The 144179-nt window shown below is 31.4% G+C and overlaps 11 protein-coding genes and 1 non-coding gene across 23 annotated transcripts; 9 read left to right on the top strand and 3 right to left on the bottom strand.

Moving 5' to 3' along the window:
- Nucleotides 1–12493: 12493 nt before the first annotated feature.
- LOC113509668 (juvenile hormone-binding protein) lies at nucleotides 12494–22425 on the top strand. The gene is made up of 5 exons (XM_026893059.2): nucleotides 12494–12644; nucleotides 17182–17422; nucleotides 19737–19861; nucleotides 20961–21113; nucleotides 21972–22425. The coding sequence occupies exons 1-5, from the start codon at nucleotides 12590–12592 to the stop codon at nucleotides 22133–22135; spliced, it is 738 nt and encodes a 245-aa protein (XP_026748860.2). The 5' UTR covers nucleotides 12494–12589; the 3' UTR covers nucleotides 22136–22425.
- A 6343-nt stretch (nucleotides 22426–28768) lies between these two features.
- Nucleotides 28769–31512, top strand: LOC113509632 (juvenile hormone-binding protein-like). The gene is made up of 5 exons (XM_026892997.3): nucleotides 28769–28903; nucleotides 29536–29764; nucleotides 29937–30061; nucleotides 30505–30663; nucleotides 31282–31512. Exons 1-5 carry the CDS (start codon nucleotides 28849–28851, stop codon nucleotides 31422–31424), a joined length of 711 nt encoding a protein of 236 aa, XP_026748798.2. The 5' UTR covers nucleotides 28769–28848; the 3' UTR covers nucleotides 31425–31512.
- A 6770-nt stretch (nucleotides 31513–38282) lies between these two features.
- On the top strand, nucleotides 38283–46311 carry LOC113509873 (uncharacterized). The gene is made up of 5 exons (XM_026893300.3): nucleotides 38283–38516; nucleotides 42137–42365; nucleotides 45242–45366; nucleotides 45695–45826; nucleotides 46136–46311. Exons 1-5 carry the CDS (start codon nucleotides 38411–38413, stop codon nucleotides 46294–46296), a joined length of 753 nt encoding a protein of 250 aa, XP_026749101.1. The 5' UTR covers nucleotides 38283–38410; the 3' UTR covers nucleotides 46297–46311.
- On the top strand, nucleotides 42472–42543 carry Trnaa-cgc (transfer RNA alanine (anticodon CGC)). The gene has a single exon. It is a non-coding gene; the product is annotated as a tRNA-Ala (tRNA).
- Nucleotides 46312–47891: 1580 nt separating the features above from the next.
- LOC113509701 (replication factor C subunit 3) lies at nucleotides 47892–49161 on the bottom strand. The gene has a single exon (XM_026893099.3). The coding sequence runs from the start codon at nucleotides 49029–49031 to the stop codon at nucleotides 47964–47966; it is 1068 nt and encodes a 355-aa protein (XP_026748900.1). The 5' UTR covers nucleotides 49032–49161; the 3' UTR covers nucleotides 47892–47963.
- Nucleotides 49162–50080: 919 nt separating this feature from the next.
- Nucleotides 50081–55853, top strand: LOC113509624 (ubiquinone biosynthesis O-methyltransferase, mitochondrial). 7 transcript variants are annotated; one of them, XM_026892988.3, is made up of 7 exons: nucleotides 50081–50237; nucleotides 51710–51781; nucleotides 52522–52668; nucleotides 53217–53331; nucleotides 53753–53884; nucleotides 54491–54761; nucleotides 55406–55853. In XM_026892988.3, the coding sequence occupies exons 2-7, from the start codon at nucleotides 51717–51719 to the stop codon at nucleotides 55519–55521; spliced, it is 846 nt and encodes a 281-aa protein (XP_026748789.1). In that variant the 5' UTR covers nucleotides 50081–50237; nucleotides 51710–51716; the 3' UTR covers nucleotides 55522–55853. The 7 variants fall into 7 exon arrangements, with proteins under 7 accessions (XP_026748789.1, XP_026748785.1, XP_026748788.1 ...); XM_026892984.3 differs by having other exon boundaries at nucleotides 50086–50314; XM_026892987.3 differs by lacking the exon at nucleotides 50081–50237 and adding an exon at nucleotides 50491–50677.
- Nucleotides 55854–55967: 114 nt separating this feature from the next.
- On the top strand, nucleotides 55968–59392 carry LOC113509934 (uncharacterized). Of its 2 annotated transcripts, none has more exons than XM_026893367.3 (4): nucleotides 55968–56706; nucleotides 57232–57456; nucleotides 58537–58656; nucleotides 59086–59392. In XM_026893367.3, the coding sequence occupies exons 1-4, from the start codon at nucleotides 56619–56621 to the stop codon at nucleotides 59316–59318; spliced, it is 666 nt and encodes a 221-aa protein (XP_026749168.2). In that variant the 5' UTR covers nucleotides 55968–56618; the 3' UTR covers nucleotides 59319–59392. The 2 variants fall into 2 exon arrangements, with proteins under 2 accessions (XP_026749168.2, XP_026749167.2); XM_026893366.3 differs by having other exon boundaries at nucleotides 55968–56709.
- On the bottom strand, nucleotides 59378–63915 carry LOC113509932 (aarF domain-containing kinase 1). Its single transcript, XM_026893364.3, has 6 exons — nucleotides 63297–63915; nucleotides 62126–62536; nucleotides 61566–61739; nucleotides 60579–60779; nucleotides 60209–60415; nucleotides 59378–59916 (listed from the first exon to the last, which is right to left on the bottom strand). Exons 1-6 carry the CDS (start codon nucleotides 63732–63734, stop codon nucleotides 59800–59802), a joined length of 1548 nt encoding a protein of 515 aa, XP_026749165.1. The 5' UTR covers nucleotides 63735–63915; the 3' UTR covers nucleotides 59378–59799.
- A 1162-nt stretch (nucleotides 63916–65077) lies between these two features.
- Nucleotides 65078–68271, top strand: LOC113509936 (60S ribosomal protein L18a). The gene is made up of 4 exons (XM_026893368.3): nucleotides 65078–65235; nucleotides 65873–66049; nucleotides 67143–67322; nucleotides 68058–68271. The coding sequence occupies exons 1-4, from the start codon at nucleotides 65218–65220 to the stop codon at nucleotides 68214–68216; spliced, it is 534 nt and encodes a 177-aa protein (XP_026749169.1). The 5' UTR covers nucleotides 65078–65217; the 3' UTR covers nucleotides 68217–68271.
- A 2227-nt stretch (nucleotides 68272–70498) lies between these two features.
- Nucleotides 70499–118553, bottom strand: LOC113509931 (endoribonuclease Dicer). 2 transcript variants are annotated; one of them, XM_026893363.3, is made up of 34 exons: nucleotides 118341–118553; nucleotides 117584–117715; nucleotides 116937–117064; nucleotides 114547–114660; nucleotides 113710–113887; nucleotides 113273–113396; nucleotides 112816–113008; nucleotides 111085–111263; nucleotides 110560–110696; nucleotides 108875–109115; nucleotides 108152–108270; nucleotides 107381–107493; nucleotides 106363–106465; nucleotides 105932–106116; nucleotides 105166–105281; nucleotides 104773–104905; nucleotides 104185–104465; nucleotides 103304–103481; nucleotides 102964–103049; nucleotides 101934–102072; nucleotides 101077–101291; nucleotides 99968–100050; nucleotides 99159–99255; nucleotides 97856–97967; nucleotides 96841–97013; nucleotides 95121–95357; nucleotides 94828–94963; nucleotides 82524–82715; nucleotides 80673–80777; nucleotides 79319–79474; nucleotides 77794–78005; nucleotides 77133–77286; nucleotides 75552–75736; nucleotides 70499–75032 (listed from the first exon to the last, which is right to left on the bottom strand). In XM_026893363.3, the coding sequence occupies exons 2-34, from the start codon at nucleotides 117684–117686 to the stop codon at nucleotides 74870–74872; spliced, it is 5070 nt and encodes a 1689-aa protein (XP_026749164.2). In that variant the 5' UTR covers nucleotides 117687–117715; nucleotides 118341–118553; the 3' UTR covers nucleotides 70499–74869. The 2 variants fall into 2 exon arrangements, with proteins under 2 accessions (XP_026749164.2, XP_026749163.2); XM_026893362.3 differs by having other exon boundaries at nucleotides 118354–118553.
- LOC113509933 (juvenile hormone epoxide hydrolase-like) lies at nucleotides 83729–93781 on the top strand. Of its 4 annotated transcripts, none has more exons than XM_052899359.1 (7): nucleotides 83729–83858; nucleotides 87294–87482; nucleotides 88319–88708; nucleotides 89708–89865; nucleotides 90603–90793; nucleotides 91326–91554; nucleotides 92185–93781. In XM_052899359.1, the coding sequence occupies exons 1-7, from the start codon at nucleotides 83835–83837 to the stop codon at nucleotides 92402–92404; spliced, it is 1401 nt and encodes a 466-aa protein (XP_052755319.1). In that variant the 5' UTR covers nucleotides 83729–83834; the 3' UTR covers nucleotides 92405–93781. The 4 variants fall into 4 exon arrangements, with proteins under 4 accessions (XP_052755319.1, XP_031766596.2, XP_026749166.3 ...); XM_031910736.2 differs by lacking the exon at nucleotides 83729–83858 and adding an exon at nucleotides 84337–84437; XM_026893365.3 differs by lacking the exon at nucleotides 83729–83858 and adding an exon at nucleotides 84616–84997.
- Nucleotides 118554–124394: 5841 nt separating the features above from the next.
- On the top strand, nucleotides 124395–128588 carry LOC113509679 (PRADC1-like protein). The gene is made up of 5 exons (XM_026893073.2): nucleotides 124395–124616; nucleotides 124946–125082; nucleotides 125460–125575; nucleotides 126221–126346; nucleotides 127159–128588. The coding sequence occupies exons 1-5, from the start codon at nucleotides 124514–124516 to the stop codon at nucleotides 127328–127330; spliced, it is 654 nt and encodes a 217-aa protein (XP_026748874.2). The 5' UTR covers nucleotides 124395–124513; the 3' UTR covers nucleotides 127331–128588.
- The last annotated feature ends 15591 nt before the right edge of the window (nucleotides 128589–144179 follow it).

Here is a 144179-nt window from a genome sequence, read left to right as displayed (position 1 = left end):
GTTTTCACGATGTTTCGACCAGGTTACCCCGGCCGTGGTCACGAATAAACTGAAGTAGCGCTATTATGACCGGGGCAAAAATTTTTTTTCTATCTACACATTGTCCTATATCACACAAATTGTATCACCAAACTGAGCGAGAGTCTCTGTACACAACACTAACCGTGTCATTATTCGATGCTTTTACCGTCTACACACTATAGCGTTATTATTTAAACGATCACGTTATCCTCATTTCTTATAAATCAAAAACCATGCAGCGCGAAAATTTAAAACTTAGAAGTGACTTTATACTATTTAGAGAAATAAATGTTGTCATCAACATGGTATATAAACTTTAATAAAAAAAAAAATAGGAAAAAATTGAAATATTCCGGAAGGAATTTGCACTGGTTTTCATTTCAGAATAATGGTCTGAATTCACTGTTTCAGTTTTTGTCAACCTGTCCCTTACACCTTGTATAATTACACGTGACATTTCTCTCTGTATTTAGTGCATTTTAACATAATAAGAAATAATTAAATAAACTAAGAATTTAATGTGGCTTCTAATACATTTATATTATGTAATTAAACGCTATCAATTAAATTCTTATAAATCATTATTCAATTCTCTAAACTAATATAATAAATCGATTTAGTTGCTTGGATATTTCTGAGAATTTTTTAAGCTCTATTTTTCTTGAAAGATTTACTACCGAAATACTTGAGTTTTATATTTTCCTCGTCTGAAACTGCTTCCCTAAAAGAGCTATTAAAATAAAAAAAAAATAAACTTGACGTGATTACATTATCCATTTTTCACCTTGACCATTGTAAAAGAAAAAATAAATTAATCTATTTTACATGGAGATGCAAAATTTTCACCGTAATACACAGGTAACGAACAAGCTCTGAATAAGCTCCAGTTTTAATCGATGGGTTAATTGCGTTTCAGATAGGTAATGGAATTAGTCTATTTTATATAGTATATATATTACTAGTTATATATACATATAAACTATTATATATATATATATGTGTGTGTGTGTGTGTATATATACATCCGCGTAACCGAGATATGTTCACTGACCGGAACAAATAATAGCTTATGCCATTTTCCATCCCATGTGGTACGTGTATACCAAATTTCTAATAAATTAATAGTGCTAATAAATTAATAAAAAATAGTAATTTATTAGCCCATTAAGGCACTAATAAAAGGTAATAAACCAACAAACAAAATCAATTTCACATTTATAATATTAGAAATGTGAAATTGATTATATATGAATATTATAAAATTAATATCACTATTATGATGATAGACGTAAGCACCGGTCTTGAATTCCCTGTATTCATTAACGCTCTACAACTGCAACATATTTGAGATCTACTCTCTATATAGCGCTAAGCTATTAAAGTACAACTGAATATTCATGCGTACATTCCTGACTCGAGTCAATAAACATTTTAAATGTTGGCAAAAAAATCATGCCACATGGCCATTATTGGTTTTCTAGCAAACAAACGCAATAAATGAGTTTATAGAATGGGAAAAACGATTTTTTCATTTATTAAAATTAAATGTTCAGAGCGTTTTTCTACTCGTTTTGATATTCTTCCAACATAGCATATTATATTTGTACTAGGTAATTGATTTTTCCGGTAAACCATGAATCGTGTTATCTTGGAAAATATTACAATAATAAAAAAAAATTCAAAGCAGGACTTGAACTACCCATCACACAGCTTTTAAAAATTTCCTACGATCTTTATTCTACAAAAATGTAACAATTTCATGTCATAAATCCATGACACTTATATTTACAACATTTGATATATATTAATTTAAACTTACTAGCACCTAAAGCAGGCCGCGCCTCTTGATACCAATTTCTGATAACAATTTCTTCGAATGTCTTTAATACATTATTATTATTATTATTCACACTACAAATAACAGCACAGAATAATATTAGCAATTGTTGATAATTAAATTCAGATATTGCAGATAAATTTATTTATTTATTTAACTATTTATTGCGCTAGAAAAATAAACAATGACATATAAACAATTTAAGCGAAACTCAGTAGTATGAAGTACAAATTAAAATGTATACATAAAGATATAAAAGTCGGTCTTATAGCTAGGACAATCTCTTATAAACAAACTTTAGTTAAAGAAGAATATATAGAAGTGAGTAATGTATCAATTTATTTATTCTGTTAAGACTTTATTGGACTAATTTTACATTAATTATTTGTAAACTTTAAATAAGTATAGTATAGTTTTTAAGGGGTAATAATGGATGGTAACATCGCCTACACGGGCGGCATACTCTGGCAAGGTACCAGTAAAAGATGATAGGTGAGGACAGATAAAAACAGGTCAGCCCTTAGTGACAAATTCCACAAGAATTAAACACGATTTCGTGGGGGAACCCTATGGAGGTCGACCTGATGTTGCTAGCATATGTTGGTAGGCTGTTAGACCCCATTACTAACAATTCACCCCAGTATAATATAGTACAAGAGGCATTTTTATTTCTAAGTAATCTCTATCATAGAACTTTTAGTAGAAGAAATTAAAAAATAAATAGGTAAGTGGCCCATAAAAAAATTAAACTTTCGTAAAAATATATTAATTAATTTTTGCCTACATTAATGAATCTACATCTAAAATTTTTACATTGAAATATATAACATGCGATTGTAATTAAAAGTTGATCGAGTTTCTTCTTAATTCTTGTCTCAATAAAACATTATTTATTGAACGAAAACAATACTCTGAAAATAAAATATCACCAAATGATATTGTGTTTATTTGAATCAAATATTATTAAGCACACGTACATACATACACGTTATCAATATCACTGTATTATGTTCTGTGAAATGTTATTCATTATGCATATGAATGCAATAACGAATCAATGATATCCAATAAATGTATAGTTTGTAAGCCGTTTGATATATAGATATTATATCACTGCACAGAGATTATATCTATCTATATACAATTTGTATCGCCTATGCTTAGAAAATAACATTCATTACTTATAAACTTTTACTACAAATTAAATATATCATAATAATAAATAATATACTTTTTCCTAATAATTAGGATCGCCACAAATTGAAAAACAAATTATTGAATTTATATGGACAAATTAACCAAACAGACCGTCGGTTCTTCCGACAATGTCTTTTCTATTTTTCTTCCATTTACAAACTACTGAGTAGAAGAAAGAAACATTGTATTTTAATGTAAAAGCTTTTCCGTTAATTCTTGATAGGATTTCTCGCTAGTTCCTTTGACCCAAACTAGCGAAGGTTGGGCATTATTTACAACAAGTTTTCAAAGTTAGCGATATGGGATAACTTTGTCTTCAGTTACAATTGCCACTGTAACTGTTATAGATTTCCGAACATTTACAGGTCACCGGTGCTTAATATTGTCAACTATGCATTACTGCTATTTATAAAGACTGCACTGAATAGTTCCGAGGTCATCTAGAAAATAGTCAAGCTAACGTCGAATAAGCTGGGGTGCTCAATAGAGCGTAACGGTACTTCACCCGAGACAAACACTTTTGTTGTACAAATCGCAAGTCTGCTCCCTCATTAAGTACTGCCCTCATCTGTGGGCCAGAGCACCTGGATACCAACTTCATCCTCTTGACTCTTGATGGGAATTGTGGACGATTCCAAACTCACAGACGGTATCGAGTCTCTCTTTATATTTTCTACCGCTTGTATAACGGATTGTGTTTTGAGGAACTGTTTGAAATGATACCTACAGCCACCTTTTATCATCGCACCGCTCGCTATCGATAGGGAATTGAACCTCACACGCTTGAACATAAATGGTCACGTACAGTGCGGTTTCAGAGATTTTTTTTCCCACGAACGCTCAGGCTATGGAATGAACTCCTTGCCGAGTTTTTTTCTAGAGATTACAGTATGGGATTCTTCAAAAAGGGTATATTAAAGTGTCTTCAGGGTCGGCAACGCGCATGTAACACCTCTATTGTTGCAAAGCTCCCTCCGCTTATCATATTGAGTGACAAACAATAATGTGGTAATAATAAAAACCGATTAGTTGCAATTTGACCTCGGACGCCCAGGTTACCATACGTAGATAAATAAAAATTATTTTATCTTTACTGCTTTTTTATACGAAGTAGACCCCTAATAGTTATTATTACTGATATTTTAATTCGTAATTTTTTATTTCGGGCCAAATTTTGGTTTAAAACCGGACCACATAACATAGTTTATTTTTGGTAATTACTCAAAAACAGTGCTGGTTAGAAATATCGTTTTATTTTTTTTTTTGTAATAATCGTATATATCTTTATAAAATCTAATTATTTCAGATTTTTCGCTTTGGAAATAAGGGGATAATCGACTTTTTCTTAGTATTTCGACTATATATCTAAAACTACGCCATATAAAAATAAATAAAAATCAGTTTTGAAAGGTATAAAAGAATCCCTTTTCATATAATACCCCACTTAAATTATTAGCTAATTTTTGAAATTTTTAGTATCCCTTTTGGACTGCTTAGCAAAAAACTAATAATATTTTTATGTATTATCATGCCGTGTGGTTCCCGCATACAATGGGCCTTCTCTTTCGCAAGTAGTACGTGTAGATATGCTAAATATTATGATAATTGGCAACTAATAAGAGTAAGGTATATATTTGCAAATCCATAAGCTTTTAAACTGCCCGTACCATAGAATGAGCCACCCCTTTTTAACTCCCGACGCAAAAACGACAGGTGTTACAAATTTGACGTGTCTGTCTGTCTCTGTTTGTGTGTGTCTGTCTGCGGCATCGTAGCTCCCTAACGGGTGAACCAATTTTGATTTTGTTTTTTTAGTTTGAAAGGTGAATTAGTCTGAAGTGTTCTTAGCTATGTTTGATGAAAATCAGTCCAAGATGGCCACCTCAAAATATCGGATTACATATTTTTTCATAACTCTTTCAATATAGGTGTCAAATATTATTTATTATAATTTTTTCACGACTCCCTTAATATAAGTATCCAATTAAAGGATTTGTCTAATAGAATAATGTACACTATATTGAAAGGGAATGAATATTAACTAACGAAATAAAAACTAAAAATTTGAATTTTTTTTCTGATCAATGCCCTAGCTAGATTGATGAGGAAAGTGGAATGATGGCGTCGTTTTTGCCAGGGGATATTCAAATTTAAAAAAAAATTAAACTTGTTTTTCCGTGAGCATCGTAAGAGGCAGCCAATCGTGGCAACTACTGGCTAAACCACCTTTATGTTAAACAGTGAACAATTAACGTCTGATATGAAGTTTTTAAATTCGTGTATTTATAAAGATTGAAATTGATATATTTACTAAACAAGTACGTACATTTTTCTTTATAAAAAAAAAACAATGAGCTCAATTGTGACAAAATTTATGAAAGACCAAGTTAAACCGAACGTTTGTGTAAATACTGTTGAATACTTTTATTCAATTTTATTTATTTTTTATTGAGAAATAGAATTGTTAAAATAGCCGTTTCTGGGTCGCGATTAAAAAAAACCATCATACTCGTACATCAGCTTTAACGACCTTTTTATCAATTGTAATAATAGTTAATTTTAAACTTTCGCATTGTTTACACATATTTTTAATAAACGTCGGCAATAAAGAATCAGGTATATAGATACTATTTACCTGCAAGTGTTTTTCATATATATGTGATAGTGTATTTCAAATAAATGTAATAATGAAAAAATTTGACTGAAAAATCAATCTCGAACTGGACGGTAAATTATAATAAATGACTTATAAATGCTTATGAATAAGTTTACTTCAACAAAAATTATTTAGTATATTTATTTATTATTCAATTTATATTACTGCTAACAAAAGGTCACTTAAACATTCAGATGGGAAGGTACCTAACAAAAGTTCCAAGTACGAATCCGCTTTTAGTCTGAAAATTACGGAACAAACAACCATTTCATAAGATAATCGCTAAGGATATTTTCGCCGTTCCTTCCATTTCCTTAGCTACAGCTTAAACTAATTTCTCGTAATTGAAATTTAATGGGTGGTTCTACCCTTTGTATAATCCGAAATAAGAATATAATGTGTCATTCACGACCCTTATCCATCCTCAAAAAGTCGTAAAAATACGAGAACTCGAAATAGAGCCATATTATCTGACAAATACACATTTGTCCAAAACAAGCATTTTTTTTTATTTTTATTCATTTTTCAAGTTAAAAATGGTTTTTTAGCAATGATGTGTAATTTTTTTCAATCAAAGGTATTGTTTGAATCTACGAGTATACTAAACAAGTAAGCAAAATATACTACCGTCATATATAAACTGTTTCATATATAGGCTGTTCCAATAATGAAACGATCCATAAAAAATATAATAGTATAGTACCTTCGTTATCATAATTATCTTTACTAGATTAAAATTGATGATATTAGGCATTAATTAATGAATAAAGTTGGAATATTTTGAATAAACGATTTTTTTATGCAACTTAGAAAATTGGCAAACAAGCTGACGGCCCACCTGATGGAAAGTGGTAACCGTCGCCTATAGACATGAACAGTACCATGGCCATAACAAAGTATACTGTTTCGCCCATGATACCCCCCCCCCCCCTCCATGCGTTGCCAGTCTTGAGAACTCAGGTGTTATTCCTCTGTACCCTGTAAATTCACTGTCATATCCCACCCTTCCAACAGAAACACAGCCATGCAAACACAACTGCTTTACGGTAGAAACACGATTGAGACAGAAATACCCAAGCAAACGACTTTTGTGCAGTCTTCCTCTGGTATATGGCAACGATGATTGCATACTAAACAAAATTTGATCAGATTAAAAAAAGATATCAACTCATTTGATAGACGACAATATATAGCAACCGTTCCAATAATAGAATACTGGGACGATATGGACTAAAGTGATATCTAGATAAACAAAGCAGTGCTTCTTTTTAAATATATGCCGGTCACATCCCTTGCAAAGCAGGTTAGGGACTGATAACTAAATCAAATTTATTCGTAAGAACAGCCCTTTTTCAATGGTGTATCCAAGTTTTTATACCTAATATCAAATTTATTTAGTTTTCTAAATAGCTCTATTATGATTGCATTATCTAAAGTTACATATACAATGAAGTAAGTAGGTAATTCATAATTATTAAATAATTAAAGATAGTGTCCCACGATAAAAAAACTATTTCAATTGTGACAAAACTTGTTATTGTAATTTAAAAACTAAACTACTGGACAGATTTTAATAGGATTTCTATGATACCAAAGTAAGTATGACCGTAAAAGTTATAAAAAAATAATTTTCCAAATCGGTTTAGAGTTATGAAGTAACAAACATAAAAAAATGTAAACAAATTGAAACCCCCTTTTTTAAGTCGGTTGAAAATATAGAAATTAAATTATTTATATGTAACCTATGTCTCAAACTCGTGTTTTAGGACATTTTATTTCAGTAGAAACAGGAAGAATACTTAAAAGAACTACATAACCACTGTACGACTCAATTGCAATGTGACTGTTAAGTTCAGAAATAATGTCTTAATTGTAAAGTTAAAATAATTTATTTCCAAAATTTAATATTTCTTAATTTTTAAAAGTTCGTGTATTATTTATGATTCGGATTATTTGACCAGCAGTACTAGACTATGGTATATCTTATTTTATCGACCAAATTAATATATTTCAAGTGGCAATATTCAAACACACACTAACTTCAATAATAAACTTAGTTATCGTATTTTCTATATGAGAAATAGGAGTGGGTAATATGTAACAATATCTATACATTTTATTTATTATATATTGGACCAATAATAGATATATTAAATATCGATTATCCAATATAGAACATCGGGGGGAAAGGGATTGTTAGTAATGGGGTCTAATAAACCCATTGCTAGCAATACAGCCTTATCAGGTCGACCTCCACGCGGTTTCCCCTGGAAATCATCGTGGTTAATTCTAGTGGAATTCGTCACGATGGGCTAACTGACCTGCTTTCATCGTCACCTATCATCCCTCACTGGTGCCCCACAAGCGTATACCGATAGCGCAGACGGGGTAACCATTTCATTATCACCCATTAAAATATATATATATATATATATATATATATATATATATATATATATATATATATATATATATATATATATATATATATATATATATATAACATCGAAATGAAGAACCCAGTAGAAATGAATATAGTCATCTGACTGGCATAGTCTAATATAGACTAGCTGAAGGATAATCAAGCTGAAGTAGCAATGACTCACATAGCTTGAAAAACCAATAACCAGTGGGAAAGAAAGATTCTTAAATGGCGACCCCGTACAGGCAAGCACAATGTGTGACAACCCGCCACTAGATGGAGTGACGACCTCAAATACATTGTACAAGAACTATATTACATGGACGCCTGCAACACCAGAGGTATCACGTAAGCGTTGCCGATCTTAAAGAAACCTTAATATACGAGTACTCTTTTTGAAAAACCCCATATTGTAGTTTACTGTACTGTACTGTACTAGGGAAAACCTCAGCTGGGAGCTCTTTCATTTATATAAATACATTTACATAAATACTTCCATTCGTTTATAGTATTTATTTCTCTTTCTCTACAAAAGTAACTAAAAGTTATCTTTGTTAAATATACGTCGTCTTCAATGTTGATGTAGAATAAATGGAAAATTTACACCAAATGTAATTGTATTTGAAGCAAGTCCTGACACACTCGATCAACAGAGACCAGTAGATGATTCAAACCATTAGTTAATTACTTTGTATTTAAACATAAATGACATATCTAATTATGATCCTTATAAATTCGACATTGTATTATGTTCATTGTCATTAACGATTACTTTGTTAATATTGTGGTTTCTTTAATCCCAAATTTATATATATTTTATTAGCCATTTGACTACAAATTAAAATATGGTTTACATTCACCGTCATCATATCAGCTGTTATCTATCCACCGGTGAACAACCAATAAACCTCCTCCATAGATTGCCATAAGGAACGGTTCCGAAACACCTTTATCCATTGACTCCCTACAAATATATTTGAGGTCGTCTCTCCATCTAGTTGGGGAACGTCCAAAAAAATATAAATTTAATAAAATGTAATAAAATATAATAAAATGTAATATAAACCATAAACGTAGTATACTACGTTTATGGTGTATATTACATAACTATAAATAAAATGGTCTCTTTTTCAATTTTCTCATTCTTTTTATAATAAATTCAATATATATACCTAATATTACACAGTATGTCCATAGATAATATATATATGAATGCCAAAATTCTAATAAAATAAATGTGTCCTTTAATCTTCCAAGAAATTTTACTGTTTGTATTTATTTTTAATATGTTTCTAAGTCACCAATCCACAAGAAATAAATTAGTTTTTATTAACTTCTGTAGCTCACTTTAATCAAATAAATGGTGATGAAATCGACTAGTACTTGGCATCAGTAATTTTATCAACTGAGTTAAAAAAAAGGAGGAGAATCACAATTATAAATATTCTCAATTGTATTTTTTTATACTTGTTACTTCAAAACTCCGTCATTTATAGACTGATTTGGAATATTTTTCTTTTATCTGAAAGGATTTTATTTTCAAATAGATTCCATAGAAATTTAATTAAAATCGGTTCAATAATTTCGTTTTTAAGTCAAAATAACTGATTATGCTACGAAAGAAACACCTGCCTTAATAGTTGGTGATTTTGTTTTTGAACAATATATACTGGTCGACATTACATTTATCACTTCCGTTAACACTGACATTAATAAAAAAATCTAGTACTGTTATGTCCAGTGTACCAAAACTCTGCCGTACACGGCTTCGATCTTATTGTTGAGAAGTTTTTGGTGCATCGAATCGGAACCAGATCGTCCGATTACACACGAATTACAGCCTACACACAAAACAACAGAGATAAGAACCTAATAAGCAGTAACAATATTGCTGTCGCCTACAACTTTCCTTGTAAAGGGAACGATTATTAGTTTCATTTTGTTGTCCTTATTACATTGTTTCCGATATAGATTGCTATCTGTACTTACTCGTGTATTTAGTTTCAATATATTTTTTTTATTCTCTTTTATATATAAAAAAGTAGTTCAAGTAACTAGCTCAATACTATTAAATTATATGCGTATATTATTATGTATAATATCCATATAAATATATATTAAAATGGTAGCTAGACAAGACTATGTTTGTAGAGATGAGCCCACGTAGATGTCACTAACAATTCCCCTCTTGTCATATCTATGTAGTTAAGATTGAATCTACCTTCAACATTCACCCCATTAGCGTAACTAATTGTGCAGGCAGATTCTCCATTCTATTCAATCTTCGGATATATATACGAATATGAGGTAAGATAGGATTTTTGTGACATTGACATACCAAAGGGAGACTTTGTACAAAAGTCGATTGCTTGGGTACCTCTATCCCATTTGTGTTTCAATCGTAAAGCAGTTGTGTTTGCAGTTGCGTTGTCATTCCTGAGTCCTCAGGAATGACAACGCATAGGGGTATCATGGGTGAAACAGTATACTTTGTTATGTCCATGGTACTGCTCACGTCTATAGGCGACGGTTACCACTTTCCATCAGGTGAGCCGTCAGCTTGTTGGCCATTCCAAGTTGCATAAAAAAAGACTAAAAAATTACATGATAGTATGTATAGAAATTCACAGTAAAAGATCTCATCGAGCGTTCAATCTTAAGGAATTTAGGTACAAATATATCTTTTAATTGCAAAGAAGATAGGTATATTGATTACATATTTATATTATGACTGCACATAGCATTATATCTACCTCCACATAGCATTATACTGAAATTATTCCATATCTCATTACTATTTATTCAATTTGAAACAGCTCTAGGTAATTGTAATATTAACTAACTGTAACTCGGTAAAATAAATCTACATACCAATACAAAAAAACGAAAGAAGAAATATACTATCTAACTACTACAAAAAGTTATAGTTATAAAAAACTGTTTTATTCGTAAAAACCTTGAACAGCGGATCTTTTTTCTAAAGACAGCAGCAGCTACAGCTTGGGATTCTTCAAAAAGGACGTCATAAGATTTCTAGAAGGTAACACTCACGTTGGTGTCCCTGGTATCGCAAATCGTCCATGGGCTAACTATTACATTCCATCAGAAACATAAAATTTAAAAAATGCCAAGCTTAGGCTTGCAATTCTTCCATTAAAAAAACTTGTAATTTAAAACCAAAACAGTTATTTTAGTTAGTATCTATGGTAACGGCTATTCAGCAACTTTGCTATAAATTGTTATGTAATCGATTGCCTATCGACATTTTTAGTGACTGTATCCATATTAAACATCTTTATTAGATATTATTAGGTATATTCAAACTTCTTGCGTTATCCATAATGAAGTTACAGGGGGTCAAAAGTACCTACTGAGTATAAAATACAATGTCTTCGAAAAAACGATGATTCGGGAAAAAAATGGTGATAGAGCTATACGCGAATTGGTAGGGTCACTACCATAACTCCTGATTACCAACAGATTAATTGACTATACCTTTTCAGTAATCAAATACATGTTGCGCCACAAAACAACCACAAACAATTGAAAATATTTTTTTAAAGCCGAGTCCCATCTTTACAAATACATTTTACTACACAACAAGCAATTTTTTACTTTACAAAAAAGCTATAGCAGATTCAATTGTCTCAAAATTAATACGGTACCTACACGAAAGTAATCTGTATCGATTTGAAAATAAATGTGTATCGCGTAACTTAAAATTTAAACAATTTATAGACGTAAGATACTTTTAGATGTTACTTTAAAAAAACTAAGAATGAGAACATTTCCATAACTTTTATAGTACTAGTAGACGTTTTTATGTACAAGGTAACTACTCCCTCTAGATTTTTCTGTCCATGCCTGTCTCTTATTCCTAAGAATTTTAAGAAATGATGTCTTAGCATTGATTTGTATTATACAGGCTGAAAATGGTCACTGATAATTCTTTTGCACCCTTTTTAGATCAACAAACTGTTCAACTATCAAGTCGATATAAAATATACGTGATTTTCTCTTTCTTTAGAAAAAAACTCGTTTAAAAGAGGAATTTCACCGTATATAAGAAATCCGTGTGCGATTTACATGTACACTCAGAAGAGGCTAAATAAATTTCATTTATTTTCCTGCAATTTCAAACACGCTTTGATCAGTGAGTCAATCAGTCTTACTTTTATTTATGTGTAAATATCGGTATGTATATTGATAAGTTGCCAACAACATATTAATAATAATAAATAAATACTAACAATAACTCTTACTTGTAAATGCTACGTGCTTGATATAACAACGATGATAAATTCTGACCTGTGACATCGGTTTCTTTCGTTTTGTTCCTTATCATAATATTTGCCCACAAGATTATCATGTTCATATATAAATTTGAGAGCCATTTGTAATAAACAGCAGAATTGTTCTCAGTATATTGCCGTCAATCACACAGGTGGATACCACAATGATTACTTTAAATATCTTCCTTGTTTTAGTGATATATCAATGTGCCCTCTCGGGTAAGTAATAAACATTATATTGATTATGATTTTACTCATAACTGTGTAACGTCATTTATACATTAAAGATAATTTTTCCTTTAGTAGTTAAAAAAAATTAAGAAAAACTAATAACTATAGTCTTTTATTATTCTTTAACTTTTTTCTTAATTTATGTAACTTCGTACGAATTCGTTGCATTCCAAATGACTCTTTTTGAAAAGATTTTCCCTTTAAAATGTAACCTTTGCTTATACTTGTACTAATCAGTTTTCACTTTTAGGAGTATATTCTTTTATATTTTTTTATTATAATTTACATAATATTACTTTTTGATATGATATTATAAAAGAACCACCTCACCGTTATAAATATTCAATTTAAAATACTTGACTTGTTTTTAAACATGTTTCTCAAAATTGTTTAAGAATTTTCACATTCTTTTTATAATTTAAAATATTATCCCTGCGGAACATCTAATAAACACGGTTATTTACGATAGGATATGACAACTTTATTTTGCGTAATTATCAATCTATTTCTGAATAAGATCTGTCTAAGTTTTGTATATTTTTTTAATGGATAATGATGGAATGGTATCCCCGCCTGCGCTATCGGTATACACTGACTGGGCACCAGTAAGGAGTGATAGGAGAGCATGAAAGCAGGTCAGTTAGCCCACCGTGACAAATGCAACAAGTCACGATGGTTACCAGGAGGAACCGCGTGGAGGTCGATCTGACAGGATTTGCTAGCAATGGGACCATTAGTCTCCATTACTAACAGTCTCTTTCCCCCCAAGTTTTGTATATAGGTGACGAGTAGATGCATAGCGAGTGTAACTAATAGTGATAATGACATACACTAGTGAAAAATTGAACGAAAAGGATAGAGTTAAGTTATTTAGCCCATAGTTTGAAAGTTAGAATTCACTCGAAATATACCATAATATTTTCTAAGAGAACGAATTAGAGATCTTTTTTTAGTAAATCAAAATGGAATGTTAACCCTATCTACACTATCAATATTTACTGACGAGATAGTAGTGAATGTTATTGGATAAGGATGAAGTCTGGTCAGGTGGCTCATTATGACGAGTTCATAAGTATAAATCCAACTCGGCTGGGCAGCGTTCGGAAAACTGTGCCACTTCTTCTCATCAAAAATATCTCAGAGTTTGAAGACGAAGGTTTTTAAGTTGTACTTCTTGCCAGTGATGACCTATGAAACCGAAATATGGTTCTACTCGATTGCCCGTGATTGCGAAAGCTTCAAATTACTCAGTGGGCTATGGAGACAACTATGCTTGCAGTTTTTTTTTTGTATGACAGAAACCAAAATGAGGATATTCGCAAAAGAACCAAAATCATTGACATAGCACGAAGGATAAGCAAACTGAATTAGAAATTGGAAAGGAGTTGGTCATATAGTTCAAAGAAGAGTAGGAGAGGCCTATGTTCAGCAGTGGAGAGATAATTACTGAGAGGATAATAATGATGATAATAATAACTGTGAAAGTGTATAAAGTAACGATACGCGAATTTAGTAAAACGGCTTCTAATTATTCGACTGAGCAATTCACTGGAATTATTCGAATGATTTTGAAGTCATTCAACTACTAATTTTACTTTATTTTTGTTTTTGGCCCTGTGGTGTCAGCATAGAATAGGCCACCCCTTCCTTTCTCGTGGGTGTCGTAAGAGGCGACCAAGGGAGGGCAAGGTTTGAGGAGCAGCGTCCCTCTTAGAACATCTCCAAAGCCTAACTATGGTTGCCTATCCGTCTGCCAAGGGTGGCAACTACTTATTAAAGGGAGGCTTATGTTCAGCAGTGGACGATCATGTTACGATTATTTTACTAATTGCTAGAATCATTCAGTAGTAGTTGTTCATGCACGAGTTGATGCGAACGTAGCCGAGTCAGCCCTATCGCTGGAATGCCTTTTTTTTTTGTTAATAGTTGTTACCAATTTAGTACGAGTATGTCTAGTAAAAATATGCAATTTTCGGTGCTCATCCATAAATGAAATAGTAAACCTGAAATTATATAGATAGAGCATCGAGTCTCAAAAACAGTTCAACTTTTGTCAGCTTATTGTCAAATTAGTTGGCTCGTTTTTTTTTATCTGTATTAAAGAATACAGTAATAAAGTATACAGATACTTACGCACATAATCTATCTTGACGTATTTATAACCTGAGGTTTTACGCATTAAAAATCCAAAAAGTATGAAGCAAAATAAATATAAAATTTATAAAGGAAATAGTCACAACTATTTATCACGCAAAATTGTATTAAAAATTTGACCCGCTTTTCTCGAAGCATTTGTATGGAGACACTATCTATATAATCTAAGTAATAAAGTATATTTTTATTATTTAATTATATTTTAAGCGAACGCAGTTAACCGTTCAAATAATGTTTCTGGAAAGTTTTTTTTTTTTTTTTGGTCGTTTGTCACCTACTGGACTTTGTTTTCATTACTAGATATTAAGATTTTATAATTTTATCAATCACGTAATATTATTTAAAGTACTTGAAATTTGTTCATTTATACTTTGTTAATATAATGGAGTTCTTTCAAGAAGTCACAATACGGACAGTGAATTTTATTAATTTATTAAACAGATTAAACTTTATAATGCTGCATACTGTAGGCGGATAGGATATACAAAACTAATATTATAACACCATATATAGGTATATGATAGTATTATCTAATAGAGGTCAGTCAGCGTACATATTAATTAAATATTATGTTTGTGTGCAATGTAGATAAAGTCCATTTCATATGTAATATATAAGTACCTTAGTACAGTACCTTATATAATTTTAAAAATAAGATTTAATTATTGTTTTGCTTTTGTAAATCATAAATGTAATGAAAACATTTTAAAATTAAAGTTAATAGAAACACGTCACAGTAATATACATGCTGAAACGAGTGCGCCGAAAGCTTCTCGCATGGATAGTTATAATCCGAAATGAGATTAACGTTTAATACCTATATACTAAAGTATATAACTGTATGTATATAAAAACAATATTTGAAAGTAGGATTAATCATACTAGCAATATAAATATGAATGTTTATAAAGATATTGAAATGTATAAATCAGTCGGAGACATTGCAGGTTTTTTTTTAAATATATATGACTAAATTACAATCAAATAGCTAAACTGGTCTAAATTTAATTCGATAGATAGATCACAAAGGATCCTTTTTATTTCATTTTCTGCGGGCAACACCGCATTTCTGAAAGTTATGTAATAATACTAAAACGAATTACCTTGTGTAACAAGACAATCACTGAATAGTTATTTAGATTAATAAACATACAAGTACAACAAAAACAAATATAATTGTGCTAATAATTATAATAATGAAATTATCAACGAGTGATAACATAATCCATAAACAAGCGTCACATTATTATAATACGGTCGTATAAAAGTGATAGTTAATTTGTAAAACCAAAAGTGGACTCCACGAATGATGTCATTACACAGATTCTAATTAATATGCTTATGTGACAAAACATAGAGATAGTTTAAGAATAAATACTATTCTTATAAGGATACCTTAATCTGGCCTATGAAATACAATGCAAACATTTATATTTATATGTAATATGAAATTAAATTCATTTCCTAATTATTATAGTATATTAGTATTATGCCCCCAATAGAGAGAGGCCTATGTTCAACAGGTGACAGTTAATGGCTGATATAATGATGATGATAAGTATTACTATAACTGAGAGTTTATAATCAGATATACCTATTATATCATTCTATTTTTTTTTATACCACTGAGGTGGCAATCAAGCATTCGGCCCACCTGATGGTAAGCGGTTACCGTAGCCTATGAACGCCTGCAATACCAGAGATATTACGCGCGCGTTGCCGACCCTGAAGAAATCTCTTTACCCCCCTTTTGAAGAACCCCATGCTCTAGTCTCGAGAATATCATTTAATTTTTATAATTGCTATTTACACCCTAAAGTAAATAAATAAATAATATTAATTTTAGATAGAATAAATATTTTATCGTATAAAGCATCCTAAATATTCAAATCATCAATCTCTTATCAGAGTGAATATAAATCTTTTAAGATTTTTTTTATTATATACCACTAAGGTGGCAAACAAGCATACGGCCCAACTGTTGGTAAACGCTTACCGTAGCTTATGGTAAAAACGCCTGCTATACTAGGGGTAGGGCTGAAGACGTCTTTACCCCTCTTTTGAAGAACCCCATGTAATAGTCTCTTGGAAAAACCTCGGCAGGGAGGTTATTTTATAAGTAAAAGTATTATATTGATAATATAGTAAATTATGGGTAATTTTGACATTGACCTCGTGACCTAGATAATATTGAATAACCAAAATATAAAAATGATCTATGGAGAAGACTCTTCAGAAGACACTCAGAAGAAGAAATTTCAACAATGATTGCGAATGTAGACTTCTAATTATTAATTGTTTGTTATCAATTGTTATATGGCTATTAATTTTTACACTGTTTTTTTTAAACCTTTATTTATTTTCCTTGCAGATGGGAGTAAACTCAACTTATCGACAGAGCCTTGTGATGTCAGTGATATAGAATGCATAAGCAAAGCAACTCAAGTTTTTTTGGATAATACATATCAAGGGATACCAGAATATAATATAAAAAAACTAGACCCTATTACTATACCTTCTTTAGAAAAGTCTATTGAAAAAATAAATTTGAATGTTCGGTACAATAATTTAAAGGTAACCGGATTTAAAAATCAGAAGATTTCACATTTCACGTAAGTTTTTAACCACATAATAAACTATGAATTTAGAAATTAAATATTTTAATATATATAATTTTGTATATAATTAATATATATATGAATAATTAACTATATTATCTTACTAATATATTTTATAAAATATGTAATAAAATGTATATACGCAAATTAATATGTATGTAATACGTATTTTTTCCAGACAAAACTATTAAGTAATATTTGTTTTAATAAGAGCTTACGCCGACTAACTCCAATCATCTGCCTTTTTATTGACCTTTAAAATAAAATTTCTTAAAAGCTTTAATAATAAAGTCTAACGATATCTACATTATCTGTCAATTGTCAAAAACAAATATTTTCAATATTTCTGACTTTTTTATTTAAAAAGTGCTATCATAGTAAGCTAACACGCTAATCATACAATAAAAATCTTGTAAAACTATACCTGAAATTTTAAACTTTAATGGAAAACAAAATTTATAATCTACAATATATGGTCTATTCAACTTTTCTGTTATTAGGTTTTAAATCCACTGTTTGTAAAATAAATAAATGGAAATGCTTATATTGGTAATATCTATCAGGGTAGTAAGTAACATTCATCGTTTATTGTCAAGTAAGACTTAAATATGAGTGTCTTTAATGCAAACAAGTCCGTGACAATTTTTTGCTATAAAAAACAAAAACTTCCTAGCACACAAAAATCCCTCGTCTGCGGAAGCTTTTGATAAGACACACTATTTTTTTATTTTCAATTATCATTCAAGTATTAGGTAGGTAGGTGCTGAATATAGGCCACCTCCTATTAGGTGGATTTATCAGTAGTTACCACGCTTAGCAGGTGGGTTGGCAACCGCAGTTAAGCCTTGGTGATATTTTAAGACAGACGCTGCCCATCCCTCGACCATTAAATTCCTTTAGTCGCTTCTTACGACACTCACGGGAAAGGAAAGGGTGGTCTGTTTTATGCCGGGACCACACGGACGTTTTATTAATATGTTAGATACTATCAATTGGGTGTGAACAGCATGCACTTGTATCAAGAATTTTTACGCCGTATTCGATCAGAAAGACTTTAACATATGAAAGTAGACTCCGGTCTCATTATAGTATTAGTAGTCATTGTATCCATTACATTCTTTTATAACTTGTAAAACTTAACTTTTGATTAAAAAAAGCAATAGCTGAGATTCTTGCCCGTTCTTCTCAAGTGAAATTGCATACTGAACTGAACGGTAAGATTCATTAAAAATTACTATTAAAAATGCTTTTAATTAAGTTCACTTGAATATAAATTAATTTTATACATTCTTATGTTTAACATTCCAAACACTAAGTAGGTATTGGAACTTTTAATAGCGGTAACAATATCTCCTCAACAAGTTTTATAACGAAGTTTCCATATAGAAAGTTGCGTATGGTATATCTTGAAAACATCATTATAATAGGATACAACGTATATAATAAATTTTAAAAATTTACACCTCTAGTATTTTTTAAGTAATATGTTATATTATAGTCTTGCTTTTAATAGAATGAAATTTGAAAAAGAAATCACATAGATAGCTACGCTAACGCCCATATAAAGTATGTTTGGAAAATTTAGATTTGATCCTAATTTGATGGCATTAAAAGTCAGTCTGCTGTTTAGTTTAACCTATTGCTTCGCTATATTTACACCTAGTATCTTATTTAGTATAACTAAGATATATTGATTGACCGAAATAAAAAGTATCTTCTATCTCTCTCCATTCCAAATACATGAAATCTCATGACGAATGATTAAATCGTGAAAACGTCAAAACATTGGTAATACTAATAAGGCTTAAGGGAATAAAACTATAATGTAGTTTTTTTTTATATAACTATGAAAAAAAAACAACATACAATATTTGTGTTTTTAAATTTATTGAGAATAATTTTTGGAATGTATGATGTAATATTAAAATAAAATAAAAATAACAATATGAAATTAATTAAAATAATGGAAAGAATTCTGTTATTGTACACTTTTTAAAATTGACCTTCTTAATGAACGATAGTGTGTGTGTGTTCGTGTGTAATAGGGTGAGAAACAGGATTTATTTAACTCGCTTTGTAACTACTCAATAACATTTCATCATTAACTTTTGATTAAATATTAAAGATTGATTTAAAATTAAGTTATTCATTTTAATATTGGCACTTAATTTACTTTATAGCTATTTTGTTTTATGCCTAGTTTTTGATTGTTTGGGGTCACTATTTTCAGTATTATTTTTGGCTGTTTATATTTTATATACCTAAAAACATAAAATAAATTAAAAATAATTATCTCTATTTTTTTTAGATTAGTTAGAGATACAAAGGCAGTAAATTTCAAAACAAAAGTAAATTTCACTGCAGAAGGAGAATTAGTTATTGAATTGCCTAAGTCATCAAAAACCTACACAGGAGAAGTCACAATCGAAGCTAGTAAGTATATATTTTATTTTCCTTTTGTATATAACTTGACAGATATAACTTACTCTATTTTGCGTGCTCCGAGGGTAATAAAATATTATTATGTTATTAAACCAAGAATTCTCGGGCATTTAATTGCAATTTCTTTACAAAATTCTTATTTGATTTGATAATTTAATTACTTTAAATATATACCATAATTATTTTTAACTGTTTAATTAATATTTGGCCTTAAATATACAAACTCTATTTAGCATTCATAAGGATATATCAGAAGATGTGATCATTATAAACATCTAGAACAGTAAAATTACAGTTTTTATCACATATATAGAAATAAGTAGATATTTCAACTATCTTGTTACATGTCATATTTACAATAAAGCCTCATTGTTTTATACCAATACGAAATTCGCATACATTTTTACGTTTAATTTACATTTAATTTATATTTAATAATATCAACCTCCGGACACATTTTGTTTTTGTGTAAATTAAGACACTTACGTCGTTTACTGGATGTATGTCAGTAGTTTTGTAATGATTTTTTATACGAAATACCATCAACCTCTCAAGAACGTCCATCCCACTCGTATTTTTTTCTGGGAAGTAACTATGCCTGAAACGCTGTATTTCGGTTTGAAAGGTAAGATATAACTGTAAAGTTGCAGACTATAAGGGTTTTATGGTATTTTACGAATGGAAACACATGAGGTTACCATAACATAGACGTCATAGTGTATTTTTTTTAATGGATAATAATGCAATAATAACCTTTCCTGCACTAACGGTATACGTTGGCGAGACGCCAGTGAGGGATGATAGGTAAGAATGAAAAGACAGGTCAGTTAGCCCATCGTGATTAATACGCCTGAAATACAACACAATGGTTTCCAGGGAGACTACTTGGAAGCCGACATGACAGAGTATATTGCTAGCAATGGGACTGATGGTCTGCATTATTTATAAATCCTTCCCCCCATATTTTATGATGCTCACACCTATATGTGATAATTACCACCTTCTATCAAATTAGCGCTTAATACCTAGATCATTCCGAATTAAATAAAAAAATTACATAATTAAAAATATTGCATATCTGTAATTACAGGCGCAGAAGGTGGAGCTGCTTATAGTTATAGCGTGAAGACTGATGATAAAGGGGTGGAGCATTATGAAGCTGGTCCAGAAACGATTTCTTGCGAAATATTTGGTGAACCCACGCTTAGTGTGAGTTCTACCCTTGAAGATGCCTTGAAACTTGGTATGACGTCTACCTTTTTTTTATATATCTCATCATCTTTCATCATTTCATTCATTAACTGGTCAAGCCTTCCATAAAGGGAGTTTTTCCAGTAGTTGCCACGCTTGGTAGGTGGACTGACAACCGCAGTTAGGCTTTTAGAGATGCTGCTGCAGATCTATCTACCAAGTTAATCTCTCAAAGTTCTTAAGTCGCCGCTTACAACACCCACAGGAAAGGAAGGAGTGGCCTATTTTATGTTCACCACATGTCAACCATATGTGAACCACGTGAACGTTTTATAAATATATAATTATAAATTGTTTGTAAACAGCACGCGCTTGCATCAACTTTTACGCTACATTCGATCAGAAAGACTTTAACATATGGAAGTAGGCTCCGATCTCGGGATCCTCTCACATTACACCGATTAAACAATCAATACTTGTAATCTGATCATTTTAATAAATAAAAAATCGAAACATATATTTGCATAAATCGAAGACAATGAAACTAACGATTAGCAAAAAAACAAGAGAAAAATAAATAAGCTTATTTATTAAAATATTTTTAATTTTGTTTTTATGACACTTGTAATGACAAACAAACTGACTGACTGACTGTCTACTTGATCGAAAATGATAACCGTCACATAAAACATGGGCAGCATTATGAACATCACAGAATACACTGGATACCCATGGTACTGCTCGGGCATTGCCATTTCTAAGAACGATGGTGTTATACCTCCACACCCGATAATTTCATTGCCATATATAGTATATTAATTAAGTAATTAAAAAACCAAGATAAACGGGCAATAACTATAATTATGTTGCATTATATTTAAATATATATTTATTTCTATTATATTTACAGATTCAGATTTTAAGAAAATATTCACGGAATATGGTAAACAACTAACGGAGGGTCGTAAACAAACAGCTTGCAGGATAGTCGAAACAGTTTATGCTGTGTCTGTACACAACATCAGAGCAGCGGCAAGAATATTACCGAAGAGTGCATACTTCAAAAATGTTTAACCTGTGATATATAATAATGATAAGCATTACTATATAAAATTACTCCTTCAATTTGTTCTCCTGTGTCCCCGAGTAACTTCCAAAAGAAGTCTTTATTTTATATTTATTCATACTATACTATATCATATACTGAAACATTTAAACAAAATAATATCTTTACTAAGATTCTTGCAATATCTTAATGTAAATTAAGCGGGAAAAAACGTAGCTAAAAATATATAGTAATATACAAATAGCAGACACACTGTCATTATTAAATCCAAATACACTATAATCATTAAAATCAAAAAGTAGTTTTACTGCCTTGGATTTGAATTTTGCCTAATTATTTAAATTTAATTCTACTAAGCTTTTTGCTTTTGATTAATAATATAACCCATACTTTAAATCATAGATGAATGCTAAGCATATTTCTTTGTGTAAATGTGGTCCCAGTTTTAACTACCTGTCAGACCAATTTAAGAAACGAACTTTTGTAAATGCTAGAAATATAGTCTTGAGTTTTTGTTGCCTACTTTCTCAAAATACAGGGTAACCTAGCTTGGTAGTGTACTTACTACTTTATACAATTATAAAAATATCAGGCATAACTACACCCCTGGTAAAGTAATAAATAGTACTTATACACTGAGTCCAATTCGAGTCCTGTCGAAGAGATTGTGTATTAAAACATAAAAAAGTAAAATGAATTAAAGGTTAAGTATACTTTTTTCGTATTATACAACAAAGTCAACTTTAGGGTAATGGACTTAAACAAAGTAATTTAATTTATTAACGATATTTACCAAAGAATTATTTTTATACAACTGAGAATGGCAAACAAGCTGACGGCCCACCTGATGGAAAGTAGTAACCGTTGCCTAGAGACATGAACAATACCATGGACATAACAGAGTATACTGTTTCGCCCATGATACCCCCCAAGCGTTGCCATTCCTAAGGACTCAGATGTTATTCCTCTGTACCCTGTAAATTCACGCCATATCCCACCCTTCAAACCGAAACACAGCTATGCAAACACAACTGCTTCACGGTAGAAACGCGAATGGGACAGAGGTACCCAAGCAATCGACTTTTGTACAAAGTCTCCCTCCTGGTACATTTAATAAGATACTGGGACATTTAATAAGATAGAGTACTTGACAACTAGTCTTATTAAATATTAATATTAGGAGACCCTTCCGCTTATTTGCCATAACAAGTTGCATAAATCATACCACTTTACCTTTACCTTATATCCTACACCCGTACATCTATCTTTATTTAAAATTACTGCCGAGTTTTAATCACATATTGCAGCAATAATACACAATTTTTATGAGACTTTGGTTTGTGAACATTTTAATATCATTCTAAGTATTTCCTAATTGAAACGTAAAAAATAATAGGCAAAAATAACAGATGGAGAAACTTTTAAAGACTTTTTATTGCGGTATAAATGCTCAGAGAATTTAAAGTAAACCTTAGCAGCGATAATAATAGTACAAATCAATAAATTCTAAATAAAAAAATTTAAGAACAGAAGATGGGCACGTTGCTTTTCCTAAATGAGTTCGCAATTGCAATTCTCGGGTGGCTCGATTAATTTATTTTTAAATTTGTTCGACTTTGAGTGGCGTACAAAAATATCTTTTGTCTAGTCTCTTATAACTTTGGATATCTCTTGGAGACTAGACAATTAGCGGAATTATGTGGAACTTATATTTATAGAATAGCACCTACCATATTACACAGTGATACTACCCTTTGTCTACCTAACTATAACAGGCCTTTACTCAATTTTAATCAATAAGAAACTATCTCAATTTCTGATATTTGTCTCAATACATAATCAGATATATATTTTTTCTAAAGGAAAATATTTTTCCTCATACTACATAATATAATTTCTTAATATAAGTCATAATATTTCGTAACTGAAATACCTTTGTCAATTGATAAAGCCCTGAACAACTTTTCATAACTTTCTTAAATTAATTATTATTTTAATGTAACCAATATACAAACTTTAATATAGCTGAATTTACTGGGTACAGAGGAATAACACCTGAGTCCTAAGGAATGGCAACGCATGGGAGGTATCATGGGGCGAAACAGTATACTCTGTTATGTCCATGGTACTGCTCATGGCTATAGGCGACGGTTACCACTTTCCATCAGGTGGCCCGTCAGCTTGTTTGCCATTCTAAGTCGTATAAAAAAAAACCAAAAAACTCGCACAAAACGAGTTGCAATGTCGATTTACTAACGCAAAGGATAAGATATTGTTAGCAGGAATACATATACATATGCTACATAGGTTAATCTCTACTCACTTCCTCTTAGAAATCATCTTGGTTATTTTTATTGTACTTGTCAAAATGAGCCAGACCTAGTTTCATCTTATTCCCATCCCTCACTGATGCTCCACCAACGTATACAGCACAAAAGAGGTAAAAAATACTGTCTGATACCAATTGAGTATAAAGTAAATATCCATATTCATGTATCCAGATACCAATTATACGTATTCAATTCCTCATCCACAGATATACATCTATAACAATCCGACACAATACTAAAACATTGTCTTGTTACAATTTAATTATATAAGTAAGATTTTTACCTGAATGTTTAAAAAATAAGTTTCATTTTAATATACCACCTAGAAGGGGCGTACTCCATTCTTTTTCTTTCTTCTAATATTCACACGTACAATGTTGAAGGTAAAATCAACTAGCAACTAGCAAAATAAAATAATAATTTTTATAACCCATTTAAGATTTGCAAAATAAACTGCTGTTCCTTCAATACTTGTTAGGTTTCTTTGCCTAATTTTGTATCCTTCCCGTTTGCACTTGTAAGGTTGCCTGTAGTAGTATAACCATTCATCTTCCTTTGTTATATCAATCAATCAATATTATTAGAAATTGGTAACAAAGGCTATTTATTTATTATTATTATTAACTGATATTATTATTTAAAATAATATTATATAAATAAAAGATTTTATTTTCAAAATTCTTTCATCTATGTATGTTATAACAGTACATTATCAGCGAGAAACGTAGGCTGTATTTGATTTAAAAAATATATTCGAAAATAAATGTGTCTGCCATTAAATAACGCCTGCTATACTACGTAACGCAATTATTCACTAGATCAAATATGAACATATAACGAGTTGTGCTCGTGATTTCATCCACATAACCGAGTCGTTTTAATTGATCGACTCTAAAAATTACACTAAATATCCACGTCCATTTCATACAATATGTGTATGTATACATTTCATAAACATATGATATGTTTAGAATCTCAAAGGTAGCTAACGTATACCATGTCGGGGGAAAGGAATTGTTAGTGATGGAGACTGAGAATTCCATTAGTAGCAATATACCCAACCAGAGCGATCTCCTCGCGGTTCGCCCTGGAAACTATCATGGTTAATTCCTAGTGAATTCATCATGATGGGCAACTGGCCTGTTTTCATTCTCATCTATCACCCTTCACTGGTATTCCGCCAGCGTATTCCGTTAACGCAGGCAGGATTACCATTCCATTTTCACTCATCAAAAAAAAACGCATACCATGTCAGCTCGACTTCCACACCTTCTAAAATGCAAAAATGCGTAAATGGCAAAGCAACCCGTCCTCGCTATTGGATACAAACAACAGGTCAACTCGAAATATGAGAGAAACAAAAATGAATCTATAGAGACGATTTTAACAGGTTGATACGGTGAGAGTCGATCAAGAAAAATAAAATATTGGAGTGATTGACATAACTGAATGGATTTGACGATATGATTCTATACATAGGATATAATCATACACACATACATATATGAATAGGTAAAAGTGAGGTAATTGAAATTATTACTAATTGATTTGATTCTATTTACAGGTGACTTTGATGGTGACGATTTAAAAAGAGATGTTAAAAGGCGAGTTCAATATTCATATATATTACACTGGTATTTACAGGTTGTTGGTGAAGATACTGATGGAGAATGCAGAGATGATATACCTTTTTTCGTTTTAATATTTTTATTTTTTAAACTATCATTTTCATATGCAAATTTGTGCAATATATACACTTAAACACATTTAATGTATTATTTTCATATTTGCAGACATCAGCGATACTGTCATAAAAAACAATCACTGTTACCTGACTTCATCTTCCACTGATTCTCCGATATTGTATATCGTTAGCATAGATAAGTGCACTATTCTATATTTACCTATCCCATTGATATTATAAATGCGACTGTTTATAACGATGGGTGTATGTTTGTAACCCTTTCACGCAAAAAACATACAATATTATAATACAAAACTGGGATACAGCCAGCGAAAATAAACTCGCTTTTTCATTCATAATATTCGAAAAAAAATTAATGAATGAGTACGAAATATCTTTATATGAGTATATAACATTTATAAGCGATTAAGCTGACCTGAACCAGAAAAACATTTAAAAATCAGATTAGACATGCCACTTTTAAAAAAAATTTCATAAGAACGTTTAAAAAAATTCATTGAGTCTCCCTCCAATCTTTTGAAGCTTACAAAAAATATAAAAACTTTTATAATTAGTATACGGCTGCGATTGATGCATTACCACTTTTCATATCGGGGCTCTAACCCTACATTACGTAAAAAATTAAAGCTAATCTTTAAAAAAAATATTTACTTCAAAAATTAGAAGTTTATTTTGAAATACAACGTGTACATTTCGCAATCAACAAATATATTAGTTGACCTCCTCGTGATTAGATTCGTCACGATGGGGTAACTGATCTGCTTCTTCCTCGCCTATCATCCCTCACTGGTACCCCGCCAGTGTATACCGATAGCACAGGCGGGGTTACCATTCCATTATCATCCATTAATATATATATATATATTAGTTAAAACAAAATGTTATTAAAGTTGCTATTTTAAAAGTTTTATGATTTGTTTTATATGTTTTTCGTTTGTGGGTAACAACAACCGAACTTAATAAACACTGACTACTGCTGGTCAATTATCTGCATCCATTACATTATCATAGGTGAAAGGCTAATTTTTCACCTTCAGATAACATTATTCTTAATAACCGCTTAATTAGTCTCATTTATTAATGTATACAGGCATTGGTAAATTTTAGGCTACCTAATTATTTCTATATCTGACAATATAAAAATTATATGCTTTTTGTTACACCATCCTAAGGGCAGTTACAGATATTAGTTTTACATATTGTTTTAATCCTTTACTGCTTTATTGCTTTCATCCCACTTTAGGCCAAACATCTTTATAGGAAAAACAGAGAAGCCTCCTAATTCACGTAGACAAAGCTGCATATAGCTAGTTAAGTCCATTTACAACTAGTACATAAATTTATTTTAATAACTTTATAAAAACCAAAAATTCCAATTACAATACTCATAATTTTTTGTATCTTGAAATAACATAAAAACTCGAAATTAAAGAACATTGTCATTATTTTCCTGTTAAATCATGTTACCATTTTAAAATATCTTGTAACATACAAGATATTTCAAAATGGTAATTTAAGATTATTATTGTCCGCTATATTATATGTAAGTGTACATAAGGCAGAAATATCTCTTCGGTTAATCTAATTTTAATCTATCGTCATCATTATTTATATATGCATTAACAATCTAATTTACAAGTATATATATATATATATATATATATATATATATATATATATATATATATATATATATATATATATATATATATATATATATATATATTTCTGCACTTTATATATTATATATAGTAGATATGTAAATGTAAAAATAACATGTATATGATATATTATATTATTATTGTACTATTAAAAACAAAATAAAAAATAATGTAATAGGAAAAACGTTAGTCACAAAAATGAAAAGGGGGTATCGGTTCGACCATTGAAAAAGAATACGAGTAGATGGATTTTGAAAGAGATTTATCGAGCGTGAATATGACTGGATATGATGAAACATGTATATCGAGCATAGTTGAATAAAAAGATAGCGTACTAACAAAAAAGGCGAGAAATATCTGTTCAGGTGGACTACCACAAAGAAAGTCAGATAAACATGATATTTACAAAATTTTACATTTATATTAACCTGCATTACAAAGTGGGCATTGATCTCTCTTAATGTGTAAGTAGAAAATGTATATCATCGTACCATCGTACCATGCTAGGAATCACTTTATTCTATTGTTTTATTTTGATTTTCCTTCTCTAGTTAGTCATATTGTAAGTCCTATTATTTTTTGAGAAGAGATTGTACTATTAATTATACAGAATAGCGATTTCATTGCTAGTTTTTGTATTAATCTGTCAAACTTTACATATATCTTCACGTAAAGTAAGTAAATTCTCGATGAATTCATCTCGTTGAACTAACTGACCTGACTCAACTTCACCTATCATTGCATCAATTCATATCATTTTGTCATTCAACATAGACTGCACAACCGAAATTAATTCTTCACTCACATTCATTTAATAAAACTATGATTAGTTCTTTAGTATGAAATATTAAGATATGCTGTGAAATATTAATACCTTACTCACTCACTACATATCCGTGTGTAGTCGCCCCTAATAATTGACAACTGTTGATAACAAATTACAATATTAATTCGAAACAATCATAGTTACGCTCATTATATTTCTGATTTTGTGGAAGCCGTTCCAAGTTTTTTTTCTATCAAAAATGAAAATACTTGTAATATTTTTGATACTTTTAATTTCTCAAATTGTTGTATCAGGTAAGTTAATTTAAAACTGAATAATTAGTAATGTCAGGTGAATACCAAGTTTTCTACCAATAATTTAATGTTCGTAAATTTTTTTTATTTTAAATTTCCAAATAAAGATACTGCTTTTCTTTAGTTTTTATATGGCATTATCAATAAATAAAACATCAAAATCAGCCACAGAAATTTTATTTTGTAACCCAAAAAATATAAAGAAATAATATTCTTTTAAACTGAGAATAAAAACTGCATAATATACATTTTTCCAAATATCAATTTATAAATAAATTTCATTTAAATTTTGACTTTGATTTTATTCCACTTCTTCAAGGTTTTTCTTTATAAAAATATTTAATTTTGATTGAACTTTAAACAAATTCTGTCAATATTTTTATATTTTAAAAGTATCTAAAGATGAACTCTTTCAATAAAAAAAGAATAATTAAAATGAATCAATTTTTCTCATTATTTTTTCTATTATTTTTTTATATTGTACATCTAAATGTATAACGTTCATAAATAAAACCAAACAAATTGTTACATAGATAGACATACAGAATATTTTAAACCGAATTCAAGCGAAAAAAGATAAGGTTTAACACAATTATATAATTATGTAGTACCTACTCATTTCTTGATTTCAGATATTGTAAAAACAGATCATTGCTCTTTAACTGACGCAAAATGCTTAACAAAAGCGCTACAAAAATTCTTAGAGGAATCAAGCCAAGGAACCCCTGACCTGACTATGAAGCCAACGGACCCTTTCACAATCCAAAAACTTCAATTCACTCTAGATAAATATCAAACGGAGTTATCTTACGAGGATTTAATAGTGACTGGATTTAAGTACCAGAAAATTTCCAAGTTCAAGTATGCCTTTATTTCAGAATTTATTATTAGCTGTTTAAATTTCCTAAATTTAATTCGACAATAAAAAAGCGATGTCTGTAATACATTTGCTTTGGAATAATATTATACTAATTATTATTATTTTATAAATTCTTTTATATTATGTATATTTATCAATTTCATTATATTACAGCTTAGATGTCAATACTCATGATATAGAATTAAATACGACAGTCGACTTTACTACCACAGGCACTGCGAAAATTAACTTCATCAAATCTGGAACAACTTACATCGATACCTTGAAAATTCAAGCAAGTAAGTTACCATTATAATTATTAAAAGCATACTTATCTGTACATAATATAAAAGCATACATATATGTACTGTGAAATTCTGAATTAATATTTTTAAAAATTTCAGTGTTAGTGTAGCGGCTTGATATATAAACAAATATTAGCAAAATGGCAAGCCTTTCAGTAGAAAAACATATGAGCAACATCGTCTATCAGTCTATCCTTCTATCACTCATATTAATTTATCTTAGTAATAATGCTATCAATTTTTATTCGAAACTTGGTATAGTTTCAAATAATAATGACCCAACTATAATGCAAATAAATTAATTAAAAATTATTTGCTTTACTAAACAGTTGGCCTGTTAATATATAAAAAAATATTTTGTCTAATAGAATTTTTTTTAAATAATAAGTGAAAAATATTATTTAAGTCATTTTTTTAAATTTTATATTGCTTCGCAGATGCAGTCGCCCGAGCTACTTACAATTATACACCAATTATAAATAGTAAGAATGAAATTCAAGGCTATACAATTGGACCTGAAACAATTTATTGCCAACTTATCAATAAACCTAAACTCAAATATACTCCAGTTATAGAACAAACATCTCTGAACAAAGGTATTGTAATATTTTTAACAAAATTCTCAATTGGACTATATTTTTGTATATTCGTTAAGTGACTTTTCCAACAATTGTATATCGATTTCAAAGAATATTTTTAATGAAAAGAGAAATTGATTAGTCTCCTATCTATGGCTGTAACTTGACAGCCTTAGTGAAAAAGTGTCTAGTTAGCACTGCAGCTAAAGGCTGATCGTATCTTATTTATCACAGCCGTATATGGTCGAACGATTTTTAAATAACATCAGATGTTTTCGAAGATTTTTGGTTGAAAGATGCAATCGATCGTTCGAATAAAACATTGGGTGCGGTATGACTATATATAGACAGTCCGTTGCCAATCCGTTGTCTTATTTTAATGCAGCAAGGAATAGCAAATAAGTTTACAATGCATCTGATAGAAAATAGAAACATGTTGTCATTTTTTATTTTCTTACCAACTAAGAGACCTTATCAGTTTTCGTATTCGCTCTTCTAAATTAATGGATACTTTCTAAATAAAATTATGGAAAACATTTTCTACAAGATATACAAAAAGAAATTAAATCGAATTGGGAAACTCAAAGGATTAAATTTGTACGTTATATTTAATTAATAGTTACTTAAATATTACAGAAAAAGAAGAAGTCTATACCACTATTGAAGACGATATCGGCTGCAACATTGTTAAAACTGTGTTTAGCACTGTCATAGGAAATATCCGAGCGACAGCACTACAATACGAAGAGTATAATAAGGAGAACAATAATACATATTAAGAAATAATAAAAAAATATGCTTTAATTCATTAATGCTATAGTACTCTTATGTTTAAATAATAATAAAAGAAACTGACCGAGATCTGCACATATGTTACATTTAAATATATCTTTTTAAGCGCCTAAAAATAAGTTAAAACAATTTCTAAAGATTTTTGTCTCTGTTAGGTGTACCTGCATGAGGAAGAAACGTCACCGCACTTAATTTGTAGCTGTAGCCCACTCATACATAAACAATATATCCCCTTTAGAAAATACACTTTATATCCTGAGGAGATAAGATAAAAAAATCGCTACAAAAACCGTTTTATAATTCATGTCACTGATAAGAATTAGCAGTAAACTTTAAACAAAAAGGGCGAGCACAAAAGATTATGGAAAAAGCCCATCTTTCAATAGCAATAACAATAGCTATATCCACAACTGTATTAATGCAAATTACAAAGCTATAAACCAGTGCAAATACTATTTTGAAGCTTAATCCTTGACTATATTCTTTTATGCAAAACGCGTCTATATAACCGATTTCCTAAGGTTTTTTTTTTTTTATACAACTTAGAATGGCAAACGAGCTGACAGCCCACCTGATGGAAAGTGGTAACCGTCGCCTATAGACATGAGTAGTACCATGGACATAACAGAGTATACTGTTTCGCCCATGATACCCCCCCCATGCGTTGCCATTCCTGAGGACTCAGGTGTTATTCCTCTGTACCCTATAAATTTACCCCATATCCCACGTTTCAAACCGAAACGCAGCCACGCAAACACAACTGCTTCACGGTAGAAATACATCAGTAGGTGCGTTTTCGTTGACATGACAACAATAAAGACACAAAACCTAGATTTCTTGTTAAATTTCATAAACGCAACAGCGATAACATATATCGATAAGTTTTTTGCCATTTGTGTATGAAAGCAGACTATTATAATCATTTTTGGATGTATGTATACGAGGAATATTAAAACTCATATTACAATATTTTTTGTTATAAATTTATGTCTAAATAACCCAGTAAAATTTTTATAAAATTATTTAGCTATGCAGTAACTATTTCTTCTCTGTATATGTATGTATACTCGTAAATCTTGTGTCACAGTGTTTATAGTCACACTCCGCCGAAACGACCAGACTGATTGTAAAAGTTGTAAAGTATATTTTATATCGCTAGGTGATTAGGGTGTCCCTATCCGGAAAAAGTTTACCGAGTCAACTAGTATAAATACTAAATAAAGAATTTAAAATTGATGTCGTAATTGTGTAACTAATGCAAAGAAAAATGGATCAATTCATATTCACCTCCTTTTGGATGTCTCTTAAAAAATGAAGTAATTACATTGATTATTGGGTGCACTGCTAAACAATCATCACACTTTTTATTAAGACCATTATTCCTACCTGTAAATATAATATTCATGTACTGAATAATATTGAATATCTTCTGAAAAAGTATTACATGACATAAAAGCGTATAAATTAATTCGGACTCGCTGTCACTAAACAATTCTCTTGATATTCAAGGAAATTCAAGTAGATAGTCAATTATTTCGTAAAAGCCAGCCCAAAAATAAATGAATCCCATCAAAGATGTCTGTAAACGTCGATGACGTCAGTTTCTAAGGCAATTCGTTCGATATATTGATAAAAAAAATTCTTTTGACATTTTTCAAGTATGTTTAAATATAAATAATTCCTCATCTTATTATTTTTGAGCAACTAAAAAAGTAAACAAAGCGAACAAAACAAATAAAATATTTTGATTTCTATACGTCACCAAATAGCTGTCCTGCATGGTTACATACATACATACATACATGGAATAATTTGCTGTTTAAAAAATAATATATTTCCTACATACAACTAGATATGGTAAACAAACTAACGGCCTACCTGATAAAAACTAATAACTATTGCGTATAAATATAAATATTTTCACGAACGTTCAGCGCTCTGCAGAAACTACAAATAGTCGCTGAATCTTTGAAACTCTTTTCAATTTAAAATAGACTTACGGAAGTATATTGTTATGAAGTACATACATAGAGGAGGCTCAGAGCCCGAGTAGTGGGCTGGTTTCTTCATCTTGCGACTTACAAAGTTGTCGGTACTGCGAGTAAGACAGCTAATTTTATTTAAAAACTAGTTGAGTCCGCAAATTCTTCGGCTTGTATCTTTTTTATAAGATAATATGGGATAACCCCGCCTGCGCTATTTGCTGGCAAGGTAGCAGTATGGCTATTGGTTAATCATAACAAAATCACTAAGAATTAAACACAATGGTTGCCAGGATGAACCGTGAAGAGTCTACCTGACATATGTCTTATACAAACCCATTTTTAAATTGATAGCATTAGCATTTGCTAAGATATCACGGTACCACCAATAGATAAACAAACGGACGAAACCCCATATTTATACCTTATTTTGGTATGAATATCTAGAAAATCGACCTCAAAATTTAAAATTACAAAGGATTCTGAGAATATTAATTTTCATTCGTGAATGTTTCTATTTGCTTGTTACTTGATATTTTACTGAGTGTATAAGCTTTTTATGTCTTTATTCTTTGTTTGGATTGACATTATATTCTATTTATTAAATTATGTTTAGAATTTTTTGTTTTTATTACTAATGATGGGATAGACAGGAAATGTTTAAAAACATTGAAGGTAATGTTAATAATAAGGCATAAACTTTGCGCGAAATAGAATGGTTACAATTTTGTTCCTGAAGATTTATCTGAAAGTTTGGTACGTTGTATCTAAGATTTTATCTTGATACGTCGACATTTCTATTTGATCTATTTAATCAGTCTTTTATTTCTGAAATTTGCGCGGACGAGACAGCAGGAAAAAGCTAGTTCCAAATATTTTTTCGACAAATTTATACAATTTACTTCATCATCATCTTCATATAATGTTTTCATTGTCCACTGCTGGACATAGGCCTCCCCTGTAACTGTGTGTGTATTTTGATATTGTTTTAAGAGGGACGCTGATGCCCATCTCTCGACCATTAAATTCTCTTAGTCTTAAGAAAAGAAAGGGTGGCCTATCCTATGCCGGGACCACACGACTACAATTTACTTCACTTTTATGCAGTTAGAATCTTATGTTAATTTTCAATATGTTTTACATATAACTACTGTGACTATTTTATGAATTTTTGACAAAAAGTTACCCAAAAATCTCTACACTCTTTTTATTTTCTCCAAAATTTTCTTCGACAATTAAATTTCTCCAAAATTTCATGAACACAAAAATTTTTCATAAAATTAAAAGAAAAGCAATCTCACAACACTATCAGTAGCTACGATATTAAAAAATAAATCTTAATTTTAAATAACGTATATTTATTTTTATGTGCCATAACACCTAAATTTTTTATTATTTGAAATATATATTTGAATTTTTGTGTTTACATAAAAGATTTATAAAATGTCAAAAATAGACATAAAATTGAGACATATTTATTGCGTGATGCTCATATTCGTGATTATATAGGTAGGTTAGGTTAGTTTTGACTTTTTATATTAATTAACTAAATCCGATATTGATATTTGTAATGTAAATATCGTTTATACCTAAAAGCTGTCTAACGCTAAAAGCTGTTTATGTAATTGTGTGAATAAGACGATTGGTAAATTCTGAGAAAATATAGGCATTGCAAACGTTTTATAAAAAAAGGTTAACCTAAAAATTCTGAGAAAAAGAATCCTATATAATCAAAACTGAATAGTTCGAATATATTTTTACAGTGTATGAAACTAAAAGCCCGTAGATAGTGTTCGCTGCAATGGCTCGTATATTTCCTACATACTCCGTAATGGACCTGATAAACTGCTATATAGCTCTAGAGTCCTTTATTCCTTCAAACAAAATTGAGCTACTCCACTTTTATAATAAAAAAATTGCAATCTGGCATAGATTACATTTTTTTCTATGCAATACAGTCTTAATTATTACCACAACAAGATCAGTAGGATTTTTTCTAGACTAACTGATAGTAATTAATCTTTTGTCTACTAGTACTTAACCGATATACACTATTTAGCTAAAGTCATCATTATCATCGTCATATCAGCAGTTATCTGTCCACTGCTGAATATAGACCTCCCGCATAGACATCCCTAAAGAACGGTCCTGAGTCACCTGCATCCACTGACTTCCTGCAATGCATCTGAGGTCGTTACTCCATTTAGAGGGGTGTCGCCCTACATTACATTGGCCTGTTTATATTATTAGCTAAAATATATAAGTAAAAATATTTCTACAATAATTTTACTATTAGTACATACATAACTCGTACACTATACGTTATTTACAATATAAAAAAAAAACAATTATTTCTAGTAATAATTAGTAGTACGCCTTGAAAGGCTATTTTGACTCGATTCAAGAAAACCGGAAGCTTGATTTCTAAACACGGATTCCTACCTCTATAAGATTCAATACAAGTATAACCAAGAAATGTATGTTTGAGTTAACTGCTGCACAAATAAATAAGTAATAAATAATGTTCAATATAAAAGTTGAAAAGTGTCATAAACAATTGAAATACGATATATTGTATAAAATGTAAAATATATAAAATCGGACCCACTCCGTACAACAGAACACAATTTTGGTACTGGTACATTTAAAAAACCTTGTGTATTTGAAAAATATTAAAGGCCATCTATTTCGAATTATAGCCTGAATGTTCATTTATGTAACCTAAGTCAACAGAATAAGCTTGGACCCGCGTAAATCGTAAAGATAAAGCTTCTTTGCTCGATGCCTGTGAAATTTATTGGGCCCATGTCGATCCATGTGGAAGGATGCGAAGAATGAGTTTTTGCATATTAAGAAACTATCAATTACAATTTATTTTTAACTTTTATGAATAGTATTATAAAACTGGTTCAAAAATCTTATAAAAGGAATTGTATTTATTTTAAATTTATTATGTTTATTTACCAGAGGGAGACTTTGTACAAAAGTCGATTGCTTGGGTACCTCTGTCCCATTCGTGTTTCTACCGTGAAGCAGTTGTGTTTGCATGGCTGTGTTTCGGTTTGAAGGGTGGGATATAGCGTGAATTTACTGGGTGCAAAGGAATAACACCTGATTAATGGCAACACATGGGGGGTATTATGGGCGAAACAGTATGCTCTGTTATGTCCATGGTACTGCTCATGTCTGTAGGCGACGGTTACCACTTTCCATCAGGTGGGCCGTCAGCTTGTTTGCCATTCTAAGTTATATAAAAAAAATGTGCTAAAATATTATAACTATCTAAATAAGGAATAATTTTTCGTTTTTTGAGCATAACGTATGATTTGTTCTTAAATTGTTATGGTACATGTATAAAATGTCTTCCAATTTCTGATTTCAAGTATGTATCCAAACCAATTATGTTATCTGTGACATAAGTATAATGATATAAATCGGAAACTAATGCAACAAATAGATGTCCATTTGAGTATCACTATTTTAGAATACCAACGTCCTTATTTCTTTAATTCATATTCATTTAAATTTTAAAATTACTATTTGAATGCTTACATATTAATAAGCAATTAAATAGCTGACAATATTAATTCCACATGCTTATTATTGTAACCCATCACGATGTTTAAACAAAAATATATATATATCTCATTTCATCTCAACTCAACTCGTCTCATCTCTTCTCATCCCATCTCATCTTTTCTCATCTCATTTAATTTCTTATTTCGTCAGCATAAATACTATGAGCCAATCCCATTTTTTAAACTAAAAATTGCGATTCATTTTTGGGTTGCTAATAAACTTATATCTAATATTTTGAAATTATCTAGAATATGCCTGATTCTTACATTATTCCGATGAAATGAAATAACATCCACGGTTTGCATATCTTCATTATAAACACATCTATACCATTTGCGGATCTCTGAATTTAAGCCATTAAATACACTAGTATAAATAATAAGCGATTGTCGAAATGTTTTTTAATGATAGGTATAGTATTATTATCATTCATGAATGAAACTAAATTTGAATGTACGTGTATTATTCTTTAACATTAATATAATAAGTAATTACGGAACATTGCCCTCATCTCGTGATCTCACGTGTAGACATAGTAACAATCAAATGTATTACAGCAAAATATTTACTAATGTAATATAATTGTATCTATACCATGTCTATACATGAGGAATATTTAAGAAATATTGATATGAGAGATCTTAGTAAGAGAGAGACGGTTAAAACAATCATTTTTAGTATTTTTGTCTATTTGTATTTTTACTCTGAAATCACACAAGAACTACTACATCAAAATGAATGCGGTGTTCACCGTTATGTTTTTGAAGACCTAACTTAAAATCTCATGTTTTACTTTGATACTTCATCAAGAAGTGGTTATATACTACCAAAAATAATAAACTAGTTTATAATAAACACACAACGGTAACATCATAATTCATCTGTGCTGTTTCATTTGTGGTAAGATGCCTATTCGTAGCAATCTGCTGTCTAGACAGATGTTGCTTCACAACAACTGTCTTTTACATCTGGCCACAAACCACACTCACTTGGTAATATTATGAATGTGAAAATGTATTATTTCAAATAGTCGAAAACATTTATATATTTTTTATTGCAAATATAATATAATAGTGTAATAGTATAGTGTAGTAGGAACCTAATCTATCTTTCAAATACTAAAAAAAAACAATTTTCTTTAAATATTGAGTATTCGATTTTGTTACTTAATCTTACTGTTCAATAATAACGATTATTTATCGATATATCAATGTATATTAATAATCCATTAAACATACGAGGCCACGATTTAAATTTAAAACTAGGCAATTTAAATGTCGAACAGTCTCTCTCAAAACGCGCTTATGGCTGCAGGCTACATTTTTTACCGGTTTTCCTTTTTTTATTTAATAAACAATATATAAAGCGGTCCTACCGACCGGTCCTTTTCTTACGAGAGCAAGCCTAACGAGATGCTACTACGGTGCATACGTTTCCTTCTTTGTACTCTTATCCTTGTAGTGGTTGGTGCCTCTTGTGATGTACTTTTTCGTCAAAATGTACGTTCAGAACAGCCAGGTTAGTACCCATAGCTATCTCAATATTTATTTTTTTATTAAGAATATCCTAATTTCATAAATAAAACAGTAGTGTAATTCAATTTAAACCTTTTTATCTGATAGTGTTATAATCATCATCATCATATCAGCTTTTAACTGGCCACTGCTGAACATAAGCCTCCCCCTTGGGGGAAGTTTGCTAGTAGTTGTCACGTGACGGATATTTTAAAAGGGACTCTGCTGCCCATCCCTCGCCCTCCCTTAGTCGCCTCTTGCGACAACGACGGGAAAAGAAAGGGTGGCCTATTCTATGCCGAGACCACATGGCTGTTATAATCAAAGATATCCAATTAGAAAAATATGCATATTTATATCATACCCACTGTATAAAACAAGTACTAATTGATTATTCTATCCTATCATATTCTACAGACTGTCGTTTTAATATTTATTGCACAATAACGCATAAGTGGTTCAGTAGATTTAGGTGAAATATATAACATGTATGACAGATATCAATCTAAATCAAAATGTGAACTCAAAAATATTTATTTTTACAACCCATTTAAACTAATCGCTAGCGTCACTTTTTAAACTTGAAAAATCTCTGTGTGCGAAGGTTGTATTAATTAATATACCTACAAAATATTTATCCGTTCACTTGCTTAACCGTCAGACAATTTATAATCTTAGCTTAGCTTAGTCAATGATATATTTAAAGACTTCAACAAATTATCCAATTTCGTAGCAATCAATAAAACTAATGACAGCATCAAATATCATCACGCAAGTTAATCATGGAATCTTCTAATAAAATTGCATTAAAAAGCTCTAACAAAAAAAAATATGCATTCCAAATCACAATAACGTCATATTTACCTTGATATTTAGCAGTCATCCGTAAAAGGAAAACATTAATTATGACTTATTATGATAGCAGATGTCTGCATTCAACAGTACCTCCTACGATTTGTCCAACTAATACACAGGTTTGTTAAATTTCCGGTAATCGGCAACTCCTCTATTGGTCATGTACCTACTGACTGGACTAAGCAATTACTTTCCGTCAAGTGAAATTATAAAAATCAATGACGAATTTTTACATTTACTATCAAATTCACACAAAATAAAAACTTTACAAGTTAGTTAGTACACGTATAGCTTTTATAAAAAGGGACTCAACTACATTTAATAATTATTTAAAAGAATAATAACATAAAAGCATTCACTGTATATTAAATTAAATTGACCATTCGTTATCAGCTTTTAACCTACATTATTTACTGCTTTATATTCGAATATTGTTGCAGTAAATAATTCAGTACCTATCGTGTATACAATTATAAACTTTAATCTATTTAGAAAAGGGAACAAATCAAACGTAGATACTACGTATAATAACAAAGTATATGACTTTTTTAATGTTTGAAAATTGCATGATAACCTCGCCTACGCTATCGGTATATACAGTCGGGGCAACAACAGGGATGATAGATGAGGATAAAAACAAATATGTTAACCCATCGTGACGAATCCAACAATAATTAACAACGGTGGTTTCCAGAGGAAACCTCGTAGAGGTCGACCTGATAGGGTATATTGCCAGCAACGCAATTATATAATAATCTATTGTAACACTGTCGTGAAAATTGTCTCCAATAATAACCACAATCGACTACATTTAAATCCAGTCTACCACTATCTTAGTCATTAATTTGTTTGTTTAATGGTATTTACCATTGTTAGTGAACCGCTTTAAAATCTTTAAAATTTAAATTCACTGACAAAGTTATTTATAATATAAATAATATTTTTAACAATAAAAATATGAATAAATAATCTTAAAAAAAATCGAAAATTCAATAATTAGTGTGAATAAATATATTAATTTAATAATGCTCATTACTGCATTATTCGTAGTAGTAAACTTTTAAATCAAATAGCTTTCCTATCTACAAATCTCTATCTGTATGTATAAGTAAGTTAAAATGTACATTTATATATACACATTATTGTACGTATTATATCTCTATATGTATTAAATAAAAACTTAATTTCGTGCCTCCGGACAAACTATTATTATATAGTCTTTTCCGTCTAAAGGTTGCTTGGAAGAGATCGTTCTTAGCGATAAAGCCACCCATTGTTTTCTCAGTGTAATCATTTCTTATAATTGTTTGTATTTTTTTTTTTAATAAGTTTACTAATGTAATCTTCTGAAGGAAACAATAAACTGTACTGTATAACTATTTGCTTCAAACGACTTTAAAAAGGTAAAGGTTCTTAATTTGGTATGTTTATTTTATTGAATATCGAAAATAATAATAATAAATTTATAAAAAACTACCATCATATGTAGCAAATGAAAATAAGTTTAGTATTAGATTTTTTATATTGTTAGATTATTAAAAACCTCTAATTCTGTCCTAATAGGATGTCTATCTCTCTCGTTCCCATTACAATATTAGTTACAATACCTAGAAAGTACCTACATATGTGTTAATTTGTTCTATATTTGATTATGAAGTATGATAAAATTAAAGTCTACTTTTTAATCGATCAGTAGAATCCTAAATTATTTTAGTTCTTATTATAACAATATGCAACAACAGATAAACCTGTTGTAATACAAAAAAATCATAATGTATCTATTGAACAGGACAACATACCAAAAACACGAATTGAAGGAAAAATCTAATATTCTGTGTGCGTTAAAAAGGGTCACAGTCAAATATTCACATTGTTTGTAAAGAGAAATTCGCATAAAGGTCCGTTATGGTTTTATCTACTTATATATGTACATATAGAGCGAAACACGTGTGAAGATATCGCAAAATTACTGCTTGTAGACCTAGATTTTCACATTCTAATTTACATTCACAAACCCTAACATCATAGTGACATAGCAAAGATTTTTGTCTTTAATCCAAACAGAAATTGTATTTCTAGGTCTTAAATGATGTATCTAGAGATATTTGAGTACTATAGATACACATGACATCAACAATCAATATCATGCGCGTGTAAATTATGACATAATCACTGACGGAAAATTAAAAATGTCTTCATTCCGTTGGATACATTTTGCTTTCTTATTATTATATCGTGGTATTAAAATCGTGCCCACTCGTTGATGATAGAGTAAATTTAAGATTCTACTCTGAAGAACAGGTAGGTAAGTAATTTGATCACAAAAAAATTAATATGATAACATTACAGATGCAATATCATAAGCATATATAATACATATACGGATGTATTGAAAACCTCTTCCTTTTTAAGCGATTTCCAAAATTCTAATTTTGTTTGGTTTTTTTGCGACTATGTTACGCGATAACATCGCCAATTCTGTACCGATTTTCGCTATTCTTTTTTACAATCCATAGTATTCACTCTCCTATTGGTCAAATATTAATTTTGTGATAAAACATTTATCTTTGCGGAATAAAATCGGGCGCAACACTGCTCGTTGCAAAGGAAATTTATAAACGCGCGATTCCGCGTTTAAAATTCAACTATTTACAAAATATTCTTCATTCACTTCGTAATTTATCGGTGTGTGTATATTCAGATAATCGTTATATTTTACAGAGCAATATATACTTGTTGAAAATGTAACATAAAGTACATAATTTACAGCAACTCCCGCATTGCCGTTCCCCACTTGCAACTCCAATGACATCGAGTGTTTGCGACGAGGGCTACGGACCTTTTTCATCCTAATGGACAGTGGTTACGTGGGTATGAAGCCTATTGACCCGGTCATCGTAAACAGTGTCGCAATCTCTCTTCCTGAAGAACAGACCTCCTTTTTATTACGAAGAGCTAATGTCACAGGAACGAAGTGGACGCGGTTAGCTGATAGAAAGTAAGATTATTTTTTTAATATTTACAATAAATACGATTATACTCGTACCAGTTATAATTCAGTGCAATATATACTCGTATAGTCATTTCCAACTATATTTACTACAGGGGGTGTAACTCAGTGGTAGAGTGTCTGCTTCGCATGCTGAAAGTCCTGGGTTCAAATCCCAGCACCTCCAAAGATGGAGTTCTTTTTGTTCCCCGAATTGATACCTACGCTTTACTTCAGTCTTATTTTAAAATACTTTTGCTTCCATATTAATATAAATATTCACAAACAAGTCTCCAACCTGTAGTTTTACCAGAGTACTTCTGTCCAACTTGTTTACGCCATATGACGTTCGTGTTTGTATAGTGTGTTTCAGTTTGAAACCAATAAAATTACAGTGTATGAAGACAATAACACTTAGTTCTCAGGAATAGCAACGCATGGGGTGTCTCATGGGCGTCACAGTGTATGTGATGTCCACAGTACGATCTATGTAGGCGACGATTACGACTTCCCATCTAGCGAGTCATTGTGTGCCATTTCAAGTTACGTATATAAATAAAACTTTTGTCTAGATAGAGCACATTTATATAATTATGCACATAGAACGCAAAGTATACATTTCACGTTATATCTCGGAAGAATTAGCATTAATTATATTCCTGAAAAAAAAAAATACAGTTTCCTTAAAAATAATCTTGTATAGGTTAAATTAGAATGTAATACGGTAGCAATAAAAATTCGTATTATGTTCGACCCATGTTCCTTAAGTTGTTTATTTGCATGAAAATCGCTGAGTTACATTATTACGCTCTTTGATTTTCACCCTGCTTATTGCATCTGACTGCGTACACTAAAACTTACCGAAGAGTGATAACGTCGGAATAATCTTTCAATTTTCAAAAAATATTAAACAATTTTCAATATTTCTGAAAATAATACTCTAATAGCGAACTAAGATATAAATCATACAAATAAGTTTTGTTTTACAAAATTGATTTAAAAACCAAAGTACTTAATCGATTCTGATAAATTTCTGTGGAAATAATAGGAAATCTGGAAGTATATAGTTGTAGATAAAATAAGGATTTTCCAAATCGGTTTATAAATGACGGAGTTCTGAGGCATGAGGAATCTATGATTTTTAAAATGTTTTCACATACCTACTTCATGCTTTACTTCTGAAGTTTTTGAAAAATTTTTGCCACAAAACAATATTAATTGAATAAAAATAATATTGCTTGATTGACATTTTAGTTCGCTATCAGATCACTTTTAAATATCAGCAATATTGAAATTGTTCAGCTATTTTGGAAAATTGGCATATATTCGACGTTTTCACATTTTAATAAGGATATGCATGCATGAACGTTCTGAAAATGAAATGCGAGTATAAAATAAAAAAGTTAGCGACTATCACGTACAAAAATAGAGGAAATACGATGATGCAGCCAAATCACGTTGCGACCTCTTTCCGTATTTGGAGAGCTGTGGAATTGAAAACCTCTTGGAAAAACTAACACTTCGTAACACAGAGTCGGGTTAAGCGAAGAAATACGGAATTTTAAAAATGCATTTCACCGATTTCCATATCAGACAATTTTGTTAGTACGTATGTGAATATCAAAAATGATGAAGATTAAATATTATAAATGCAACTGTATTTCTATGCATAGATATGTATTATTCGATATTTTCGTCATTATAAACCAATTTCAAAGAGAATTTTGCACAATTGGAGTGATTTTTTTTTAATATTAAAATACCTTAAATATATATATATATATATATATATAAATATATATATATATATATATATATATATATATATATATATATATATATATATATATATATATATATATAACTTATAATAATAATAAGTATTTTTTTATTCAAGTAAATTTAATTATAAGCATTTTTAATAGTTATTTGTTATGAATCTACTGCCCAGTTCGGAATGCAATTTCAGGTAAAAAGAACAAGCAAGTTTATGATAAAAATATGAATGGATAAAATTACTATCATAAACAGTTAGATACTTAATTTCGAAAAAAAAGTATAAAACTAAAGAATATAATGGCTTCATAATACTTAAATAGTGACAGAAATTAATACATATTATGTTTATTGACTAATTTTATTCAATTAGACTACTATGCAATAATTATAGTCTATACAAGATCATAAAAAACAACTGTTATACATATTAAGAGCATCTTGACAATCGAACGCATTTTGTACGAAAAAATTATTTCAATAAGTCTAATATATTATACCTATTTGACATGCTCGTGACAATATTTATGATACAAATTTAAAGGAAAATGCCAGGTGTTTCAAAGACAAAAAGTGATAAAGTGTATGTTGTCGTGGACATTTAAAATAATAAAAATATTACCTGTTTGTAACTCATAAAAATCATATATCTAAATATGTATTAAGTATTAGATATACTGTCTATTCAAATTCATTTTATTAAAAATTTTATTCTGTAAAAATCAGCAAGTCAATTTAACATAATTTTTAAACGCAAAAAAAACCGACTTCGATTGTGACAAAACTAGTTATTTTGATTTAAAAACTAAATTACTGAACCGATTTTGATAAAAATTCAATGAGACCAATCTGTAAGCATATCGCTTCGAATAAAAAAAAGACTTTTCCTAATCGATTTAGGAAAACTGGACTGACGGAGTTATGAGGTAACAAACATAAAAAATAATACAGCCGAACTGAAAACTTCCTTCTTTTTAAGAAGGTTGAATATGAATATGACACTGACGCGGAAGTAAATTCAATCGATTAAAATAGTCAAAAGAAAAAAAATGTTCATAACTACAGACGATGCATAACATACAGCACACTCATTGCATTTTCTTTCGCAGATTTTACTTACGCGGCGGCAAAAGTGGAGTCACGTTCAACACAGACCTACACGTAACTGGAGAATTTACTATGTTGATGGCTTCACGACTTGAACCATACATCGCTCATTTAACAATGGATATAGGTAAGTTGTTTCACAAAATATGTTTTCTATTATTTCTCCTATTGAACATAGTAAACGATGAAGATACCAGATTATCTTATTAATAAAACAGTGAAACTAAGTTTTTCTGGGAAGCACAGCACCTATTATTTGTATATTTACTTATTTTCGCCGTCAGCTTCAGCGTCAGGTAAATTAAAATATAAAAATAGGGTACTTAAAAGGATGCTGATGATATACATAGATTTAATAAATAATATCAATATAAATGTGCCTTCATCATTTACTCACCATTATTTAACTAAGATAATATTTACAGATACGAACAAATCTATAATTTTTGTTCCAGAGAATGTTGAAACCAATATCACATATAATTGGTTCAGTGAGCGTAGAATAGACAAAGAAGATTATATCTTTATCGGACCAGAGCGAATAGCTGTAAGAAACATGCGACTTCCAACGTTCTTCCTGCAACCAAGTAAGATATATGATAATAATATATTCCATGATGTAACTAGAGGCATCCGATCAAGTGTGAAGTCCGGTGATGTAATCACTCCAGGAAGCTGAGAAATACGAAATCAAATCCATATTTTTTCAAGCTGTTGAATTTCAGGTCATGCATGTTGTTTTATCAAACCGTTCGAGCATGATACTGCTCGAGATATTTAACGCTTGATCTTTATCGCACCTAAAACTCTAAATATCCAAATTCAAAGACTGGCCCGCTCAACCGCGGGTAATGTTACACGAAATGTATTAAATTATACTTACTCATTGATTACAGACTCTGAAGACTCCAGCATCATTGAACACATGTTACAATCAAAACAATCAATTCTAGACCATATATCAAATGAAATAACAGCAGCCGTGATGCACGATGTAGTTGATAATTTTAGACTGTTTGCTAGTAAAGTACCAATAAAGTATTATTATAATTATTAGCTCAATGTTTTTTTTTTTTTTATTACATTTCCAAAATCGTGGTTATGATACTAAAATAAATGGAATGTAGGTAATTACTATGTATATAGACATCCATGGCTGATGCATGACAGTGCATAAATTACCAAAAATACGTTTCATAAAATCGTACGTAAAGTTTGATAATTATAAAAGTTTATATAATTATATTTAATAAATTTACATAACCGTACCCCAATATGTACTTTAGACCATATCAATAGGCACTCGCATCACGTTTTCCTTTTCTACCCTTCTTTATCAGCCGTCGTCCATTAGACAATCCATCCATCTTTTTACAAGTTTTTATTACACTTGCTTCGTGAGCATGTATTTCCGTACATCTTTCCGGTTCAAAATTTGTAGTCCATTTTTCAAACGCTTGGCGGGCCGTAGGTGCTTTCTATTATTTATTTATTTATATAGGTAGGTGTGCTTATTGAAATCCAGTAATAATGTAATCCTACCTAGTATAGAGCAAGATGGAGCCAAAAGATAGTTATGGACATATAAAAACTTTGTAATATAAAAGCTTATACAATGCTAGCCGATTGAATTTGAGGGTACTTTATTTCTTTCAATAATAACAGAAAACAACATAGCGTCATACAAAACTCACTCATTAAATTTGGAGCTAAGTACATTTTTAATGGAATGAAAATGGAATGAGAAATCATTAGACTATCTGTAAACACTGTCGGGATACCAGTGACTGATAATAGGTGAGGATAAAATCTGGTCACTTGGCCAATGGTGATACTTCACCACCATTACTTTAGCTGTTATTTTTTCACTACTGAACATTTTATAAGAAAAATATTATTACTTGAAAAACTTACCTACAAAAAAACTAAAAAATATTAATGGTAATTAAAAGTCAAAGAAATAAGCAATAGTAAAAACTTGATCGAATGTTTATTCAAAATTGTATTAAAATCAATGTCTTTATTGAAAAAATAATTATATTCTGTGATTTGTAGAATGGTAGTTACAGTTAATATTTATGCCATATAAATGCCACACAGTATAATAGCAAAAGATTTTTTATACCACTATAATAGCAAACAAGCATATGGCCTGTCTGATGGTAAACGAGGTTACTATAGCTATATACTATGCCATAGCCATAAATGCCATGTGTGCATTTCCAACCCAATATTAATATATTGTGTTTGTATGGCTGTGTTTTGGTTTGAAAGGTGGAATATGGTGTGAATTTACAGGGTACAGAGGAATAACACCCAAATCCTCAGGAATGGCAACGCATGGGGGGTATAATTGGCGAAACAGTATACTCTGTTATGTCCATGGTACTGCTTGTGTCTATAGGCGACGGTTACCACTTTCCATCAGGTGGGCCATCAGCTTGTTTGCCATTCTAAGTCATATAATATATATATATTAATATTATAATGCTTCTGTTTAAATTCCATATATTCTGTAATTTATCATTACAAGAAATCAGACACTATATAATACTATATAATAAAATTTAAATGATACAGGTATTATTTTCCTATACTGTCCAGCAGTAACAATAATGACCTTTGATCTAATTAAAAATTAAACAAAAAATGTATGTTTCAAACAATCTTTTAATATTCAATTTATTAAAATGTATCCAGTTACTAAAATTTCCAGATAATTTATCAAAAAGCATCACCCAATGATTCTTCCATGAATTTCTTGTATACAGCCATAAATTTAGCAACAAATGCTTCTAAATGAAATATAGGTTTATTTCCCAATCTCATTCTGTGTTCAAATCGTGCAGCATGACTTGCAACTTGACATTTCATTGCCATATCACAATTTTTCACCAATTCTTTGAGCAAACCCGCAAATATCATATCAGGTGGCACTCCATGTATTATTAGTTCATAAAGTTTCTGTCTGACTTCACCAAGTTTTTTAGGGGACTGTTCAGACAATATCGTAGAAGCTGTGTCTCGAATGAAAATTTGCCAGTCAGGTTCTGGAACCTTCTGATCAGCTGTCAATGGGTACTGCTGCACTTTACATGCCTCACACATAAGTAAAGCACGTCGCAAGTTACGATCAGCAGATCTGGCAATACGCATTGCTAGATCAGAAGGAATATTTATACTTTCCTTTTTACAAACCAAATGTAATACTGAAGCAATTTCTGTTTCTGTAGGTGCAGGTATACGTATTGTTAAACAACGAGATCTTATTGCTGGAATTACTCGTGATATAGAATTAGCTATTAGTATAAGTCGACAGGTAGCTACATATTTCTCCATAGTACGACGCAGTGCATGTTGTGCATCTTTAGTTAAGTCGTCCACCTCATTTAATATTACTACTTTGAACTCTCGTTGTCCAGATGAATCGATTTGATGTGTTTGGGCAACATTTTTTACTAGATCCATTATAACAACACGATCGTGAATACCTACATCCGTTGGATTAACCTCTATATGGTAATTGCTACTTACGGTCATTATTTCTATTTTCTTGTTTGATGGAGTTGTGAAAGTCATTGTTTCTTGCCGTAATCGCTCTACCCCAGATCCATATAACTCTCTTAGCAAGCACATGATACGAGTCTTCTTACCAGCACCTGATGGACCGTAAACAAGCAGATGAGGAAAGTCGCTCTGTTGAACCAAATTTTTTAAACGTATTGCCTGGTCTTTGTGGAAATCTAACTTCATCAAGTCTCTTGGCCGATGTTTATCAACCCAAAGACTCATTTTAACTTGACTTTAAAAAAGTATTAAATTCAAAATAAAATCGGTAAAATATTAAACGATGGAGGGAAAAAAACATTGATTGAAAATAAAAAACAAATTATTTGACGGTTGACACTGTGTCGGTTGTCAAATTAATTTGTTAACTTCAAATTGTCAACTTGACAGTAAACCTGCGACAGGTATCGTAAAATGAGATGTATACAATTCATTGGGTGAATACAAAAGGTTTTGGGAAAGTTTTTCTAAAGAAAATAACCAGATATTGGCAGAAAAACCAGTCAGAAATTTTATTTAAAAAATATATTTGAAAATCTTCACTACCTCGATTACTTTTAAGCCCTTCAAAATTCAAACTAAATCTAATGGTTCATATAATATTTGGGTAAGGAAGATATTTATGTATAATTGAGAATTTATTCCGGAAAACGTGTAAGGCAAAAACACATTTGTAAAATATTTAAGTAGTATGACTGAAAATTGTAAAAGAGGCAATTTTTAGAATGATTAGACTTATAATAAAAAAAAATTTGTAAATAAAAACAAAAGAGGGGTGAATAAAAATGAGGTGAATAGATACATATTATGGGGCTAGTATAAATGGGGATGAAAGAAGTCAATAGAGAAATTGTAGGTTGACAAATTTAAAAATGTTAAACAAATCTAGAGAAACGTATAATAATATATTTCATACGTTATGTTAATTTAGAAATAATAAGACCATTTATGTCAAAGATTCAAAAAATTTACTATTTAGCCCATTTTATGGTAGTAGGGGAGCTACTAACACTTACCCTTTGATCTATAACTTCTCAGCTTCCTTTATTCCTTATAAATCATTTTTAACTATTATTAATATAAAAATCCTCACCGTTCCTTTTTAATATTCCACCCATCTCGTTTCCCGTTTGTTACTGATACGACGAACAATACTAGTCCTTTACTTATATTAAAAAAAAAACGTACCTATCAGGTTAGGTCTAAGAAAAAGATTTTTTTTATTATTTAGATACTATCACAGACTAAATAGTCTAACCAAAAACCAAACATATACTTAATCTATGCAATGAAAAGGAAAATCCTTTGTAATAATAATAATCTATTTATATTTTGTAAATAAAAATATTTTATTACTTGTTTTATAAATAATTAAAATGTGTAAAATTTTTGTATTATAGACTTTGTATAACCTATACTGTACAATTTAAGGTATTACGTATGATTTTTTTACCTCTAAGTGGAATTAAATTAATGTATGTTTACTACTTTTGAAATATAATCTAACTGTAAGTTTTAATTTAATTTATACACTATAATTATATACTTTATACTTATGAATTTGAGAAATTGAGAATCTTTTACAAAACACTGACAAATGTAATATTTCAATATTTTGTACAAATTTTCAGTAATTATTCAAAGGGTTTAATCTTTTACGCAGTTATATGTCATCGTCTTTTTTTTACATTTTTTTTCAATGTTAATGTCAAAGTGAACATAAAGAAAAGATTTAGTAACTCGTATAACGGACTGAATATTGAAACAGAAATATAAGTTCTGTAAATATTTTCTAAACAAAGTAGAGATTTGAGCCCAATATGTAGAAGATGAAATGGTATCAGAAAAGGATTGCAGTTTGGGAATTAATGGTTGGAAAACTATAAAACACGAAATAAAAATCTATTGAACAAGTCTTAAGGATAGAAGAGGCTCATAATATTCTACTTGCAACACATTAATTGGGCTCCACTTCATAGCGTCATATAATCCCTAATGCTTTAGCTTGTAAACTGTCCAAACTTTTTTATCTGAGTGTGTTAACAGATTCTAACAGAAAAGTAATTGAGAACACTTTTTAAAGGTGCATTTTATATTAATTTTACCTGGGAAAGATGTGCTCTGCACCACACTCCAGAAAGATGCCTAAGCATATTAAGGAGATATTCACATTCAGCTAATATATATTCATAATAGGGTAAATCAGACAATTTTGAGCCCAACATTTATTATACCTAAAAATGTAACATGTCTTGATTAGAATGATTTTATTATTATAAGAAATAATTATAAGAGTAAATACTCTTATATGGGGAAACAAAACAACAATAGAATTAGCGGCAGATGTTTGAAGTCCATTTAAATCCATCTAATTATTTAATTTTTCTGAATAAGACAAAACAAGGAAATATGTTTTTGAACTAAATGTTCCATTACAGTTCATTAATAAATTATCTGAATATTAAAGAACAGTAATATTTATCTATGGCAATTATTGTGATTTATAGATATCTCTAAATCATATATGTAGATATTGTATAAGGGAAGGCTGAGCAGGGATCCCTACAGAAGGCCTTTCTCCACTAGAGCTGTCAAACAATTAGAATAAAAAAGCACTACACACACACACTTATAATAAAGTTGTTAAAAGAATAGGAGAAATTTTCAGATTACAAAGCTTTCTCTTTAGAATATGAAGGTTAACATTATTATATCTTGATTTTATGTCATGAGAAACTGAGACTACAGACTGATTATTAGAGAAAGCAATATCAATATTGGATATGAATAAGATAGTATTAGTTGTCTTTAGTTATATAAATTACTTCTGGTTATAATTCAACTATTTTGTATGTGTATCATTTTCTAACATATTAATGTAATATCTACACAACTTTTTTCAGATCAAAGATGAATACAACATTACTGAATAAAACAAGAACTATAAATACTTTTTTGTACAAGAAAGTTAATATGTGAGTTTATTATTACTAAGTAAACAATTTTTTAAATGGTTAATTAACTGATGATGAATGAGGATAAAGTTAATTCAGTTTATTATTATTATACAGCTTTATTTTTCATACATTATAGATGTTCAAATCTTACAATATTAACAAGTTTATGAGTTCTTAGTGTATGATTCTCTATGAGTAAAAGCCTCTTCTATTTTATTCCATTTATCTCTATTTGTAGCAATACTCATCCAGTTTTTTTCCTACTATTTCTATGATGTCATTGACCCATCTTTTCTGTCAGATCCATCTCATGTCTTTATGCCTAACTATATGCCCTGCCCATCTCTATTTCTGTTTGAGACTACTAGAAAGCATCTCTTATCTTAGTTTTCTCAGGAATGACGAATGTTTCAGTAAGTTTGCGAAATTAAACTTGGCAGGATGCAGGAATCTATTAATTTTCATTTTTAATAGTTTTCTTTTAAACTTCAGTGATAATAATTCATCCACTTGTTTCCTGGGGAGACCACAAGGTCAAACTAACCAGGTATATTCCTAGCAACATAGCTGATATATGATGGGGACCCATACAATTCTTGTAAATGAAAAGTTCCATTGCATCATACATTTATTATACATGTTGTACACCAAATGCCATACATAGGTAAAATTTATAGGTAAATCAATGCTATTTTTATTTATAACAGATATTTTATAGATTACGTAAATGAAATAATTAATGAAGTGACTTATTACAGGCTTGTAAATTTAAGAAATGAGTCATCATCAAATACAAAACGCACAACTATTGACAAACCAAATGTCGAGAAATTTACAAAGATTTTACAAGAATGGTGGGATCCAAATGGACCTATAAAAGCACTTCATGCTATGAATTTAGTTCGGTAAGTATGTGGGTACTTATATATAATTGAATGAATAGTCTAGTCCCCAAGCTAGGATACCCTGTGAATACACCACAGAGAACACCCAGATGCAAGTCAATTCAAGAAACATTCATTTCCTAAGTTAGCCTGACTGATAAGCAAACCCTGAATCTCATTTATGCAAAGCAACATGCTCACCTCCATGCCACAAAGATTCTTTATATTAACTATTGGTTCCTTATACAAATGTTGTTTCTCTTAACTAAAATAGGTTTTAATTTGAAGTAGGCAGTATAATATTTTGTATTAGATTTTTCTTTAGCCCAAAAGGTGCAGAGGGAGATTGATGATCTGTGTAACAAAGGTTGATTTATTCCTACCTAGCTCAGACACCAGTTCTCCTTAATCAAAATATATTTAAAAGGATGCATTAAGTTTTATAATTAATTTGGAAAGAAATTATTTATTTATTATTGAACTCTTTAAATATGATTGCAAAATTTTAAAATTATGTATTAATCATCATTATACCAATTTACAAAATGTACTGTTTGTTGTTATTTCAGGGTGCCATTCGTCAGAGATGGTCTAATACAATGTGCACAAAATGAAAGAAATATCAAGCCATTAAAAGACAAAAAGCTCTTGGATGTAGGTTGCGGCGGTGGGATTTTATCAGAAGTGGGTAATTGATTATTTCAATTGACTAATTTGTTGAACAATTTACAAGCAGGAGACTTTGTATAAAGTTGTATATTATCTGTATAAAATCCTGTCTTTCTTTTTTAGAATATTAGTGACGCACTGTAACTTCCACGGTTTTTTTTTTTTTTTTAATAAAAAATAGCCTATCTTACTCACTGATAATATAGCTTTCTATAGACAGGAGAACTTTTAACATCGGTTAAGTAGTTATCTGTTACAAACAAATAATCTAATCTTTCTTATAACAATGTAGAAGTCATTTAACTTAATTACTTAATATTTTGTGTATACATGAAACAAGTTATGAAATGTGAGTGAAAATTTTACAAATAATGCATTTTTGATAAATCTTATTATTCTTTTCTATAGATTCACACCTCACAATGTTTATTTTCAGGCTTTAAGTAAACTTGGTGCAGAGGTTACAGGCATAGATGCAAACAAAGAGTTAGTCCAGTTAGCCCAATATCACAGCAACATGAATGATGAGTTGAATCTAAAGCCAAAATACCAGTACACTACCATTGAAGTTTGTATCATTCATAATTTTGCCACCTTATATTAATATGTGATACACCCAATAAGCGACCAAAGAGTTAAAATTATTATATTAAGAAAAAGACTTAAAAATCTAAAAACAGAAAATAATGCCAGTTTTTATAATTTATGTATATTTTCTTTATACACAAAAGGCATTATAGAATAATAATTATACATGAGATAAACTGACAATTTATTTAGTTACAGGCATACATAATCAATTTAAATGTTATTGTTAAAACTAAATAAATTAACACAAATATTTATAAATATATAAATAAAACCCGCTATATACATAAATAAATATATTTATATTATACATAATACACAAATATAATAAGTACGTCCATCAGCATTGTAAAAGATAACAATTCTTCAGACGAGATTTATATTTACTTTGTGTGTCAACTTTTTGCCCGTAATTTTAATTAAGTGTTCCTAAAGTTTAGAAAATTATCAAGAACATTACATAAATGGTAATTTCAAAAGGATATAAATAAAATATTGAATGTATGGTAATATCATATAGAACTATTTTTTAACTGCTACCTAGATAACCATGGCAGTTTCAATCAAAATTTTATAATCGTTTCAGGACCACTCAAAGGACTTTAGTAATTACTACGATGGTGTAGTCGCATCAGAAGTAATTGAGCATATAAAAGACAAAGAGCTATTTGTGAAGTCGTGTTTACAAGCACTTAAACCAGAGGGTAGGATATTTTTCACAACTCCAACAAGAAGTCGATTATGTAAAATTTTCGGCATATGGATTGCAGAATATGTCATGAATGCGATACCAAAAGGAACGCACCAATATGACATGTTGATGACCCCAATAGAACTAACCTTTTTGTTGGAGAGAAGTAAGTAAAGAATCTTTGCAAGGAGTTGATAGATATAATTTGCACAGAACTATATTTTGTGGCCGTGTGGTCGCAAGAGGCGACTAAGGAAAGTTGATGATCAAGGGATAGGCAGCAGCGTCCCTTTTAAAACATCGCCAAAACCTAACTGTTATTGCCAACCCGCCTGCCAAGCGTGGCAACTATAGACACAAGGGTGGAACCTATTTTCAGCAGCGAACAGTTAACGGTTGTATCGTCATACTTTGTAGCGAAGTATAACACTGCCATTTTTCTAACTTTATCTCTAAAATTAAAAATTTGAAAATATAATCATATAAAATAATAATTTTGTTAAAGTATCTAATTAAAATATGAGGTTGAGAGATAGGTAGAACTAGAAGTAGAGATGTCTCTGGTGTTATGACGATGACAAAGTAAATGTAATCGCTAGGTTACAGGAAGTTTCTATAAAAATCCTAATTAATTTCGAAAAATATTTTTTTAACCGCCTGCTGAGTATTTTTTACCAGGATTCATGAGCGTGTCCGAGATATATTGACTCAGTCAATCAGTATGGTCCTGTAGAATAATAACAAATGTACGTGAGCAAAGTTCCGGATAATTGATAATAATTTTAAATCATAATTGTATTCTTATTTCAGATAATTGCCATGTAGAAATAATAAATGGCCTTGTGTATAATCCTTGCACAAACAAATGGGACTTGATTAGGTCACAACAATTATTATTTGCTCTTCAAGCTGTTAAATTAGAATAATATCTGTTTATATTTATTATTATTGTTATGTGTAAGTATATTTTAATTTATCTTGTTTATACTGTGTTTCACTTTTTCTTTAACCCTTTTCTTTCTCCCTTTTTTAGTCTTATTATTTCTCTTTTACACCTTCACCAGACACAATTTTAATTATTCCTCTCCATCCTAAGATTTCCAGGAAGAGATTGCTATTTAGCAAAAAGACCGTCTATTGTTGCTTTTTTATCTAGCTTTCATGTAATTAATTATTCATTTTGTTTGTGTACATATTGTAATTTTTTATGATCTGTATCATTCTTTGAAGGGAACAATAAAGATTTTTCATTCGTTTATTCCATATTTTTTTAAATACCTACGTATGTTTTATTTCTAATTATAGATATAAGTTGAAACCTAAAAGGAAATCGTGAATCATATACAATCTGAAACCAAATGTTATAAAAGTAAGTAAATAGGTGTCTAATTAAACATTCCCCAATTTCAATCATTACAAAATTAATATATAACCAATAGGAGAATAAACCCTTTTGATTGAAAAAAGGAATTGTCAAAATTGTTACGAAAATCTACGATACATCTTCTTGAAATCAATTAAGAATTTTTCTAAGGTCAAAAACATTTATCTTAAATAATATACCTACGATTATAACCCTAATGTGGTATTTAATAGTATTAGTTGAATATTTTCGTGATGAACGAAACAAAAATAAAGACCTTGAACATCGGCGTCTTTTTCTATCTTATGCAATAGCGATAACGTATCAGTAGATATGCAGTATGCAGTGGATCTTTTTCTTGCAAACGCTAACTGAAATTATTCTATCAATGGATTTGTTTACCATTTGTCTAGAAGGAAAGTATATTCTGAATAATCAATTGATTAAAGTATTGGAAGCCCATTACGGTGACTTATATATACTTTATTGTGAAAATAATCGTTTTAAAAATGTTATAATGACAGAATTTTCTGATTGATATAATCTGACAATATGCTTTTTTCAATAGGATCGCGATCTAAACTCGCGTTACAAAATTGAAATGTTATTAGAAAGCTAATATTGAGCACATGCAAAATCCATTGAAACAAGTAAATCGCCATGTCTCTAACGAAAATTCTCAGGGTACCAATAAAATTATTCAAAAAGGATGTCATCACCTTTCTGATTGTTCGACGACATGATTTGGGTGGTAATTGTATTTTTTTTTTCATATGTTAGGTACTCTGTCATTTAGTAGTAACCAGGGGTCACCATTCATTTTAGTAAGCGTATTTAAGGACATTTGGGACCGTGCTTACCCCAAAATTGTCTTATGCCCGCCACAGGATGAGAATAGAGTTTTCGTTGTACACTATGACTCACGCAACGTTTTTTAAAGGACCAGGTACCCTTTGAAAAAATGCTCCAACTTTCCTGAACATAATAAAATGTGTTTAATTTAATTTTTTTTTCAATGCTACAAAGGTGACAAACAAGTATACAGCTCGACTGATGTTAAACAGTTGCTGTATCCTATAGATGTCACTCACATTCTTATTACTGAAGTCTAATATCACACAGGACATTCCATTATTACTCGCATTTCGTCGGAAGATATTGGACTCCAATGCAGTTGACAATTTTACAATAAATTTACAAGTTAGATAAATGACTTCGTACATGTATTAGAGCTTTATTTATTTATGAATATTTCCAATACCAATACCAACAGCTGTTGAAGAAAAACTCCGTTATATAGTTGTGAAACCTACAGCGTCCATATCAATGCTACGTCAAAAAATATGGCATCTACTAGATTTACCAGATTACTGTGAAGAAATTGTCATATTAAAACGTGGCAATGATGTTGAAATAGCCCTGACAGAGTTACGTAAAGGCAACGATCCGCAACATCCGTATTTGTTGGAGGTTTGGTTACCCGCGTCGCGACTTGTTTGTAAGTTAAAAAAAAATCTATATAAATAAAAATGAATTGCCGAATATATACGAGCCCATTACTTTAGGACAGCTACGCCTATATGGCCTATTCTTTTTCCTATGTTTATAATTGTCAGGACAAGATTTGTACATACATATATACATACCTGTCACGCCTGTCTCCCATTAGGGTAGGCTGAAACAATGGAAGATTTGTATGAAAGAATATATTTGAAAATAGTACGAAAAAAGTAAAATTTCTCCATATAAAAAAGAGAATGAGTGACAAGAAAGATCTGATCTCATTTTCTTCATTAATCACTCATACGAAGCCAGGAATGGCAGATAGCTTTTCATAAAAACTAAAACCTCAAATAAGAAATAGGGGTCAAAAATACCCATGTTTATTTGTGCATAAACGACAAATAAATTTTGAGGTCTCGATACTGACATGGCGCGTCCAGTTATCATATATAGGAAACTGTATACTTATACCAAACCATATTTTCCATTGTATTTCAAGACGAATTTCTTTGAGGAACATGTTTAATTTGCAGTTGTTGCATTTTAATGATTTTAATATATTTTAAATGAGCCTCTGGGGGAGGGGAGGGGGAAGGATTGTTAGTAATGGGAGGTTAGTCCCCGTTGCTATTAATATACCCTATCAGGTCGACCTCCACGCGGTTCCCCCTGGAAACTATCGTGACTAATTTATCGTTAAATTTGTCATGATGGGCTAACTGACCTGTCTTTTCATCCTCACCAATCATCCCTCACTGGTGCCCTGGCAGTGTATACCGATAGTGCAGGCAAGGTAACCTATATCAATTCTATAATCATCCATTAAAAAAAATGAGCCTCTGTCCCATCCGATGACATAATTCTCATTCTAAAACGTAAACGTAGTTTCAGACTGCCATGGGCAACGATTTACTGCTTACCATCAAGCAGGCCAGATACTCGTTTGCCAGCATCATAATATATGACATAGGTATAACAACTTCAGGCGGTTTCATTATTTTATCTGTGTATTGTAAAAGGAATTTATAGTACCTACATAATTCACTATTAAATTTCATTTTCGCCTTGACTACAGCATCGAAGACATTACATAAGAATATGCTAACGATGGGTGAAAATGAACACGTTGATAAACATGTTATTTCCACAATAAATACTGCCGATGATCAAGAGATTATTGGAAATCGCGTGAATGGTAAGTGTTAAAATAGTTTAATTACTCCAAATACCTCTTCTGGACTAACACTTATCTATATATGATGCATCTAAATATGAATAAGTATTAATGGGAAAATACTCTAGTAGATTATTTTATTTTCACTTAATTGAATATTCGAAAGCGAGTATATTGCCTCTTACTATTATTTCATTTTGTCATAGATAAGTATCTTTCTTGATGTTCAACTACAGAAAAAATAAAATAGAGGTTTCGTAAATTATCTATAGTAGGAATATTTTTATGACTAAAATCGTAGACTATTTTTATTTTATAGGATAGTTGCAGGTTATTATAAAAAATTAAAATGAGTTTTTTTTTCTTGTAACAAAAATATCTCTTGTTTTTTATTATTACTTACCGCAGTATTTTAAAAAGAAATATATTTATAAAAATACTTTATTTCAGAAAATCCTACTATATCGACCGACACAAAAAACTTACGTTTTACGGATAACAAAATTACTTATTTGTATTCTGACTATAAGAAGTCTGATCTATCTTGTCGTATCTCCAGCAATTCTTTATTCAAGCTGCACAAAAACAAGAACCGCGACAGCTTCACCAATATTTTACTAAAGATACAGAGCGACCTGTCTACACTGAGCAATAAATTGTCCAATTTAGAAAACAGAATTTAAATGTAAATTACAATTATTGTTTATTTTATAAATCATAGGTTGTAAATAAAATACATGTCTATGAAAATACACAATTTTATTTTATTCCAAAATAACGCTTAATATCTAATCTGATATAATAACCGTAAATAAATAACATATAGATATACATCTTACGTTTTGAATAGAATTCTATTTACAAAATAGTTGATAACGATTTTCATTATACGAATATTATTTCATATAATTCAGAGGTATTTTATGTTCTGGGATATTTGACTAGGATCTATATTTATTACTATTTACTAACTTCTATACAGTATAAAGCACCTAATACATTGTATATTGAACATGCGTCATTTTTATGAAGTATAAATGTCATTTATTTGTTAATTAATTACATTTTCTCGATTTCCATAAACTGATAAAAGACAATTTTAATAAATAAGTTTGATAATAAGACGTCTTTGGTGACATGAACATTTCTCCTAAAATAATTGTACTAGAATAATACAAATTTGTCAAGTAAATTTAAATAGACTCCATACAGATACAATAATAGTAATGACCATCCATACTTGAAATTGAGAAACTGCCGGCTGATCACAGAGTTGGAATTCTGAAAAATAAAAAAGAAACGAAAGAAATGTTATCTATTATACATTCGATACAAATCGGAAATAATCTTATTTCATAATAAAAATCTTAGTCATCAAAATATAACTATTGAAATGTTTTACCTCTGTCTTTTAAACATAATTCTTAATTTAAAAGAATATGGGTTAAGATTAATCCTGTTTGTTACTGTTTAGTTGATTATTTTGTTTAATTCTGCTACCATAAGATTTTAAGATGCCTAGACATTATCTATTATGAATACGTATTAGAATTATTAAGGGTTAAACACTTACCTTATATTCAAGTTGATATATACTTTGCATGCAGCACTTGCTCATCATCATGAAACCACACATCCTGTCCTGAGTTCCTAGCGCGTACTCTATACTACGTATCAGGTCGTTTGTTTTAAGTACTAACAATGCTTGCCTGTCCACATGTTCTAAGCATTGCGTAACATAATGTAGAAAATTCGGTAATTCGTTTTGGAATGTAGATTTCTGAAATAATAATTTTTAAAAATAATGTTCACAATTGTAACCTCTAAGTAGTCGATGGCTATATGCTAGTTTGAAATTATACATTGCATAGATGGAGTTTTATAAATATAAAATGTGTTATACTCTTAAAGTTTATTATGACAATTACTTATTAAACACTAACCTCTTCTGATGTTGGTTTAGTCCTGTCAATGCCTTTCATGATGGAGTCCCATGGACGCCCTGTAACCATACAGGCGAAAAGCCCATACAACTCCTTACGAATACCCAATTCTTCAGAGTGGATTCTCATTTCTTCACGATTTCTAGATAGTATTGATAACCACAACTTTGAATAGTGATATCTAAACTTATCTGTTAATTGCTAAAATGATAAATTGTTTTATTAGTACTAATTCTTAACATATAAAAATCCCTTGTCATGATTACGATATTTGTTCACACTAATTTTCCGCTCTACTGATTTTCATCAAATTTTGTAAAAGACTTATTTCAACTTGATACTTTTTACTTCAGTATAAAAAACTATAGGCCCAGCAAGTGACGCTCTACGACAAAACATTTACTAAGTCACTAGTATTAAATAATGGTCAAATGAATATTATACATTACCAAATGGTTATCATAGCCTATGACCTGGCACAGTAATGGCTTTCCACAAGGTGGTACTTACCATTTTTTCCATTACATCTTTTTTATATCATTGAAATGCCAAACGTTTCAATGATATAAAAAAGATGTAATGGAAAAAATTTAATCTTATTTAAGAATGTACTTAATAATTTTATTGTTTATAAAATTTTTAAACCTGATTTTTCAAATTAACAAGATATCTTAAAGAAGATACAAAATCTTTAACAGATTGCTCAATCTACCAAGATTTTATTAATTATTTAATGAATTTACAGGGTACAGAGGAATAACATCCAAGTCCTCAGGAATGGCAATGCATGGGGGTATCATGAATAAAACAGTACAATCTGTTATGTCCATGGTACTGCTCATATCTATAGATGATGGTTACCACTTTCCATCAGGTGGGCTATCAACTTGTTTGCCAATGTAAGTTGAATAAAAAAAATAATTTATATTAACAAATATACATATTGATCTACATACTCCTGGAATTGAATGCGTATCTATAACTTACAGCATACAAACCGTGATCCAACAGGTAGACTGTCACTTCCTTATCCCCTGGATCCTGTTTCACTAGGATATTGCCAGGGTGGGGATCACTATGCACAAACCCACTAACGAAAATCATGTGAGAATACAAATCTCCAAGTTTTGCACACAAATCAAATCTATTAATTTTGTGTTCCTGAAAGTGTAAAGATTTATGATTTTAAAATATATATGAGTAATTTATTAAAAAAAAAATTATTATGGACAGAAATTACATAAAAAAAAAAATACATAAATATGCTCACAACTAGCATTTATTGGCTGCTATCATTGTGAAAATCTTAACATTCAACACACACACATTTTGCATATTTGAACACAGCAGAGGTCAAGCCCGCTGTTGTCATATATAACAGTATTTCTATCACCAGTGTTATTCACAAATTCAAATCTATACAAAGTCATTGGAGTCAGCCAAATTCAGACTAATAATCTTAATAATGATGTTCCATTAAATTTACATTTTGATGCACTTATTGACAGCATAACAAAAAAACATATTTGCATATTCTTTATACTCACATCAATGTATTTGGTATCATTCACTAATCCACCAACAACATACTCCATAACCAAAACTCTTTCAGTGCTATAATCCCAAAATATTTTGGGAACTTTTAACCACTTATAATGTTTAAACATGGAAGCCATTTTCTCTGCATTCTTTCCTTCTTCTAAAAAATCCAATTCCTTAGCTATATTTTTCTTTGTTTCATCTACAAGCCACTGCATTTGGAACTCTGGGAAAATTTTGGACATTGTTGTAATAATGAACTCCATCCATCTCAAATCCATATTTATATTTTTTCTTACAAAATGATGTTGCACTTTAACTGCTACTTCATTGCCATCTTTTAATTTTGCTCTGTGAACTTGTGCTAAAGATGCTGTGCCTAGTGGTTCTGGATCAAATTCTTCAAATAATTCACTAGGCTGAAAATAAATAAACTATTTAAGTTCAGAATGTAATGACCTTATTCTGCAGCTTCACCCTTTTATGTGTTAATATAGGATATGAACCATCTCTTTACTAATCACATCTTTTGATGAAACTTCAATATATCAATTGCAAAAGTATTTTTATGCCACAGTAAACCAGGCATCTGCATTAGAAAATAAAAGCATACAACATTATATCAAATGTAATATTTTTTCTACAATTAATACAAATAAAATTTAATCAAGAAGTCAAAAGTTATTATATATATGAACTTCCACATTTGTATTACTAAGATAAAATTAATACACAATCCAAATCATCACTACATATATATTATGAGAAAAGCAAAGTCTGTTAACAATTGATTGACTGACAAAATTGACAATAATATCAATATTTTCTTATTTAAAAATCTTAAGTTTCTCCAGATTCTAATAGGATGTTTTCCACATGCAAGGGCATAAGTATATCAAGCTGCTTTATTATGTTTAAATTAACACAAATTAGTTACAAAATACAATACAATTAAAATAAATAATAAAGTATAGCTACTTAAGAATTTTCTGAAAACACAAATTTATATAATTACAAAACTAACTTATGAAATAGTAAGTTATTATTATGTAATAATAATTATCAACCATTCGGTAAAAGGTAAGTGATGTTTTTTATAAATATACATTCAGCAAAGGATGAGGTTTTATTATTATACAGATTGCAAGCACAAGTCTCGCAAATAAAAAAACTAAATACCTTTTGTTTTAAGTCCTCCTCAATAACTTTATACAGTTCTTCAACTGTATTCTGTGGGGCATTCTTATGCAAAATACGCATTGTCGTGACATACTCATTTGGTAGCAAGTAGTCTAACGCACCGACGTGCTGACCGACTTTTATATACACACCTTTATTAGCTTTACATAATTCCAAAAGTTTCTCTGCCCCTATTCTATGTGCTTGACTTTTAACCTCTGAATATTCCTGGGAAGTTCTATCCCATTCCTTGCTATATAACATAGATTGGTAAGTCCTTCCAATCTCAACAGCTGTAAAAGCAGTTCTCGTAATCCTTACAATAGCCAGAGAATTGTAGTCCTCATCTTGCAATTTCAAAGCACTAACTGTACCGCCGACTGCTACGCTACCATATAACCCGTATTTGACTATACGTGTAATGTTTCTTGAAAACATTTTATTAATATCTTAAACGAGTTTATTCTTTTTCATATTCTAGTTAATAGGGGATTCAATTATATATTATAATATTATAAATAAATTTCTATTCCATGTTATGACACAATAATCACTTCAGAACACAAAGTAAAGAGACTTAAGAACTTACCACAGACTACTTAGAAAATCATATTACACGTCATTCCATTACTTTTTGTTTTATATATATGTTTTGCGGCTCTGAATGCATATCCTTTTAGCCTCTTCTTAAAGTTACACTTCAGGGTTGCCAGTATCGAATTTTAATTTTCATCCAAACGTCAAATGCTTTTCTCAAAATTGATATAATTTTCATGGGTTTTACCTAATTACAAATTTGTAGCAGCTATTACTACCTTTGCCGTTTAGCACAAAATGAACAATAAAATAAAAAAGGCCATTCCATCTTTTTTTAATTCTCCCTTTCTTTCTCTTTCCATTCTTCCATTCTTTCTCATCCATCTTCAAATATAATATTGTGTAATTATTTTTCTTACATATATGTGGCGTATAACTGACCATCATAATACGCCTTTTATATTTGTCTATTATTTTTCTATTATCTTTTGTCATTCTTAGTCTTATGTTTTCCTACTGATAAAGATAAAATAAAAGAGATTTTTATTATTTACCCGTTTCTCTTAATACATATAAGTACTTTTACCCAAAATTTTCAAAAAAATATCCAATTTTCAGCAAACCCATTATACTTTTCTTTAAAAATTTTTTCAAGAATATCATTTCTACAAAATTTTGCGAATGCGAATAAAATAATTATTATTTAAAATTACAAAAAATATACCCAATCTAGCAATGCTCTCACAATCTCACATTGGCATCATTACAACACTTTAGACACATACAATTGAACGAATTAGTTTTGCCTTCATTTTTTATATTTAACTAGCAAGCTTTATTATGGTCGTTTATACAAGTAGACAGCGGCAGCCTTACCCATTGCGAGGATCCGAGCAGTAGGTCTTTGCGAGGCTACGGACGGTAGGTCTTTGCGAGGCTCTTTGTCCTTCATACAATTAAAGTTAAAAACAATGCTTCCAAGATTACATTCATCGATTTCAACTTTATGTTTATACTTTATTTAAAATTATTAAATTACATTTTATTCTTTGACTATATATATATATATATATATATTAAAATTGAATATTTTTTATTGTATTGCAATTGGCATTCTCACTTTATATCTTATAACAAAAATTTAAAAGCTATAAATTAAATAATTATATACATAAATTGCTTGCATTTTGACCTAGGTTTATTTTTAGTCTATATAAGTTAAGACTATGTCTGTGTTAAAACTTCCTCTCAAAACCATGACTAAAATAACCTTGAATCTAAAGCCAGAATATTATAAGCACAATTTTTAAAAAGTGTATTTTTTTCTTTACGTCGTTGTTCCGTTTCCGTTGACGTTTCTTTCTTTCAGGTAAAACCTCCGAAAATGAAGGCAAAAGGAGAGGTAAGTTTAATGATTTTTAATATAAAAATGTACAATCTAAATTCCAAACGTGATTTTTTCCGTGTTCTATTGTCCAAATTACAATTTTTTTGATACAAGTTCAAAATTATGCCAATAGAGCGTATTAGCTATACACGTTGTCTCTATATCATCATGCTTCTATTTTATTAGTTTTGTTATATTTTTTTCAGTTATCAATCGAATTACTATAAAGACACTTAAAAGTGATTTTCATTGAATTAAACTTATTTTGCTATTGCAAGTTTTTTAATTATGAGATACTCTCATTTTTAGGTTATGTCATGTTATGATGCGGTGCTAAAAAACAAGAAATATAGCTGTATTATCCTATGGATAACAATATAAATTTGAAAGTTAACAAACTAATTACTGTAGATTTATCTTTAAATCGTATTGACATCACAATATCTTTTATTATATCTTAAGTATGATTTTCTAAAATTAAGTTAAAAGTTCAAACTTAAGTGTTAAATGCAACTTTGTTTCTTGAAATTGTGACATACTAATCCCACTATATGTTATCAACCTGTAAAGTTTTAGTAAGTTTGAAAATAAGTATTATAAATGCATAATCATCATACAAGTCATTTAAATATTGATTTCCATTTCATTACAGTTGAAGGAATATGAAGTCATTGGGCGCAAGCTCCCATCGGAGAGTGAGCCAAAGCCTCCACTCTACAAAATGAGAATCTTTTCACCAGACCCTATCGTAGCCAAGTCCCGTTTCTGGTATTTCTTGAGACAACTGAAAAAGTTCAAGAAGACCACGGGTGAAATTGTTTCTATTAAGGTAGGCATTAAACAATCTTTTTCAAAATACAGATCATCTTTGCTGATAATGTAGGTTTCTGGAGGTGGAAATCTGATCTTTCCCTTATCACAATGTTTATTCATACTAATTTCTGAAACTGTTCAACCAATTTCACCAAATGAAATTGTGTAAAGGAGTATTTTTTATGGGTGAAAACAGAATGATATCCTGTGCTAATTATAAATGCTGGTGGGGTATCAATAAGAACTTATATATTAGATTGAAGCAGGTCAGTTGGCCCATCATAGTAAATTCAACAATAATTAACCATCATAGTTTACAGGGACAATCATGTGGAGTTTAATATTTTTTAAAGATTATTAAGAATCCCTTTCAATATCTATCTTGTGTAAATGTATATTATTTGTTCTAACTTTGGCATTTTTATACTCATAAGAAATAATTAATCCAGAAGAGGGCAAAATATTTGTTGGTTCAGCTAGTATTTTATACAAATTAAAATATCTATGGGTGATGTTTACCACTTTTTATTAGGTATATATATTTAACATAAAAACTCCCTATCATTGGCCACAGATTTAAACAGCTCTTAATCACATGCACACTATTGATAGCACAGTACTCTTCAAATGTTTCCATTCCTGAGAACTAGTGTTGTTATTCCCATACCCAGCAGTTTTACTCAATCATGTACAATCTCTCTCTACAGTACCTAGTGCATACATATCCATTAAAGCATTGCAAATTTGATTAATGTTACTCTTGTTATTTCTATCCCATACATGGCTGGTTAAGTGACAATAAAGTTGGTTACATTATTAGTACAATTTACACATTTTATATACTCATAGTGTAGCCAGATTTACATAATATACAAAAATTACTAATTCCTATACTAGCTATATACACATTCCACATTAATAATTGCTGACATTATACTTTCTAAATAAATAACTATATCTTTTGAAATGTGCTATCAAATATTGTTTTTATATGCTTACATTATTCAAGTAAATTCAGTATGATATCAACTAATATTTTCCTCACTTTTCTTTGAGACATATGTTCTTCATTATTTTTAAGAAAAACTATGTTATTTGTTTAATTTCAGGAAATCCCAGAAAAAAGTCCAGTCAAGATCAAGAATTTCGGCATCTGGCTGCGATATGAATCCCGATCAGGTGTACACAACATGTACCGCGAATACCGTGACCTGAGTGTCGGCGGCGCCGTCACGCAGTGCTACCGCGACATGGGAGCTCGGCATCGTGCGCGGGCGCACTCCATACAGGTACTTACATAGTAATAATTCTAAATACGATTGAACATAATGCTATCTAGTCTCAAACTAAGCAAAGCTTGTACCATAGATACTGAACAACTGAAAGATGTATCTACTTTTTTGTGGTAAATACATATTATAATACTACATAGAAAGAACTCAGACCAATACAAACATTCATGAATAAAAATGTTTGTATTGCATGGTGATCAAACCTATAATCATCAGAAGGTAAAATATAGTGCTAAACTGAAACCACCAAGATCATTAATGGACTAAACAAAAAGCAGGTGCCACAATTTTATATAATCTAGAATTATTTTCAAGTAAAAATTATGATATTAAAAATCGTTCAATTAATAGATTTTACATTGCTAATGTAAAAATTGCAGGTGCATTAATAAAAATATGTCTATAACTTCACTGTAGATCCTTTAGCAGTTTAGATTAAATCCAGTGTTAGTAGACTCTGACACTTTTTGTTAATTGTTTATTCTCTTTCATAATTCAACTCTAATTTATGCACAAAATCCAAACTTAGCTTTTCTTAGTAGGCTGTATAGCCCATTTTGTAAGTTTAAAACGTTTAAAAGTTTGTAAGTTTTAAAAAATATCTTATGAATTTTAATTCTCCCAATGACCTCACAAAATATCCTAGGGATTAAAAGAAGTTATGGCACAATGTATTCTTACTCGACAAACATGCTTTAATAATAATTCTAATAAAATATTGAATTTGTTTAGATCATCAAAGTGGAAGTAATAAAGGCATCAGCGTGCCGGCGACCACAAGTGAAACAGTTCCACAACAGCACCATCAGATTCCCATTGCCAAAACGTGTACACCACCACAAACGTCTCAACACATTCGCTTACAAGAGACCCAGTACATATTTCTTGTAATTTTTATTATATGAGACAAAACAATAAAATCCATGTAATGTGGAATCATTTATAATGTTTCATTTATTTTTCCTTATCCTGCATATGTAAAATTTAGCTAGTTTTTAGAAGAAAGAAGCAAATGTTTGGCTGGACCACTACTTTTTGTTATGTAGACAATGAATACCACCGCAGGGACTCCTCCATTATTTACATCCATTAAGATATTAAATGTTCATTTTGTGGGTATATATATGGTACTTACCATACATAACGAATTTTTGTTGAAATTATAGATAATATTGACTTAGAATGCACATTCTTTTTTTAATTTCTGCGTTTTTATAATTGATGTCTGCATTAAATTATATTTTTTACCTTTATAATGTAAAAATCTCTATTACTAGTCTTTTTGTTTAATGGACAATAATAAAATGGTTACCCCGCTAACCTACGCTAACGGTATACGCTGGCGGGGCACCAGTGAGGGCGGTTGATGAAAATGAAAAAAGCAACTCAGACCATGCATTGTGATGAAACACACTTGAAATTCAGCACGTTTTTTATTACAAATTAAAAATGGCAAACAAGCTAACGGCCCACCTGATGGAAAGTGATAACCGTCGCCTATAAACATAAGCAGTACCATGGACAACAGAGTATACTGTTTCGCCCATGATACCCCCATGCGTTGGCATTCCTGAGGACTCAGGTGTTATTCCTCTGTACCCAGTAAAATCACGCCATCTCCCACCCTTCAAACCGAAACGCAACCATGCAGACAACTGCTTTACGGTTGAAACACGAATGGGACAAAAGTACCCAAGCAAACGACTTTTGTACAGCCTCCCTCTGGTGAACACACTTTTTCCATCAGCGGCGGCTTTACCCATTGCGAGGCTCCGGGCAGTAGGACTTTGGAGGACCTTTGTCCTTCGTGAAAAGTATGTGATGCGAAACTAGGGGTCTGGTTGTTTGATTTAGGTTCTGTCATATTTAACGAGAAATGTATCTCCAATACTAACAATCCCTTTCCCTCTGTTTGTTTCTAGTCTATCTTGTGTTTGTCTTATTACTAATCTATCCACATAATTGTTTCGCAAATTTTATCCTTATATACATTTATCTACGCAACAGTAACGAATCTACTAATAAGTAACAAGTACAAAATAATTTTTATGCCATGTCGTATGTATGAGATTGCTTTTAGCGATAAGGCCGCCTTTTGTATATGTACATTCTGTATAAATACTTTTATATATCGCTTGTGCGCAATGAATAGTAGAATTATTGTCTGCACAGGTCCTTATTGCTATGTACATCATACAATATTTATGGTATACCTAAATGTAGCTCTTGGTTTTTAATGACTAAACTATAGATGCATGCTAAACTGGCGATTCGATTTTGATGAAAAATAGGGATAATAATTGAATCCTAAAAACTAGATTTGTAAGATAAAATTAAGATGACAGGAGATATCAAGTCTACTTAGACGAAGTAAATTTTGTTTTAAATCATAGTTTTATAAGATATTATAAGGAAAAAGTAGAAAAACTAATGAAATAGGTTACTTCTAAATAGCGTATCAAGATAAAAGACCAGATTTTAAGGCAAACCAGATTTTAAGCATAATTTTGAAAACCAGATACAATTTAAAACAGGGTTTTTTTTCTGATGCCGGAAAAAAATGTAGAGACAGTAAGAAAAAAATTGTTTTGCATCCATTGGTCTTATTAAAACCCCTAATGTAAATTATTCTTAAATATTTATTAAGTACAGACATGGTCTAGTTACAATTTTACTATGATAGTAAAATGTGCGTTGTAAGCATTGATAGCATGCACTTTCTGGTAGTTTTATTATGATCGATCTATAATTTAACTGATAATTATTCCTCGCGAATCGGAGGTGGACAGGCAGCGAATATTAAGTTGATAAACTTCAATATATATTTTAATTTTTTTAACTCTCTTGTAGCAACCTTTGCTCATTTGTTGGCACATGAAAAGAGCTTTCCAGAATACACCCATTCTGTAAGCAAACTTTTTCCACCGAAAATATAATTTTCGGATTATTAAGATTTTGTAACAGAAAGCGGAACTTTTTTTTTCTTGCATTTTCCGTATCAAAAAAGGTAAAACGAAATACTTATAATTTAATCATGTCTATTCATGTCAAAGTATCGCAACTTGTAATACTTTTTAAATAAGCTAGTGGAGTTAGAAAACTAAATTAAAACAATAATTCGTGTATAAGTTAGTTTCGAAGGCTATTTATGGTATTAATAAAAATTAAACAAATTTAAAAATATAACATTTTATTTTTTGACAAGCATGACAAATCCACGAGTACGTCCATGCATACGTACCAATTACAAATAAATCCAATTTAGAATATACAGGGTGAAAGGGACAGTGCCAAACTGTGGCCGAAACGAAATTAGCCGATTTAAATGGTCTGAATATCAGATGGCAAATTATTTTCCCACCAGAAATGCACCAGTCATTAATATTTAGTTTTAACGCCGCATCATGTATTTGAAATCTATGACATAATATTACAGATTACATGATTTGAAATGAAAAAAAAACAAGAAGAAATAAATTTGAAATTTTGCGCAAAGAATTACCACTTGTTTTTAGTTCAGAATAACAGTCTAAATTCACTGTTTCAGTTTTTGCTAACCCGTCCCTTACTCCCTGTGTATTCCCATCACAAGTAATTTAGCAGTCTTCGAATAAAAGACTTATTAAATAAAATAATAATTTCGTTTCACAATACAAAATTTCTTATAATGTACTTAGGATTTCTATATAAAATTAACATAATACTATATGAATAAATACTAAAATTTGATTAAAATAAAAAAAAAGAGCAAATAATTTTAAAATTAATTATGTATATAAATTCGTATATAATATTACCCACTACTATTAATGTATAATATTAAAATTAATTTCCTATATTCTTAACACCTAATACTTTAAAAACCGATTTTGTGACGGAATTGTAACATCAAAATTGAATGAACGAATCAAATTTGATTTGATTCCTAACAACCCGCCCCGGCTTCGCATGGCTAGATAGGTAGACAATTTTTTTTTAATAAAATACAGCTCATATAACTAGCTGATATAGCTTCCTATAAGTTAAAAAAATAGAATTTGACAAGTATTTTTTTGAGTTGATCAAAAAAAGATGATAAAAGAAAAAATCATACGTCTTTATAATATTAATTTATATAATATATATATATATATATATATATATATATATATATATATATGTAGATTTTTTTAACCCTTCTTTTCATAATGGTGGAAATTCCGAAATGGTTGAATCCGTTCAACGTTGAATCCCCAAAAACTATATAAAAGAACAATTTCACTTTAAATTAAAGTAATAGTATCCAGACACGATCAAATTGATCGTGTCTGGATACCTTTTTAATGTCCATTGCAGAAAAACTACCATAGCTGTGAAATTTGTTTTTTTTTAACCATTTTTCTTTTAATTTTGAACATGAATTATGTCACCTTGATTTATTTCACCAATAAAAAAAAGATATCGATGCCAAATTTAAGAAAAAAAATTTAAAAATATGCTGTAAATATTTATTAGGTATAATGTCGTTTGACATTACCAAAATATCAACGGGGCAATTAGAGTAAACTTGGTCGGGAAAAATTATGTATGGGGGCATAAAAATTTTAGAAATGTTCAAGTGGGGCATGGCACTAAAAGGTTGGGAAAAACTGCGTTACATGGTTTATGAAAGAGACGACGCTACATCAGTCTACTAGTGACCACAGCCTACATCAATACATTATCATATTTTATCTAAATGATCGCGTTAATTTCTGTCTTTCATAAACGATAAAATATATTTTGTTCCACTACTTTTTGTAATCATTTCAACCGTTCGCTTGCATATGAAATAAAAACCTAGTAGAACAAAGCACAAGTATCTATCAATATCAGTATGTTATTTTATATTTAAGTTCCATCAAGAAGTTATAACATACTAAGGGGAATACACAAGTCTGCGCGTTTACCGCAAAAAAGACGCCGTTTGTCGTATCTCCTCACTTTCAGGGCACTTCCCTTGATAAAAAGTCGAGTCTAGGAATTCTGGGCGTTGATATATCTTGCGACGTCCAGTTTTGCGGTCATCTGGAGGAGAAGGCTAAGATAGCTTCCAAAAAGTTAGGAGTGCTCAGTAGGGTGAGGCGATATTTCATGCCAGAACACCGCCTGAAATTATATAAAGCCCAAGTCAGGCCGCATATGGAATACTGTTCTCACCTGTGGGCAGGAGCGCCACAGTACCAACTCCTTCCGTTAGACCGCATTCAAAGTCGGGCGGCTCGAATTATCGATAGTCAACGCCTTGCTGTCCGACTTGACCCACTGAAACTGCGCAGAGATGTTGCATCTCTGTGCATCTTCTACCGAATTTATCATGGGGAGTGTTCTGAGGAATTGTTCGGATTGATACCTGCTGCTGATTTTCACCACCGTACAACCCGCCACAAACTAAAGTTTCAGCCCAATCATCTGGAAGAGTGGCGGTCTTCCACCGTGCGTTTTTCAAGGCACTTTCTTCCACGCACAACCATTCTTTGGAATCAACTTCCAGCAGCAGTATTTCCGAACCGATACGACAACATAACCTTCAAGAAAAGAGTATATTCCTTTTTAAAAGGCCGGCAGCACACCTGCAATGCCGCTGGTGTTGTGGGTGATCATGGGCGGCGGTAGTCACTTACCATCAGGTGAGCCGCATGCTCGTTTGCCCTGTGTTGTAAAAAAAAAAACACACACACACTTATTTGGATAAAAAATCAACCAATTGTTTGCAAGATGAATATTATTTGCATCCTTCGTCGTTACTTTCACTATAATAATATTGAATAAAAAATTTACATGAAATTAGGTTTTTTTTTTATACAACTTAGAATGGCAAACAAGCTGACGCCCCACCTGATGTAAAGTGGTAACCGTCGTCTATAGACATGAGTAGTACCATGGACATAACAGAGTATACTGTTTCGCCCATGATACCCCGATGATGCGTTGCCATTCCTGAGGACTCAGGTGTTATTCATCTGTACCCAGTAAATTCACGCCATATCCCACCCTTCAAACCGAAGCACAGCCATGCAAACACAACTGCTTCACGGTTGAAACACGAATGGGACAGAGGTACCCAAGCAATCGACTTTTGTACAAAGTCTCCCTCTGTTATATATACTATATATAACTTTAACTACATTTTACTCGCGACTTCGTCCGCGCAATAGAGATATGTTTTCAGACCGGAACAAAGAATAACCTATGCCCTTCTTTGTCCCATATAGCATCTGCATACCAAATTTCATAGTGTTTGGTCAAGCCGTTAAGGCGCCAGGAGATAAATAAACTCACTTTCACATTTATAATATTAGTAAGGATTATACAAAATAAAAGACAAACAAGTATAAAATGCATAAAAACACAAAGGAACTGAGAACAACCTCTGGTTGCGCCATCTATCGGATCACACAAATTTATCGCGTTATATTTTGTAGGATTGACACGACAATCAACACTACTTCCTTTGTTTCCTATTTCCGTACATACCTTTGGTACCCATACGGGCAAGAAAGGCCCTTTGTTCCTGCTGAAAGTTGTAAAAGTTCGCCCGCGCGGTGGCGCGACAGGTGATTAGTAACTCCCGCATCACCAGCATGTCTGGTGTACACAGTTGATTAGTAACGCCCGCATCACCAGCATGTCTGGTGAACACAGTCGGTCTTTTTTGATACCGCAAAAAGTTGTCAAGTAGCTCCTGCATTATCCGCATGTCTTTTTTTTGGTACCGCACATGATGGATTCAATACCGTACATTTTGTGAAGTGTTATTATAATACCGCATTTAAAACTTTTGACTGAGAACGTAGTGATCCAGTGCTGTGACTGCGATTCGTGTAGAGATCCTGAAGCTTTGAAGATCCGGAGACCTCGTCAGCCGCTGCCGCTTTTCAATCTTACAAGGTATTGTGCATCCACACATATTGAACTGTCTTTATTTTGTTTTCCATTCTCCGCAGGCAGTTCTACTTCCTTTGCCAGAAAGTCGTGCCAACTTAAGTTTTAGGGACCCACTCTGTACTACGTCGAACCGCAATTTTATTTACCCGCACCAACAACCTCCAAGAATCGAAAAAAAAGTTTCGTCATGTGGTCTCATTTGGTATTTCGCATGTAAGCCTATTTATTTGCTTTTTTTTTTACTAAAAATAAATTTTCTATGCTTATAACTAGTAGTTTAATATTTTTTTTTATCTATATATAGTAATTAAATTGGAAGATAGGCCACAGCAAAATATGTTGCCCGGAAATGGAAGTGGCCATTATTTATGTAAAAAAATCAGTCAAATACATACATTTAGAACGCGCCTTATAAATAGTCTGTTTATTATACGACGGTAGACGGTAACGTTATTGGCGCTTTATATTTCCTTTTTTATATCTATGATTGGTGAGTGCTCTTTGTTATGGTATGATCAAATATACAAAGAAAAAATCTTTATTTTCATTTACATACTGAAGTCTTGATTTAGATCCAATTGCAATTATCCAAACGTTCATAGGTAAACACGAAGAACGTTGCCGGAACAGCTAATAATTTACAAGTCTAGTATTTTTAGTGCCAACTTGGCAGCGGCACGCTTGGCCTGATGTTTGTTAGAGCCTACACCGCAAACGGTGTACTGCTCTCCCCTTTTGGTTATTGTAACCGGCATGATCACTTTAGATAAACTATTGTCTTTGTCCAAGACTTTGGGTTGCCTGAAATGTAAACAAATAATTATTAATAATTAAAATTATTTAATCATTTATACTTAAAATAAAAAAAAGGTCTAACAATGCTAATAAATCTTTAATTGTAATCAATTTTTTTTTAAATAAAAATACTTAAAATGTGGAAAACATTTTCAATAACTTTTATTTGAATGAAAAAATTTTAAATACACTGGATTTGTATCTTCTACATATTGGAATATTTTAATAATCTTTCTACATTTTTAATATACAATTTGCTAATCTATGGTAAATTGCAAAGTGTATGCTGCCAATAGTAAAGGCTTGAACGGTTGAATGGATTTGAATAGAATTTTATGTACAGGTAGGTAAATATTTTATACCACTGAAATGGCAAACAAGCATATTTGGTCCACATGATGGTAAGTGGTTACCACAGCCTATGAACGCCATCAATATCAGTTAAAAAGGGGTAAAAACCCCTTTTTATAACGTATATATGATTTTATTATATATTTACGCGACACAAAGGAAAATAATACATACCCAAATACGGGGCAAGCGTGTACCCTCTCGTAAAGAACTTTCACAGGCTGTTGAGGTATGCAAGTTGAGAAGTTCTCGATTTCTTTCCACATAATACGATAGATTACAGACCAAACAGTCTGAAGATCGCCTCCACAATCCAGGAATATGGCTCCCACAAGGGACTCGAATATATCACTTAGCACCTGTCAAATATAACATATACATTTATTATTCTATAGCATTTGTGATACTTATATATTCGTTTTTTTTTTTTTTATTGTGTGATAATGGAATGGTACAACGCCCGCGCTAACAGTATACGCAGGCGGAGTACCAATGAGATAGGTGAGGATGAAAAGGGAGGTCAGTTTGCTCATCGTAATGAAATCACGTGAAGTTAAGCACGTTGTTACTAGGAGGGCCGACAAGGAGATGACCTGACTTTATTGCTAGTAATAAGGCTAATCAATTCAATCAATAAACGAATAGTTCCCATTACTAACAATCCCTTCCCCCTGTATACTAGTTGAAATTATGTGTTTATTTAAGACCAGCTGTTGCCCGCGACTGTCTGTCGCGGACATTTTTTTAGATCGTTTAAAGAGGAACAATTCTTTTATACATTTTTTTTTTTGGGTAACTTGAACCGTTTACACAGCACACGCAACGGAAGCCCTCAAATATGATTTTCCCCGTTTTTGCAACATTTTTTACTGATACTTCGCTCCTATTGGCCGCAGCGTGATGTAATATAGCCTAAAGTATTCCTCGATAAATGGACTGTCCAAGACAAAAATATTTTTTCAATTCGAACTAGTAGTTCCTGAGATTAGTGCATTCAAACAAACAAACTCTTCAGCTTTATAATATTAGTATAGATATAGACTCTTAAATCAGGGAAAGGTGTTATTAGTAAATGCAGATAATGGCTCCAAATACTAGAAAAATATTATGATAAAATATACAATTATATTGTGTATACCTACATCAGTTTGTATGCGTCTAACACGTCTAAAAGGCTAACATGTCGAATATAATTGTATTGTTAACATCTGCATGTATTTATACGCATGTTTCACAAATAATCTTGAATCTCGAATAGGGTAACTGACCTGACTTAAATATTACTTATCATCACTCACTGGTGCCCCGCCAGTATAATACAATAACGTAGACGGAGTCGCCATTTCTTTCTCATCCATCTATACTAATATAACAAGGAGGAAGGATTTTTTTGTACGTTTGTTTGTAGTGGATAAACTCACAAACTATTTAACCAATTTTATAACCTATAGAACATTATATTATCAGCGAGTAATATAGGCTATATTCTATTTTTATAAAACCGTGTGAAGCTGGAGAGGGCTGTTAGTTAAAAACAAAATTCTTAAGTCGATTTTAAAAATTTTAAGTTATTTTTAATTAATTTATATTTATTTTATCTTTATAAGTGAAGATGAATTCCAAGTTCCACCTAGTGTCAATAATCTCTAACAACAGAATTTTATTTTCTTTACATATATAGTATAAAGTTTTACTTAACTAGATATATAAAAAAAAAGTATATTGTACTATCACAGTTAATGTAATATTACTAACCTTAGGTACTTCTACATACTCGGCAATATGAGATTCTTCTTCATCAATCAAGTATAAAACTTCTTCGATGATTTGGTGATCTCGTTGTTCTTGGTGTTGGACGAAATTCAGTATAGCCTTGTCAAGAACTGGATTCAGTTGTGAACACAAGTATCTTAAAAAAAGTTTGAATATATATATAGGTTTCATTTTGAATTTACCCTATCTAAATATATCTTTAAAAACTATTTAAATGGATAATACTCGTGAGAGTGTAAATAAAAATATTTTTATTTAAGTTTATGCAATAATAAGCATTTTTAAATTTTTTTTAAGAATCTACCGCCTAGTCTGGTATGCAATTTCAGTTAAGAACGAGCAAGAAACTTAGCTGATGCTTTATTCAAACAAATGATAAGTTTACATAAAAAAATGTGAATGGATAAATTGATCAACAGAAACATTAGTTCATAGTGATCTTTAAGTAGTTATATGTAACATCCAAAATTAGTTCAAGAGACAGTGAACATTATTTCAAAGTCGATACCAATGACATTAATAACTTAATAGATCGCGTATGGGGCGAAGGGATATACTAATTATTGGAAAATTATATTCAAATTTTAATAATAATGTCTTCCTTTTACACTTTGTATACATCGAAACAATGCTAACAACTTACTTGTGAAGATTATGCTTGACAACGTAAGAAGCGAATGTAACGTTGTTCACGAGGGCCGATCTCAAATCAGTCAGTTCACCGGGTTTCAGCTGCCGGCAGTTTTCGAACACGTGCGACGTAATCAAGAAATCCAGGATTGCATCACCAAGAAATTCTAATCGTTCGTAAGAACGAGTCAAGCGATTACGGATGTATGATGGGTGCGACATTGCCTGAAAACAACACAATATACAATTACAGGAGGAAAGTGATTGTTAATAATTTAAGGTAAAATAATGTCAGGTCGATCTACAGCCAGTTGCCCTCGGAAACTATTGTGATTAATAATTGTAGAATTCGTCACGATTAACTAACTGACCTGCTTCATCTTCACTATCATCCCTTACTTGGTGCTCCGCCAGTGACTACCGATAGCGTAGGCAGGGTAATTATTTAATTTTCATCCATTTAAAGATATACACTTGCGTATGTTATGTATTAAAAGGAAACTCAGTGATAAAACTCTCATCAACTTTATCAAAGAAACGCTACCATTAATTTGACGACTGCACAAATTAGTATGGAAAGCTTAAAAGCTTTTATCGTTCTTCGACTCACGTTACTTTAGAAAAAATATTCTGTTCCTCTGGTAGAACACTCTTTTAAGAAGTGATAATGATTTTAATAATCGGAAGAATTTTTTTATTGTATTTTTCTAATAAACGAAAGGAGACTATGAATGAAATGAGTCTATCCGCAAAAAAAAAAAACAAAGTGACTAACATAGCCCGAAGCATAAAGAAGATGAAGTGGTAATGGGCTGGTTATATACTCGTAACTCGAAGAATCGACAATTCGTACGGGCAAATGCAATGTAGAACGACTCTTCCACTAGATGAAGTGACGACCTCAAATGCATTGCAGGCAGTCAATGAATGTAGTTGGCTCAGGACCGTTCCCTATGGCAGTCTAATGGCGGAGGCAATGTTCAGAAGTGGAAAGAGTGGCTAAAATTATGATGATGATGACGACGAAACGAAAGAAAGATGAAACTTTAATTTTTGTTAATAATTATATTGCAGTTTGTACAGTAAAATATGGATAATTCAACACTTTTCACAGGTAACAAAATTTTACTATTTTTAATAAACAACATACATATATATTAAATGGAACTTATTAGATATTTTCTAAGTTAATAATGTACTCAATTGATTTCCACTAATCTATTTAGCCTTTGTCTTTTAAATAGTAAATACCATACGAACGTAGAACAATAACGGAACCATGTACAACACATGTAATGTCGTACCCGTATGGGCCCAGTATAGATGGGTCACCCCTTCCTTTAACGTGGATATCGTAAGATATGACTAAGGGAACGAACGTATTAAAATATCATCAAAGCCTGCGGTTGCCAACCCACTTGTCAAGCGTGGTAACTACGAGCAAAACCCCAAGGTGTCCTATATTCAGTAGTAGACAGTTTACTAATGTCTTGATTAATACATTGGCTAACATTGATGAGTATACAAGTAGAACATACCTCCAGCAAATAGGATGGATCCTTGAACTTATAATTTATTATACGTTCGATGTCACTGGTGCAATTATTCAATAGGAAGTTGACGTCTTCCTTAGTTGCCTTGCCTTCACTGATCACTGTTGGCATATTTTTGTGCAGAAATTGCGCGAAATTGTCCTTTAACAAAAGAAAATGAAAAATAACTTTAATGTAAAAAAAGATTAATTGGAAAACATTTCTAATTAATTATATGTTATAACCGTTTAAAAATCAGTTCGCTTAATAGCAATTGCCGTTCTCCTAGCGACTGACTCAAATCGGCAACATCATTACACTGTAGTTGGTTTTTTAATACTTCTGTTAAGCTTCTTGTTAATACCATAAAGTGGCAAACAAACATACAGCTCATCTGATGGTAAACGGCCACTGTTACCTATAGACACTTACGATGTAAAAAGGTTACGTGTGTGTTGACAACCTTAAAAAACCCCATATTGTCTCTAAGGAAAACCTCGGCAGGGAACTCATCAAACAGCCAGAGCGTTATGACAAGTTATATAAAAATATTATCAACTTTTGCTCTCTTGTATATAATTAAATAAACAGAAAAAAAAGCAAGCATACAAACATAGTACATATATGTCAGATAAATACGATTGGGGTGGTTGAAAGATTGACAATAACAACATGTAACAAATGGTATTAAATTGAAAACAGACAATGTTCGTTGGATAACACACTATTCTATAGTATAGTATCATCAAGCAGAAAGTATAGGGAAGGTGGCATGTAGGAGAACATTCCACTCACATAAGATTTTCTCTATCTCAAGTAATATATATGTACACATATATATGTAAATATGTTTCGGTAAATAAATTATTATTATGAAGGTAATTTGTTATGCAATTTAGAACAGCAAACAATCTGATGGCCCATCTGATGAAAAGTGATGACAATCGTCTATAGACATAGATAGCACTATGGCCTTCATACAATACGCTGTGACGCTCATGTACACTCATGTGACTCTCATGCGTTGCCAATCCTAATCGTCTCCTTAGATTATCTCTACCGTTTTTTAATCAATTGACAGTATAAGAGCTCAAATCGTGATTACCTAGCACAACAGGAGCTATTACCCGCGGTATTGCACGCGTGGCGTCGTATTAATTTCTGTCCATCTTTATCTTTAAGTTGAAATTTTGAAAAACCTTTTTTTAGCTTACATTATCAAATAAATTTATATTCCAAATTTAAGCTTTCTAGACTTAGTAGTATTGGCTGTGCGTTAATAAGACAAAGGATTTTTATAAGTATAGATTGTATTGCTGATGGGCTTTTCTGAAATTTTATGTTATAAACAAATACTCACCTGTGGAGGCATTACTCTGAACCACTCCAGGACTTTCACCGCGCCAAGAATACCACCGCTTAGTAGGTATGTTCCAACAATAGCTTCGACACAATCGGCCACAGACTAAAAACAAAATAGCAAATTTAAAGATGTGTTAGAAATTAGTATTCATATACCATTTATCATCATTTCAGCAGTTAACTCTCCACTGCTGAACCGTCGCCATAAGGAGTTTTGCCAGTAGTTGACACGATTGGCAGGCGGGTTGGCAATCGGAGTTAGGCTTTTAGAGATGTTTTAAGAGGGACGCTGCTACCCTCTACCAATAAGGGCCCTTCGTTGCCTCTTACCAGAGGAAAGATAGGGGTGACCTATTTTATGTCGGCCCCATATGGCTATATTTAACAAATTTAAACATTTCATCAAATAATCGATTTTTTATTTCAATTACTATTGGACATTAGTAGATCGTTTTCTTTACAGACCGGTGAATTATGCGTTTGTTTACATACTTTTTATTACTCGCTGTCACAGACTATACATTGAAATCTATTTTCTGTGTGTATATTTCAAGTCACAGTCTAAAATGACTTTTAATATAATCGTCATGAAATAGTAACTAAAATATTAAGACAAACAAAAGTCCGCATATAAAACACGTTACGGCGTACAAATATACAGCCGAAAACATCTTTCGGATAAATACGTTTTAATTAGTGATGAAACGCAGGTGCCTCGTGTCCTAGCATTAAAGACTGTAATATCTAACTTTATCGACAGACTTCAAAAATAAGGTTCTTAATTCAGTTGTATTTTTTTTTATATTTGTTACCTCATAACTCCGTCAGTTATAAAATGATTTGGTAAATTCTTTTTTTTTTTTATCTGAATGTATCCTACATTTACAGACTGGTACCAAAGAAATTTTATCAAAATTGGTTGAGTAGTTTAGCTTTTAAATCAAAATTACTGGTTTTGGCACAATTGAAGTTGTTTTTTTTTTTAGGAACAATTTGATAGTAACAAAATAATATTAGTCTAGCTTAAACACATAATCGAATTAGGTATTATTACTCATTACCCCGCCTCAAACATGCAATAAATTTATTTTATTTATTTATAATATTAATGGTTTACAATAAATATTATATTAGGAATTGTTAAAAACCAAGATTGACGGTTCCACTGTTAACAATATTTGTGAGGTCGACTTCCACACGGTCCCACGTAGTTTCTACATGACATCATAGACCACGATATATATTATAGGTCACTTGACGTTCTGCCGCCCTCTAAATAGGACATAAACAGGCACTAACTTGTATCTACTTATCTAGACGTTTAGGTGAGCACGTGTAGATAAAGCAGCTAGTATAAAATGATTGAATGAATGAATTAGCTAATCGCTAATTCATTCATTTATTCAATAAAGTGACAAAACATAGAATACCTTTTCATAATTTTTAAATATAAATAAATAAATTTATTAATTAATGACAATCTATATTATTATTTATATATTGCAGTGTGGTCCCACTATAGATTGTGTCGTCCTTTCTTTTTCCTTCGATGTTGTAAGAGGCGACTAAAGGAACTTAATGGTCGAGGGATGGGCAGCAGTGTCCTTCGGATTCTAAATTTACAAAATCTGCTGCCCCTTGTAGCCGTCGCAGGCAGGCCGCGGTGTATAAGGTATATTGATAAATTTAGCGCAGATCATGGCTAATATCTGTTAAATTCATCACGAATTAACACCAATTGCCCTAAAACCTGACTTCATTCAAACCTATAACCGATACCCCGCTGAAGTAAACCAATAACACAGGCGAGGTTACCATTCCGTAAAGAATGAAAAAATAAATTTCGTACCTTGTCGGACACAGCCTGTGAGCGAACATAACACTGCATGGAGTTTTGCGCTTCCCCTTGTGGTTCTGGTTCGGCAGCACCATCACAGTTGGCGAAACGACTTTGAACAGAGTTCCAACTCTCCTCAGATAGTGAACCACTCAGTGCCTCGGCTTGCGAGAATTGCATGCCGATGAGAAACGTTGGCCTAATCTGTAAATACAAATTAATTAATGACAATCTACATGTTGCCGTGTGACCCTGCCATAGGATGAGTCACCCTTTCCATTCGCGTGGTTGTTGTAAAACGCAATTAAATAAACTTAACGGTCGGGGGAAAGGCAGCAGCGCCCTTCTTAAAATACCACTAAAGCCTAATTGCGGTTGTCAAGCGGGGAGGCCTATATTTAATAATGGACAGTTAACGGATGGTATAACGAATCTATATTTGCTTGATAGAGAGTAACATTTATATTAGTGCGTACTGTGCAGAAAAAAAGTAGTTTGCCAAATAAGATATTTGTTAATCGTTTATTTAGCACTGCACATACTGAGTTAATATGTCGCCTCAGCATTTCTACGAGTATAATATGTTTCATTGTTTCTTATTTAGTGTAAAAGAATATTTTTATTAGTTCAATATTTGTTATTAGTTAGTTGAATATATATTTTATTATCAACATGATCGTATTAATTCATCCCGAAATACTTGAAATTATTACGCTAATAGAATTTTAATGCTTTCATTGGCGTCACTGTTAATCAACCTCCCAACAGACTGTCATAAGGAACGATCCTGAGCCACATACTCTACTATTTACTCCCTCTATTGAAGGGTGGTCCTAAACTGTGTTTGACTATACCTAGTTGCCATTTAAGAACATTTCTTTGCTATTCAGTGTTCTTCTTTCCTTAAGTAACTGGTAATATAGTTTCTATTGTACGTAAAATGATGGAAATCAAATATTCAAATTACATGATCATACGTGACACGGAGGTACTTGGTTCAATAAATTTGATAACACAATGTCCTTTTTTCATTTGCTCTGGTATTTATACAATTATATCAATTAAGTACCTATTTTCTTTATCTTATTTTATCGTTACTTTTGTATCCTAGAGGGTTTGGTAATAATATAATCCGCTTAGCATGTAATCTGATAAAGTTATCAAATAACTGACTAAACCTAGTTGTCCAAATAGTATAGGTTCATAATATAAGTATAAAGAAGCCGATCAAGATATTGGACAAACTATTTAAAGTACTATAGCTATAAATAGGGCGGTAACACAATTCTTTTTGTAAAAGATATACGCAAAATAAAAAAAAAAATGCCGCGACGTATTAAAAGTAATGTAAGTAATGTATTTTTTTGTGACTACAGCGAAGCGAAAAAGACCTTTATACAATAAAGTTTTTTATTTATTATGAAACTAAGAAATATCACACTTTCAGCGATTGAAAATGTTACGGAGTGATGTTATTTATTAAAACAAGCATACTTTGATTTGCAAATAAAAAAAAAGATTGCTCTGCCAAAATACAAATTATATTAAAAAAATATAAAGGCAGGTTGTCACTCGGGGTGCTTTAAATATTCTACCAATAATTATTTTATAAAGAATGCGTAGCATTTATGTAATTATGTGCGTGTAATACCTATTATACACTAGTATTCTAATTATCGTATAAAAATAAATATAAAAATGTCTCAACATGAATAATAAAATAGAAATTACTTAATATTAGATTTGATAATATTTTAGTAGGTAGTACAGTAAATGAAAATATGTAGTAAATGAATTTGAAGGTATTTCACAAAAAGTAATCGATTTCGTAGAATCGTTCAGTAACAAGTAAATACAACGAACCTTTCGTATAATATGTATTCTAATTTTTTTATTCATCGTTGCAAGAACTTTCTTCACAAAATGGCAAGTAGTCAATAATTATTAAATTTATTGAAATAGATAAATAATAAGCATGTTTTGTAAATTAAATATAGGAAAAGACAATAATCGCGAAAGATTTGAACGAGATACCACAGCGAATGACATATCCAAATTTGTTTACTCATTTAGAAGTATAATAAATAAGCTTACATACATACGTGAACCCTGAAAACATTACATTCCTTTTTGGGACAATTGTATAAAAATATACCACGCAAGGCAACGTTGATATTGGCGCGTTTGTACCTTTATATAAATAAGAAATTTATCGCTTGTATAAGAAAAACGTAGCGTAGCTTGATGTGCATAAACATGTAAGGTCGAGGCCGAATTATATTATGATCATACAGAGCGTACAAAATTGTGGGTGAGAGTAACAGAACGGTCGGAGAAAATATTTTGGATACCGACATACGCGTAAGCGCACGTGCTACAGTACAGTGTAAAGTGGAACGTGTGTTACTTACGAAGATAACTTCATGATTTTATTGTAACTAGTAGTGAATGTGTAATTGTTATTGTTTAGTTTACATTTTTAAAAGGTAATTATTTAAAATATTTATTTATTTACACTTTATTGCACCAAATAAATATTATTATTGATTCATGTTTTTATAGTGGGTAGCAGTAACAATGTAGCAATTATATATTATATTTCTGCGATATTTTCCATTATAGAAATACTACGGAACTACTAAAAAATTAGAATAATAATTTCAAATTTATATTTATTATATTATTTATTATTTGTATTAAGAAAAGGATTATTTATAAGACACAGTATAAACAATTTAAAATACTTATCGTTTTTTGATATCGCAGAAAGATAACAATAATTATATTTTTAGGATATCTGTTATTCTATTTATTTCCCCTTTTTTGCTTCCAAAGACATATTTTTAAACTTAGATAGCTTATTACCATTTGAGGTCAATGGAGAAAGCAGTTTAAAATTTAACAGCGACACTTAGTTGCATCACTTCAAAGGGCATATTTAGGTACTTATTATTTATTGATGTTATAAATCAGGTAAAATTGTTTGCTTGTTTGCTACATTAGAAGTATTTAATGTTGAAGAAAATACTATCTGCATTTTTTTTTACATCAAATCTTTCCTCTTTGTAATATTAATATAGATATAACTATGGTGAACTGTTAGATCTATTTGTCATTCTAAGTTAACTAAACAATAAAGTCCACTCATTCTTTAATGAATTATGTGTCAAATTACGTATTACGAGTAGTATATAATTATACATTAATTAATACATAATAAATATTACTAAAACAGTAATGTAAAAACATTTACTAAAAAAATAAAAATACAAAAGTACGTTAGATTTTGTAAATGATATATGTATCAATGAATTTCATTTTCTCGTAATATTTTTTTAACTTCTTCAAAAAGCTTCGTCAACTTCAAAAATTGGAAGTGGTTCTCGATTTGGTTATACTTGTATTTTCATGTTTGTTAACTCAACGTTATATATATCTAAAATACTAAAGATTTCTTAAAATAAACATAATCTCTAATGCTGAATTTTATTGATGTAATAACAATTTGCAGTGACATGATTATTATTGTTTTAAATTTATATTACTTTCAAACATTATTATTATTATGTAGAAAACACTATGTTCTCGAAATTAGAATAATATATGACAAATTTGCAATAGAAATGACATAATTAATTGAAACTGGACTTGTAAATTATGAATAAGCGATCTGCATCTGTAAATCTATATCATTCATAAACCGATTAGATTTTTTTTTAACTGAAAGAATATATTTTGAGATTAGTTTCATGGAAATTTTATCAAAATCGGTCCAGTTTTGAAATCAAAAGGTTTTGCGCTAATTGAAGTCGGTATTTTTTTATGGAACCAAACCTTAAATGATTTGATTCTACCTATATAAAATATGTTGTAATAGTATTGTTGTAAAACTCGCCTTGTAAAACGTACTTTGTATAATTATAATAAGCTGCCTTTTTAACTACGATAATCCGAAAGGACCACGGTGTGTGCCATTCAGTAGTGACATCTTAATAATTAATATTAATTAAGTTTGAAATGAAGATATTATATTATAGATGTTCATATTGCCTAGATAAATATTTGAAAATTCAATATACTGTCCCTTTAGACAATATTTTAATTTGCAATAACTAAGTAAATTATTTATAAGAATGTAACATTTCAATTTGTGTTTCTAAAATTATTATTTGTTATTTACATTGTAATTGCCTACTAGTTAGAAAATGTAATAAGTTAAAACTACATTTATACCTATATAATATATTTAAACAAATATGTAATATTTATGTTACATAGGAATGAAACAGTAAACAAGTTTTGTTCCTAATTATCTCTAAACAATATTAGAAAAACAAACCAAATTAATTAAATTTTTATTTGTACTTCTATTGGACATAAGCAGACCTTTTGGTCAATTATCCAATTATTCCTTCTTTTACATTTTCATTGAAGTTTTAAAGTATAATTCTTTTATACCCCATTCTGTAAAACACCTAGGATCTAAGAGCTTTACTCGTATGTAAAGGGATTATATATAGATGACGTGAACGTTTAGGACCTTATTAGTGATAACAAATATTTTTTACAAAAACGCAGAAGTTTAATGGCTGAAAAGCCATTACATATAACATTTTTTGATTGGTTATAGAATTTTTCGATTGATCATCGAACGGTTCTAAGATAGATAGATAAGATTCATAGCAACCATCAGCATCGTCATATCTATGGTTAAAAAACTCGATAATTAACTACGTTTTTCAGTTAAATAAAAATAATATGTTTTCCTTTTTTTTTTTTCAGATGATTAAATTAATAACATTATCATCAATAGTGGCAGTTGCCGCTATAGGGTCTGGACTTATAACATACAAGCTTCACAGTGTACCCAAAAAGCCCGAACTAAATCTACAAAAATGGTGGGGCATTGGAGAGAAGCCAAAGGAGGAGGATACCTCTATTAAAATATTTAATATTGATTTTAACGATACGGTAAATTAATGCAGTCATTTAGAATATATATTTTTAAATATTTACTGCAACTTATAACAATATTGTAATTTTTTTTAAGAATTTTCCTATTATAGAAATATTCTTAATTAATCCTTACTAATATTATAAATATGACAGTGAGTTTATTTGTTACCTTATAGACTAAACGTCTTAACCAATCACTATAGAATTTAGTATTCACGTTCTATATGGAGTTCTGTGGTTCCGGCATTTAATGGGCTACCCCTTCTATTTCTGTGGATGTCGTAAGAGGTGACTATGTCAACTTAATGGTCGAGGGATGGGCAGCAGCGTCCATCTTAAAACATCACCAAAACCTAGTTACGGTTGCCAATCCACCTGCCTATGTTTAGCAGTAAATATTTAACAGTTGGTTTGACGATGATAAAACTATAAAATTTTTTATTAATTAAATTTAGCGACAGTATTATGTTATAAGAAAAACAAAATAATTATTATTGAATGTAAGCCCGCATTCGTGTTTACCTTAACGGCCTTTAATGGCATGAAATATGCTATATAATATACACAAGGACATAGGTTATTTTTATCAGGGTCTATTAAAGTATTCCGGTAACAATAAAAAGGTGCGATTAAAAATTAATAACATTGTAAATACGAAAATGGATTTGTTTGCGTATATAACTGTAACGTCCTAACGTCACTCTAATTACTCAAACTATATATTTAACTGGCATCGTGATATCAAACGAAAACTTTAATATATTTTTGAGATAGACAGAATAGAATTTTAGAAATATAGATTGTAACGACAGACTTGGCTAAATTTAATTAATAATTGTATTATTTTTCAGATGATACATGATCTTAAGCAGAGATTAAAAAACCATCGACCATTCACAAAATCTCTGGAAGGAATCCAATCGGAGTACGGGATAAATACAAAATATTTAGATAAAATAATAACTTATTGGCTTGATAAGTATGATTTTAAGAAACGTGCCGAACTCCTTAATAGGTATTCCCATTACAAAACAAGGATACAAGGGTTGGATATCCATTTTATACGGGAAACACCTAAAGCCAGGGGTCTTAAAGTATTGCCATTACTTCTTTTACACGGTTGGCCGAGTTCTTCTAAGGAGTTCGATAAAATTATTCCAATGCTCACATCAAAAAGGAATAAATATAATTTTGTTTTCGAAGTCATCGCTGCTGATTTACCTGGATTTGGATTTTCAGAGGTAAACTAAATGTTCTTTCTATACATTCACCTATATACTATTTTTTACCTATATACCTAGTACTGAATTTTTTTTTCTGAATATTATAAATATTAGATATAGCAAATATCTACAATGTAATTTATAATTTCTATACGATTTAATTTAAATGTATAATATTATAAATATCCTGTGGGATAGATGTCGGAAATTTTCTATTTATTTGTATATTTAGAGACCAGCAACGACTGTTCACAAAAATCGTCTGTTTATTAATGATACTTGATTTCTACCGTAAAGCTACTTTGGTTACATGGCTGTTTGTTTGAAAGGCGAGACACATATACAGTGAAATTACAGGGTATAAAGGCCGAACATCGTATTACTCTGGAATAACAACACATACTTGTAAATTGTACTATGGGTGACATATTTTTTTTATACCACTGAGGTGGCAAACAAGCATACGGCCTACCTGATGGTAAGTGATTACCGTATATTCTGTGAAGTTCGTGTTACGCATGTCTATGGGCGACGGTTACCAGTTTGTATCAGGTGAGCCGTCCAGTTCGTTTGTCAAGATGCAAAAAGAAATAAAAATCAAGTTTAAATTTGGAACACGTAGAACAAATACTAGTGTTGACGACGTACTGGCAGCTTTTATAGCCATATATTTTTATATTCACCTTTCTTTTTGTTTGGATTTTTGTGTTTTTTTCTATAAAGAGAACTATGATATAATAATACACGAATACTTTACGGAATACCTACAGTTAGTGAGCCTTAATTTAAAAAAATAAAATAAAGCAATAAAAATGTAAGATCAATTTAAATCCGAATGAATCTAATTCATTGAGTTATTATGTTTTATAAGCAATAGGAAAGACATAAACGCAATCATTCAAATTATGATAATTTACTATCCTTTATATAACGTTCTCATCCTTTTATAAAACATGAAGCGCAAAAGTCTAAAAGTTGAATTATTAATTTTAGTTGGATTATAATGATTGTTTACAGGGTACAAACAAGCCAGGCTTAAATCCAGTGCAAATAGGAATAATAATGAGGAATCTGATGAAGCGTCTGGGTTTTGATAAGTTCTACCTACAAGCTGGAGATTGGGGGTCACAATGTGCCACACACATGGTAACCATGTTCCCTGATGAGATATTAGGGCAAGTATCTATTTATTACAACTTTAAAATTATTAGGTTATTAATATCGTCTAATACCGTCGTACAGGAGAGGATTGTTAATAACGAACCCTAGTTTTTCAATTTTTTTATGGGTGAAGATACTCCCCCGTCTGCGCTATCGGTATACGCTGATGGGGCATTAATGAAAGATGATAGTTGAGAAAGAAAAGAGGTCAATTAGTCCAGCGTGACAAATTCATTGAGAATTAACCACGATAGTTTCCAAGGAGGACCGCGTAGAGGTCAACCTGAAAGGGTATATTGTTAGCAATAGGCACTAGTAATGGGATATCCATTACTAACAATCCCTTCACCTTCTAATGGCCTTACTGCTAGATGCCTTATGTGGTTAACCTTCATGTGGTGTCTCTGATAACTATCGTGATTAAATCCTAGTGAATCCATCACGCCGGGTCAACTGACCTGACATCCTCAACTTGATATTTGAGGGATGATTCCCTCACTAGTACTCCACCAGTGTAAACCAATAGCGCGGATCAGGTCACCTTTCCATTTTCTTCCATAAAAAAAAAAACAATAGATCGCAAAAAAAATCAATCATAATAATATTTAATAAACCGCAACAAAAATGAAAAATTCACAAAGGAGTAAACGATTTACAAGAATGATCGAAATCGATTGCCACTGGAAAAAATGCCTCTTTTTTAAATCAGTTGAACTCTGTTTTTTATAATCAATTTTTCTTGTTGTTTTAGTTTCCACACAAATATGCCGTTCTCTTCGAGGCCTGTTAGCGCAGTAAAGATGTTGCTAGGGTCCCTGGCCCCTGATGTTGCCGTAGATTCTAGATACGTCGACAGGATTTATCCGTTGAAAAAATTATTCTCTTATTTACTTAAAGAGAGTGGGTACTTCCATATACAGGCCACAAAGCCAGATACTATCGGTACGTGGAATCTCACTTATAAATCTATCTCTGTATATATGTTCGATTTGCTTTTCATAGCGCCTCTAAATAAATGAAATACAAAAATAATGTATATGAATCCCTGTAACAGTGACTAATTGAATATCCGGAAACATGTTGTGTTCGGTTCTCATTCTTACGCTACTGAGATATGAACTGAGGTATTTAAGATCTCTCTTTGGATGGGGCAATCAGCATTTGCATTAATTAAAAAGCCCACTTTACATGAATTATAATAAAATTTGTTTTGGTATACAAATTGGTAATCTGTAATTGGCTAATGTATTATGAAAATATATTTCAATTATTCTAGATATAAGCTTTTGATTGCAGATGTAATAATAAAATAACTTGCCGAGCTTAATAGATCTCACGCTTTGAGGGCGTAATATTAATAAAGCAGTATATTTTCCTCGGACAATTATACAAAGTTAATTCTATTATGATCTGTGTAGGATTGGCTTTTTAATCCCACAAATAATATTTATGAACGTAAATATTTTTTTTACAGGCGTGGCTCTTAGTGATTCGCCAGCTGGTTTAGCTGCTTATATTGTTGAGAAAATGGGAGTGGTGAGCAATCGAGATCAACTAAATACTCCCCATGGTGGTATAGAAAACTTGCATCTGGACGATGTATTAGATACCATTACCATTGTATGGACTAACAACTGCATTGTTACATCGAGCAGAATTTACGCAGAAGCATTTGCTTGGCCCGAAGTTAATATTATTCACAAGTAAGATTATTTGATGAACTCGCATATTAATTGATTGCTAGCCCCGCCAACATACAGCGATAGTGCAGGCGGAGTTACTATTCCATTTTTACCCATAAAAAAAGGAGCCATAATTAAAAAAAAAAGTTAATCGCTTAATAATCTGTGGGTTCTGCCTTGTTATGTATGTTTGCTACAATACATTTTAATTGAGATTAATATTATTATTGGTAGTGCGAATTACCAGTCCCATTGCTAGCAATATACCCTATAAGATCGACCTCCACGTGGTCCTATCGTAATGAATTGCAGGTGTATTCACCAGGATGGGCTAGCTGACCTGCTTTTTTATTCTTACCTATCATCCCTCATTGGTGCCAGTGTATTTCGTTAGCGCAGGCGGATTTACTATTCCATTATCATCCATAAAAAAAACCTATGCCCCGCCTGATAATAAATAATCACCACAATCCACAAACATTAACGACACTACCTACTGGAATTCAGCAAACAATCTGTTCGGCGATAACATAAACATGAAAATAAGATATGCCTAGTAGACGAGTTTGTAGGTACAAAAATCCATCTCTAGTAAAGAATTTACCTATAACAATTAAATTCTATAACAATTAAATTTAATTTCTATTTCAGCATACCAACTCCGGTCCCAACAGCTGCTATCAACTTCAAATATGAAGTATTGTACCAACCAGACTGGATATTAAGAGATAAGTTCCCGAATTTAGTATCATCTAATACACTGGATTTAGGTGGTCATTTCGCTGCTTTACAGACTCCTCAAGTATTAGTTGACGATATTTTCTCAGCAACCGCCAAGTTTTTAGATTTCAATGCGAAAAAAAATCGATAATACATCTCTATTAACAGAAATATTAAGCTATTTATTCCAAATTAATAAAAATAATGTTAGATAATCAGTAAGGAATTCAGATATAAAATTATTAACATAGTCAAATTTTGTATTGGATTTATTTTTTCATAAACCTATTTTCAGTATTTTTTTATCCAATATGTTTCAACCAAGTTTAGTTTAACTAAAGATAAATAGGAATACAGAGTATTAATAATGATATTAATAATGTAATATAATAATAGAGTATTAATAATGTAATGTTTGTTGTGCCAAATTACATTAAATAATTGTAAAATAAATATATTTTTAAAGTAACATATTTGAAAGATTAAAAACAAACTAAACTTTTAGCCAAAACTTTTGAGTCTAAGACGTATATCATCTCAAATTATTACCAATTAACATATTTTAATGAAGATATTATCTGTTTATTGCTATTATATAAATTTTTATTTTAATTTATTTTGGTTTATTTTTATTAATTTATTATTATTATATAAATGTACTTAATAAGTAGGCTAAGAACTTTTATATATCTAAGAATTAAAATAGTATACAGATTAATAAATAAATTAATAAATATTCCATTAAAAATAAGTATTGAGTATTGTGATGAAATCAATGTTTGTATAATAAAAATAGGGTAGTTGATATGGAATTTGAATTATATAATGTGCTTGCGTTTATAATATCAATATATATTATTATTATTTCAGCCACTAACTGTCCACTGTTGGACATAAGCCTTCCCGATAAGGGGAGTTTTGCCAGTAGTTGTCACGCTTGGCAGGCGAGTTGGCAATCGCAGTTAGGTTTTAAGAGATGTTTTAAGAGGGACACTGCTACCTATTCCTTGCCCTCCCTTAGTCGCCTTTTATGGCATGTGAAAAGAAGATGTGGCCCATTTTATACAGGGGCACACACGGCAATTCAATATATATATTTAAGATTTTTTTTTATACAACTTAGAATGGCAAACAAGCTGACGACCCACCTGACGGAAAGTGGTAACCGTCGCCTATAGACATGAGCAGTACCATGGACATAACAGAGTGTACTGATTCGCCCATTATAGCCCCCATGCGTTGCCATTCCTGAGAACTCAGATGTTATTCCTCTGTACCCTGTAAATTCACGCCATATCCCACCCTTCAAACCGAAACACAGCCATGCAAACACAACTGTTTCACGGTAGAAACACGAATGGGACAGAAGTACCCAAGCAATCGATTTTTGTACAAAGTCTCCCTCTGGTAAGATTGTTGTAGTAGTGATAGTTGATGTAGTTATAAATAAAAATGTAATTAAAAAAAATGTTCAACTAGTCAAATACGAGAGGAAATTAAGGAATAAATGTATAAATGCAGAACAATGTGAAAGTATAAAATAAACTATTTTTAAAAACAAAGATTTTATTTCTTGCAGATAAACACAAAAATATCTAATTTACTAGTAGATAACATTGTAAAACGATAATATCAATATTATCGTGTTTAATAAGTAGAGTTTAGATACGAGCTATTATTGGTAATTAAAAGATCCTAAAATTGCTGTAGTCATGTATTAATAATAACCTGTTGCCACAGACAAAGAGAATTTAAGTAAACAACGTAATAATTACCAACAGATCCCATTTTTAATAAGGTAAAATATCCTACGGAGAAATTAAATCCTCTAAAACCACTTGTGGGTAGTAACTTTACTTAGTTTTTTCGCATGAAATTATTACTCCAAAAATATAAACTGTATGATCTATTTGTAGATATGTTTACACTACCGCACACATGAATTGGAAAAGATAAGCAATGTTCGGCATCTCGTACATATTTAAATCTATTCACAAGTGGAAGGTTCATAATTTACTGTAGCGCCGTAATTTATCTCACTTTAAGTGGCACACTGGAAATGGTAATCTACGCTTTTATAAATATATAAAATAATGTGCTAACCATCTTATTCTTAACCTTCTACAAATCTATTTTAGCTATTAAAGTGTTTTTTCATTTCCTTACAAGATTTTAGTAGAAAAGAAAAAGACAAAACACTTCTATAGCTAAAATACGTTTATGAGAAGTTGGACGTTATTATAAATATGGGGATAATAATGGATAACAACATTATCAAAGGGAAAAGGAATTGTTAGTAATGGGGGTCTGATGAACCCATTGATAGTAATATACCTTATCAGCTCGACCTTCACGTGGTTCTCCCTGGAAACCAACGTGAATAATTCTTGTTGAACTCATCACGATGGGCTAACTGACCTGCTTCATCCTCACCTATTATTTCTCACTGTTACCCTACCAGTGTATACCGATAGCGCGGGCGGAGTTACTATTCCATTATCTCCCATTAAAAACAACATTATTAATCATAAAAATACGTATACGAAGAAATATATTAAAAGAACATAAACACACCTGGTGGATTTCAATAATTTCTTGAATTTTCTTTGGTGCAAAGAAGCCTGGTATCAAAAAATCACTTCTTGGGCTGAAGTGTTCCACTTTCATACGTCCACCTAACTGTGCACGTGCGCCTGCGTAATACAGATTCCTGTAAAAAAAATATATACATATATATTTACAACTCTAAAATTCGAGATTGAAATTAAAAGAAATGAGATTTATTTGTAAAAAATTTTACGTAAGTATGTTTGTGCTCATAATGAAGCTGTCATTATGTATAATTAATTATGTATAATATAACTTACCTATTTCCAATAAACCGGCTTTTAATATTCGTAAGCTGCCCTTCATTGAGTTTTGGGAACTTGTGAAATAAATACAAACTGGCTGCAAACTTAAGAAACGAGTCCCCGAGTGTCTCTGCACGTTCCAAATTAAATGTGTCATGAGATTTTATTGTGGTAATAGCCGCCAAAACATCTCGCAACTCTGGACCCCGCCCGGTGGGAGTCTTTGTCAGTAAGACAATTTTATTGTTGAATCTGCAAAAGAAATATAACGTAGTTTTTTTTTTTTATACAACTTAGAATGGCAAACAAGCTGACGGCCCACCTGATGGAAAGTGGTAACCGTCGCCTATAGACATGAGCAGTAGCATTGACATAACAGAGTATACTGTTTCGCCCGTGATACCCCCCATGCATTGTCATTCCTGAGGACTCAGATGTTATTCCTCTGTACCCAGTAAATTCACTCCATATCCCACCCTTCAAACCGAAACACAGCCATGCAAACACAACTGCTTAACGATAGAAACACGAATGGGACAGAGGTACCCAAGCAATCGACTTTTGTACAAAATACTACGTTAAAAAGATAAATGTAATTGAAAAAAAAAAAATACAACACGCTTTTTATTATAGACGCATATACAATATACATGAAAGTATCGGGAATTTTTCAATACAACCAAAAACGTTATTCGATAAAGTTTGTTTTGTTGCTTTAAAAGTTTGCCACAGTTTTTTTTTTACAGATTCCTCCATACACTTTTAGTGAGCAGATTGTTGTATAATCTTCAACTCCTTCAGCAAAAGGAGAAGGCATTTGTAATGAGGATGTTAGTCCCTATTACAAGGAATATACCATAACATAACGTATTGACTCCGCATAAAATTGGCCATCAATTCATTTCCCATGGGTGTCGCAAGCGGCAACTAAGGAAACTTAATGGTCGAGGGATGGACAGCAGCGTTCCTATTTAAACATGACCAAAGCCTAACTGCGGTTGTCAATCTGACTGTCAAGCCTGGCAACTACTGGCAAAACCCTCCCCCCCCCCAGGGGTGGCCTATGTTCAGCAGTGGACAGTTAACGGCTGGTATGATGATGATTAAAAATTCATTAAATCAATCCATTAAAAATGTATAAAATTAAATCACAGAATAACTTTTTATTGTCTATTAACTAGTCATTGGCATGGGTACCTCTGTCCTACCCATATTTCTATCGTAAAGTAGCCGTAATTCGGTTTGAAAGGTAGGCATAATTCCATAAGGGAGAATATAATGGGCATAATGCAACAAAATTACAGAGGGAGAAAGGGATTGTTAGTAATGGCGACTGAGAATCCCATTGCTAGTAATATACCCAAACAGGTCGACCTCCTCGCGGTTCCCCCTGGAAACTATCATGGTTAATTCCTGATGAATTCATCATGATGGGCTAACTGGCCTGTTTTCATCCTCATCGATCACCCTTCACTGGTGATCCGCCAGTGTATCCCGTTAGCGCAGGCAGGGTTACTATACCATTTTCACTCATAAAAAAAAAAAACTAAATTACAGGGTACACACACATGACACTATGGTAATGAATTGAAATGCATGAAGAAAACCACAGGACTAACAGTAAATGTATTATATTGAGTGTTGTGTATTATTTTTATACACTTTTCATTAAGTGGGCCGCCAACTTGTTTATTATTTTATGTACGATAATAAAATAAAAAATTAATACACTCACTTTGGCGGCGGTGGCAGAATAGCAGAAGAGGTCGACGCTCGCTGCGGCGAAAGAATGGGATCAGTGTTGGAAGTATCATTTAATGGCGCACATACGAATTTATCGTAACACTCGATGTCCATCACCGTTACCGTCGACAGATTACGTTCAATATCTAATGGTTCCATTTTTTCCTGTTAATTAATAGTCTTTATTACAGACTGCAATATAGTCAAATTTTTTGTAACATAATCATAGCCTAATATTAGTATACCTAAAAATCCCATATCACCAGGTTTGTTCACGTTAATCATCCAAACCACACCTAATACTTTCTAGAACATGATATAGTAAATAGTAATTACGGAACTCTCGATGTAGGTAAATGTAATTAGATAGATAGATAGATACTCTTTATTGTTTCCTCCAAAAGATTACAATAGTAAACTTATTATAAATATAAATAATTACAAGAAATAATCACAATAAAAAACAATGGGCGACCTTATCGCTAAGAACGATCTCTTCCAGGCAACCTTTGGATGGAGAGGAGTAATTATAAACAATTTGGTGGGAGGCACGATGAAAAATTTTGTTAGTTCTAAATATGGGAGATGTGATACATATAATAATATAAATATTATCCCTACTCATTATTATATATATATATATATATATATATATATATATATATATATATATATATATATATATATATATATATATATATATATATATACACACACACACACAATTACTTAATTAATACTAATAAACGACATGATTTATAACCTAGCGGCAAACACGTCATTGGCGGCCGATCCCAACAGCTTTCAAATTGTATGACTTATGGTTGAGAACCAGAGAATTATCATTTAATATAAACCATTCTCCACAATCAATTACGATTTTAATGAAATTTTGTAAATGTATAGGATAGGATAGTTTTTAAGTGATAAAAAATAGATGTAATGAACAATATCAAAAATGAAAAACAACTTTTGCCAGATTAGCCAGTACTTATATAACAACTTACATTCCAAGGGTACTCTTGGTTTATTTTTTTTATCTGTAGTTCAAACAAGTCCTTCTTCATTGAACTCATGGGAATTTTTTTAATTTCTGTTTCACCATTTGGGTTGTTTATTCTGAAACATAACATTTATATGTTTAGTAAACTACTACGGTATTTATCGGAAAGGTAAACTCTTTGATTTTAAATTATCTGAATAAATGAGAACACACTTTTGATTTTAGTTTTTTTTTTTACTTAAAATGCACAATTTTCAAGTTTTTACAATCATTATTTATTAATTTAAACGCGTTTATATTTAACTACCTGTTGCTCGCAACTTCGTCCGCGTCAATTTCTGTTATTTGTGAATTTTGTTGCGAAGTTATTTTAAAACTGCAGTATCTTCTAAGATGTTAATTCTAATTAAGTGATGTCAAGGACAATTTTGTTCACAGTTGAATATTATTAACAAGACATTTATTGGGACATTAGGACATTTATGTTGATAAAACTCTTTAGCACATAATTGGCAATAATACATTAATTTCGACCAAATTTGATTACCATAAAAAGGTTATAGTGGATCAATTTTAAAAGATAGACATATACTGTCGCGGACATTTTTTTAGATCATTTAAAGAGGAATAATTGTTTTCATGCATATTTTTTGAGTAACTTGAACCGTTTACACAGCGCACGCAACGGAAGCCCTCAAATATGAATATTTTTCCACGTTTTTGCATTATGTTTTACTAATGCTTCGCTTCTATTGGTTGCAACGTGATGTTATATAGCCTAAAGCCTACCTCGATAAATGGACTATTCAATACAAAAAGAATTTTTCAATTCGAACCAATAGTTTCCGAGATTAGCGCATTTAAACAAATAAACAAACTTTTCAGGTTTATAATATTATTAGTACAGATAAATGCTTACTGATATTATGAAAGTAAAAGTGTAGCTGTTTGTTCGTCACCACTCCTAAGTATCTTAGAACTGAATAATCGTCATTAAATTTAGTATATACGTAGTATTTGCAATGGAGAAAACATAAGCTACTTTTTATCCCGGTCACGCAGACGATGTCGTAGAGAAAAACTAATGATCTAATATAATTTTTTTAAGAAATAATTTTGTAAGAAATAATTTGCTTTTAAATTATACGATGTCCAGTATCGACAACTTAATGCACTTACTGTGTTTGCCGGAAACGACAACTGTTGTCAAATTACAGTTATTATTTAACATAGTTAAATTTCAGATATTCAGTACTGTATCTTAATAATCAACATAAGTTTTGAAAATAATATTGCTTTCGAATTACCTGTCCACTGCGTTGATAGGTACAGGTGCTTCCGTCTGGGAACGTAAAGAGTTTATAGCGATCTCTAAATCCACTTGTATGGGCAACCATTTCTCGTCTGTATGAAAGAAAATAAAATTATTTACTAAATACAATCCTCTTTTTTGTTTCATGGTTAATTCCTGATTAATTCATCATGATGGGCTAACTGGCCTGTTTTCATTCTCATCTATCACCCTTCACTGGTGCTCCTCCAGCGTATCCCGTTAGCGCAGGCGGGGTTACCATTCCATTTTCACCCATAAAAAAAAATCCCTCTCCATAGCCCGCTGTGTAATTTGGAACTTTTGCATACGGGCAACCGTATAGGATCAGCGGGTCTACCATGAAATGAAATTCCAATATTTCGGACTCAATTTCGTGTTTTTGTTTATTTGGTATAAACAAAAACACGAAATTGAGTCCGAACCGGACCAATAAATGAAGTTTAACATTTCGTTCGTCATACATCCTATCATAAAAGTCCAAAGGAACAATATTTTAACATTTTTAATATTTTTAAACGGAATGTATTATATAATTTTAACATCAAATCAATGTTGGTTTGGCTCCGATATTTCGAAAAACATTTCATGGTAGGCCCTCATGTTTCGGTTCTGTAGATCATCTCACTTGCAACATACAACATTAAAAGCTTCAAACTTTGAGGTATTTCGGAGATGAGAAGATGTGTCGAAGTATATACAAAATTTATTAATACTTGACAGGTCTTTAGCGTTTGTCTATATAAGACAATTAAAGAAACAAATTTTTTTTTATAAAATACTTACTATTATGTAGGCTTTTGTGGCCGTATTTTGTAGCTTCAGCAATTTCAGCACGCAAGTCGTTGGCGACAAGTAGAAGGGATACCCTAAAATTTAATTTAATATAAATAAAAAAATATACATACGACTGGTACCAATAATGGAAAAGTCAGAAGTGTCTGTCGAATATTGCAATCGTGGGAAACGTAACACCTGACACGCATTCATTTCGTTCAACATTTCAGAATCCAACACGATAGGAGGATGAGCTTGTAATAGTCATTAAGGTTAATCTGGTATATTGGCATTTTATTAATCGAAGATATAGTCCAAAATTTAAATTGATAAGAGAATATTAATGATAATTATTATTGGAGTTTAGTAGAATTTGGAATATTTACTAATGTCATAAATTTGTTTATTACTTTTTGGCACCTTAACGGCTTAAACGGAAACAGAGGGAGAATTTGTACAAAATTCGATTGCTTGGGTACCTCTGTCCCATTTGTGTTTCTACCGTGAAGCAGTTGTGTTTGCATGGCTGTGTTACGGTTTGAAGGGTGGGATATGGCGTGAATTTACAGGGTACAGAGGAATAACACCTGAGTCCTCAGGAATGACAACGCATGGGGGGTATCATGGGCGAATCAGTACACTCTGTTATATCCATGGTACTGCTCATGTCTATAGACGACGGTTACCACTTTCCATCAGGTGGGCCGTTAGCTTGTTTGCCATTCTAAGTTGTATAAAAAAAAACATAGTATTAGGGACGGAGAGAGACATTGATAATTAATCAACAAATCGAAATAACGAGTAAAAACTAGTACATTTGGCAAGTGAGAACTTCCACAGGTTTCATACAAAAAGAACAAAATTTGCTCAGGGGAAAATGCCATTTTAATATTCCCAAAAAAAAAAAAAATTAAGCTCTTTTAAAGGTCCTATAAAATCAGATCTTTCAAACGTAGCATGAAAACTTACTTTCATGCACTTAGAAATCTCGCATAATACGGACAACGATTGAGTTGAACATTGTCGGCCCATCGCAACCGAAAAGAGAATATCCCTATGTTCATTTACGATGGTGAGGTCACATATCGTATTGTAAAAAAAAAAAAAAATTAACATACCTATGCAAAACACTGGGTAACATCATGGCCTTGTACCACAAAACGCCTGGGAACTCATATTTGATACAGTATTCAGGGACGAACTGTTCTATGAAACCTTTCAAGTTATCGTCACCTTGTGCAGCAGATATCGCTTTCTGTTGTCTCTCCGTGAAAGCATTGATTGTAGCCGCTCTTGGCAATAAGCAGTTCATTCCTGAAGTTATATGACGGACCTGTAAATGTGTTTTATGTTATTATTTAATATATAGTTAATTTCTTTTTTTTTGCAATTTCGTATGTGTTGGTTTTTGAGATAAGTAATCACTTTTACATAGTATAACTAGATAAAACATAAAACTGATTCTAAATTAGACCTTCAGGAACACAGTAAAAATCGCATTCAATTTTGTGTAGTGTTTTTTTGCGTGTTACTACAACAAAAAGACAAACAGACAAAAAATAATATAATTACTGTTTTGACTTCTGCTGCTAAATATCTTCTGTGTACAGACCATTGTCTAGTTAAAATTTTATTGTACTAGTAAGATTTCATCTGGTTCAATTATATATATATATATACACACATTATAAAGATGTTTGGATATTTTGTCATTCAATCACTTGAAAGACTAAACAGATTTAAATAAAATTTGTTACACAGGTAGGTTATACCTTAAAACATATTTTATATACTGATTCACGCAAGCAAAGCCGCGGAGAACAACTAATATTATATCAATACTGGATCCGTCTATTTATTTCAAATGTATGAGGTTCCATTTTAGCATTTGCTGAGCATTGTTAGACTTGTCAAAATATTTGATACCTGTTTATACAAAAAAATATCTCAGCGGGAAATTTTCTATTAATAATACCTCAAGCAGGGGCTGATCCTTCCTTCCCAATATCTCCAAGTTATATTTATTCCTGTAGTAATCTTCATATGTGCCGTAGGAATCAGTCCCGAATTGAGATTGTGGTGTCATATATTCCAATACGTCGGACACTATATATCTGTCATGAGAAATATTTGTATATCGATATAATTTATATAACGTAAGTGTATATACAATGTATAATATACAATAACTATATATACACTCACTAAGAAAATATTTATAATAAAAATACTGCATGATTTTTTTAATTTAATAGGTTAACGTTCTTTGATGAAATTTAGTATGAATATTTGATGATGAAGAAGCTCTCTTTTGTCACGAGTTTTTAGATTGTCTTCGCTGTACACAAAGACCAATGACCTAATTTACCGACCGGCGATTTTAAGTGCCAATAACTTTCGATCAATTCAAATATAAATATAAAAATTAAGAAGTTTAGGCCATAGATTCCCAAACTATTTTGGACAAGAGACACCTTTTTCAAAATGAACTGATACTCAGAGACTCAATACTTTAAAAATCCTATCTCTAGTTCTTTTCCTATTGACACAAAATACTTAAAAATTTAAAAATTTTGCGGTGGTTTAAGTTTACTTGAAATTATTTTCTCATCAAAATTAACAAAATAAATAGATATAAAATTCAGTAAATATCAAGTGTAGTTAATAATTCTTAATACAAATTACGATACTGAATAATATACATTAGGTTGTGATTTTTTATTTTAGGATCCTCGAACTGAAGTCATGCATTGTCTGTAAAATTTGTATTTTTCATTATTATCATGATTATGTTCGAAGGGTGGGATATGGCAATGAAATAACTGAATACTGGATAACGCCTTATTCCTCGGGAATGAATGCATGGATGGTTCCATCAGCATCACAGTGTATTCTGTCATGGTGCTGTTCATGTCTATAGGAGACGGTTACCATGTTCCATCAGCTGATTGGCTATTCTTTTCTTTTAAGCATTATGAAAAATTATTAACAGCAAATAAACAAACCTGTCTGGCAAAATTGAGGATCTGTACCAAGGTGTCACTACACAATATTGGTAATTCTCCCTCGTCACAGATAGAGATTTTCTCTCCTATAGACAAAAAAAGAAACAAAATTTAATACTAAAAAATGTTTTCTTTGTCAAAAACTATATATTAACAAATAGTCATATACATTTGAATACTATGTATAGCAATTGATATATTTTTAAAAATCAACAATACCATTTTTGAGAGCAGTGTCATTGTAAATGTATATAATATAAATATATTACGATCATTTGTAATAGCAGTATACTAAAATAATAATAGATAGTAACTGCTATTGTATCAACAAAGTGTTCACCTTAAAGGAAGGCACGCCGACTGGTGGTATTTCATTATATTGCTGCATAACCGCCCAATCGATATCATAACCATTATCTGCTTTTATTGGCACCACAAACATACAGTTTTCTGTTCCATCATATACCAAAAACTGTTTCGCAATAGCCAACACTTGATTGAAAATAAAATAATGAAACCTAAAATAAAATACATTAACTTTAAAATAAGATAAACGTAGGAGATATTCTTATTCATAGTATAAAAAAAAATTCACAGTAATATACGGATGAAAAAGGAATTTAGTTTTTTTTGTAATAAATGGAATTTGGGTCGATTCACTCCATTATAAAACAAAATGGTGATCATAGAGAAAGTGAACTTAAAATCAATTCTAATTGTAGGATGTAGGACATATGTAATTAATCAAAATTCATATACACGGTAGATAACGCTTCATGTTGCCTGATATTCGAAAGAGATTGGAAAACTTGCCATTTCACTGTGATCACACTCGACCGCGGATAAAGATAGGAGGTAAGAATCCCGTCAGATTGAGCTGTTGAAAGGTTACATTTTTAACCCGATATGTTTTTTTATAAAGTTTTATTTTACTTCCAATGTATATTAATTCATTAATTAGATTATTAATAATCAGATGTTTAGGTCGAATTTGCAAGCTGTGTTAGAATGACCTTTTGGCATCTGATTGAGCTGAAATTTTACATACACCTTTAGTTTTGGTGATAATACAATATGGTAATATTGTAATATTTTTAAAATGGCCGCCACCACAAGATGGCAAATATTGGTGTAGATTTTAAAATGAAATCATTATAAAAACTTGTTTATAAAAATGTTAATAAACAGATTTGTTAGAAATGTACATAATAAGAAACTCACTGTTTAATCACTTCTAAAAGTTGTATGTTCAATTCTATAACTGCATAATTTACTGCAATAGTTGTAACTACCTCCCCTACTGTCAAAAATAAGGGGAAGTCGCATAGTTTCGGCAAAGGATTGAATGTTAAGAAGCCAAAACCCTCCGGTCGTTGTAATAACTTGTATAAAGCTCTTTCGCGTGAATCTTGAGGCTCGGGGAATGAGATCGTTAATTTTATAATATGCAGGTAAAATTTCTGCTGATAAAATTTGGAGATTCCTTTGAGGCTAGTTGGAAACTGGAATTACAAATAATTGGTTATAATTATTTATGTTAAATTGAATAATACCTACTTTTTAAATTTATATGTAATTTTTTTTTATATAAACTAACAAAGGAAAGTTGTAACCATTGCCTATTGGCATGAACAACAAGATGGAGTAAATTGAATACATGGTACTTCTTGTGCTTTGCTACTCTAGAGAATTAAGATTTTATTCATTAATCAACTCGCTTATTAATTAATAATAAAAATCATACTGCAATCTGAAGTATCGTAAGTAAGTATAGTAAATTATAAGAAATTCAATAGATTGATAACTTACCACTTTACAATGTTTGCGCATTCTTTTTTTAGTTCCCGCTTTAGCTAAATTCTCCTGGCCTTCGTCTTCATCGTGGTCCCACGGCCAATTTAGAAAACATCCCTTTATATCGGGATGTTCAAATTCTACTACCCTATAGATATTATAAAACGTAAAAAAAAATCATTTCTTGCAATTATTAAAAGCTGATAAATTACTCGCGTTAATGGCTCGAGTTAATGGTCACCTTAATGAACTAACATGAGTTTTAAGATGACTTAACTCCGGGATAAAGGTTTCCAGAAAGGTAAAAATAAAATACATATCTTTTAATAAAAATAAATCTTTATAATAATTTTAAATAAGTATTATTCATTTAGTTATTATTCCTAAAAGACAAATTATTACACTTACCCATAGGAGCGCGGTAACAGCGTGTACGGATCTAACTCGCCTTCTTGATGCAACCGTATACATGCATTCAATGCAGCCGATCGTTTTGCTGATTTCAAATTAGCCATTGGGCTGCCCTAAAACATTAGTTTTGTATTAAATCACATATTATAAACAATTTTGAGCGATACACTGAGGATTAACTTTTGTAATGAAGTATAATTGAATGTAGTAGACAAATTTAATACGCCCACTTAAAATAAGGAAATTATATAAGAAATTTACAAATAATAGAAGTACTCTTTATATATATTATGGATCATTTTTGTATATTGCATCATTATACACTTGCAAATTAATATGTAAATTGAATGTAAATTTGCTGCTATAAATTCAGAAACCCCTTTAAGAAAGTTAAAAGATGAAAACATTAAAAAATTAGCTATTTTTATTAGAAGCAATTTCAGTTAAGCATTAAAAAAAATACACAAAAGACTCACTCATTGTTTATCTATTTATCTAATATATAATATTAGACATATGTTACATGCTACAGCTAATGCCTACCTATGGATAAAATTGTCCATTATTAAATTAATAAATATTTTAATACACTCTCTATTTCATCTATATATCTATTTAGAAAGTCTCCAAACTCAAAGTATATACATGAGACGTGTTATGATGGTCTATTGTGTATCTCTCTGCCTTTCAAGTAAGATGCAGGCGTAGATCTGTCTGCCTATCTAATCTGTCTGGCAGGATACATCCTATAAAAATAAATTACCATTATTTTCTCCTTGACGGGGCACTCTATCGGCATTATTATGATGATTGATCGTAAAACAGTGTTCTGATTAACTATCTTTTTCTCCTGAATCCACATGGGTGTTATGACTGTAAACTGATCGTGTGGCAACACCGAGCAGTATCTGTTGAGCAGGCTTATAGCTGACACAGCGGAGAGGCGATCTAAACAGATTTATAATAATATTTTTAATAGTATCAAACTAATAATTTTATTAACGACATTGACTGGAAGTAGAAACTACATAATAATACTTTATGGTGTCAATCAAGATGAATGCATTGGGTAATCCCTCTTTGAAAATCAAATCAAATGCGATAATGTAAATAATTTCTGTCAATAACACACGCATGGCATAATGGTGTCGCTGAAATATAATAAATAAATAAATAAATATTAAAACAACTTACTGCCATATTCAGTGATATAAGGCGGTATGTCGTCCTCGTCATAAAGGTCTTGTAGGTCTTGTTCAGTTGGTGCGGCGCGTTCATCAGTTTTACCTACCAATACCTGAAATTAATAGGTCACTGATCTATAATTTCTTTATTTCGTCAAACTACTGTTTCAATATTTTTTTTTATACCACTGAGGTGGCAAACAAGCATACTGCCCACCTGATGGTAAGTGGTTACCGTAGCCTATGAACACCTGCAATACCAGAGGTATTACGCGTGCGTATACTCTTAGTTAGAAGGACTTTTTTTTTATTGGATGAAAATGGAGTGGTAACCCCGCCTGCGCTAATGGGATACGCTGGCGGGGCACCAGTGAAGAGTGATCGATGAGGATGAAAATAGGCCAGTTAGCCCATCATGATGAATTCATCAGGAATTAATCATGATAGTTTCCAGGGGGAACCGCAAGGAGGTCGACCTGGTTGGATATATTGCTAGCAATGGGATTCTTAGTCTACATTACTAACAATCCCATTCCCCCCCAACTTAGAAGGACTAGAAATAATTATGTAAGTAATTATGTTTGAGCTAATCAGATCACACACAATCACACAGCTTGAATAAAGATTAAAAGGGTCATTAGATTTTTATCCATCCAACATCTTTATCTTCAATATAGAATCCTTAATAATTTGCTTCTTTCAAATACTAAGATACATAGCTATAGGCGGCTACCTAGTCGCGCTATAGAGGATACATCGATGAACTGACGTGTTGCCACAAGGTGGTTTAACTCGTCAGAAATAGCTTTACTGTACTTCTATTGCAACGGGACAAAAAGATTGTTAATCTCACCGAATCTGTATTTTACATTATTTTATAATTCTAATAGAATTTTCGTTCATTTTCTATTTTATTTTTTAAGTTGGTTGTAAAGTGAACTTATCTTTATAAAATTATTAAAATATTACTTATAAAAGAAATTGCCATCACTAAACGTATAATAAATAAATATTAAAATTATACTAACACCCTGAATGTATTGTTCTATTTTTAGGAAATTATTGTACTGATTATAAAATTTAGCTTTATTCGCTTCATCGATTAGTATGACATAACTAGATTCACAGCTACGTGCACGGCCTGAAATATAAAAAACATTGTTAGCAGTTATTAACATCTAAATAAAAATAATTTGTACGAATTGCTGAATTTTCTGTCTCAGGAGATAACAATATTTTAAACCAATCGGGAGAACCATATATATAGTACATTACTGCAGCGGCCAGCAACTGAGGTATTGATCGACGAACGTGCATACGTGAGTCCATCAATGCCTGTTGTGGCCAAAGTTTGTATAGTACTTTTCTCAATTTAATATGCGGTATCAATTCAGTATTTGACATTTACAAAGGGAATTAAAACCTATAGGGTACTTCCCGTTGACCTAGAATCTTGAAATTTGGCAAGAAGTAATGTCATGTAAATAAAGTAATAAAGGAAAAATCCGAAAATCGTAAATTTGTAGTTATTTCACAAAAAAAAAAACTTGATGATTGTGTATGGAACCCTCATTGCACAAGTCCGACTCGCACTTGACCGGCTTTTCATATACTGTATTCACTAATAAAATTAAAAAATTAATTCCACATTTTCCAAAAACAACAGAAGACTGTTGTTTTTTGTTATTATGGCACTTACCTTTCTACTAAAGAACAAATTCTTCCAACTAAAATATTGTTTCTAATAAACTAATACAAAAATCTAGGAGTAAATACTTACATAAAGAGTCTTATCTCACCTTTACTTTGTATATAGGATCTGTATTCGAGTGGTTGATCATACCGCACTACTAATGAACATTGCGGCACATCCAGGCCTTCTTCTATAACGCTTGTCGAGATTAAACAATTAAGTTCTCTGAAATTTTAAAATATTATGAGGTACACATTCAATCAATTGCAATATATCTATTATAGAGGAAGTCCTTTAAGTCATGGATCAAACGGATTCTGACGTTAGGGGAAATCACGCCTTTTCAAAAAAATAAAGAAAAATTAAGTGAACCAATAGTTACAAAATAGTGGGAATTTTTTTTAATAAGCGGTGTAAGACGGAAGAGTACGTTATAGATAATCGCATTTGTAATTAGCAGCTTTGTACTTACGCCACGGCGATGAGGGAGCGCATGTACCGCGCGAATAAGGCGGCTGCACATTTATGTATTACGCTTTGCCTACAATTAACTACCTATCTTTTGTATCTATAGGAACAATTAATTTCATTAAACCTTATTACAGCGGTAATAAAGCACCGGGGATTAAGATCCCCCTTGTGATCTACTGTTTCCCCCAAAGTACAAAAGAGGAATTTGATTTTGGTGGGATTCTTTTCTGATACTATGCCCCCTCCCCCCTCATGGACCAAATTTTGAACAATTTGCAAACGTGCGAAGCCAGAAAATATCACTAGTTACCTATGAAGTATTATACTAAGAATTATTACAATGATTTATTATACTTACTGTTTACTGAATTTCAATAGGGCTATTTCACTAGATTTCTTTAAATAATGCTGCTCTCTGGTGTTATTGAAAGGGTTCACATTAAAACCGACAACAAAATCATGCTTCAGATACCCGAATTCCTCAGGATTTGCTTCCTTGACATCTTTCAATAAATTAAAAATAATCTTCGCCATAAATCTTTGTTGCGTAAATATTATACCTGATAAAAACTTCTTTGATTTGTTGACTTTTAATAAAACTGAAATAAACATTTTAAGTTTAAAATATCTTTTACCAATTTACTTTCTACTTGTATATTAAAAGTCGGATATAAAAAATGCTTCGCATAGTAGTTGATTATAAGTTGCAATGGGGCTCCCATATATTTGAATTGGCCAGCAGGCTGAGTTCAGCTGCTTATGCTATTAGAAAAATCCGACAATTAACTGATACAAGAACAGCTAAACTTGTATATTTTAGTTACTTTCACAGTATCATGTCATATGGCATTATATTATGGGGGAGGGTCGCTGACATCGATACAATCTTTGTACTGCAAAACGGAGCGGTTCGGTCAATATTTAATTTGCCTTCTCGTGAATCTCTTAGAGAATATTTTAAGCAAACAGGTATACTTACTGTTCCCTCGCAATATATATACAAAAACATTATGTATGTACGTAAAAATATAAATCTTTTTAAAAAGAACAGTAACACACATAATTTCAATACAAGAAATAAAAATAAATTGAATGTTCCTTGTTATCGCCTTAAAGAAGTCAGTACATTTTGCATGGATTATTTTTGGAACTGTATACGTTTTTATAATAAACTTCCAGATGACGTTTTACATTTAAATGAAAGAAAATTTAAGATATATATAAAAAGGACTCTCTGTACAAAAGCATATTATAAATTAAATGATTATCTAAATGACAAAACTGCATGGATTTGCATATTGTATTAATGTGAATTGTATTGTAAATGTAATTATTGTATATTTTTTTTTAATTAATATTATTTTATATAGTAATTATTATAATTATAAATTGACGTATCATAAGAATCTGTAACAGATGTATATGAATAAAGATGATTGATTGATTGATTGCTTTTATTATTTTGATTTTTTTATAAGAATTCGAATGGCAAGAAACCAATACCTGCAGTAGCAATAGCATTTTTAATAGTTTTTTTTAAAAGGAAGAAGGAGTATATTTTATTTGTCTACAAAAGATGCCTCAAAAGATACGGGATTCATAGAAATTAACCACCCCACCCTATAGTCCAGACCTAGCCCCCAGTGACTTTTTCCTCTTTACAACTTTAAAAAAGGAGTTACGAAGAGAAAGATTTTTAGACGATAGCGAGAATATTTTTTTTTCAGACATAAAAGCTTTTTACTCACGATGTGAAGTGTATTTCCCTTGAGAGGAATTATATTGGAAAATAAAAAATATAAACTATAATTTTAATTCATTTTACTCAATTTCATTCCTGAGGAGTATGCTGTACGATATCCCGACGTATCGTCACGACGATATCCCATTCTTTAAACGTTCAATATAATGGAAAACTTTTATTTTTAAGAACCCTTCAATACCATGTTAAGTCTATGTCATAAATAATAAAGGTAAGGTCAACTTAAAACTTATAGATATATTTGCTATATGACAGTAAATTTACATTATTAACGAAATTACCTCCAGTCTTGTTAAATGTTTCAGGGTTGTATTCTCTCAATATATTCAACAACTGTATCACTTTTTCGGATGAATGTTTTATGATTTTGTCATATCCTTTCTCATTTTCCATCGATTTTAATAAAATTGCTCTTGCACTGTGGAAAAATAAATACAACTTATACATTTTTTTTATATCTTAATTAATACCTTTATAATAGTTTGGAGTACTATTCAGTCCTATCTGGAATTGAAATTAAATTACAGATGAGCATTTTTCACTGGTAATCGATTTTACTAGTTACAAATTTTTTTCAATAGCTTTTAAAATAATCCTTTATGTATATGTGTGCGTGTGCGTGTGACGTGTGTGTGTTTGTGCGTGTGCGTGAGCGTGCATGTGCGTGTGTGCGCTTGTGTGCGAGTGTGTGCATGTATGCGTGTAAATATAGTAATCAGTATAGCATTAAGTGCGCCTTTTGTACCATATTTTACTAGTCAATAAAGTTTAAGTAAATAAATAAGTATTATTAACAAAATACTTACTGAGTACACTGTGTTATTGTGAATTGGTACAAAAGCTCCTCTTCTTTAGACAAAGATTTGCGCTTTAGCCGCTCTAAAAGTATGACATAAGCTAGAATACTTATAGCACCGCCGTAAACTCCCATTTCGTTGATAAATTTTATCATTGAGATAATCATATTCTTAACTGCTTTGACAATCTGAAAGTTAAAATCATAAAAATTTAAGAATGAAAACAAACCATTTATAGACAATATTAAGCTAATTTTTTCTAAAAACTTGAGAATGTTGTCAATCATTTTTATAAGGATTTCGGAGACCACTTTAGTCTATTTACCATTGTAAGTTGCATAAAAAAGGCACGTAATTATGGCGGTTCAAGCAGTATCTTTTATACTGCTCAAAATATTTGCAAGTGTGAAAATAGTTTTACATTGAAATCAATTCTGAAACACAATTTTCATAAGCCCGTCTCTAAGATTTCAATCTGATGTCACGGTGAATTCTTTATTCTAAGAGAGAAAAATAAACTAAGTCCTCTATCAAACGTCAAATCTCTCATCAACCTATTTTAGCTATTGAACTGTTTTTTGTAGAGTGTTCTACTGTGTCTCTTTCTTTTGTGCTAAATTTCCAATTTGAATAAAAGTGTCAAAACACTGTAATAGATTTGTAGGAGGTTAGTTTTTATAAATAAGGGGGTAAAGGGTGTCGCCATGTTTTCTTATGAAATCAGCACTGGCATCTTTGTTGACACTGGTACCTTTTAATATATTGCTAATTGTAAAAAAATAATTTTTAACTAATTATCAAACTCCTAACTTTATCAGTTTTTTAGAGTATGGGGGTTGCAACCCTAAACTTTAAAATTATTTTTCTACAAAAATTTCTTAATTTTTTTTTAAATAATTCCACCCATCACGCATCTATACAATTGTTACGTATTATAGTTATATATATCTTGAATATATGTATTTTATTTTAGTCGGTGTACTTCAAGAAATAACCACTTAAAACCGCCCCTTTTTTGCGACTTCATAATTATTTGTAAAATTAGGTTAAGTTAGGAGCTTCTATGTCGCTTTAGTTTTATTCAAATATCTATCATAGAAAAATAATTTTAAAGTTTGGGGTTACAAGCCCAATTTTCCAAAAACGGATAAAATTAGAGGTCTAATAATTGGTCAAAAGTTATTTTCAACAACTAGCAAGGCATTAATGTCAACAAAACGCCAGTGCAGATTTTATAAGGATACACGACAAGACCCTTTCTAATAGATTTAAATCAAAATTACTTATTATAAATTTAGTTTATGATGGTCCACAAAACAGTAATTTCGGGCAATTATCAATTAAAATATTACATTAACCCCTCGGCGTTTATGCATCATACGCTGTACTGAAATAAATGTGGTACCGCACGCTAATGCAACGGCGTCTGTTGTATAACTCTAATTTGCAGCGTCGTTTTTAAATTTATGTAGGTTATTAATTTATGTAGGTAATAAACCCATTTATCCATAACCTCTAGTCGAAATTTGGTAATTTAAAAAATCGGTGACGCAGTGGTTATAGCGATCTAGCCTAGAGCCGATCGCTGCACGGGTTAAAAGATAGATTTAGAGAATGAATGTGACTCTGATGAACGTGAATGTGACACTCATTTATGGCGAAATATAAAAACAAGTGGCTTCTAAAACTAGTAACTTTCATCGATCGGCATGAAATCTAAACTGATAAAATGACACATACCTTTTTTGGATCGGTTGTGATGTCCTGTTGTCCATATTCCAATGGTACTAGCTGTTTACCTACAGTTGATGGCAATTTCACATCCATTACAATACCTTCCAATTCTGTCAATAATCGTACTGCTTCTTGCGATGCTGCTGTTGGCATTGGATTTCTATAAGTCTGTTGTAGTTCAAATGGATTCGTAGAATATCTGTAAGAAATTGTTTTTGTTATGCAATATGGAATAGCAATCAAGCTTGCTGTTTAGCTGTAGTAATTGTCGTCTATAGACATGAACAGCCCAAGGATACCCCTCATGCGTTGCCATTTTAGAGGACTAAGATATTACTATCTAAAATCCCCTGTTTCACAGGCATATCTCACCATTAAAACCGAATGAATTTTGTCCTCATGAGTGGCCTGTGTTCCGTCCTGAACAATAATTGGCTGAAATAATGATGATATAGGTACTTACTTTAAAACTTCTCCTAGTTCATTAACCGTTGCAATTGTAGCATGAAATGTTGTCTCCAAATCTTGTAACGTGGTTGTAACTTTTTGAATAGTCACATTCGCATTAAGAAGTGTCGCTGTTAATCCTAAAACACCATTTACTCAAATAATAATAATAATATACTATTTATTGTAAACTTGCAATAAATAATAATGGTATAAATGAAAAATTTGTAAAAATTATTATTACACAATTAAGTTTAAAGAACTGAACAGATTTAATTAATATTTAGTACAAAGGTAGGTTATATGCTAATATATATGTAACCCACAGGAAAGAGGTCATCTAATTATAATATTCTAAATAAAGGATATTAGGTATCAACATTATTTTGCAGTTACCTACCGGAAGTATATGAATGAGTCAAGTTTTATTCAGTTATGGAATTGATAACGTACCGAGTACTCTAGGTTGTTGTGTCACTGAACAGGTCTCAAAATGCTTCATTATCAACCTCATTGGATGGTCCACAACAGCATGGTGACACTCGTCGAATATTATTAAGTTTATATCCTCTACTCTGATGTATCCATGTGTGAGCATATCAAGCAATATTTGAGACGTCATCACTATCACCTAAAACGTATTTATTGTAGAAAATGGAATATCAATTGAGACACAAACAAAGGCACCCGATTGAGAATGGACATTTTTTTATGAAACTTAATAAAAAAAAAAATGGCGAACAAGCTGACATCCCATTGGTGGAATGCGGTGACCATCGCCTATAGATATAAATACCTAGCACATTGGATATTACAGAATACACCAGACGCTCATGGTTGCAATTTCTGAAAACTATAGTTTTACCCCTCTGTAGTTCCGTAATTTTACTGTCCAATACCAACAAACTGACTACAAATATCTGTATTAAGTTTGCAGAGATGTATCTTGCAATCATCGCAAAGTGAGGCAGTATGGTAAAGCACTATATTACCAAAATTGTTATTTCATAGAATGCTTATGTAAACATATTTTCAAGCAACTTTAAAAAGGGAGTTTTTTCAATTTAGTTCTATTTTTTTTTAATGTTTATTACTTTCTAACTCCATCAGTTGTAAATTGATTTAAAAATTTTGTCAAAATCAGTCTAGTAGTTTAGTTTTTAAATCAAAATAATTGCTTTTGCCACAATTAAAGTAGGTTTTTTTGTAGAATGGAATTTAATTATATTAAGTACACTTAGATAACTTATACATTTAATTCTTTAATAATTTCATATTAATGTTTATAACCTGATGTTTTGATAATTCTTTATCCCATTTGCTTTTGTCCCAATAGTCGACTTTGTTTTCGCTGCTGTATGCACCCACGCCCTCTACATCGCACATTTTTGTAATAACTAACTTCTGAAAAATAAAATAATAAAAAACTATATAAGACTAGTTTCTAGCCGCGACTTCATCAGCGATGGAGAGCAGCCGAGCGGCGACCCATAGTCAAGAAATTTAGCATACACATATCACTTGAGATGAAGTAGGAAAAAGGCTACTTTTTATTGTGGTCCAACTGCCGTAATCTAGTCTTTTATTCCCCGAATACATAGTCTTTGTGTTTTTATAATAATATTTATTTTTTAAATAATAGTAACAGAAAGATCATGATGAATACCTAATTTGAAGTTTATTCTTTCATATTATAAATGCAATTTCTATACAAAATCCATTTTTCTATAGTAAAATGGATTTTGTATAGTTTATCATATCATATCAGTTATCGCTAATTATGATTACTCAAAATCATAATTAGCGATAACTGATCGTTAATGGGGGTGAAAATAGAATGGAAGCCCCGCCCGTTCTGTCTGTATATGCTGGCGTGGTACCAGTGAGATGTGATAAGTGAGGGTGAAATCAAGTCAGTTAGCCCATTGTGATGAATTCAAGAAACAACCGACTTAGTTCCGGGGGGAACCGCGTGGAGGGTGACCTGACAGGGTAACAATGGCTCCGTTACTAACAAACCCTTTTCCACCTTATAGTGCCTTAACGACGTAACCAATATAAAAAAAAGTAAAGTTAAAAGCTAGTACTTATTACATATTATCATTAAGTAGCGGAAGGGGGGGGGGGGGGGGGGGGTACTGTTTGTAATGCGGACTACCAATCGCATTGCTAACAATATACCCTGTCAGTTCAACCTCCACATGGTCCCCTCCCCCAGAAACCATCGTGGTGAATTCCAGGTATATTTATCACGATGGGCTAACTGACCTGACTTTTCATTCTCACCTATCATCCCTCACTGGTGCCCCGCTAGCGTATACCGTTAGCGCGGGTGGGGTAACCATTCCTATTATCGCAAATTAAAAAAACGCATGTAAGTAGCGATAATCATTATCTGCGTCTTTTATTAATGAATGGAGTGTTTAGATATGCGACTTCATGATTCATCGTTTCATGTATCGCGTTCGGACATGTTTTGAAGTGAAAGAAATTTTTTGTACCTACATACATAACTACCATAATCCGTATTGATCATACTTGATATTTTAATGTAATAACTATCAGTTAAGTTACGTGTAATTCTTCTTGTTTATTGTACTTTACGTGTAATAAGACAAACTGGTGGTCTACCATGAAATGAAATTCCGAATTTTCAGGCTCAATTTCGTGTTTTTGTTCATACCGAAATCGACCCAGTAAATGGAGCTTAACATTTCGTTTATCATAAATCCTATCCTTATAGACCAGAGGAACGATATTTTAACGTTTTTAATAATTTTAAATGGCACGTATTATGTAATTTTAACATCAAATTTCTGTTTCGTTCGTCCCCGAAATTTCGGAAAATATTTCATGGTAGGCCCTCTGGTACTTATTACAATAAAATATAATGTGCACTTATGAAACTCTTCATAATAAAATAATATTGCTAAACGGTAACTTTAGCATGATTTCCCCTAGTAACTACTTTGAATAAAAACAGTCATATAAACGATTCGTTTGAATAGGAATGTAATAAAAAAAATAGTACAGATGAATAAGAATCAACCTCAGAGTGAGGGGGACCTCATAATACCTAAATGATCAGGTAAAGTGCGATGATAAAGGATAGAATAGGTAGGTATAATCTAAAACCTCAGAACACAAAGGGAGAAAGATTGATTTAGACTTAGATTAGGGGCTTGATACCACATACTTATGAGCTCTACTTATTTTGCATACCCTATGTGTAATTTATAATTTTTTTTATGCACATGAATCAATAGATATCTAATCATATTGGCCCCGTGTGTGTTAAATATACATATATATATAAAATCTAGGAATGTGCAACAATCACTCTTAATCGAGGGCCAACTGAGTAGGTAGGGGGGGAAGGGGTTGTTAGCAATGGAGTTTCACAACCCCATTGCTAGCAATATGCCCTATCAGGTCGACCTCCACGTGGTTCCCCCTGGAAACCATCGTGAACAATTCTTGTTGAATTCGCCACGATGGGCTAACTGGCCTGCTTCATCCTCACCTATCATCTTTCACTGGTGCCCGCCGGTGTATACCGATAGTGTGGGTGGGGTTACCATTCCATTATCACCCATAAAAAAACAAAAAAAAAACTAGGTAGGTATAGGGATGGGTGTGTTTATAGTATAAATACTTATTAATAGTTATTATTAATTTACCTGTTGTTCCACAAGAGGAACAGTATTAACTAGAAAAAAAGTCCTCTTTCCGCCTTTTCCCCAAGGTTTTTGAAGCCCATCTCTGAATCTATTGATTAATCGACAAGCAATTAAAGTTTTTCCAGAACCTATTAAAAAAAAGCCAAATTACTATTATTAGCAATACTACAATTACACTAAGATTTTATTTTATGATACTTGGAATGACAACAAGCTGATGACCCAACTGATGGAAAATAGTAATGCTTATATGGAGGCATGAACTACACCAGGAACATCACAGAATACACTGTAATACATGTCTACACAAAGCATTTGTTTTTAAAGATACAATTATTAAGTTATTAAGTCAGAACTGGCATAACCTTCTTTTTTGTGTAAGCATAACAGTACTATATGATATTTTAACTATTTGTAGTAGTTATAAGTAATAAAACTTTGTTCAAGTATAAATAAATAAGCATTTTTATTTATTTATTAAAAAAATAAAATAAAGCAGAATATATTAGGTATAAAAGATATTTAGGGACATTTTCCTATACAATTTTATCAATATCAGTCAAATTTTATAATAAATTGGTATTTATTATAAAATTTAAACAATACTATAAACTATTATAGTCAATAAGTAGTAAAAGGGGGCTTACCTGTAGGTAAATGTATAATAGTATTCTTTCTTATGGCAATCTCTTCCAATTGTGATTGGTAAAGTCTAGGTTGTATGGACTGTTCTTTGTTATTTGTCGCCATTTCTAATATCACCGTAATTGATGAGTTCCCTGTTTAAAAAAATAATAGTATAATAATAAATAGAATATTATAGATGGTTTTTATCACAACTGAAATTATTTCATTCTATCTTGGTATGACTGAACTGACTGACATATAGTTGAAACTTATAGGTCTAGGAACATGTAATGTATGGAATTTCTATATATAACTTAACATACTAAAAAGCTATTTCCTAAAAATTTTAATGAAAAATAAGCAGTTCTATATCCCATAAATTTATGTTTTGAATTTATACAGACGCACCTAGTTATCAGGTTGCGTATGGTATTCTCTTATGTTATAAAGTATCACCTCTCAATTATTGAAAACTCAATTAGCTGTGAAATGTATGTTTCACATAATGAGGATTGTCTATAAAACAATTAGCTGTATATAAATCATTTCATAAACAAAAACCAATAAAATCAAAAATTTAACAATGTATAAAAATGTTACAAACAGAAAACAACTCAATTTCACAATATAATAAATACTTGCACCAACATGTAATGTACACTAAATACATGTATCTATAAATAGAATTATGTAATTAACTATAAAAGATTAATAATTTAAATTTAGACTAAATACTTAAATAAATAAATAAACTTAAAATAATTTAATTATAGGTACTTTTAGCACTTACTGCTACAAATTTTATTATTTTTCAAGTTCTCCAGACAACAATTCACAAAAATTCACTGAATTGGAGGACGTAACTCTTCATATTTACTGAAATAACTGAATGCAATATAAATGGAAGAAACAAAAGATTAAAGAAAGGTGATCACGGCTGAGAATTTCAATGTCATTATACAAAAGATAACAAAACCGGCAATGGTCAAGATTTTTTGTTTATCTCATATTTATATTCTGGGTAGCGGGTTGCCACTGCCAGATTAGTTTACCCGATTAATGGTCGACAATTCAACAGTGCAGATACATAGGTATTTGGTGCAGTAGTGATATGCAAAAGACACGATTTAGAATTAAATTAGAACCGAATTAATAATCCTTTTTGAAAATCTATAACTCCAGTAATCATTTTTCGAACGGGCCAACTGCGGAGCCACGCAAGTAGTTTTTAGGATTCTGAACCTTCTTTATTTGAGACAAAATAAATAAACAAAGTAGTACATTCACAGTAATTTCATAACTTTGTAAAAAGAAGGCAGTTCCCATTCTCAATCCAATATTTTTTTAATATTACAATTTACTTAGATGAAACGCACACACTACGCTGGAATTTAGTGACAGTAATCATAAAACTGCACAATTTTTCTGAAGCAGTAATGACAAAAATATAAACCTTGCAGTGCATGATCAACTGATCTTTAGCTTAGTTTATACCCACTACAACTAATGCAGACTAATCTGTTCATAATAAATATTTTGATTTGAATTAAAATGAATTATCAGATGAATAACGTACTGTTTTTTGTCATATTGAAAAATATATAATAAGTTTATATAGAACAAATATAGTTTAGATTTCTGTTTTATAACTATGTAACCAATTAGACATGGAAGACAAATGTCCTAAAATTTTTGTTAACAATTCATAGATGGTAACACTAAAAATTGGCATTTGTTGTTCCGTTTTATGTATTGTGGAATCTTAATAAAATGTTAACAAAAATACAAAGGAAAAGTATACCTTTTCATTTTATCCTATAAAAATAACATATTTTTTCTTAAATTTTGCTCAATTGTAGGCTATCTTTAATTTAATAATATAAATTTAAGAATAATAATTCATTAAAATTATTGGTACAAATGTATCTCGTGTAACGAAACGCCTTACAATTTTCGCTATGCAGACAGGTTATTTCCACGCCCATAGACATACACTACAATGATGTGGAATAATATTATTCGTCCCATCGAGGTTTAGAATAGAATATGTTAGAAAAATTTAGTTAATGGTTCGGATTATCTGCTATATGACTAAATACGATTTTAAAATCAGATTCTAAAAAGGGGAATTCCATTATACAGTCGTCGCGAACTTACCAAGCACTTTTGGGTGGGAAAGGGATTGTTGGCAATGGAGTTTGACAACCCCATTGCTAGCAATATGCCCTATTAGGTTTTTCTGGGAAAGCATCATGAACAATTCTTGTTGAATTCGTCACGATAGGCTAACTGACCTGCTTTATCATCATCTATCATTCTTCACTGGTGTCCTGGGAGGGGGGGGGGGGGTTGTAAGTAATGTGGACTATCAGTCCTATTGCTAACAATATACCCTGACAGGTCGACCTCCATGTCCCCCCTGGAAACCATCATGTTGAATTCCAGGTGTATTTATCACGATGGGCTAACTGACCTGCTTTTTCATTTTAATTTATCATTCCTCACTGGTGCCCCGTCGGTGTATACCGATACCGTAGGTGGGGTTACCGTTCCATTATTGTCCATTAAAAAAACGTACTGGTGTCCCGCCGGTGTATACCAATAGCCTGGGTGGGGTTACCATTCCATTATCACCAATAAAAAAAAACCAAGCACTATTGGAGGGAAGGGATGGAGTTGGATGGCGTAATGAAGACTAAGAATCCCATTGTCAGCAATATACTCAGCCAGGTCGACCTTCTCGCTGTTCTTCCTGCAAACTATCATGGTTAATTCCTTATGAATTCATCATGATGGGCTATCTGACCTGTTTTCATTCTCATCGATCACCCTTCACTGATGCTCCGCCAGTTTATCCCGTGAGCGCAGGCGAGGTTACCATTCCATTTTCACCCATGCAAAAAAACCAAGCACTATTTTATCGTTAATAATGGAGACTAAGGGCCTCATTGCTAGCAATATACCCAACCAGGTCGACCTCTACATGGTCCCCCCTGGTAACCATCATGCTGAATTCCACACGACGGGCTAACTGATCTGTCTTTTCATCCTCACCTATCATCACCGACTGGTAGCCCGTCAGTGTATACCGTTAGCGCAGGCGGGATTACTATTCCATCACCACTCATTAATAAAAAACCAAGCAGAAGTGAGGGGGGGGGGGGGGGTAAGGAATTGTTAGTAATAGGGAGGTTAGTTCCATCCTACCCTACCCTATCAGATCAACCTCCACGCGGTTCCTCCTGGAAACTTTCGTGCTTTTTTATTCTCACTTATCACCCCTCACGGGTCCCACGCCAGTGTATACAGTTATCGCAGGCGGGGTGACCATTTCATTATCATTCAATAAAAAACCAAGCACAGGGATTAATAGTGCCATTACTAGTAATTCATCCTGTTAGGTTGACTTCCTCGTGGTTCCCATTAGAAACCATCACGTTCAATTATAAGTGAATTCATTACGATAGGCTAACTGACCTACCTTGGGGGGAAAGGGATTGTTAGTAATGGAGACTGAGAATCCCATTGCTAGCAATATACCCAACCAGGTCAACCTCCTCTCGGTTCCCCCTGGAAACTATCATGGTTAATTCCTGATGAATTCATCATGATGAGCTAACTGGCCTGTTTTCATTCTCATCTCTCACCCTTCACTGGTGCTCCACTAGCGTATCCCGTTAGCGCAGGCGGGGTTACCATTCCATTTTCACCCGTCAAAAAAAAAACTGACCTACCTTTTCATCCTTACCTATTATTCGTCACTGGTGTCCCGTGGCGTGTAATGGGCGGGTCACTTGAGAAACAAGATAACAAGTTTTTTAAGTATATTCGTTAGACACTTATATGTATATATGTATAGGTAATATATATAGCACAATTCAAACCTACGACTGATATAGTGACTACGAGTAACAACTCTCGTAAGCTACTCGGAACGATTAAAAAGGACTGACTCACTCCGGGATGGAGAGTCTAATAGGATAATAAGGATAATGATAAATCAATACATTACAACAATAAATGTGAGATATTTCCAGTATTGGTATCTTAATGATCATTAGACAAGTGTCCAAAGTCAATATGTTTTCTAGTATTGGTATCTTAATGATCATTAGACAAGTGTCCAAAGTCAATATATTTTCTAGTATTGGTATCTTAATGATCATTAGACAAGTGTCCAAAGTCAATATATTTTCTAGTATTGGTATCTTAATGATCATTAGACAAGTGTCCAAAGTCAATATATTTTCTAGTATTAGTATCTTAATGATCATTAGACAAGTGTCCAAAGTCAATATGTTTTCTAGTATTGGTATCTTAATGATCATTAGACAAGTATCCAAAGTCAATATGTTTTCTAGTATTGGTATCTTAATGATCATTAGACAAGTGTCCAAAGTCAATATGTTTTCTAGTATTGGTATCTTAATGATCATTAAACAAGTATCCAAAGTCAATATATATTTTCTACGAGTAATATCGGTATCTTAATGAACATTAGACAAATATCCAAAGTCAATATATTACTTGACGAATGTCAAATATGGTAGTTTCCTACGTGAAAGTAAACATGAATACAAAGAGCTGTCGATTTAGTAATGATACCTTTGATCTGATTACAAAATTCTTTGTTGTCTGTTAACTTTGTCGATATATCATTAGTTGTCACATTACAGGCGCCGGCGGGGTTATCATTCCATTATAATATATTAAAAAAAACCAAGCACTTGTTTGGGGGAAAATGGATTGTTAATTTGACTTCCACGAAACTTTTTTTTTTCCCTCCTGGAACACTTTTGTTTCCTCCTGGAAACTATCATGATTAATTATTGTGGAATTTGTCATGATGGACTAACTGACCTCTTTTCATCCTCATCTATCATCTCTCACTGGTGCCTTGCTTTTTTATTGGATGATAATGGAATTTTAATCCCGTCTGCGCTCTCGGTATATACTGGTGAGGCACCAGAGAGAAATGATTGGTGAGGATGAAAAGACTGGTCAGTTAGCCCATCGTGATGAATTCAACGATAAATTAGTCACGATGGTTTCCAAAGGGAACCACATGGAGGTTGACCTGATTACTAGTGTTAGTAATGAGGTTGACCTCATTACTAACAATCCTTTCCCCCCTGATGCCTTGCTAGCCCAGCCCAGCCTGCACATAGAGGAAAAGGGATTGTTAACAATGGAGTTTGGCAGCTCCATTGTTAGCAATGTGACTTCCACGTGGTTCCCCCTGGAAACCATAGTGAACAATTCTTACTGAATTCGTAACGATGGGCTAACTGACCTGCTTCATCCTCACCTATTATCCTTCACTAGTGCTCCGCTGGTTTATACCAATAGCGCGGGTGGGGTTTCCAATCCATTATTTACCAGAGGTAGACTGTACAAAAATCGATTGCATGGGTACCTCTGTCCCATTCGTGTTTCTACCGTGAAGCAGTTGTGTTTGCTTGGTTGTGTTTCGATTTGAAGGGTGGGATATGGCGTGAATTTACAGGGTACAGAGGAATAACATCTGAGTCCTCAGGAATGGTAATGTATGCGGGGTATCATGGGCTAAACAGTATACTCTGTTATGTCCATGGTACTGCTAATGTCTATAGGCGACGGTTACCACTTTACATCAGGTGGACCGTCAGTTTGTTTGCCATTCTAAGTAGTATAAAAAAAAAATATCACTCATAATAAAAGCCCAGCCTGTACAGCGGGGTTATCATTCCATTCTCACCCGTTAAAAAAAAAAAAACACTATTTAGGTGAATGATTATTTATGCAAAAGGTAACAATATAGTTCAGCATGTACTAGTGAGAAAGACTAAAATGTATTCTGATGAACTCAGTCAAGATCTAGGCAATGTGATATCAGATAATCTATCACATGTTATACATAATTGTTCCTTGTGTTTCATTGCATACTCAATTTTTTATTTCATAGCATTTTAAAAAAGTTGCTAATGACAAGTATGATAAATATAACATTCTAGTAATGGCATCGGGAAATTTATAGGTTTAAAAAATCTCATATAACAAAATTGTTTATTTAAATATTGCTGTGCTGAGTATAGCAATAATAATATTATGTGTTTGTCTCTACTCCCGATCCCTGACTATGATTAAAATAAGTTCATTTATAATATTAATACTTTAATTTATAATATGACATGTTATCATAATGACTTTTTACTTTTTGATAGTAACAAATTTGTTATAAACTTTGACTGGAGATAAATTTTCTCTCTTTAAGAAGCAAAACAAATTTAGAAGCTAGATTGCTAGCTTATAATATACATGACTTATGATTAGTAATGTAGTTAGTAGTAATACTAATAGTAATAATACTTGTTTAGGACATATGTAGTATGTTTCCTGGAAACGAATTAATTATTCTACTTTTTTTAGAAAAATATAATATTGATATCCTAGGCTTAACTGAACATTGGCTTAAAGAATGTAATATGATGTTAAGCTTAAACAATTATAATTGTCAGCTACTTCAATAGAAAATTAAACATTGGAGCAGGTTTTATGATTCTTTTTATGATGTAACCTCCTCTTTCGTTTTATTATTTACCCCAATATAGGAATGAATGGAAACTAAATATATTTTGGAAAATTTCAAGAAAATCAGGTTATTTAGTTAATAATATAAAACTAAATTAAAAAAAATCATGATCTTGAATTGTATACTGAATTATTAAATGTACAGATAGAATAATTAGAAAAAATAAAAGCGAAGTTTAAAATTGTTCCTATTCACCCCGATCTACAGTAATAATATGTCAAATTGTGCTTCGTTTGAAGACTCTTTGATGTTTTCTAATCTGTGTTGTGAAGTGTCAGTGTCACGAATTGTTGTGATTTTGATTTTAATTCAATCAGTGAAATATATTTTTGAATAATGAATAATTCTGATTAATATTTGTTCTTACCTTGCGGGGAAAATGAAACTTATAATATATAAGTCATCAAAAAATACAGCTTCTTTAGTTCCTTTATACTTTAGTCTAATATTAATTATATTTGCAGCAGTAGTGTCTCCTGGAGGTAATTGTCACATTCAAGTTAAATTATACAATTATAATTCTTATTTTAATGGATGATAATGGAATGGTAACTCCGCCTGCACTAATGGTATACGCTGGCGGGGCACCAGTGGGGGTTGATAGATGAAAATGAAAAGGCAGGTCAATTAGCCCATCCTGCACCCAGCATGATGGTTTTCAGGAGGTACCACGTGAAGGTCGGCCTGACAGGTTGTATTGCTAGCAATAGGGCTGGTAGTCCACTTTACTAACAATCCCTTTTCCCCCCAAATAATTGCAATTTTTCGAGTTTAGGAAACTAAAGTTAATTTGTACTCTTTTTTTTTCCAGCTAATGACCTACATTTTAGTGATGGATCATCTACAGCCGATGCGATAGCAGGAGATGTTTTTTTTGAAATCTTAGACCCACCTGAACTAAGATATTCATACCGCATTAGACCGGCCAAAGATTTTGGTGCACCCTTTGTGAGTGTTGATTTGATTTATTATTTGTTTTATCAAACATGATTGTATATGATGACCATGTAATTTATAATACACATTTATACTTAGCTATATCAATAGTAACATAACCAAGATAATTTTTATCATATTATTTTCTTATAAAATTATATTGGTGATTTGGATGTATTTCTATCTCTGGTCCATGTTTCTTATACATGACACTACTATAAATAATTATTAAAACAATCAGTTGTCATTGAACATAATAGATTATAAGGCAGGTGCTTTATAGGGTGGGCAGAGAGCATGAATCCAAAGGACTATTCTTACATATTTGCATCCTTTAACTTTCATAATTATCTTTATTTGTTATATTGTTACATAAATTTTGATTTCAGAATGGAAGTCTACAATTTGAGAGGGCTCGTTTGGTTCCTACAGTGCCTTTAGATAGCTGTTCAGACATTATTAATCATGAGGACATTGTAGGACATATAGCACTATCGGAAAGAGGGTATGTTATGGGTCATGTTTAAAATAGAGACAATTATATAAATTTTTTTTTTTTATTTAGAAAAGGCTTTTGCAATAAAATTTCCTTTATCAGAGGGAGACTACTCTACCATGAAATTTGTCTTTTGGTTTCAATGGTGGGATATAGCAGTGAAATTACAGGGTATGGAGGTATAACATCAAAACCCTCAGGAAAGGCAATGCATGAGGAGTGATATTCATGATGCTGTTCATGTTTATAAGCGATAGTTACCACTTTTCATTAGATGGTCCGTCAGCTTGTTTTCCATTCTAAGTATCGTGAAACAATACTTGTTATTTATTTCTAATATAATTTTAATAATTATTATACATCATTTATTTATTTATTTTATTGCGGAATAAAATGTACAAAAGGTGGAATTTATTATGAAAAATCATGATCATTATCTTCAGTTTCATATACTATCATAATGAATTACAATCATTTATGTTGCCTATAAATGTCTCCAAATTGGGATTGCTGGACTTGTTTTACAATTTGCAAGAACCTATACTATATAATCTGTAATTGAATCCTGGTATATATATAATAACAATAAAATGTTTTCATTCATTCATAAGTTACATAATATTTTGAGTTTTTTTTGCTTATTTTTTTTTCCAGTGAATGTTCTTTTGTATTCAAGACAGCTAAAGCTCAGCAGGCTGGTGCTAGAGCAATGATTATCACTGAGTCAGTGGATAAATGGGATGAATCACTGGACCATCTTATTGAAATGGTGGATGATAAGTATGTATTGTTTATATTTTTTTTTGTAATTGGAATCTTGTCTGGCTGTTTTTGGTGTCATGCTTAAATACAATATGCTAAAAACCGTTACAATGTCAGTGAGTATTATGACTCTTAAACATCATCATAGAATTATTGTTATGATTTACACGGGAGCTTACAATGTCTTCTACTGCTTTTACTTCAGCTTTCCAATTTAAGAGCAAGTCTAAATATGTAATTAAGAATTAAAGTTATTAACTATTTTGAGGGCTACTCTATTTATATGTACATATTACGAGTTTGATTATTTCTAGCTTTTGTAGATGATTTAATTCTCATTATTAGGATATGTTCAATCACTAGGATAAAAAGTTGCTATGTCCCTCTCCATCTCATAGTAGTACCTATACTAAATTTCATAGTGATTGGTTAAGTTGTTAAGGCGCTAAGAGGTAATAAACAAATTTATATTCTGTATTAATGTGTTATAAAAATTGTACTAGGACTCAGGTGTTATTCCTCTGTATCCTGTAAATTCACTGTCATATCCCACCCTTTAACCAAAACACAGCCATGCAAACACAACTGCTTCACGGTAGAAACATGAATAAGACAGAGATGCTCAAGTAAATGATTTTTGAACAAAGTCTGGTGAACTCTACTTAAATAGAATAGAACTTAGCAACTAAATTAACTCACCAACTACTGTATTACTAAAGCATTATGAATTAGGCTTAAATCCTTGTGTTTTGTAGTAATTTGTGCCCTTTAGAAAATAGGAATACAAGCTACATGACCAGCTATTCATAATTCATTGTTATGGTTTTCAGAATGGAGTTAGATGTGAATATACCCGCCGCTTTCTTACTTGGACGGAGTGGTGCCACCATATTGCGGACATTGAGACGCCTACGGAAAAGTTACGCAATAGTCAACTTGCCAATTAATATGACACATGTGCCTATTAGTAGAATGAATCAACCGCCATGGATTGCATGGTAGGATGGTAGCATTCTAGTTTTATTGCTTACCTGTGATTAATTCACTTTGAGTGGATATTTATTTGTTGTTATGTTATTATGGCTTTTACCAAATTATTTGATACCCAAAAGTAACAAATTCATGAACATTTAAATAATTCATACAATAATATTTTTACAATAATTAGAAATGTATCCTGAGTGTTCTATACTATTGGCAGGTCAATTTGATAAAAAAAAAATATTCTCATCTTACATGAATAAGCATTTATATGAACTTTCTTAGATTTTTGTTTATTCCTCTGCTTTAGGTTGTCTCATATTGCAAAACTTGTCACCTTTTTACAGATATTGCTAGACTCTAAAATGACTTAATTATAGAAAAAAATTTACACAAATCTGTCACTAAAAATTATTGTGACATATTAATAAGAATCTCATTCTATGATTAAAGTTTAAAATCCTTGTCCTAACTGTTTCCATTTAAATTGAATGATCATTTTGAAGAATATAAAATTGTTCCATTATATTTTTATATTTTTTTTTTAAAAAGGTTAACAATGATTACTAATATATAGAAGCTAGTACTGAAACAAAACTATCGAATGTATTGGAAAAAATATATTTGTTTCTCCTGTGGTAGCTACTCTTTTATGTATGTTTATATAGTCAATATTTAAATGGTATGTATTAAACTCTATTAATATATTTTTGTTGTAATTTAATAGAATGATTGTGTTGACGTATGTTACCAAGAATTCAGTATTTACAAGGGTAAAGCCATGTTTGTTATTTGTTTGTACTACACAGTTGGACATTTGTCGTTTATTTGTAGGAGATAGTTTTTACATAGGTATTTTTTTTGTGTTTGTATAAAATTATTTGTATGTTTTTTTCTTTATGGAAAATGGAATTTTGTTTCTCATCATGGCGTAAATATTTTTATAATGTCATCTATTATTTTGAGTAAATATTACAGTTGTAACTGCTACATGGCATTGTAGACAGTAAGTGAAGTCTAATGCCAAGATCTATAAGACAAAAGTAGACAGATTTTAATAAAAAAAAAAATTTAAAAGATGATTTTTATTGAAGTACCTATCCTATAAGGCTAAAACTAAGTATTCGACTAATATTATTAATGCTAGATTCCTGGAATCAAATTGATTTTTATTTTTTAATTTCAGCTTTTTTATGGTCCATCATTAGAAAACATCTTTTCATTTTTTTTTATTATTTTTAAGATCTCAATATGGTGAGGTAATAAAGAGTAAGTGGTATTAATGTATTTTATTTACACTATTTGTTGTTTATTTTCTAAAGTGGTATCTATATTTGTTGGTATGCAGAATATGATTTTGAAAATAAGATGAAGAGTATTTTTATTCAAGTAAACTTAGCTTACTTATGCTTATAGCATTTTATTCAAAAATGAGCATTATTTATAATTCTACCGCCTACTTGGAATGCAATTTCATCATCTGCATAATACAAATGTTAATCAGATTCCCTTTTAATAGCTATAAGCTTAATGTTTTGTATCTAGACAAATAAATAACATATACATCATATATTAAGTGTAAAATGTAAGGAGATGCTTTTGTACTTTATTAATCATACATAATTATTAATAATGTTACTACGTAACAAAGTAAGCACTACCAGTATTTATATATTATTACATTAAAAAAGCTGTGCTTATTTAGATAAAATAACCCGTTTAAAAAATATTTATTATATTATTATATTAGCCGTTAACTGTCCACTGGCTGAACATAGGCTTCCCCTTATTGAGGTGTTTTTCCAGAAGTTGCCACGCTTGGCTGGTGGATTGGCAACCGTAGTTAGATTTTGGTAATGTTTTAAGAGTAACAGTGTTGCCCATTTTTCGACCAATATGTTCCTTTAGTCGCGTCTTACGACACCCATTCAAAAGAAAAGCGTGACCCATTCCATGCCGAGCCGGCATTTAAAAATATACAGAAAAAAATATATTAACAATCTTTTTAGGTATATTTATAAGGGAAACTGAACATTTTTCCAAAATAAATTTTACATTAGTATTTTGTTATTAAGATATTTTATCTGCAGATCCATAACATCAAGACTGGACATAGTTTGCAATGTTCATTTCTAAAAGCATTACAGTGTTGTGGGTAGGTACATTAATAATTGTTGTTAAATGAATATATTTATACAACAGTGGTTTTGAACTCATTTTGATTAGGTATATGCATATCTAAGCAACTAGGCACATTAAGTGTCGTTTTTGCACATGAAATCGTTTTTATTTCTTGACTTAGAATTTAATGACTAACTCTAGAAGAGTAGTAGATGAAAAGTAGCCAAAACAAAATAAATCATAACAAAAATTCTACTTGTAGCTGCGCTATTGAAACAATACAATTTCCTTATAATATTTAACCATACAAATTACTTTGTTTACATGTCTGTTTCAACTTCGACATTTGATGTTAAGCAATGTGCTTATATATTTATTATAAATTGATTACCGTTGTTGGAATTAAGATTTTAACGCAGGACCGGTCTTAGCTTATCTGTGGCTCCCCTGAGCATGTCTTGTAGACACAAAACAGGATTTTTCGTCTGATACATTTTACTGAGCTAAGTGTGGACGGTGTCCTGCAACTCTTTAGATTGACGCAAAAGCCGCCATCGCCGTCCCTACGCAAAATGTTCGATACCTAACGACACTTTAATGACGACGGCGAGAAAAAAAGTTTTCAGGAGTCCGCACTGTTTACTCCAATTCAATGCAATAAAACTATTTCGCCACTCCAGAGCGCTATAAACTGCAGTCTAGTAAAAGTTGCCTTATAATGCGTCACCTGCCACTCAGAGATTAACCTCCCTATTGATTCTGTGGTTATTCTAGTGCCAATTCAGTCTGCTGATCCTTTGGACGTAATCCAATTAAAAGGCCGGTAGACCACCTGCAATGCTGTTGGTGTTGTGAGTGATCATGGGCGGCGCAAGTCACTTACCATTAGGTCAGCCGCATGCTCGTTTGCCCTGTGTTGTAAAAAAAATCCTTTTTTAAATATATCGTTTATTAGGATTACATTACAAAATGTAGCCACAGATTAATAAGTACTCGTAAGTGAAACTATTTGATGTGGTTATTACTACGCCAAAGATATTATAATACTATACCAGACTATTAGTCTATATATCTGGCAGGGATATTTATATTACAAGAATTAAGGTAAATATTAGGTATATTCTTTGTGCGGAGCGGTTTTTTTTATAACACAGGAGCAAACGAGCATGCGGTTCACCTGATGGTAAGTGACAACTGCCACCCATGAATTCTTGTAACACCAGAGACATTGTAGATGTGCTGCCGGCCTTTTAAAAAAAACATGCTCTTTTCTTATGTTATGATTATCTATTCTAAGGTTATGATGTCGTATCGGTTCGGAAATACTGCTGTTGGAAATTGATTCCAAAAAGTAGTTGTACGTGAAAGAAAGTACTTAGAAAAACGTACGGTGGAGGACCACCACTCATTTAGATGGTTGGGATGCAACTTTAGTTTGTGGCGGGTTGTACGATGGTGAAAATTACCGGTTTCTGTAAAGTATAATACTTTATATTTGGTACAGGTATTGTATTTGAATCTTTTGATTCAACTTTAAATGACAAAGACGCCATGTTGACAATTTAATGATAATAATGACATGGAAAGTATATCAAAAATCTACTTATTTAAGTATTTATGTATGTAATAATGCATATAATAATTAGAATAAATAATATATAGCAAAATTATAATGGTATTTTAACGAAAATATAAGGACCATTCTGTAATATATACATAGGCCTTAGAAACAAATTTCTATTTCTAAATAAAACATTTTTAGGCAATTTAAATGTATAAAATTAAATGTGAATAGTAGATATTTGATGAGGATAGTAGGTATGAAAACTAGGCTAACGTTAAATATTTAATGCACTGTACGCGTGTTCTAAGCCAATAGAATTAGAGCTACCATGCCCTCCCAGTCTAGCACGAAGAGAACGAATCAAGGGGATTGTAGGTTCTTGGTAGAAAGGTCTTGTTATTTGGAAAATGTATTTGGTATGTGGTACGTTAGCCATCGTGTCGCAATGGCGCCTAGCGTATCAAACATTCAACGCTATCGACGTCCTACAACCATTTTGTCGTTCAAACGTCATTTGGTCGCGAGCAACGCTACATTAATTTTATTATAACACTCGTTATAGGGGTACAAAAATGGAATGAAAATTTCAGGGCCTTCTTTGTTATGTCGTTTTTTGTTGTAATACCTATTTCAAAATGTTCATTTCTATTTCTCCTGATAATAGTAATATATATTCTTCTCCTGATATAATTTACATGATTAGAATTAATTGCAAATAATAAAATTCTATCTGTAAGCAGAATTTTGCTATGCAAAAATATTTGGTTTAGAATAATTGAAGATATCGCGTGAACACAAAAAGTAAAACAGGTAAATTAAAAATCTCCTTTTTTTATTCGTTTAATAATAATAAATGATGGTTTATATATTTCGTGGACACGTAATTAATTTCGAGGACAATTTATCTGAATAAAGAAAGAATTTAAGTGTAAACAAAAAGTTAAAATTTGAAACCGACATAACATCGCTATTTCCATAATATTCAATTCTGCCAAGCTTATTTGTGCAGGGGTTTCTTTTATTGTATGTATAACCATAATAAATTACAATCACGATTTTCATTCTTGTTTTAAATAAAATATATTCTTATCTTAAAAGCAACTACATACCTATTTATTGAATAGAAATGGCGATACTGTATTTTACAGGAAGGAGTAAAGCAAGTTCAATTCAACTTCACACAGTGCTGACCAGTTCGAGTGTAAATATATATATATATATATATATATATATATATATATATATATATATATATATATATATATATATATATATATATATATATATATATATATATATATATATATATGCTCTTCATCAATAGGGAATTCATCCTCATACGCTTAAACCTAAATGGTCATGTAAAGTATGGTTTCAAAGGAATTTTCTCCCGTGAACGCTCAGCCCCCTGCCGAGGTTTTCTATAGAGACTACAGTATAGGGTTCTTCAAAAAGGCTATATTAAGGTTTCTTCAGGGTCGGTAACGCACGCATGACACCCCTAGTGTTGCAAACGTCCATAGGCTACAGTAATCGTTCACCATCAGATAGTATGTAAGCTTGTTTGCCACATCCGAGGCATAGAAAAAAAGTAAATTTCAATTATATTTTTTATGACACCTGGAATGGTAAATAAACTGTCAGTCGATGAAAAGATTTTGATATCGTATACATTATACAATAATCAGTATGCTGAATACATCCTGTTCAGTATCATAGTATCTTTTATTTCGAGTTGTGGCTCCACTGAAAATCAGTGCTGCAGCAACATGCAGCAGCTAAAACGTAATGAGGATCAATTCAGCTATCACCATAGGCATATTTAAAGGGGGATGGGGAGGCTCCGCGCCCAATCTAAAATTGTTGGGTGTCCATTCCAAGATGTGAGCGAAGATTCGCAAAGATATGTTTTAGGGTACATTTACATTCGCTAAGATATGTTTTAAAGCGCCTTTTTTAAGGGTTCAGGCTCTGCTGTGAAATCATCTTAAAGACACTAATAGATGCTACTGCAGCATGCGAACATTATTAGATTAGTTTATGGTAATAATAAATGCTCTTAGAATTAGTCATTAGTATGTTTCGTTCATGTTTGTGCTTTTTTTTTTGATGGGTGAAAATGGTATAGTAGCGCCCCGCCTGCGCTAACGGGATACGCTGGCGGAGCACCAGTGAGAATGAAAACAGGCTAGTTAGCCCATCATGATGAATTCATCAGGAATTAACCATAATAGTTTCCAGGGGGAACCGAGTGGAGGTCGACCTGGTTGGGTATATTGCTAGCTTTAGATTCTCAGTCTCCATTACTAACAATCCCTTTCTCCCCTCATGTTTGTTCTGTATGGTCCCGGCATGCAATGAGTCATTCCTTCCTTACCCGTGGGTGTCGTAAGAGGCGACGAAAGGAATTTTATAGTTGAGGGATGGGTAGCAGCGTTCTTCTTAAAATATCACTATGAGCTGCGGTTACCAATCCGTATGCCAGTCGTAGCAACTATTGGCAAAATCTCTCCAATGGTAAACTGCCATAAGGAATGCTCCTGTTTCTTATGAATCGATGATGCTTATATTTTGTTCAGCTATAACTTTACTAGTGGCTTAATTAACGATTATTATAATTATTAATAAAAGTGATAATCTTTACCTATAAATTAGAACATCATCTTAACATCACAGTATCATGATACCTATAGTACCCCGCCTACATAATTTTACTGCCATATTCTACCCTTTAAACAGTAATACACTTTGTATTGTAACAGTTCCGCCATCAGTTAGGTATTGTACATATTTCACATACACACATTCTACATGGTTATAAAGTATAAACATGGTAAAATGTCACGGTGGCGTGAGAAATTGGATAGTAATGACAGCATTATGCTTACATCAGTGCGTGCTTCCGACACTGATTTTATTTTGTGAAATGATGCAACTCTGAAAATATGATAATATTTTGTTACATCACTAGACTTTTTAGCAAGAAAACGTGATAGATCAGAATATTCATCATCTTTGATTGCATGACATATCTATTTTTTATGAAAGTTTTAATATCCTCATATTTTGGTTACACATTTACATGTAAATACTAGATTTGAGTACTATTTAAAAAGTAAATATGAGTGTACATATGGATTCAGCATGAAATACAGTATACTCAGTGGAATATGCAAAATATGTACCTACTACTTCATATGTATTTCAATTGGAATTTTCTGTTTTGCTTTGAAATGTTGCATGTTTAAAGCTTAAAAGTGTTTTTCGACCCCGTGGTTAACATTGCTAGAACTTATCGAAATAGAACAAACATTTCAGACGTTTCTAGACTTTTTAGGATTACTTTCTAGGATTTGTAGTTATGGAGCGCAATATTATTTAGCTATACTTAAATGTTATAATATATTTATACCTATCAGTAAAATAGAGTAGCAGTTTTGAAATATGAAATTTTGCATAGTGATTCTTTATCTGACTTATTTCAAAGAAGAGATTAGTCAAAGTATCCACAGGAGAGGGAGGTCGTATACATACACGAATGAAGATATGGGCAATGCTCTAATAAGCTAACAAGTTGCAAATAAATTTTATAAACTTTCAATTTATTTTATTGATGTAATGTATCATCATGTATACACCATTATCATTATGTTATACATAATAGATATAGATATTTGCCTATTTTATTAAATGTACGACAATTACTATGCTGTAATAGATTTGTGCAGTAAGTAATACTTTGGTTAATGTGCTATTTACATCCGCATTATATTATTAAATCCTACAAATAAGTATCTGTCTTCACACAATATAACCAAAATCCAATTATAGGGTGAAGATAATAGGTAAATTATAGTGAATACAAATATTTACGAGCAATTGTCCTATAATAGATATCAATTCCAAATGTACAAAGCATTTCCTACACCGATGGGAAAATAATTGACAAAAAAGAAATAACATAGATGATATAATCAGTTACAAAAATTTTTTAGGGTATTTCTCTGCTTTGGTGCAAATGTAACGAAGTCGAGAGGAAAAGAATAAATAGTTTCTTATTCATATGAAAATATATAAAAAGCATACTCTATTCAAGTAATCCATATGAAATTATAGTCTATATTTATGAAGATATCGATCGCTGAAGTTTTTACTGTGGAAGGCAATGAGAATATGGTTTTGTCACAATTCAAAAGTCGTTTTTTTGTGGTATTATATGTTCTTCGGGATAATGTTTCATTCTCTCGTATTTTTTTCTTTTATTTCGTCTCCCTTGAGCGAGTTTTTTCTTCACGTGACTTCTTAGTTTTCGTTTTAGCCATATTCATCACCTGAATCAGAAACAGTTTCATTACTGTTTATTATAACAGTGTATATTATTTGTATTTTACAGCACTCGGATGACAAACAAATATATCCACATGGTTTAAAGTTGCTATTCTATCCTACAAATGGCTGTATTAGTTCTGTATAATTGAAGGAAATCGATGGTAATGAAACTAAGGGTAATGAATTATTTTATTTCTTTTTTTAAATATTCATTCTACAGTCGTTTATCACGAACAAAATGTACATTAAATTAAAAGATACAAATTACGCTTATGTCACCATTTAATCAAATTTAAAACAATGAAAATAACAGCTCAATCATCCACTGAATGTAATGAAAAAATATTGGACCACACCTTTATTACTGATATATATATTTATCGTTGTATACTGTTTCAAATATTACACCTCCGATCTTGTTACTGTTAACTTTTCACTGACTAGCACTCGTTCGATGTAGGCAAAGGAGTACATCATAAACACACATAAAAAGGTATTATTTAGATTACAAAAGTTGCTGAAGGTAATTCCAATTTTTTTTTATAGAACTTAAAATGGCATACAAGCTGAGACGGCCCACCTAATTTATTGTAGTGAGAGTAGATAATAATAATATAAAATGCAATTAATAAACATTTGTATTTTTTGTTATATACTAACGGCGACCCATTAAATAGTATGCCGTATAACCTTTACCTTATTTTACTTGTTTGCTTTGCTTCATTTGTCACGAGCAGGACACTGAAGGTAATGAAATTTTCAGATGTAAAATATTCTTTTCATTTATTAATTTAACTCCATAACTGGTTATTTTACATGGAACATATCCGTATGTGATTATAATTAAAAAAATAAATTAAAATCTTTGGTTACATTGAATTTTAAATTGGACGGACATGTAATTTGCACTAAATCAGAGAAATACCCTTTAATAAAGGATTGAAGATAGTTACAGGAAATTATTAGAACTTTGTTTTATTTATGTTAGTAGGTCAATAGAAAACAAAATTAATGAGGTAATTACTATGCTCCATAGTCGGCAACATAAGCAAGCTGAAGTGGAAATGGGCTGGTCACATAGCTCGAAGAACTGACAACCGATGGGGAATAAAGGTTCTTGAGTGAAGACCCCGTACGGGCTAACGCAGTGTAGGATAACCCTCCCTTTTTAGATGGAGCGACGCCTTCAAATGCGTCGTAGGAAGTTGGTGGATTCAGACGGTTCAGGACGATGGGTAAATATTCTACGTAATGTTATACAATCACATCAATTACCTGCTCTTTATAAACTTGGATATCTTTGTTATGATATCTGAAGGTACAAACCAGAAAACCCAGACTTGAGTCGATTTGAATAAGTTAATTTCCGAAACTGATCCGTCCGGAAATCGAATCCGGGACCATATTTACGTAAAGCAACCAAACAAATTAAATAAATAAATGTACTGTTGTAACTACAGATGTCATTATACGTACTAGTAATTAGAAAGGCAAAATAAATGAAAGTCGATGAAGTAGTCTACTGTCTATTGATAGGTAAAGTTACGATTCTCATCCATGGTTGACATGCCATTGCGGTGAACCATAATATCTCTATGAACATTTTATTGAAATTGAAGTACTGGGTGTCCCAAAAGAAAGGTGACATTTGTTTTGGTTGTTGCGTGAACGCAACTATTCTGAGGGGCGCCGGGGGTATGTCATTCGGTAGCCTAGCTTCTGGGAATTTAGTCGCTATGGAGCGTTTTTCGGGAGCGAACTGTACGTTGTGCATACGCGAGTTTTACAAAAACGTTAATTCAGCGACTGCAGCGCTTAGAAAATTTTGCAATATTCGACATTTAAATGACGCGCCAAGCCCTAAATTCATTCAAATGGGTTAAAAAGTTTGAAGAGACTGGTGAAAAAATCAAAATCCGGACGTTGAAGGTCTTCGAGAATGGTTGAAAACATAGACAGTGTTTCTCAATCTGTTCGTGACAACACAGACTTTTCGATTTGCTGATGCTGATTAAACGTGCATAGACCGTCGTTGTTCCACATTTTACACAAAGATTTAAAGGTGCACACCTACATCACAAACATCAGAGGCAAAATCTCTCTTAAGACTTAAGGGTTCGATACAGCTTGTAAGCGATGGATCATTGATAGTTAGTCGTATAATTTATAGTTTTACTTTTTGGATCTACATTCTAGTATACTATACCTATATAGTAAGTGTAGACGTATAACCAAGCATGTACGGGGGAGAAGGGATTAGGTCATGCAATATACCCTATCAAGACAACCTCCGCGTGGTTCTCCTTGGAAACTATCGTTCTGAATTCCAAGTGTATTCATCACGATGGGTTAACTGACCTACCTTTTTATTCTCAGCTATTATTACTCACTGGTGTCCCGCCAGCGTATACCGTTAGCGCAGGCGGCGTTACCATTCCATTACCATCTATTAAAAAAAAACTAAGCATACACGTTCCTTTATGTAGGATATAAGGTATTCTGTAATGTGTAGTGTATATATGTGTAAGCACTACCGTTTAATTAATTATCTTTGACAAACGCTCTTCGCGTGTTACTAGCACACATTCACATTTATCCAGTCACTTAATACGCTCGGCATTAATCTATTATTTAGGTATTAATAATTCGTTTGAACTAGGTAGTCGTAGTACCTATTTAGACGTATTAACCTTAGAATTGACTTTAGTTACATGTAGGACAATGTAGGTACTTGGAATTTATTTCAAAAGCTTTATTCAGGGTCATTGAAGAATGATTACTAGATATATATGTACATATGTATCATCTAATGCATCGTATTTCTATACATGAACCTATATGAACATGATTGATATGCCTGAGTATATCTCCATATTAATACTGTATACTTATGGAGGAGGCTTAATTTTGCTGCTGTTCAGCAGTGAACAGTTAATGACTGGTATAATTATGATGATGATTGCTATATACTACATCTTATGTTACAAATAGAAACACAGTTTTGCAAGAACAAATGCTTCGCGGCAAAACACAACAACATGGGTACGACAAAGATAAAAAAAAATGAATGAAAATAGCCATGAAACTAAACAATGTTGCACTAAAGGTCCGGAGATACTTATTCAATCATAAAGGATTACCCCTTTTTCTGTAGCTAGGTAAAAACTCTAATCTCAAAGTAGTTAATGTTAATAATTATTCACTCGTGGTTCTGTGATTACGTTAATGTGATTTATAGTGTCATTAAAAGATAATTTCATGTTATAAATCGCTATGCAATAAATAAATATATAATTGTGAATGATAAAGATACTAAAATTTCTAGACATATAATTCAATATCTATTTTAGATTAGTTTATTATGAAGTAAATCAAGATCATCATCATTTTAGCCTTCACTGTCTATTGCTAAATATAGGGCTTCCTCATCTTCGGAATCGGACCCAAGCCTTCTGTATCTAAGAACAAGGAATTATATAGAAGAAATGATAAAATAAAAACTGTAAAATTATATGGTTGGTTCCTTTCTTTTTATGCCAATATAATTAGTAAAAAGAGGACGAAAGATACACCTTCAGTTGCTACTTTTCTCAATTCATAGCAGGCTAGTGTATAGAAAATGTTTGTTATATAAATTATTTGTCAATGATAAATTTTAGATTACTACATTATATATTCGACACAGTTTATATAGAAAGTATGCAAGCAGGTTGTATCTGAATTTGATAGGGTTATACGGCCATTCAGCATAACCGAATCATTGGAGATCGAGTTGTCGGTTTTTTGAGTTTAATAGAATCGGCCTATTGTTACTTCAGCTTTCTGGTTCTTCTGATTATAACAGTCACTTTACTTTCTTTACTACAATCCCACCTATCCATATCCTTACTATTTGGAGATTGCTCATGCAGCACAGTGTAAGAACATGTTTGCGTTACTTGTCGTGTTTTAGATAAGAGAATGTGGTGTAGTAGTATGAACAGAGTTAAATACAACGACTCTTAACGATAGTAGTAATAATTATCTACCTTCATGTAGAAATCTTGCAGAAATAAAAAATATAAAAAATAATAATTAACCTTAAATTATTTTATTCATCATATCATCAATTTATTCACTACTGAATAGATCACCCCTCGAGTAAGTAGTAATACTTTAACGCAAATAGGCGGTATATATATATATATATATATATATATATTCATTGCAAAAATATAAATTAATCGGGTATATTTATATTTTGTTAAAAATACACGTAAGTCAATCCGATTATTAGTTTTGCAATAAAATTAATATATTTCTTTCTTTCTTTTTTGTTTTCAATTACTCGTAATAAAAATGTCCTGCATATAAAATTACTTCATCGTTCAAATCTACTGTTATATATGCGTCTTTACATCTACGAGTATATAAGTATTTTATCGATACGTGTCGTGCAGTATGCGGGTTCATTGCGTATGCGCATCGATAGTAACGTAATTTGAATAGATACGCCTCAACAGGTTCGAACAAAGGATAATCAACCGGAAGTGACATGTATCAAACAGTGAATTTTTTAAAAAGAAGCTATTTAAAAGGTTCTTATCTATGTTTACTGTTTGTTGCTTCTGCATTAGGTATCCATTAAATAATAAGCTGTCCTAGATAGCATGGTAATATCTGGACATAATTAGACGTCATATCACAATGGTGTTCGAGGTAAAATAATCATAACTAAAACATTATTTTATGTTGCGGTTCCATTTTTACATCGAACGGTTCAGCCAATTGGGACTCTTGTAAAACGCATGATTTAATTTCAGGACTAGTGATTGGCCTCATTGTTCTATTCACCCTAGTCCATGAAATTTTGTAACACTATTCAAATAAATGCATTAAGAGGAAGCGCATCTTTTTCTACTTCTAATTAAATTACCCCAAAAAACCAGTCACAATGCACATAGGCTAGTACATTTTGATAAAATAGAAAAATATGATCGGGTTGTACTATTATCTTTTATTTATACATGGATCCCCCATGTATAAATAATAAGAATTACTAATTGATTGATGTCAAAATTAGTAAACAGACAAAAAAGTAGACAGTATTAATACCGTCTAACAAATTGAGGAAAGATTGTTTTGAGTATTAGTGTATCTACTGCCGAAGTGATTACCAATCTTTTACAATTAATTAATGTTGCTATTTTATTATTTATTTTATAAATAAAACATTAGCAACACGAAGAAAAAATCAATTTACGATGTTTTGAATGAATTAGGTAATATCTACAATTTTTCTTAGTAATTCAAGCTAATTTTAAGACTTTATCCCACAATAACCCTTGCTTTTAAAATATTTTGTTCAATGAGCAATGAGATCATAAGGGTAGTACCGAATGAAACCATGCGTTTTGCTGCAAATGCGTGTCTAAGCCAGCATGTATTTTTTTGGTTGAGCATGACTAGCGGTTTCACTATAATTGTATGCAGAGATCCGTCTATATGAACCATGGATGTTTGGTTTACGGTGGGTGGATCTCTTTTATTATTTCGCTATGTATTATTTATTATAAATTTCTGAAATGTCTTTCCAATAAAACTGTGTTATAGATGTTTTAGAAATTTAAATTGACAAAAGTATTTGATCTTGATCACGACAAAAAAATCTAAAGTGCTATAAAAGTGTTAACGTGGTTTTTTTACTTTAATTTTTGCATTTAAAGACTAAGTTTTATTTTCTAGTGCTTTTATTTAATATTTATATCTACTAATATAATGACTATAGGAAAAGCCATACACCTAGTTATAAGAAATAAGTATTTATGGACAATAGATAAAAACTAATATTATAATAGTAATAAATAAGTTATATTGGTGATGTTACTCTTAAGGTTTGATAATGGATTGCTGATTACCACTAAGTTTTTAAAGTCAGGTATTGAGAACAACGGAAAGACGAGGAGTTGTTAATTTTACTGTTGATGTAATTCGATGATGGTGCCGAGCAGTATGATGTAGTACATCATGATTGATTATAAGACATTTCGTGAAATGATAATTTTTGTAATTTTTTTCACGTGATGAATATTATAATAATTAAAATATTACGAACTTTGTAAGAAACTACGATAATAAGACAAGGTTAAAAGATAAATAATTTAATTTCGAAATTAAAATTTACCACAGACAAAATCTCCAGACAGACATAATCTCCACGCCTAAATATGTAAGAAACAACACGTACCATACTGTAGTAATGTGATTGATTCGTGGAATTAGCCACTTAGCAATGTAAAGACAGATAATCGAAAATACAATGTAATTGTAGTAAGTTGAGATTAAGGTGTCGATTTCTTTCAAGTTCATAAATTCCATTCCTTAAAGATAAACTTATATGTAAATGATATTCAATGTTATATTTATTTGAATTATGGTAAAAACTAATGGATTTTTTTATAATGTAGCTTTATAAATTATATTTTTTTTTTTATAGACTTTTGAATATGGAATGTTGGATCTAAATTTATTTATTAAGTATGAATTATCATCATTATATCCGTTAATTGTCCACTGCTGAACGTAGACCTTCCCCATAAGGAGGTTTTGCCACTAGTGTCCACGCTTGGCAAGCGATTTGGCAACCGCAGTTAGATTTTGGTGAAGTTTTAAGTGGGACGCCCATCAAGGGGACTATTAAGTTCCTTTAGCCTTTTACAACACTCGCAGGAAAGGAAGCCCATTCTATGCTGGAACTTCTTTAACTTGATTAAATATGTAACTATATTTTTAATATAGTAGAGGTGTAGTGACACCAAACTTTATAATTATATATAAAATAAATATCTTATGCAAGATACGAGCATTCGATATCCGAATATTGAAATATTCAATTGTCAACTACCATCCTTACAGCCCTATTGCTAGCAAAATACCCACGTCAGGTCAGCCTCCACGTGTTATCCTTTGGAAACCATCATCATCTTTCTACCCTTATCCCAATTATTATTTGGGGTCGGCGTCATATGTTTTGATTCATATTACAAAAAGATTTGGCTTATAGTTTTACAACCGGCCGCCTGCCTGACGCCTACCCTCTATGGGAATGTATTTGTTGGTGGTTTCCGCCACCTACAGTATGGAGGAAAGAATTAAGGGAAAAAGGAAGGGAACGTTGGAAATGCGTAAAGGAAATTAGTAAATGATAAGAATAAGGGCTTTATATGGGAAAGGAAAGGTGGGGGACACTGCAGTTGCGGAAAGGACTAGGATACTGCAGTGGTTCGGGAGACCGGGCACGCATACCAGTATGCCCTTATTCTACAATCGGACATATTTCTAGCAAAAGACCCCTAACATATTATTTTCCTTTGGAAACCATCATGGTTAATTTTTGTGGATTTTGTCACGATGGGCTAAGTGACCTACTTTTATCTTCACCTACAATCTCTCGTTTATGGCTTGCCAACGTATACTGATAGCGCAGGTGAAGATACTATTCCATTCTCACCCATTAAAAAAAAACATTAGTTGTGAGTTACAAATTTGATTTCTTCCAAAGAGTATATACTACCAGAGGGAGACTTTGTACAAAAGTCGATTGCTTGGGTACCTCTGTCCCATTCGTGTTTCAACCGTGAAGCAGTTACGTTTGCATGGCTGTGTTTCGGTTTGAAGGGTGGGATATGGCGTGAATTTACTGGGTACAGAGGAATAACACCTGAGTCCTCAGAAATGGCAACGCATGGGAGGTATCATGAGCGAAACAGTATACTCTGTTATGTCTATGGTACTGCTCATGTCTATAGGCGACGGTTACCACTTTCTATCAGGTGGGCCGTCAGCTTGTTTGCCATTCTAAGTTGTATAAAAAAATATATATATAGTAATAATAAAGGTATGATGCGATTTCAATTTGATCCCAATTCGATCGTGTTAGAAGTCAGCCTGTTGCTTGTTGAGGCACAGATTAGATATTTATCGTTGTGTATTAAAACAGTAGGTTACGACGCTATTGAAGTCGTTTCCCATTAGTGATATTCGTCACATACATCGAGGGCATCTCCTTACGGTTTCGCTACATAAAATATCTAATTTAAAATGCTAGCTGTGTTTGAATCCTTATTTGTGGAGCTAACAATGACACTATGATTGTCGAAGAGAACTTCCGTAACGTGAGTACTTTTGCTTCTGGTAAATTTAAGTTTGATTCTTGATCGAGAGTTCCAGTTTCTTTCTATTGTCGACTACTCAGGTACGCTCTTGCAGGACCGTCTACCAGCGATTTAACTTGGTGGCACCGTCACATGAATGACCATCCACGATAACTTGATCCGCCGAGACTTAGACTATACGATAAGTAGTTTTGTGAAAACTTCGTTTCTTTTTGAAACATGCCCAAAAAATAGAAAGATACGTTTTTGTTTTTTTTTTTCTTATACTATTTAGAATGGCAAACAAGCTGACGGCCCACCTGATGGAAAGTGGTAACCGTCGCCTATAGACATGAGCAGTACCATGGACATAATAGAGTATACTATTATTATATAATACAACGTGCAACACGTAAAATATAATTTTTGCAGTAAAAGTCAGGGGTTATAGCATAATTATAGTTTTTAATATTTAAAACGATGAAGTACGCTCATTTAGGCATTTGTTACGGTTTAGGTGCAACGTGCCTGACTTATAGTGCCCAAAGGAAATTCGTGTTAACTAGTGATAAAATTTCTCACTCATAAATTATGCTGCCTGTTTAATTAAAATACTTAATAAAAGTAATAAATTTAGTCTTCTTATTTTATTTAACCTATAATATTTGCAAATAATATAAAGTTTAATAAATGTTATTAGTAATACGGACAACTAGTTCCGTTG

The sequence above is a fragment of the Galleria mellonella genome, unplaced genomic scaffold (assembly GCF_026898425.1).
Source record: "Galleria mellonella isolate WM207_F2 unplaced genomic scaffold, CSIRO_AGI_GalMel_v1 utg57, whole genome shotgun sequence".
NCBI lineage: Eukaryota > Metazoa > Arthropoda > Insecta > Lepidoptera > Pyralidae > Galleria > Galleria mellonella.
The sequence above is the reverse complement of the archived record's forward strand: the minus strand, read 5'-3'. Positions and strand labels throughout refer to the sequence as shown.

Coding starts and splice junctions, on each gene's coding strand:
- LOC113509668 (XM_026893059.2), top strand. CDS start 12,590: ATGATTACTTTAAATATCTTCCTTGTTTTAGTGATATATCAATGTGCC. Junction 17,423..19,736: donor CAGAAGATTTCACATTTCAC/GTAAGTTTTTAA, acceptor TATTTTTTTTAG/ATTAGTTAGAGATACAAAGG. Junction 21,114..21,971: donor TGAAGATGCCTTGAAACTTG/GTATGACGTCTA, acceptor TTATATTTACAG/ATTCAGATTTTAAGAAAATA.
- LOC113509632 (XM_026892997.3), top strand. CDS start 28,849: ATGAAAATACTTGTAATATTTTTGATACTTTTAATTTCTCAAATTGTT. Junction 29,765..29,936: donor CAGAAAATTTCCAAGTTCAA/GTATGCCTTTAT, acceptor ATTATATTACAG/CTTAGATGTCAATACTCATG. Junction 30,664..31,281: donor ACAAACATCTCTGAACAAAG/GTATTGTAATAT, acceptor TAAATATTACAG/AAAAAGAAGAAGTCTATACC.
- LOC113509873 (XM_026893300.3), top strand. CDS start 38,411: ATGCTACTACGGTGCATACGTTTCCTTCTTTGTACTCTTATCCTTGTA. Junction 38,517..42,136: donor TGTACGTTCAGAACAGCCAG/GTTAGTACCCAT, acceptor CATAATTTACAG/CAACTCCCGCATTGCCGTTC. Junction 42,366..45,241: donor ACGCGGTTAGCTGATAGAAA/GTAAGATTATTT, acceptor TTTCTTTCGCAG/ATTTTACTTACGCGGCGGCA.
- LOC113509701 (XM_026893099.3), bottom strand. CDS start 49,031: ATGAGTCTTTGGGTTGATAAACATCGGCCAAGAGACTTGATGAAGTTA.
- LOC113509624 (XM_026892988.3), top strand. CDS start 51,717: ATGAATACAACATTACTGAATAAAACAAGAACTATAAATACTTTTTTG. Junction 52,669..53,216: donor CATGCTATGAATTTAGTTCG/GTAAGTATGTGG, acceptor TTGTTATTTCAG/GGTGCCATTCGTCAGAGATG. Junction 53,885..54,490: donor ACCAGTACACTACCATTGAA/GTTTGTATCATT, acceptor TAATCGTTTCAG/GACCACTCAAAGGACTTTAG.
- LOC113509934 (XM_026893366.3), top strand. CDS start 56,619: ATGTCTCTAACGAAAATTCTCAGGGTACCAATAAAATTATTCAAAAAG. Junction 56,710..57,231: donor TCGACGACATGATTTGGGTG/GTAATTGTATTT, acceptor CAATACCAACAG/CTGTTGAAGAAAAACTCCGT. Junction 57,457..58,536: donor ACCCGCGTCGCGACTTGTTT/GTAAGTTAAAAA, acceptor CCTTGACTACAG/CATCGAAGACATTACATAAG.
- LOC113509932 (XM_026893364.3), bottom strand. CDS start 63,734: ATGTTTTCAAGAAACATTACACGTATAGTCAAATACGGGTTATATGGT. Junction 62,537..63,296: donor AGGAGGACTTAAAACAAAAG/GTATTTAGTTTT, acceptor ATTTATTTTCAG/CCTAGTGAATTATTTGAAGA. Junction 60,416..60,578: donor CTAAACCAACATCAGAAGAG/GTTAGTGTTTAA, acceptor TTATTATTTCAG/AAATCTACATTCCAAAACGA.
- LOC113509936 (XM_026893368.3), top strand. Junction 66,050..67,142: donor GTGAAATTGTTTCTATTAAG/GTAGGCATTAAA, acceptor GTTTAATTTCAG/GAAATCCCAGAAAAAAGTCC. Junction 67,323..68,057: donor CGCGGGCGCACTCCATACAG/GTACTTACATAG, acceptor GAATTTGTTTAG/ATCATCAAAGTGGAAGTAAT.
- LOC113509933 (XM_031910736.2), top strand. CDS start 84,387: ATGTATTCTAATTTTTTTATTCATCGTTGCAAGAACTTTCTTCACAAA. Junction 88,709..89,707: donor CTGGATTTGGATTTTCAGAG/GTAAACTAAATG, acceptor GATTGTTTACAG/GGTACAAACAAGCCAGGCTT. Junction 91,555..92,184: donor GAAGTTAATATTATTCACAA/GTAAGATTATTT, acceptor TTTCTATTTCAG/CATACCAACTCCGGTCCCAA.
- LOC113509931 (XM_026893363.3), bottom strand. CDS start 117,686: ATGGCGACAAATAACAAAGAACAGTCCATACAACCTAGACTTTACCAA. Junction 105,282..105,931: donor CCGTCAAGGAGAAAATAATG/GTAATTTATTTT, acceptor CTAATGTTTTAG/GGCAGCCCAATGGCTAATTT. Junction 104,466..104,772: donor TGCGCAAACATTGTAAAGTG/GTAAGTTATCAA, acceptor TTGTAATTCCAG/TTTCCAACTAGCCTCAAAGG.
- LOC113509679 (XM_026893073.2), top strand. CDS start 124,514: ATGAAACTTATAATATATAAGTCATCAAAAAATACAGCTTCTTTAGTT. Junction 124,617..124,945: donor AGCAGTAGTGTCTCCTGGAG/GTAATTGTCACA, acceptor TTTTTTTTCCAG/CTAATGACCTACATTTTAGT. Junction 126,347..127,158: donor ATTGAAATGGTGGATGATAA/GTATGTATTGTT, acceptor TATGGTTTTCAG/AATGGAGTTAGATGTGAATA.